This window comes from Chionomys nivalis, chromosome 3 (assembly GCF_950005125.1).
Source record: "Chionomys nivalis chromosome 3, mChiNiv1.1, whole genome shotgun sequence".
Classification (NCBI taxonomy): domain Eukaryota; kingdom Metazoa; phylum Chordata; class Mammalia; order Rodentia; family Cricetidae; genus Chionomys; species Chionomys nivalis.
In genome coordinates, this window is record NC_080088.1 from 126,826,576 (window position 1) to 126,970,754 (window position 144,179).

Consider the following 144,179-nt stretch of genomic DNA (forward strand, 5'->3'; position numbering starts at 1 on the left):
GCACACTTTTTTGAGTCCTAGCACTTGGGGCAGAGGCAGGCAGATCTCTGAGTACAGGGACAGCCTGGTCTATGCAGAGACAGCCCTTCTCTACACAGCCATGGGTGAGCATTGTGTGCCTATGGAGAGGCATTACTGTTTCAAACTCTACCTATGTGGAAATTTTGAAGCTGTTTGTTTTCTCAGTTTTATATCCCGCTACGTGATTTCGCTATTAATTTGAAACTTTTCTTTTTTGATTGGTTGGTTGGTTTTTTCTGTGAGTGAATCTCACCAAGTTGCCTAGTCTGTACTCTGGGGTCAAAGGTCAAATAATCTTCCCACTGCAATCTGGTAAATAGCTGGAACTACAGGTATGTGCCACTGCATCCAGCTTTTAATTCAGCATTTAATTTGAACCTTTTTGTATGAAATTCTTTCTGTCTCAAACTGAGCCAATGATTTGGGAAGGCATATTGTTGGGTTTGGTTTGGTTTTGTTGTCAGGTTGCTGTGCCTTTGAGAAAGGAATGGCTGGGATATGGTGAGTGGGCGTTTTGGTTCATCATTTTGGAATAGAAACTGTATTTCACTGGTAGTCTTAACTGGGATCACCAGTCCTTAGCATTATATCCAGGTTTGGTTTTTGTTGTTGTTTTTTGTTGTTGTTGGTGGTGGTGGTGGTTTTTGGAGTTGACTTTGCATTCCCTAGATTTATGGTCCCCCATGTTAGTGTTAGAGCCTCTTTTATTCTGTGTAGGTACTCTTCAGCTGAACTGCACTTCCCAGTCCTGATGATGCCTTTGAAGGCTTTAACTTGTTATTTCTGTGTGTGTGTGCGATGTGTAAACATGCTTATGCTGTGGCACACATGTGAAAGTCATAGCATAATATTTTGGAGTTGGTTACTGAGTCTGGTCTGTTGTTCATATTTTTAATAACTGACAACATGACAAAAAGAATATTGCTATTTTTTATATTTTTATTTTTTTTTTAAAGTTGAACTTCAAAGTTTCACACAAGAGTAATTGCCTGGGCTGGAGAGATGGCACAGAGGATAAGAGCATTGACTGCTTTTTCAGAGGTCCTGAGTTCAAGCAATTCCAGCAATCCCATGGTGGCTCATAACCATTATAAGATCTGATGCCCTCTTCTGACATGCAGACAGAACACTGTATACATAGCAAATAAATCTTTTTTTTTTTTGGCTGTTGAAGTCACAAGGGCCGAGTCTTTAATGAGAGGCAAGGGGAGGGAAGGAGAGGGAAGGAAACTGGTGCACTCTGGGGTGCTCCAGGCATCTTCCTGCAGCCTCCTGCAAGGGATCTCGGGGTCCAGGGATGTCCTGTTTCAGGTCCCGAGCTTGAAGCCTCTCTGGGCATGGCCCAGGCGCTGGAGTCCTGGTCCATATCTGCTCAGAGTCCGGAGGCCTCCTGAGTGTTCTGTGTCCACCGGGGTGGGGGGGTGAGGGGGTTGGGGGGATGGGGGGTGGAGGGGTGGGGGTGGGATGGGGGGTGGAGGGGTGAGGGGGAGGGGCCTTGACACCACTGCAGCTCACCTGAGCTCTGCCACCCAGAGCACCATCAGCTTATACCTGTGTGAAGCCTCTGTGTGAAGTACCTGTGTGACCTGGACCTTGGATCCCCTGCGGTGATTGCAGCTCCTCCTCTGGTTGCACAAGTGGAGGCAGAGGCTGCAGAGCAGCAGCAAGGGGGAAAGCAGCGTTGTTTTTGTTGTTGTCGTTCTTTTTTCTTCTTTTTCTGCTTCTCCCGCGCGCTGGGAGCCAGCTACAAGCGTGGCAGGAAAAAAAGTAATTGCCTTTTTTCCTTTTGCAATGATGCAAAAAAAAATGATATTACTGTGTATTTGCATGTGCATGGGCACATGTACGCATGCTACAACATATATGTGGAATCAAGCCCAGGTTGCCAAAACTGTATATCATGCTTTTACCTCCTTCTCGCTAGCACTTTTTTTCCTTTTATCTTACCAATTTACAAAAACTTATCTCCACTTCCTACTACTGGAACTGCAAATGCTCATCTCCACATTCAGCTTTTACATGGTTCCCTTAGCACAAATTCAAATAAATACCTGCAGTCAGCTATGAGGGTAAGCTGAGCAATCCAAGAGCAGAGTGGCCAGGCACTAGAGAGAACTTTAACTTCTACCAATGCTTAAACCTAAGGGGCAATCCTCTCCTTGGGCTCCCTCCTCAGGCTCTCTTCTCAGACTAAAGGAACAATCCTCAGAATACTCTGAGCTCTTGTCTCCTCCCCTCTTATATTCCTCTCTCCATCCAGCCCTATCACTCCTGTCTCCACCCCTCTAGTGGTGGGATTGAAGGTGTGGGATCACCTCTGCAGGAGCTCTGTTTCTCTTTTAGACATTCAGTCATGTGTAACCCAGAGTGGTCTTGAACTAACAGATCCCTCTGTCTTTCTCCTTAGTCCTGGGATTAAAGGTGTGTGCCTTCTAGTGGTTTACTCTGCACTCTGAACTTCAGGCAAGCTTTCTTTTTTAAAACATAAAAAAAAACCATCACAATAGTTATTGGGCCTCCAAACTCAATTCGTCATGCTTGTATGGTAAGCATTTTATCCACAGAACATTTTCCCAGCCTATCAATATTATTTAAAATTCTGTGTTTTGCTTACCCCTCCCCCATTGGCTTCAAAGTGCATTCATAAACATTAGGGAAACATTCCCATCTTGACAATATTTAACGTTAACATTTGGGGAAGTATTGATTTTCTCATTTATTCATCTCTATTTCTTCAGTAAGATATAGCTTTCTTAATATCAAGTATCATGTTTTTAAGTTCCATTTGTTTTGATGTTTTCTTAACTATATTTCTATGCTGAGAATTGTAGTGATATTTCAAGACTTTCTTGTCTCACTAGTCTTAATAAACTATCTTACCCCATTCTAAATCATTTTCTATTACTACCACTGTTTCAAAAGAAAGGGTTTTTTTTGTTACATAATTATGATATATTCAGATAAAAGGTAGTGTTTTCCCTACAGAAGTGGATGTGCTGTTATCTCAAAAATGGCTTTTTAAGCCAGGCTTAGTAATTTTGGCCTGTAATCTCATCTAATTAGGAAGCTAAGGCAGAAGAATCACAGGTATCTGTCCTTACAAGTGCTTCTACAAAGAGAGGTTTAGGCCAGCCTGTGCAACTTAGATCCTGTCGCAAGATAAAACGGAAAAGAGAACTTAAGAATAGCTCAGTGATAGTTCACTGGTCTAGCATACATATGACTGTTAATTCAGCACCCCCAACCCCAATGAAGTTACTGCTGGCTGGTGATGGAAGAGAGTATAGGGAGCTTGTCTAAGCAAGTATTAGATCCTGACATAATGGTTGTAGGAACAATTGAAAATGTTCCTTTAAAATATTATTTTTACTTATCTGTGCTTGTGAAAATCTGTGTGAGGCCAGAAGAGAGCACTGGGTCCACTAGAACCAATGTCACAGGCATTTGTGAGATATATGAACTTGAGTCCTCAAGAAAAGCACCAAGCACTCTTAACAATTTGAGCCCTCTCTCCAATTCTGAATATATTATTATTCTCTTCACCTCCATATATAATATATTGACTGATGGCCTCTGTCCATTATTTGTTATTTTTTCTGATCCCAAATTGCTTCATAATATTTTATAAGTGGCTTGATAGTTTCTCTCATTCTTCACTGTGCCTCTTTGCTCACTTGGCACACAGTCTGTCTGCATAGCAGCAATTTGACCATGGCCCCATCTCTTTTAGAGACTAAATAACAAGGTTGCATGAGCTCCAAAATCAATTTTGGTTAGGGCCTGGCTTGGATTTCCTGTGCCCTGAACAATGCTCATAAATAGTATTTTGTTAGAGAATACCACCTTTACCTGGTGGGAGCTCCATTCTATAGCGTTAGGTGAAGACTCTATCTCAAAACAATGTTAGCAAAGGGCTTGCGAGATGACTTGATTAAGAGAACTTCCTACCCTTCCGAGAACCAGAGTCCCCGCACCCACACCAGGTAGCTCTTAATTACCTATAACTCCAGTTACAGTGAGTCCAGTGCCCTCTTCTGACCTTGTAGAACACTGTATATATAATAAACAAATCTTTAAAAAAGAATGAATTTTACAAACTATTAAACCACTAATCTAGTGTGCTTTTTGTTTACTATTTAGATTTATCGTGCCAAGAAAGAAAGCACACCTTGTGGAGAAGAAACAGAAGATGGAATTAAGCATGATAAGGTACTATATATTACTATAAACAATATATAAAGAGGATACTTTTATATTCTTCACTAAAAGGTGTTCTTTTCTAAGTTCCAGGAGAGTCAAGGCTTCACAGAGAAACCCTGTTTCAGGGGAAAAAAAAGAAAGAGGGGGGAGGCTAGAGGAAGTTAACAAGTCATTATATTTTCATGTAAATTATTTTGCTCTCAGTGTTATGTAGTGATGGGGGAATATCACTTTGACACCTATGGCACAAAAGATCAGTGGGGAAAACCAACATTCCTCAAGATGCACTAGGGATGTAAGAGTAGAGAACAGTTCAGCTATTGTAACTATCCTCCATCTGTCCAGGGAGCACATGGACATAAAAATGTCAAGTGTAGCAGGTGGAAAGGTCGAGACTTGAGATCCCTAGAGCGTGTCAGCCAGCCAAACTGATCAAACCAGGGAGAGATCTTATCTAAGACATTAGATGAAAGCAGCTGAGTAAGGCTCACAATGTAACCTCTGACTTCTGTATGCACACATGCATACTCATGACCACATAAACACGCATAACACACACAAGGGAAAATTCATTGTGATCTAATATGGAAAACATTTAGTGAGTTATTTAATATTTCTCTATATAATTAAATATATAAATTAATCTACTCAGATATTTTTTACATACCTACTGTGTGCCAGGCACCAAAAATGCAGTAATAAAGAACAGAAAATTTTGACTTTATTCTGTTAGAAAGAAAGTAATGATAATTAAATGAGGAACCATTAGGCAAATAACAACAGGTGCTATGAAAGAAAGCTGAAGCAGGTTGAGGGCCATAAGCTATTCCATGGAGTAAAAGTAACACTTGCTATTTTAGAAGGTAGTATCTACTAATTGGGGGAAGGGAAAGGATAAGGTACTGAAAACCTGAAGGATGCTGTAGGTTGATTCTGATGAAGTGTTTGGGCTCTTTTCCAGAGGATTTATATAATGACTCCAAGCTGGAGTCATTAGAGGCAGAAAACAAAGCACTCCATGAAGAGATTGCAAGATTGGAGAAAGAAAGAGAAAAAGAACAAGTTAGTAACCGTGTTTTTGAACTTACTTGACAACTCTTTAGACTTTTGAGCCTGTTTGAGAAGACCTTCTTATGAAAGGTGTTTTTAAATGGGTTAACAAATAAGCTTCTTAGAGGTAAAATAGTATAGACTTTCAGTGAAGCCATGTGTGGTATCTGCGGTACTTTGTTTTCCCTTGTGGTCTATCAGTCGTGGACTAATGGTGCTCAGAATATGATGAAAGACTCCTGCCTGTTTATATAAGGCCCAAACTACCCTTTGGACAGGGTCCCTGGGGTATTTACTTGCAAGGAGCATTGTTTTCAAGAGGTTCTGAGTTTAGGTAGTGAAAACACAGTGGTATAGTGTATACATATAGAGTATACTGTAATATGCATGATTTTATAAAAGCAAGATGATAATGTGGGTGTTTATTTAAATATGTAAGGGTATTTTGCCTACATGTATATCTGTGTACCACATTCACACTGTGCCAGTGGAGAAGAGAAGAAGATGTCAAATCTGAACTCAAGATACAGAGAGTTGTTAAATTGAATTCAGGTCCTGTGAAAGCAGGCATTGCTTGTAACCCTGATAACAGAATCTAACTTTATCTTGGTTTTATTAGTGGAGCACCTAGATTGTTCTGAAAAGTAATCAGATATTAAGTATTTGTGTTACTACTTTATACTTGGTTTTTCCCTATCTGGAACTGAAGTCTTTCATTAAATTATTACGTTACAGTAGTAATACCAAAGTTTTTTTTTTTTTTTTAGTTCTTTTGACTGGTTCTAAGGTAAGTGTAAATAATATTGCTTTCTTAAAAATACAGAATGCTTCTTGGTAAAAATAACTAATTTAGTACTTATTTTCTTCAAGAATCATCTACTATCATTAAAGAAATTGAACACTTCCTTGTAGTCAGATGTTGAAAAGTGTAAAGCATACATGAGCAGTTTGGAGTCACATTTGTCCATCCCAGATAAGAAACTGAGTGGCCTCGATGAGGAAATTAGTAGATTAGGTAAGCAAAGCTAAGGGATCATTTAGATTGTCCTATGGGCCTCTGTAAATAGCTATGTGATCTTTTCCTTCTTTGATAACTTTCTGTAGTAGTTATGAAGTTTTCAGTATTAGTTCTTTCAACCAGGCATAGGAGCACACACCTTTAATCCTAGCATGTGGGAAGCAGAGGCAGGTTGATCTCTGTGAGGCTGAAGCCAGCCTGGTCTACAAAATGAGTTCCAGAGTTGTATCGTGAGACCCTGTCTCAAAAAAAACCAAACTAATAATTGTCTGCATTTTCATCCTGCCTGGTTTCTGTCCTCCCACCAGGTCCCACAGACATTTATCCCCAAAGAAATCACACAGAGGTCTATAGTAATGACAAACTGATTGGCCCATCAACTCAGGCTTCTTATTAACTCTTATAACTTATATTAACACATTATTTTTATCTATGTTGGCCACATGGCTCAGTTCAGCTGAGCAATCACATCTTCCTTCTTCTGTGGTTGGGACAGGACTGGGGAGGAATGAATTCTTCTTTTCTGTTTTACCCACCTCTACTTCCTGACTGGATACTGGCCAATCAACGTTTATTTAAAACATGATTGAAGAACTCTACAACCTTACTAAGGAATCTTCATCTGCCTCCCCACAGACTATTTTCCATCCATTCAAATACATTTTCTTTTGTCTTGCCATTTCCCTAAGCCACTTATGTTCTTTGCTGAAGATGTTGTATCAGTTGAAATTCTAAGCAACCCTCTGAGAATTCTTTATCTTCTAAGTTGCTCCAGTGTGCCCCCTGCCGTGTGTGTGTGTGTGCATGTGTGAGTGTGCATGTGCGTGTGTGCAAATGTGTGTGTTCATATATTTGTATCTATTTGTCATTTCTTTTTTTTTATTGAAAAAAATTTTCTGCCTCCTCCCCGCCTCCCATTTCCCTCCCCCTCCTCCCAGCCCTCCCCCCTCCCCCCACTCCTCTTCTCCTCCCTCTCCAGTCCCAAGAGCAGTCAGGGTTCCCTGCCCTGTGGAAAGTCCAAGGTCCTCCCCCCTCCATCCAGGTCTAGGAAGGTGAACATCCAAACTGTCTATGCTCCCACAAAGCCAGAACATGAAGTAGGATCAAAACCCGTGCAAGAGTTGTCTCCAGAGGTTATGTTTGTCTTTGTAAATATATACCTTGATTTAAGCACATAGGGGTCAGGTAGCTTTTCTTTATGTGCTAATTTTAAATTATCTGTGATTCAATAGTCTCTTATAATTAGAGGAAGACATAGTCAATGCTTCCATAAAAACAAGTACTAAATTGTTAGGATGAAAAGGGAAGATGGCCTTGTGGGATGATGAAATTCCGTAGCTTGCTTCTGCAGGCAGATGCAATGGAGTCCTATTCGTCTATGAACACTCCTACAAAACCCCCCAAAGACCATGAATCTTCCCACTTCTAACCCCTTACCTGTTTTGTGTATCCAGAGATGATTATGAATATAATAAACAAATGACAACATGAAAAAAATAAAACATGATTGACTGAATATATACAATTGTCCCGCAACAAATAATAATTATTTTTTTCTCTCATACCTCCAAATGTAATCTAAGAGTCAATAAATATGTGCTTGCCAAAGGACTCAGGAAGAATCTGTTTTTTTTCCCAGCTTTTATGGGTGATAGCTTATGTGGGTTTATGTCCACATCACTCTAATCTCTACCTTCATCTTCTTACTGTCTTTTTTCTGCATCCTCTTTTTTCTTCCTTTTTAAGGCTATATTTGTATCCCATGCTTGTTTTGAATTGAAGATCCTCTGGCCCCAGCATCCAGGGCTCATAATAATACATAACCTAAGCTCACCTCAAACTCAAAATATTGCCTCCAAAAATTAGAATTATAAATTGCCACCACATCCTTCTCTTTTCTCCCCTCTCTCTGTCTTTTCTTTTTTCTTTTTTTCCTTTTGGTTTGTTGGTTTGTGTTTTTTCTTCCAAGATAGGGTTTCCCTTTGTAGTGTTGGCTACCCTGGAACTCACTTTGTAGACTAGGCTGGCCTTGAACTCACAGAGATCTGCCTCCCGAGTGCTGGGATTGAAGGTGTGTGCCATCACTGCCCAGCTTTTTTTTTTAAGTTTTATGTGTATGTTAAGTTTATGTGTACCACATGTGTACCTGATATCCTCAGGTCAGAAGAGGGTGTCAGATCTGCTGGAACTGGAGTTACAGATGGTTGTAAGCTACCCATGTAGGCTCTGGGAACTAAACCTGGGCCCTATGGAAGAGCACTATGTTCTTCAAATGTTGTGCATCTCTCTGGTCCCTAAGTCATCATCTTCCTATCTGCATGAATTCTCCGTTTACCTCTATCTTACAGTGGTACCTATGGTGATGTTTAAGGCACACCTGCATAATTGAGGGTTCTCTCATGTCAGCATTCCCAATCACTTGCATGAGGACCATTTTCCAGATTAGGCAATTTTTACAAATTCAAGAGATGTGGAGACCTTCCCAGCCCACTGTACTTCCAGCGTTCTCAGTACATGACATTTTTAGTTTTGAACAGTCTAGCTGAGCAAACCCGTTTGATGGTACACTTATCTCAGGGTCTCAAGTACTAGGATTATAAGTGAGAGCATTGTTCTTTTTCTCTGTAAAAGCTTTACTTTGAAACATAATCATGCTGAAGTTAGAGCAGTGTTCCTTTTCTCTGTATCATTTAGTGAGAAACGCACATGTGTTTCTCTGGAAAGAGAAACATTTGTTTGGGACATGTCAAAGGATTGTTAGAAGTGAGAGAAGTTTTGGTTTTCTCTGTAAAAGCTTTATTTTGATAGATAATCACGTTCTTTTGTAAGTGTACTAATTTCATGAGAAGCTTTATTGAGAAATGCACATGTGTTTCTCTGAAAAGAGAAGTAGTTGTTTGGGACATTTCAAAAGACTGTTAGAAGCACGAGCAGTGTTCCTTTTCTCTTTACAAGCTTGAATTTGAAGCATAATCATGTTCTTTTGAAAGTGTATTAATTTCATAAACATCTCTAGTCAGAAACGCACACGTGTTTCTCTGAAATGAGAATCAGTTGTTTGGGACATGTAAAAGTATTGTTAGAATCGAGTCTAGAGTTTCTTTTCTCTGTGCAAGCTTTACTTTGAAAGATAACCATGTTCTTTTCAAAGTGTATTAATTTCATGAAAAGCTCTAGTGAATAATGCACATGTGTTTTTCTGACAAGAAAAGCAGTTGTTTCGGCCACGTGAAAGCATTGTTAGAAATGATAGCAGTGGGCTTTACTCTGTACAAGCTTTCCTTTGAAACATCATCACATTGTTTTGAAATTGCATATATTTCATGAAAAGCTTTAGTGAGGAACGCACATGTATTTCTCTGAAAAGAGAAGCCATTGTTTGGGACATGGCAAAGCATTGTTAGAGGTGAGAGCAGTGGGATTTTCTCTGTACAAGCATTATTTTGAAAGATAATCACGTTCATTTGAAAGTGTATTAATTTCATGAAAAGCTTTAGTGAGAAAAACACAAGAGTTTTTCTGAGAAGAGAAGCAGTTGTTTGGGACATGTCTAAGGAGAGTTCAAAGTGAGAGCCGAGATCCTTTTCTCTGTACAAGCTTTACTTTGAAAGATAATGACGATCTGTTTAAAGTGCATTAATTTAATGAAATGCTTTAGTGAGAAATGCACATGTTTTTCTCTGGAAAGAGAAGCAATTGTTTGAGTCATGTTAAAGCATTGTTAAAAGTGAGAACAGTGGGCTATTCTCTGTACAGCTTTACTTTGAAAGATAATCTCATTCTTTTGATAGTGTATTAATTTCTGAGAAGCTTTAGTGAGAAATTCACATGTGTTTCTTTGAAAAGAGAAGCAATTGTTTGGGACATGTCAAAGGACTGTTAGAATTGAGAGTGTTGTTTCTTTTCTCTGTAGAAGCTTTACTTTGAAAGATAATCATGCTCTTTGGAAGTGTACTAATTTCATGAGAAGCTTTAGTGAGAAATGCATATGTGTTTCTCTGAAAAGAGAAGCAGTTGTTTGGGACATGTCAAAACATTGTTTTAAGTGAGAGCAGTGTGCTTTTTTCTGTACAAGCTTTACTTTGAAAGATAATACATTCTTTTGAAAGTGTATTAATTTCATGAAAATCGTTAGTGAGAAACGCACATGTGTTTTTCAGAAAAGAGAAGCATTTCTTTGGGTCATGTAAAAGGATTGTTAGAAGAGAGAGCCATTAGCATTTCTGTGTACAAGCTTGAATTTGAAGCATAATCAGTTTCTTGGAAATTGTATGAATTTCATGAGAAGCTTTAGTGAGAAACGCACATGTGTTTCTCTGAAAACGGCAGCAGTTATATTGTGAAATGTCAAAGCATTTTGAGAAGTGAGAGTTTTACCTTTTCTGTGTACATGTTTGAATTTGAAGGATAATCAGGTACTTTTGAAAGTGTATTAATTTCATGAAAATCTCTAGTGAGAAACACACAAGTGTTTCTCTGAAAAGAGAATCGGTTGTTTGGGACATTTAAAATATTGATAGAATTGAGAATAGAGTTGCTTTTCTCTGTATAAGCTATGATTTGAAAGATACACACGCTCTTTTGAAAGTGTATTAATTTCATGAAAAGCTCTAGTAAGAAACACACATGTATTTCTCTGAAAGAGAAGCACTTGTTTGGGAAATATCAAAGGATTGTTAGAAGTAAGAGCCATTCGTTTTTTTGTGTACAAGCTTGAATTTGAAGGATAATCACTTTCTTTGAAAGTGTATGAATTTCATGAGAAGTTTTAATGAGGAACGCACATGTTTGTCCCTGAAAAGAGAAGTAGTTGTTTCGGGAAATTTCAAATCATTGTGAGAAGTGAGAGCCAATACCTTTTCTGTGTACAAGCTTGAATTTAAGGATAATCATGTTCTTTGGATATGTATTAATTTCCTGAAAATCTCTTCTGAGAAACGCACATGTGTTTCTTTGAAAAAAGAAGCAGTTGTTTAGGCTATGTCAAAGGATTGTTAGATGTGAGATCAGTGTTCTTTTTCTCTGTACAAGCTTAACTTTGAAAGATAATCAGTTTCTTAGATAGTGCATGAATTTCATGAACAGCTTAAGTTAGAAACACATATGTGATTCTCTGAAAAGAGAAGCAATTGTTTGAGAAATGGCAAAACATTGTTAGAAGTGAGAACAGTGGGCTTTTCTCTGTACAAGCTTTACTTCAAAAGATATCACGTTCTTTTGAAAGTGTATAAATTTCATGAAATGCTTTATTGAGAATCACAAGTGTTTTTCTGAAAAGAGCAGCAGTTTTTTGGGGCATGTCAAAGGATAGTTAGAAGTAAAAGCAGAGATCCTTTTCTCTGAACAAGCTTTACGTTGAAAGATAATCTTGTTCTTTTAAAAAGTGTACTAATTCCATGAGTAGCTTTAGTGAGAAACGTGCATGTGGTTCTCTGAAAGGAGAATCAATTTTTGGGACATGTCAAAGGGTTGTTAGAAGTGAGAGCCTTATTCTTTTTCTCTGTGCAAGATTTACTTTGAAAGATAATCACGTTCTTTGAAAGTGTTTTAATTTAATGAGACGCTCTAGTCAGAAACGCACATGTGTTTTTCTGAAAAGTGAAGCAGTTGTATGGGACATGTCAAAGGATTGTTAGAATTGAGTGTAGAGTTCCTTTTCTCAGTTCAAACTTTACTTGGAAAGATAATGATTTTCATTTAAAAGTGTATTAATTTCACGAAATGCTTTAGTGAGAAACGTACATGTGTTTCTCTGAAATAGAAGCAGTTGTTTGTGATATGTCAAAACATTGTTAGATGCAAGAACGTTGTTAGTTTTCTCTGTAGAAGCTTTAATTTGAAAGATAATCTCATTCTTTTGAAAGTGCACTAATTTCATGAGAAGCTTTAATGAGAAATGCACATGTGTTTCTCTGAAAAGAGAAGCAGTTGTTTGTGCCATGTCAAAGGATTGTTAGAAGTGAGAGCAGTGTTCCTTTTCTCTATACAAGCTTGAATTTGAAGCATAATCATGTTCTTTTGAAAGTGTATTAATTTCATAAACATCTCTAGTCAGAAACGCACACGTGTTTCTCTGAAATGAGAATTAGTTGTTCGGGACATGTAAAAGTATAGATATAACTGAGTCTAGAGTTTCTTTTCTCTGTACAAGCTTTACTTTGAAAGATAATCACGTTCTTTTGAAAGTGTATTAATTTCATAAAAAGCTCTAGTGAGAAAGGCACATGTGTTTCTCTGACAAAAAAAGCAGGTGTTTCGGCCATGTGAAAGCATTGTTAGAAATGACAGCATTGGGCTTGTCTCTGTACAAGCTATCCTTTGAAGGATCATCACATTCTTTTGACATTGTATGTATTTCATGAAAAGCTTTAGTGAGGAACGTACATGTATTTCTCTGAAAAGCGAAGCAGTTGTTTGGGAAATGGCAAAGCATTGTTAGAAGTGAGAGCAGTGGGCTTTTCTCTGTACAAGCTTTACATTTGAAAGATAATCACATTCTTTTTAAAGTGTATTAATTTCACAAAATGCTTTAATGAGAAACGCACTTGTGTTTCTCTGAAAAGATAAGCAGTACTTTGGGCATTGGGAAACCATTGTTACAGGTGAGAGCATTGTTACTTTTCTCTGTAGAAGTTTTTCTTTGAAAGACAATCACATTTATTTGAAAGTGTACTAATTTCATGAGAAGCTTTAGTGAGAAAAGCACATGTGTTTCTCTCAAAAAAAACGCAGTTGTTTGTGACATGTCAAAGCATTGTTAAAAGCGAGACCATTGTTCCTTTTCTCCATAGAAGCTTTACTTTGAAAGATAATCATGTTCTTTTGGAAGTGTATTAATTTCATGAAAGCTTTAGTAAGAAACACATATGTGTTTCTTTGTAAAGAGAAGAATCATTTGGGACATGTCAATGGATTATTAGAAGTGAGAGCAGTGTTCCCTTTCTCTGTACAAGCTTGAATATGAACAATAATCACGTTCTTTTGAAAGTGTATTAATTTAATGAAATGCTTTAGTGAGAAAAGCACATGTATTTCTCTGAAAAGAGAAGAATTTTTTTGGGACATGCCAAAGATTGTTAGAAGTGAGAGCAGTTTTCATTTTCTCTGTACTAATTTCATGAGAAGCAGTTGTTACGGCCATGTCCATGCATTGTTAGAAGTGAGAGCCTTTAGCTTTTCTTTGTACAAGTTTTACTTTGAAAGCTAATCACAGTGTTTTAAAATTGTATTAATTTCGTGGAAAGTTTTCATGAGAAATGCACATTTGTTTCTCTGAAAAGAGTAGCAATTGTTTGGGATGTGTCAAAGGATTGATAGAAGTGAGAACGTTGTTACTTTTCTCTGTAGAAGATTTCCTTTGAGACATAATTACGATCTTTTGAAAGTGTACTATTTTATGAGAAGCTTTAGTGAGAAACGCACATGTGTTTCTCTGAAAAGAGAAGCAGTTGTTTGGGACATGTCAAAGGATTGCTTAAGTGAGAGCAGTGTTCCTTTTCTCTGTACAAGCTTGATTTTGAAGGAGTATGTTCTTTTGAAAGTGTATTAATTGCATGAAAATCTCTAGTGAGAAACGCACACGTGTTTCTCTGAAAGAGAATCAGTTGTTAGAGATATCTATAAGTATTGTTAGAATTGAGTGTAGAGTTGCTTTTTTCTTTACTAGCTTTACTTTGAAAGATAATGGCGTTCTTTCTAAAGTGTATTAATTTCACAATATGCTTCATTGAGAAACCCACATGTGTTTCTCTGAAAAAGAAGCAGTTGTTTAAGACATGTCAAAGGTTGGTTAGATGTGTGAGCATTGTTACTTTTCTCTGTAGAAGCTTTACTTTTAAAGGTAATCACGTTGTTTTGAAAATATACTAATTTCATGAGAAGCTTTAGTCAGAAACGTAGATGCGTTTTTCTGAAAAGAGAACCGGTTGTTCAGCACATGTCAAAGGGTTGTTAGAAGTGAGAGAATTTATACTTTTCTTTATACAAGCTTTACTTTGAAAGATAATCAGTTTCTTTGAAAGTGTTTCTGTGAACAGAGAAGCAATTGTTTAGGACATGTCAAAGGAATGATAGAAGTGAGAGTGTTGTTACTTTTCTTTTCAGAAGCTTTTCTTAGAAAGATAATGACGTTTTTTATAAAGTGTATTAATTTCACAAAATGCTTTAGTGAGAAACCCACATGCATTTCTCTGAAAAAAGAACCAGTTGTTTGGGACATGTCAAAGGTTTGTTAGAAATGAGAGCATTGTTACTTTTCTCTGTAGAAGTTTTCTTTGAAAGATAATCACATTCTTTGAAAGTGTGCTAATTTCATGAGAATCTTTAGTGAGAAACGCACACGCATTTCTCTGAAAAGAGAAGCAGTGGTTTGGGATATGTCAAAGGATTGTTAGAAGTGAGAGCACTGTTCCTTTTCTCTGTATAAGCTTAAATTTGAAGTATAATCACGTTTTTTGAAAGTGTATTAGAAGTGAGTACTGTGTTCCATTTCTCTATACAAAATTTATTTGAAAGATAATCACGTTCTTTTGAAAGTGTATAATCTCATGAAATGCTTTAAGTCAGAAATGCACATGTTGTTCTTTGAAAAGAGAAGAAGTAGTTTTCGACATGACAAAGTTGTTAGAGTAAGAACAGTGTAGTTTTCGAATGACAACATTTGGAAGATGACAAGTCTGGAACATCTCAAAAAAGAGTTAGAAGTGAGTTCCGTTTTGCTTTTCTTTGTTCAAGCTTTTCTTTGAAATAAAATCATGTTCTTTGGAAAGTGTATAATTTCATGAAATGCTTTAGTGAGAAATTGACATGTGTTTTTCTGAAAAGAGGAGCAGTTGTTTAGGACATTTAAAAGTATTTTTAGAATTTAGAACAGGGTATCTTTTCTCTGTTCAAACTTTATTTTGAAAGATAATCACGTTATTTTGAAAGTGTATAATTTCATGAAATGCTTAAGTAAGAAATGCACATGTGTTTCTCTGAAAAGAGGAGCAGTTCTTTGCGATCAGACAAAGAATTGTTAGAAGTTAGAACAGTGTTCCTTTTCTCTGTACAAACTTTATTTGAAAGAAAATAACGTTGTTTTGAAAGTGTACAATTTCATGAAAAAGTTTAGTGAGAAATGCACATGTGTATCTCTGAAAAGAGAAGCAGTTGTTTGGAACATGTCAAAGTATTGTTAAGAAGTGAGAACAGTGTTCCTTTTCTCTGTACAACTTTACTTTGAAAGATAATCATGTTCTTTGAAAGTGTATAATTTCATGAAATGCTTTAGTGACAAACTCCCTGTGTTTCTCTGAAAAGAGGGGCAGTTGTGTGTGACATGACAATGTATTTTTTGAAGTATGAACAGTGTTTCATTTCTCTGTACTATCTTTACCTTCTGAAAGTGTATAATTTCATGAAATGCTTTAGTGAGAAATGCACATGTGTTTCTCTTCAAACAGAAGCAAATGTTTGGAACATGTCTAGTTTAGAGCATTTCAAAGAAGAGTAATAAGTGAGTTCTGTTTTTCTGTTCTTTCTGCAAGATTATTTAAAAGAAAATCACGTTCTTTTGAAAGTGTATAATTTCATGAAGTCTTTTTGGTGTGAAAAGTAAATGTTTTTCTCTGAAAAGATGGGCAGTTGTTTGCAACATGACAAAGTATTGTTACAAGTATTAACAGTGTTCAATTTATCTGTACAATCTTTACTTTAAAAGAAAATGACATTCTTTTGAAAGTGTATAATTTCATGAAATGATTTAGGGAGAAACGCACATGTGTTCTCTGAAAAGAGGAGCATTTGTGTGGGACATGTAAAAGTGTTGTTAGAAGTGAGAAGACTGTTTCTTTTCTCTGTAAAACCTTTACATTGAAAGATAATCACGTTCTTTTGAAAGTGTATAATTTCATGAAATTCTTTATTGAGAAACAGACATGTGTTTCTCTGAAAAGAGAAGCAGTTGTCTGGAAGATATCATATTTGGAACATGTCAAAGAAGACTTAGAAGTGAGTTCTGTTTACTTTTCTTTGTGAAAGCTTTACTTTGAAAGAAAATCACATTATTTTAAAAATGTATAATTTCATAAAATGCTTTAGTGAGAAATGCACATGTGTTTCTCTTAAAAGAGGAGCAGTTGTTTGGAACATATAAAAGTATTATTAAAAGTGAGAACAGTGTTCCTTTTCTCTGTACAAACTTTACTTTGAAAGATAATCACGTTCTTTTGAAAGTGTATAATTTCTTGAAATGTTTTAGTGAGAAATGCACATGTGATTTTTGTAAAGAGAAGGAGTGGTTTGCAACATGAAAAAGTATTGTTAGAAGTGAGAACAGTGTTCCATTTCTTGTACAAACTTTATTTGAAAGAAAATCACATTGTTTTGAAAGTGTACACTTTCGTGAAATGTTTTAGTGAGAAATGCACATGTGTTTCTCTGAAAAGAGGGACAGTTGTTTGCAACATGACAAAGTATTGTTACAAGTATTAACAGTGTTCAATTTATCTGTACAATCTTTACTTTAAAAGAAAATCACATTCTTTTGAAAGTGTATAATTTCATGAAATGGTTTAGTGAGAAACGCACGTGTTTCTCTGAAAAGAGAAGCAGTTGTGTGGGACATATAAAAGTATTGTTAGAAGTGAGAAGACTGTTTCTTTTCTCTGTACAAACTTTACATTAAAAGATAATCACGTTCTTTTGAAAGTGTATAATTTTATGAAATGCTTTATTGAGAAAAAGACATGTGTTTGTCTGAAAAGAGAAGCAGTTGTTTGGAAGATACCAAGTTTGGAACATGTCAAAGAAGAGTTAGAAGTGAGTTCTGTTTACTTTTCTTTGTGCAAGCTTTACTTTGAAAGAAAATCACATTATTTTAAAAATGTATAATTTCATAAAATGGTTTAGTGAGAAACGCACATGTGTTTCTCTGAAAAGAGGAGCATTTGTGTGGGACATGTAAATGTATTGTTAGAAGTGAGAAGACTGTTTCTTTTCTCTGTACAAACTTTACATTGAAAGATAATCACATTCTTTTGAAAGTGTATAATTTTATGAAATGCTTTATTGAGAAATGGACATGTGTTTGTCTGAAAAGAGAAGCAGTTGTTTGGAAGATATCAAGATTGGAACATGTCAAAGAAGAGTTAGAAGTGAGTTCTGTTTTGCTTTTCTTTGTGCAAGCTTTAATTTGAAAGAAAATCATGTTCATTGAAAGTGTATATTTTCATGAAATGCTTTAGTGAGAAATGCACATGTGTTTCTCTTAAAAGAGGAGCAGTTGTTTGGAACATATAAAAGTATTCTTAGAAGTGAGAACAGTGTTCCTTTTCTCTGTACAAACTTTACTTTGAAAGATAATCACGTTCTTTTGAAAGTGTATAATTTCTTGAAATGCTTTAGTGAGAAATGCACATGTGATTCTTTGTAAAGAGAAGAAGTGGTATGCAACATGAAAAAGTATTGTTACAAGTGAGAACAGTGTTCCATTTCTTGTACAAACTTTATTTGAAAGAAAATCACGTACTTTTGAAAGTGTATAATTTCATGAAATGGTTTAGTGAGAAACGCACGTGTGTTTCTCTTAAAAGAGGAGCAGTTGTTTGGAACATATAAAAGTATTGTTAGAAGTGATAACAGTGTTCCTTTTCTCTGTACAAACTTTACTTTGAAAGAAAATCACGTTCTTTTGAAAGTATATAATATCATGAAATGCTTTATTGAGAAATGGACATGTGTTTTTCTGAAAAGAGGTGCAGTTCTTTGCGACCGGAAAAAGTATTGTTAGAAGTGAGAACAGTGTTCCTTTTCTCTGTACAATCATTACTTTGATAGCAAATCATGTTCTTTTGAATGTGTATAATTTCATGAAATGGTTTAGTGAGAAACGCACAGGTGTATCTCTGAAAAGAGAAGCTGTTCTTTGGAACATGTCAAAGTATTGTTAAAAAGTGAGAAGAGTGTTACTTTTCTCTGTACAAACCTTACTTAGAGAGATAATCACATTCTCTTGAAAGTGTATAAATTCATGAAATGCTTTAGTGAGAAACACACATGTGTTTTTCTAAAAAGACATGCAGTTCTTTCCGACAGGCCTAAGTAATGTTAGAAGTGTGAACAGTGTTCCATTTCTCTGTACAATCTTTACTTGAAAATATAATCACATTCTTTTGAAAGTGTATAATTTCATGAAATGATTTATTGAGAAACGCACATTTTTATCTAGGAAAAGAGAAGCAGTTGTTTGGAAAATGTCAAAGTATTGTTAAGAAGTGAGAACAGTGTTCCTTTTCTCTGTACAAACTTTACTCTGAAAGATAATCACATTCTTTGGAAAGTGTAATAAATTCATAAAATGTTTTAGTGTAAAACGCACATGTGTTTCTCTAAAAAGAGGAGCAGATGTCTGGGACATGTAAAAGTATATTTAGAAGTGAGAACAGTGGTACTTTTCTCTGTAAAACTTTGCTTTGAAAGATAATTATGTCCTTTTGAAAGTGTATTTATTGCATGAAATGCTTTAAAGAAACACACAAATGTTTCTCTGTAAAGAGAAGCAGTTGTTTGCGACCTGTCAAAGTATTGTTAGAACTGAGATAAGTATTCCTTTTCTCTGTACAAGCTTTACTTTGAAAGATAATCACATTGCTTTGAAAGTGCATTCATTTCCTGAAAAGCTTATTTAGAAACGCACATGTGTTTCTTAGTAAAGAGAAGCAGTTGTTTGTGACATGTCAAAGTATTGTTAGAAGTGAGATTAGTGTTCCTTTTCTCTGTACAAGATAATCACATTATTTTGAAAGTGTATTTTTTCTTAAAAAAGCTTTAGTTAGAAATGCACTTGTGTTTCTTGGTAAAGAAAAGCAGTTGTCTGCGACATATCAAAGTATTGTTAGAAGTGAGATCAGTGTACCTTTCTCTGTACAAGCTTTACTTCGAAAGATAATCACATTCTTTTGAAAGTGTATTCATTTTATAAATAGCTTTAGTAAGAAACGCACATGTCTTTCTCTGTAAAGGGAAGCATTTCTTTGTGACATATCAAAGTATTTTTAGAAGTGAAATCAGTGTACCTTTCTCTGTAGAAGCTTTACTTTGAAAGATAACCACATTTTTTTGAAAGTGTATTCATTTTATTAAAAGCTTTAGTAAGAAAAGCACATGTCTTTCTCTGTAAAGAAAAGCAGTTGTTTGCGACATGTCAAATGTTTGTTAGAAGTGGGATCAGTGTTCCTTTTCTCTGTACAAGCTTCATTTTTTTTTACGTTCTTTTGAAAGTTTATTCTTTCCTGAAAAGCTTTAGTTAGAAACGCACTTGTGTTACTTGGTAAAGAGAAGCTGTTGTTTAGGACATGTCAACGTATTGTTTGAAGTGAGGTCAATATTCCTTTTCTCTGTAGAAGCTTTCCTTTAAAGATAATCACATTCTTTTGAAAGTATATTCATTTCCTGAAAAGCTTTAGTAACTAACACACATGTGTTTCTTGGTAAAGAGTAGCAGTTGTTTGCGTCATGTCAACGTCTTGTTAGAAGTGATATCAGTGTTCCCTTTCTCTGTACAAGCTTTACTTTGAAAGATAATCACGTTCTTTTGAAAGTGTATACATTTTTTGAAAATCTTTAGTAAGAAACGCACATGTATTTCTCTGTAAAGAAAAGCAGTTGTTTGTGACATGTCAAATTACTGTTAAAAACGAGAACAGTTTTCCTTTTCTCTCTACAAGCTTTACTTTGAAAGATTATCACGTTGTTTTGAAAGTGTATTCATTTCATAAATAGCTTTAGTAAGAAACGCACAAATGTTTCTCTGTAAAGAAAAGCCATTTTTTGCGACATGTCAAAGTATTTTTAGAAGAGAGATCAGTGTTCCTTTCTCTGTAGAAGCTTTACTTTGAAAGATAATCACATTTATTTCAAAGTGTAATCATTTCATGAAAAGCTTTAGGAAGAAACACACATGTGTTTCTCTGTAAAGAGAAGCAGTTGTTTGCGGACGTGTCAAATATTGTTAGAAGTGATATCAATGTTCCTTTTCTCTGTAGAAGCTTTACTTTGAAAGATAGTCACATTCTTTTGAAAGTGTATTCATTTTATAAATAGCTTTAGTAAGAAACACACATGTCTTTCTGTGTAAAGAGAAGCAGTTTTTTCTACATGTCAAAGTTTTGTTAGTAGTGGGGTCAGTGTTCGTTTTCTCTGTAGAAACTTTACTTTGAAAGATAATCACGTTCTTTTGAAAGTATATTCATTTCATGAAAAGCTTTAATAAGAAACGCACTTGTGTTTCTCTGTAAAGAAAAGCAGTTGTTTGCGACATGTCAAATTACTGTTAGAAGTGAGATCAGTGTTCCTTTTCTCTGTAGAAGCTTTGCTTCAAAATATAATCACGTTCTTTTGAAAGTGTATTCATTTCTTGAAAAGCTTTAGTAAGAAACGCACATGTGTTTCTCTGTAAAGCAAAACAGTTGTTTGTGACATGTCAAAGGCTTGTTAGAAGTGAGATCCATGTTCCTTTTCTCTGTAGAATCTTTGCTTTGAAATATAATCACGTTCTTTTTAAAGTGTATTCATTTTAGGAAAAGCTTTATTAAGAAATGCACATGTGTTTCTCCTTATAGAGAAGCAGATTTTTTTCGACATATCTATTACTGTTTGAAGTGAGATCAGTTTTCCTTTTCTCTGTAGAAGCTTTACTTTGAAAGATAATCACATTGTTTTGAAAGTGTATTCATTTCAAAAAATAGCTTTAGTAAGAAACGCAAAAGTGTTTCTTTGTAAATAAAAGCAGTTGTTTGCGACATGGCAAATTACTGTTAGAAGTGAGATCAGTGTTACTTTTCTCTGTAGAAGCTTTGCTTTGAAATATAATCATGTACTTTTGAAAGTGTATTCATTTCTTTAAAAGCTTTTGTAAGAAACGCACAAGTGTTTCTCTGTAAAGAGAAGCAGATGTTTGCGAAATGTCAAATTACTGTTAGGAGTGAGATCAGTTTTCCTTTTCTCTGTACAAGCATTACTTTGAAAGATAATCACGTTCTTTTGAAAGTGTATTTATTTCATGAAATGCTTTTGTAAGACACGCACATGTGTTTCTCTCTAAAGGGAAGCAGTTGTTTGGGACATGTCAAAGTATTGGTAGAAGTGAGATCAGTATTCCTTTTCGCTGTACAAGCTTTCCTTTAAAGATAATCACATTCTTTTGAAAGTGTATTCATTTCTTAAAAAGCTTTAGTAAGAAACGCACATGTGTATCTTGGTAAGGAGAAGCAGTTGTTTGCGACATGTCAAAGTATTGTTTGTAGTGGGATCAGTATTCCTTTTCTCTGTAGAAGGCTTACTTTGAAAGATAATCACATTCTTTTTTAAAGTGTATTCTTTTCATAAAAAACTTTAGTAAGATACGCACATGACTTTCTGTGTAAAGAGAAGCAGTTTTTTCTACGTCAAAGTTTTGTTAGAAGTGAGATCAGTGTTCCTTTTCTCTGTAGAACCTTCATTTTGAAAGATAATCACGTTCATTTGAAAGTGTATTTATTTCTTGAAATGCTTTAGTTAGAAACAAACAAGTGTTTCTTGGTAAAGAGAAGCAGTTGCTTGCAACATGGCAAAATCTTGTTAGAACTGATATCAGTATTCCTTTTCTCTGTACAAGCTTTATTTTGAAAGATAATCACGTTCTTTTGAAAGTGTACTCATTTCTTGAAAACTTTAGTAAGACATGCACATGTGTTGCTTGGTAAAGAGAAACAGTTGTTTGGGACATGTCAAAGTATTTTTTGTTGTGAGACCAATATTCCTTTTCTCTGTAGAAACTTTACTTTTAAAGATAATCACATTCTTTTGAAGTGTATTCATATCGTAAATAGCTTTAGTAAGAAACGCACACATGTTTCTCTTTAAAGAGACGCCGTTTTTTGTGACATGTCAAAGTATTGGTAAAAGTGAGATCAGTGTTCCTTTTCTCAGTACAAGTTTTACTTTGAAAGATAATCACATTCTTTTGAAAATGCATTCATTTCTTGAAAAGCTTTTGTTGGAAACGCACATGTGTTCCTTGGTAAAGAGAAGCAGTAGTTTGCTACATGTCAAAGTATTCTTAGAACTGAGATCGTATTCCTTTTCTCTGTAGAAGCTTTAATTTGAAAGATAATCACATTGTTTTGAAAGTGTATTCATTTCATAAATAGCTTTAGTAAGAATCTCACAAGTGTTTATCTGTAAGAGAAGCAGTTGTTTGCCACATGTCAAATTACTGTTAGATATGAGATCATTGTTCCTTTTCTCTGTACAAACTTTACTTTGAAAGATAATCACATTCTTTTGAAAGTATATTCATTTCTTGAAAAGCTTTAGTTAACAACGCACATGTGTTTCTTGGTAAGGAGAAGCAGTTGTTTGCAACATGTCAAAGTTTTGTTAGAAGTAAGATCAGTGTTCCTTTTCTCTGTAGAAGCTTTACTTTGAAAGATAATCATGGACCATTGAAATTGTAATCATTTCTTGAAAAGCCTTGCTTGGAAATGCACATGTGTTTCTTGGTAAAGAGAAGCAGTTGTTTGCAAGATGTCAAATATTGTTAGAAGTGAGATCAGTATTCCTTTTCTCTGTACAAGCTTTAGTTTGAAAGATAATCACGTTCTTTTGAAAGCGTATTTCATGAAAAGCTTTAGTAAGAAATGCATATGGGTTTCTTGGTAAAGAGAAGCCGATGTTTGCTACATGTCAAAGTATTGTTAGAACGGAGATCAGTGTTACTTGTCACTGTACAAGCTTTACTTTGAAAGATAAGCACATTCTTTTGAAAGTGTTTTCATTTCTTTAAAAGCTTTAGTAAGAAACGCACGTGTTTCTCTGTAAAGAGAAGCAGTTGTTTGCACCATGTCAAATTACTGTTAGAAGTGAAATCAGTGTTCCTTTTCTCTGTACAAGCTTTACTTTGAAAGGTAATCACGTTCTTTTGAAAGTATATTCGATTCTTGAAATGTTTTAGTAAGAAACACCCATGTGTTTCTTGGTAACGAGAAGCAGTTGTTTGCGACTTGTCAAAGTATTTTTGAAGTGAGATCAGTATTCCTTTTCTCTGTAGAAGCTTTACTTTGAAAGATAGTCACATTATTTTGAAAGTGTATTCATTTTATAAATAGCTTTAGTAAGAAACACACATGTCTTTCTGTGTAAAGAGAAGCACATGCGTTTTTTTTGTAAAGACAAGCATTTGTTTGCTACGTGTGAAAGCACTGTTAGAACTGAGATCAGTGTTGCTTTTCTCAGTACAAGCTTTACTTTGAATGATAATCGCGTTCTTTCGGAAGTTTATTAATTTCACGAAAGCTTTAGTAAGAAACGCACATGCGTTTCTTTGTAAAGACAAGCAGTTGTTTGCTACGTGTGAAAGCACTGTTAGAACTGAGATCAGTGTTGCTTTTCTCAGTACAAGCTTTACTTTGAAAGATAATCGCATTCTTTCGGAAGTTTATTAATTTCACGAAAGCTTTAGTAAGAATCGCACATGCGTTTCTTTGTCAAGACAGGCAGTTGTTTGCTACGTGTGAAAGCACTGTTAGAACTGAGATCAGTGTTGCTTTTCTCAGTACAAGCTTTACTTTGAAAGATAATCGCGTTCTTTCGAAAGTTTATTAATTTCACGAAAGCTTTAGTAAGAAACGCACATGCGTTTCTTTGTCAAGACAAGCACTTGTTTGCTACGTGTGAAATCACTGGTAGAACTGAGATCAGTGTTGCTTTTCTTGGTACAAGCTTTACTTTGAAAGATAAACGCGTTCTTTCGGAAGTTTATTAATTTCACGAAAGCTTTAGTATAAGAAACGCACATGTGTTTCTTTGTAAAGACAAGCACTTGTTTGCTAAGTGTAAAAGCACTGTTAGAACTGAGATCAGTGTTGCTTTTGTCAGTACAAGCTTTTCTTTGAAAGATAATCGCGTTCTTTCGGAAGTTTATTAATTTCACGAAAGCTTTAGTAAGAAACGCACATGCATTTCTTTGTCAAGACAGGCAGTTGTTTGCTACACCTGAAAGCACTGTTAGAACTGAGATCAGTGTTGCTTTTCTCAGTACAGGCTTTACTTTGAAAGATAATCGCGTTCTTTCGGAAGTTTATTAATTTCACGAAAGCTTAGTAAGAAACGCACATGCGTTTCTTTGTAAAGACAAGCAGTTGTTTGCTACGTGTGAAAGCACTGTTAGAACTGAGATCAGTGTTGCTTTTCTCAGTACAAGATTTACTTTGAAAGATAATCGCATTCTTTCGGAAGATTATTAATTTCACGAAAGCTTAAGTAAGAAACGCACATGCGTTTCTTTGTAAAGACAAGCAGTTGTTTGCTACGTGTAAAAGCACTGTTAGAACTGAGATCATTGTTGCTTTTCTCAGTACAAGCTGTACTTTGAAAGAAAATCGCGTTTTTTTGAAAGTTTATTAATTTCACGAAAGCTTTAGTAAGAAAGGCACATGCGTTTCTTTGTCAAGACAGGCAGTTGTTTGCTACGTGTGAAAGCACTGTTAGAACTGAGATCAGTGTTGCTTTTCTCAGTACAAGCTTTACTTTGAAAGGTAATCTCGTTCTTTTGAAAGTTTATTAATTTCACGAAAGCTTTAGTAAGAAACGCACATGCGTTTCTTTCTAGAGACAAGCAGTTGTTTGCTACGTGTGATAGCACTGTTAGAACTGAGATCAGTGTTGCTTTTCTCAGTACAAGCTTTACTTTGAAAGAAAATCGCGTTCTTTTGAAAGTTTATTAATTTCACGAAAGCTTTAGTAAGAAACGCTCATGCGTTTTTTTGTAAAGACAAGCAGTTGTTTGCTACGTGTGGAAGCACTGTTAGAACTGAGATCAGTGTTGCTTTTCTCAGTACAAGCTTTACTTTGAAAGATAATGAGGATATTTGGAAAGTTTATTAATTTCACGAAAGCTTTAGTAAGAAACGCACATGCGGTTCTTTGTCAAGACAAGCAGTTGTTTGCTATGTGTGAAAGCACTGTTAGAACTTAGATCAGTGTTGCTTTTCTCAGTCCAAGCTTTACTTTGAAAGATAATCTTGTTCTTTTGAAAGTTTATTAATTTCACGAAAGCTTTAGTAAGAAACGCACATGCGTTTCTATGTAAAGACAAGCACTTGTTTGCTAAGTGAAAAAGCACTGTTAGAACTGAGATCAGTGTTGCTTTTCTCAGTACAAGCTTTACTTTGTAAGATAATCGCGTTCTTTTCGAAGTTTATTAATTTCACAAAAGCTTTAGTAAGAAACGCACATGTATTTCTTTGTCAAGACAAGCGGTTGTTTGCTAAGTGTGAAAGCACTGTTAGAACTGAGATCAGTGTTGCTTTTCTCAGTACAACTTAACTTTGAAAGATAATCGCGTTCTTTCGGAAGTTTTAATTTCACGAAAGCTTTAGTAAGAAACGCACATGCGTTTCTCTGTCAAGACAAGCAGTTGTTTGCTACGTGTGAAAGCACTGTTAGAACTGAGATCCGTGTTGCTTTTCTCGGTACAAGCTGTACTTTGAAAGATAATCGCGTTCTTTCGAAAGTTTATTAATTTCACGAAAGCTTTAGTAAGAAACGCACATGCGTTTCATTGTCAAGACAAGCACTTGTTTGCTACTTGTGAAAGCACTGGTAGAACTGAGATCAGTGTTGCTTTTCTCGGTACAAGCTTTACTTTGAAAGATAAACGCGTTCTTTCGGAAGTTGATTAATTTCACGAAAGCTTTAGTATAAGAAACGCACATGTGTTTCTTTGTAAAGACAAGCACTAGTTTGCTAAGTGTAAAAGCACTGTTAGAACTGAGATCAGTGTTGCTTTTGTCAGTACAAGCTTTTCTTTGAAAGATAATCGCGTTCTTTCGGAAGTTTATTAATTTCACGAAAGTTTTAGTAAGAAACGCACATGCATTTCTTTGTCAAGACAAGCAGTTGTTTGGTACGTCTGAAAGCACTGTAAGAACTGAGATCAGTGTTGCTTTTCTCAGTACAAGCTTTACTTTGAAAGATAATCGCGTTCTTTCGAAAGTTTATTAATTTCACGAAAGCTTTAGTAAGAATCGCACATGCGTTTCTTTGTCAAGACAAGCACTTGATTGTTAAGTGTTAAAGCACTGTAATAACTGAGATCAGTGTTGCTTTTCTCAGTACTAGCTTTACTTTGAAAGGTAATCTCGTTCTTTTGAAAGTTTATTAATTTCACGAAAGCTTTAGTAAGAATCGCACATGCGTTTCTTTCTAGAGACAAGCAGTTGTTTGCTACGTGTGAAAGCACTGTTAGAACTGAGATCAGTGTTGCTTTTCTCAGTACAAGCTTTACTTTGAAAGAAAATCGCGTTCTTTCGAAAGTTTATTAATTTCACGAAAGCTTAAGTAAGAAACGCACATGCGTTTCTTTGTCAAGACAAGCAGTTGTTTGCTACGTGTGAAAGCACTGTTAGAACTGAGATCAGTGTTGCTTTTCTCAGTCCAAGCTTTACTTTGAAAGATAATCAGGTTATTTGGAAAGTTTATTAATTTCACGAATGCTTTAGTAAGAAACGCACATGCGTTTCTTTGTCAAGACAAGCAGTTGTTTGCTACATGTGAAAGCACTGTTAGAACTGAGATCAGTGTTGCTTTTCTCAGTACAAGCTTTACTTTGAATGATAATCGCGTTCTTTCGGAAGTTTATTAATTTCACGAAAGCTTTAGTAAGAAACGTTTCTTTGTAAAGACAAGCAGTTGTTTGCTACGTGTGAAAGCACTGTTAGAACTGAGATCAGTGTTGCTTTTCTCAGTACAAGCTTTACTTTGAAAGATAATCGCGTTCTTTCGAAAGTTTATTAATTTCACGAAAGCTTTAGTAAGAAACGCACATGCGTTTCTTTGTCAAGACAAGCACTTGTTTGCTAAGTGTCAAAGCACTGTTAGAACTGAGATCAGTCTTGCTTTTCTCAGTACAAGCTTTACCTTGATAGATAATCGCGTTCTTTCGAAAGTTTATTAATTTCACGAAAGCTTTAGTAAGAAACGCACATGCGTTTCTTTGTCAAGACCAGCAGTTGTTTGCTACGTGTGAAAGCACTGTTAGAACTGAGATCAGTGTTGCTTTTCTCAGTACAAGATTTACTTTGAAAGATAATCGCGTTCTTTCAGAAGTTTATTAATTTCACGAAAGCTTTAGTAAGATACGCACATGCGTTTCTTTGTCAAGACAAGCACTTGTTTGCTACGTGTGAAAGCACTGGTAGAACTGAGATCAGTGTTGCTTTTCTCGGTACAAGATTTACTTTGAAAGATAAACGCGTTCTTTCGGAAGTTTATTAATTTCACGAAAGCTTTAGTAAGAAACGCACATGCGTTTCTTTGTAAAGAAAAGCACTTGTTTGCTAAGTGTAAAAGCACCGTTAGAACTGAGATCAGTGTTGCTTTTGTCAGTACAAGCTTTTCTTTGAAAGATAATCGCGTTTTTTCGGAAGTTTATTAATTTCACAAAAGCTTTAGTAAAAACGCACATGCGTTTCTTTGTCAAGACAAGCAGTTGTTTGCTACGTGTGAAAGCACTGTTAGAACTGAGATCAGTGTTTCTTTTCTCAGTACAAGCTTTACTTTGAAAGATAATCGCGTTCTTTCAGAAGTTGATTAATTTCACGAAAGCTTTAGTAAGAAACGCACATGCGTTTCTTTGTCAAGACAAGCAGTTGTTTGCTACGTGTGAAAGCACTGTTAGAACTGAGATCAGTGTTGCTTTTCTCAGTACAAGCTTTACTTTGAAAGATAATCGCGTTCTTTCGGAAGTTTATTAATTTCACGAAAGCTTTAGTAAGAAACGCACATGCGTTTCTTTGTAAAGACAAGCAGTTGTTTGCTACGTGTGAAAGCACTCTTAGAACTGAGATCAGTGTTGCTTTTCTCAGTACAAGCTTTACTTTGAAAGATAATCGCATTCTTTCGAAAGTTTATTAATTTCACGAAAGCTTAAGTAAGAAACGCACATGCGTTCCTTTGTAAAGACAAGCAGTTGTTTGCTACGTGTGAAAGCACTGTTAGAACTGAGATCAGTGTTGCTTATCTCAGTCCAAGATTTACTTTGTAAGATAATCGCGTTCTTTTCGAAGTTTATTAATTTCACAAAAGCTTTAGTAAGAAACGCACATGCATTTCTTTGTCAAGACAAGCGGTTGATTGCTATGTGTGAAAGCACTGTTAGAACTGAGATCAGAGTTGCTTTTCTCAGTACAACTTAACTTTGAAATATAATCGCGTTCTTTCGGAAGTTTATTAATTTCACGAAAGCTTTAGTAAGAAACGCACATGCGTTTCTCTGTCAAGACAAGCAGTTGTTTGCTACGTGTGAAAGCACTGTTAAAAATGAGATCCGTGTTGCTTTTCTCAGTACAAGCTGTACTTTGAAAGATAATCGCGTTCTTTCGAAAGTTTATTAATTTCACGAAAGCTTTAGTAAGAAACGCACATGCGTTTCTTTGTCAAGACAAGCACTTTTTTGCTACGTGTGAAAGCACTGGTAGAACTGAGATCAGTGTTGCTTTTCTCGGTAGAAGCTTTACTTTGATAGATAAACGCGTTCTTTCGGAAGTTTATTAATTTCACGAAAGCTTTAGTATAAGAAACGCACATGTGTTTCTTTGTAAAGACAAGCACTTGTTTGCTAAGTGTAAAAGCACTGTTAGAACTGAGATCAGTGTTGCTTTTGTCAGTAAAAGCTTTTCTTTGAAAGTAATCGCGTTCTTTCGGAAGTTTATTAATTTCACGAAAGCTTTAGTAAGAAACGCACATGCATTTCTTTGTCAAGACAGGCAGTTGTTTGCTACACCTGAAAGCACTGTTAGAACTGAGATCAGTGTTGCTTTTCTCAGTACAAGCTTTACTTTGAAAGATAATCGCGTTCTTTCGAAAGTTTATTAATTTCACGAAAGCTTTAGTAAGAAACGCACATGCGTTTCTTTGTCAAGACAAGGACTTGTTTGCTAAGTGTAAAAGCACCGTTAGAACTGAGATCAGTGTTGCTTTTGTCAGTACAAGCTTTTCTTTGAAAGATAATCGCGTTTTTTCGGAAGTTTATTAATTTCATGAAAGCTTTAGTAAGAAACGCACATGCGTTTCTTTGTCAAGACAAGCAGTTGTTTGCTACGTGTGAAAGCACTGTTAGAACTGAGATCAGTGTTTCTTTTCTCAGTACAAGCTTTACTTTGAAAGATAATCGCGTTCTTTCAGAAGTTGATTACTTTCACGAAAGCTTTAGTAAGAAACGCACATGCGTTTCTTTGTCAAGACAAGCACATGTTTGCTAAGTGTCAAAGCACTGTTAGAACTGAGATCAGTGTTGCTTTCCTTGTACAAGCTTTACTTTGATTGATAATCGCGTTCTTTCGAAAGTTTATTAATTTCACGAAAGCTTTAGTAAGAAACGCACATGCGTTTCTTTGTCAAGACAAGCAGTTGTTTGCTACGTGTGAAAGCACTGTTAGAACTGAGATCAGTGATGCTTTTCTCAGTACAAGCTATACTTTGAAAGATAATCCCGTTCTTTCGGAAGTTTATTAATTTCACGAAAGCTTTAGTAAGAAACGCACATGCGTTTCTTTGTCAAGACAAGCAGTTGTTTGCTACGTGTGAAAGCACTGGTAGAACTGAGATCAGTGTTGCTTTTCTCAGTACAAGATTTACAGTGAAAGATAATCGCGTTCTTTCGGAAGTTGATTAATTTCACGAAAGCTTTAGTAAGAAACGCACATGCGTTTGTTTGTCAAGACAAGCACTTGTTTGCTACGTGTGGAAGCACTGGTAGAACTGAGATCAGTGTTGCTTTTCTCGGTACAAGGTTTACTTTGAAAGATAAACGCGTTCTTTCGGAAGTTTATTAATTTAACGAAAGCTTTAGTAAGAAACGCACATGCGTTTCTTTGTCAAGACAAGCAGTTGTTTGCTACGTGTGAAAGCACTGTTAGAACTCAGATCAGTGTTTCTTTTCTCAGTACAAGCTTTACTTTGAAAGATAATCGCGTTCTTTCAGAAGTTGAATAATTTCACGAAAGCTTTAGTAAGAAACGCACATGCATTTCTTTGTCAAGACAAGCAGTTGTTTGCTATGTGTGAAAGCACTGTTAGAACTGAGATCAGTGTTGCTTTTCTCAGTACAACTTAACTTTGAAAGATAATCGCGTTCTTTCGGAAGTTTATTAATTTCACGAGAGCTTTAGTAAGAAACGCACATGCGTTTCTTTGTCAAGACAAGCACATGTTTGCTAAGTGTCAAAGCACTGTTAGAACTGAGATCAGTGTTGCTTTTCTCAGTACAAGCTTTACTTTGGTAGATAATCGCGTTCTTTCGAAAGTTTATTAATTTCACGAAAGCTTTAGTAAGAAACGCACATGCGTTTCTTTGTCAAGACAAGCATTTGTTCGCTACGTGTGAAAGCACTGTTAGAACTATGATCAGTGTTGCTTTTCTCAGTACAAGCTATACTTTGAAAGATAATCGCGTTCTTTCGGAAGTTTATTAATTTCACGAAAGCTTTAGTAAGAAACGCACATGCGTTTCTTTGTAAAGACAAGCAGTTGTTTGCTACGTGTGAAAGCACTGTTAGAAATGAGATCAGTGTTGCTTTTCTCCGTACAAGCTATACTTTGAAAGATAATCGCATTCTCTCGGAAGTTTATTAATTTCACGAAAGCTTTAGTAAGAAACGCACATGCGTTTCTTTGTGAAGCCAAGCAGTTGTTTGCTACGTGTGAAAGCACTGTTAGAACTGAGATCAGTGTTGCTTTTCTCAGTACAAGTTTTACTTTGAATGAAAATCGCGTTCTTTCGAAAGTTTATTAATTTCACGAAAGCTTTAGTAAGAATCGCACATGCGTTTCTTTGTCAAGACAAGCACTTGTTTGCTAAGTGTCAAAGCACTGTTAGAACTGAGATCAGAATTGCTTTTCTCAGTACAAGCTTTACTTTGATAGATAATCGCGTTCTTTCGAAAGTTTATTAATTTCACGAAAGCTTTAGTAAGAAACGCACATGCGTTTCTTTGTCAAGACAAGCAGTTGTTTGCTACGTTTGAAAGCACTGTCAGAACTGAGATCAGTGTTGCTTTTCTCAGTACAAGATTTACTTTGAAAGATAATCGCGTTCTTTCGGAAGTTTATTAATTTCACGAAAGCTTTAGTAAGAAACGCACATGCGTTTCTTTGTCAAGACAAGGACTTGTTTGCTAAGTGTAAAAGCACCGTTAGAACTGAGATCAGTGTTGCTTTTGTCAGTACAAGCTTTTCTTTGAAAGATAATCGCGTTTTTTCGGAAGTTTATTAATTTCATGAAAGCTTTAGTAAGAAACGCACATGCGTTTCTTTGTCAAGACAAGCAGTTGTTTGCTACGTGTGAAAGCACTGTTAGAACTGAGATCAGTGTTTCTTTTCTCAGTACAAGCTTTACTTTGCAAGATAATCGCGTTCTTTCAGAAGTTGATTAATTTCACGAAAGCTTTAGTAAGAAACGCACATGCGTTTCTTTGTCAAGACAAGCAGTTGTTTGCTACGTGTGAAAGCACTGTTAGAACTGAGATCAGTGTTGCTTTTCTCAGTACAAGCTTTACTTTGAAAGTTAATCGCGTTCTTTAGAAAGTTTATTAATTTCACAAAAGCTTTAGTAAGAATCGCACATGCGTTTCTTTGTCAAGACAAGCACATGTTTGCTAAGTGTCAAAGCACTGTTAGAACTGAGATCTGTGTTGCTTTTCTCAGTACAAGCTTTACTTTGATTGATAATCGCGTTCTTTCGAAAGTTTATTAATTTCACGAAAGCTTTAGTAAGAAACGCACATGCGTTTCTTTGTCAAGACAAGCATTTGTTCGCTACGTGTGAAAGCACTGTTAGAACTGAGATCAGTGATGCTTTTCTCAGTACAAGCTATACTTTGAAAGATAATCGTGTTCTTTCGAAAGTTTATTAATTTCACGAAAGCTTTAGTAAGAAACGCACATGCGTTTCTTTGTCAAGACAAGCAGTTGTTTGCTACGTGTGAAAGCACTGTTAGAACTGAGATCAGTGTTGCTTTTCTCAGTACAAGATTTACTTTGAAAGATAATCGCGTTCTTTCGGAAGTTTATTAATTTCACGAAAGCTTTAGTAAGAAACGCACATGCGTTTCTTTGTCAAGACAAGGACTTGTTTGCTAAGTGTAAAAGCACTGTTAGAACTGAGATCAGTCTTGCTTTTCTCAGTACAAGCTTTTCTTTGAAAGATTATCGCGTTTTTTCGGATTTATTAATTTCATGAAAGCTTTAGTAAGAAACGCACATGCGTTTCTTTGTCAAGACAAGCAGTTGTTTGCTACGTGTGAAAGCACTGTTAGAACTGAGATCAGTGTTTCTTTTCTCAGTACAAGCTTTACTTTGCAAGATAATCGCGTTCTTTCAGAAGTTGATTAATTTCACGAAAGCTTTAGTAAGAAACGCACATGCGTTTCTTTGTCAAGACAAGCAGTTGTTTGCTACGTGTGAAAGCACTGTTAGAACTGAGATCAGTGTTGCTTTTCTCAGTACAAGCTTTACTTTGAAAGATAATCGCGTTCTTTCCAAAGTTTATTAATTTCACGAAAGCTTTAGTAAGAATCGCACATGCGTTTCTTTCTAGAGACAAGCAGTTGTTTGCTACGTGTGAAAGCACTGTTAGAACTGAGATCAGTGTTGCTTTTCTCAGTACAAGCTTTACTTTGAAAGAAAATCGCGTTCTTTCGAAAGTTTATTAATTTCACGAAAGCTTAAGTAAGAAACGCACATGCGTTTCTTTGTCAAGACAAGCAGTTGTTTGCTACGTGTGAAAGCACTGTTAGAACTGAGATCAGTGTTGCTTTTCTCAGTCCAAGCTTTACTTTGAAAGATAATCAGGTTATTTGGAAAGTTTATTAATTTCACGAATGCTTTAGTAAGAAACGCACATGCGTTTCTTTGTCAAGACAAGCAGTTGTTTGCTACATGTGAAAGCACTGTTAGAACTGAGATCAGTGTTGCTTTTCTCAGTACAAGCTTTACTTTGAATGATAATCGCGTTCTTTCGGAAGTTTATTAATTTCACGAAAGCTTTAGTAAGAAACGTTTCTTTGTAAAGACAAGCAGTTGTTTGCTACGTGTGAAAGCACTGTTAGAACTGAGATCAGTGTTGCTTTTCTCAGTACAAGCTTTACTTTGAAAGATAATCGCGTTCTTTCGAAAGTTTATTAATTTCACGAAAGCTTTAGTAAGAAACGCACATGCGTTTCTTTGTCAAGACAAGCACTTGTTTGCTAAGTGTCAAAGCACTGTTAGAACTGAGATCAGTCTTGCTTTTCTCAGTACAAGCTTTACCTTGATAGATAATCGCGTTCTTTCGAAAGTTTATTAATTTCACGAAAGCTTTAGTAAGAAACGCACATGCGTTTCTTTGTCAAGACCAGCAGTTGTTTGCTACGTGTGAAAGCACTGTTAGAACTGAGATCAGTGTTGCTTTTCTCAGTACAAGATTTACTTTGAAAGATAATCGCGTTCTTTCAGAAGTTTATTAATTTCACGAAAGCTTTAGTAAGATACGCACATGCGTTTCTTTGTCAAGACAAGCACTTGTTTGCTACGTGTGAAAGCACTGGTAGAACTGAGATCAGTGTTGCTTTTCTCGGTACAAGATTTACTTTGAAAGATAAACGCGTTCTTTCGGAAGTTTATTAATTTCACGAAAGCTTTAGTAAGAAACGCACATGCGTTTCTTTGTAAAGAAAAGCACTTGTTTGCTAAGTGTAAAAGCACCGTTAGAACTGAGATCAGTGTTGCTTTTGTCAGTACAAGCTTTTCTTTGAAAGATAATCGCGTTTTTTCGGAAGTTTATTAATTTCACAAAAGCTTTAGTAAAAACGCACATGCGTTTCTTTGTCAAGACAAGCAGTTGTTTGCTACGTGTGAAAGCACTGTTAGAACTGAGATCAGTGATGCTTTTCTCAGTACAAGCTATACTTTGAAAGATAATCGCGTTCTTTCGGAAGTTTATTAATTTCACGAAAGCTTTAGTAAGAAACGCACATGCGTTTCTTTGTCAAGACAAGCAGTTGTTTGCTACGTGTGAAAGCACTGTTAGAACTGAGATCAGTGTTGCTTTTCTCAGTACAAGATTTACTTTGAAAGATAATCGCGTTCTTTCGGAAGTTTATTAATTTCACGAAAGCTTTAGTAAGAAACGCACATGCGTTTCTTTGTCAAGACAAGCACATGTTTGCTAAGTGTCAAAGCACTGTTAGAACTGAGATCTGTGTTGCTTTTCTCAGTACAAGCTTTACTTTGATTGATAATCGCGTTCTTTCGAAAGTTTATTAATTTCACGAAAGCTTTAGTAAGAAACGCACATGCGTTTCTTTGTCAAGACAAGCAGTTGTTTGCTACGTGTGAAAGCACTGTTAGAACTGAGATCAGTGTTGCTTTTCTCAGTACAAGCTTTACTTTGAAAGATAATCGCGTTCTTTCGGAAGTTTATTAATTTCACGAAAGCTTTAGTAAGAAACGCACATGCGTTTCTTTGTAAAGACAAGCAGTTGTTTGCTACGTGTGAAAGCACTCTTAGAACTGAGATCAGTGTTGCTTTTCTCAGTACAAGCTTTACTTTGAAAGATAATCGCATTCTTTCGAAAGTTTATTAATTTCACGAAAGCTTAAGTAAGAAACGCACATGCGTTCCTTTGTAAAGACAAGCAGTTGTTTGCTACGTGTGAAAGCACTGTTAGAACTGAGATCAGTGTTGCTTATCTCAGTCCAAGATTTACTTTGTAAGATAATCGCGTTCTTTTCGAAGTTTATTAATTTCACAAAAGCTTTAGTAAGAAACGCACATGCATTTCTTTGTCAAGACAAGCGGTTGTTTGCTATGTGTGAAAGCACTGTTAGAACTGAGATCAGAGTTGCTTTTCTCAGTACAACTTAACTTTGAAATATAATCGCGTTCTTTCGGAAGTTTATTAATTTCACGAAAGCTTTAGTAAGAAACGCACATGCGTTTCTCTGTCAAGACAAGCAGTTGTTTGCTACGTGTGAAAGCACTGTTAAAAATGAGATCCGTGTTGCTTTTCTCAGTACAAGCTGTACTTTGAAAGATAATCGCGTTCTTTCGAAAGTTTATTAATTTCACGAAAGCTTTAGTAAGAAACGCACATGCGTTTCTTTGTCAAGACAAGCACTTTTTTGCTACGTGTGAAAGCACTGGTAGAACTGAGATCAGTGTTGCTTTTCTCGGTAGAAGCTTTACTTTGATAGATAAACGCGTTCTTTCGGAAGTTTATTAATTTCACGAAAGCTTTAGTATAAGAAACGCACATGTGTTTCTTTGTAAAGACAAGCACTTGTTTGCTAAGTGTAAAAGCACTGTTAGAACTGAGATCAGTGTTGCTTTTGTCAGTAAAAGCTTTTCTTTGAAAGTAATCGCGTTCTTTCGGAAGTTTATTAATTTCACGAAAGCTTTAGTAAGAAACGCACATGCATTTCTTTGTCAAGACAGGCAGTTGTTTGCTACACCTGAAAGCACTGTTAGAACTGAGATCAGTGTTGCTTTTCTCAGTACAAGCTTTACTTTGAAAGATAATCGCGTTCTTTCGAAAGTTTATTAATTTCACGAAAGCTTTAGTAAGAAACGCACATGCGTTTCTTTGTCAAGACAAGGACTTGTTTGCTAAGTGTAAAAGCACCGTTAGAACTGAGATCAGTGTTGCTTTTGTCAGTACAAGCTTTTCTTTGAAAGATAATCGCGTTTTTTCGGAAGTTTATTAATTTCATGAAAGCTTTAGTAAGAAACGCACATGCGTTTCTTTGTCAAGACAAGCAGTTGTTTGCTACGTGTGAAAGCACTGTTAGAACTGAGATCAGTGTTTCTTTTCTCAGTACAAGCTTTACTTTGAAAGATAATCGCGTTCTTTCAGAAGTTGATTACTTTCACGAAAGCTTTAGTAAGAAACGCACATGCGTTTCTTTGTCAAGACAAGCACATGTTTGCTAAGTGTCAAAGCACTGTTAGAACTGAGATCAGTGTTGCTTTCCTTGTACAAGCTTTACTTTGATTGATAATCGCGTTCTTTCGAAAGTTTATTAATTTCACGAAAGCTTTAGTAAGAAACGCACATGCGTTTCTTTGTCAAGACAAGCAGTTGTTTGCTACGTGTGAAAGCACTGTTAGAACTGAGATCAGTGATGCTTTTCTCAGTACAAGCTATACTTTGAAAGATAATCCCGTTCTTTCGGAAGTTTATTAATTTCACGAAAGCTTTAGTAAGAAACGCACATGCGTTTCTTTGTCAAGACAAGCAGTTGTTTGCTACGTGTGAAAGCACTGGTAGAACTGAGATCAGTGTTGCTTTTCTCAGTACAAGATTTACAGTGAAAGATAATCGCGTTCTTTCGGAAGTTGATTAATTTCACGAAAGCTTTAGTAAGAAACGCACATGCGTTTGTTTGTCAAGACAAGCACTTGTTTGCTACGTGTGGAAGCACTGGTAGAACTGAGATCAGTGTTGCTTTTCTCGGTACAAGGTTTACTTTGAAAGATAAACGCGTTCTTTCGGAAGTTTATTAATTTAACGAAAGCTTTAGTAAGAAACGCACATGCGTTTCTTTGTCAAGACAAGCAGTTGTTTGCTACGTGTGAAAGCACTGTTAGAACTCAGATCAGTGTTTCTTTTCTCAGTACAAGCTTTACTTTGAAAGATAATCGCGTTCTTTCAGAAGTTGAATAATTTCACGAAAGCTTTAGTAAGAAACGCACATGCATTTCTTTGTCAAGACAAGCAGTTGTTTGCTATGTGTGAAAGCACTGTTAGAACTGAGATCAGTGTTGCTTTTCTCAGTACAACTTAACTTTGAAAGATAATCGCGTTCTTTCGGAAGTTTATTAATTTCACGAGAGCTTTAGTAAGAAACGCACATGCGTTTCTTTGTCAAGACAAGCACATGTTTGCTAAGTGTCAAAGCACTGTTAGAACTGAGATCAGTGTTGCTTTTCTCAGTACAAGCTTTACTTTGGTAGATAATCGCGTTCTTTCGAAAGTTTATTAATTTCACGAAAGCTTTAGTAAGAAACGCACATGCGTTTCTTTGTCAAGACAAGCATTTGTTCGCTACGTGTGAAAGCACTGTTAGAACTATGATCAGTGTTGCTTTTCTCAGTACAAGCTATACTTTGAAAGATAATCGCGTTCTTTCGGAAGTTTATTAATTTCACGAAAGCTTTAGTAAGAAACGCACATGCGTTTCTTTGTAAAGACAAGCAGTTGTTTGCTACGTGTGAAAGCACTGTTAGAAATGAGATCAGTGTTGCTTTTCTCCGTACAAGCTATACTTTGAAAGATAATCGCATTCTCTCGGAAGTTTATTAATTTCACGAAAGCTTTAGTAAGAAACGCACATGCGTTTCTTTGTGAAGCCAAGCAGTTGTTTGCTACGTGTGAAAGCACTGTTAGAACTGAGATCAGTGTTGCTTTTCTCAGTACAAGTTTTACTTTGAATGAAAATCGCGTTCTTTCGAAAGTTTATTAATTTCACGAAAGCTTTAGTAAGAATCGCACATGCGTTTCTTTGTCAAGACAAGCACTTGTTTGCTAAGTGTCAAAGCACTGTTAGAACTGAGATCAGAATTGCTTTTCTCAGTACAAGCTTTACTTTGATAGATAATCGCGTTCTTTCGAAAGTTTATTAATTTCACGAAAGCTTTAGTAAGAAACGCACATGCGTTTCTTTGTCAAGACAAGCAGTTGTTTGCTACGTTTGAAGCACTGTCAGAACTGAGATCAGTGTTGCTTTTCTCAGTACAAGATTTACTTTGAAAGATAATCGCGTTCTTTCGGAAGTTTATTAATTTCACGAAAGCTTTAGTAAGAAACGCACATGCGTTTCTTTGTCAAGACAAGGACTTGTTTGCTAAGTGTAAAAGCACCGTTAGAACTGAGATCAGTGTTGCTTTTGTCAGTACAAGCTTTTCTTTGAAAGATAATCGCGTTTTTTCGGAAGTTTATTAATTTCATGAAAGCTTTTGTAAGAAACGCACATGCGTTTCTTTGTCAAGACAAGCAGTTGTTTGCTACGTGTGAAAGCACTGTTAGAACTGAGATCAGTGTTTCTTTTCTCAGTACAAGCTTTACTTTGCAAGATAATCGCGTTCTTTCAGAAGTTGATTAATTTCACGAAAGCTTTAGTAAGAAACGCACATGCGTTTCTTTGTCAAGACAAGCAGTTGTTTGCTACGTGTGAAAGCACTGTTAGAACTGAGATCAGTGTTGCTTTTCTCAGTACAAGCTTTACTTTGAAAGTTAATCGCGTTCTTTAGAAAGTTTATTAATTTCACAAAAGCTTTAGTAAGAATCGCACATGCGTTTCTTTGTCAAGACAAGCACATGTTTGCTAAGTGTCAAAGCACTGTTAGAACTGAGATCTGTGTTGCTTTTCTCAGTACAAGCTTTACTTTGATTGATAATCGCGTTCTTTCGAAAGTTTATTAATTTCACGAAAGCTTTAGTAAGAAACGCACATGCGTTTCTTTGTCAAGACAAGCATTTGTTCGCTACGTGTGAAAGCACTGTTAGAACTGAGATCAGTGATGCTTTTCTCAGTACAAGCTATACTTTGAAAGATAATCGTGTTCTTTCGAAAGTTTATTAATTTCACGAAAGCTTTAGTAAGAAACGCACATGCGTTTCTTTGTCAAGACAAGCAGTTGTTTGCTACGTGTGAAAGCACTGTTAGAACTGAGATCAGTGTTGCTTTTCTCAGTACAAGATTTACTTTGAAAGATAATCGCGTTCTTTCGGAAGTTTATTAATTTCACGAAAGCTTTAGTAAGAAACGCACATGCGTTTCTTTGTCAAGACAAGGACTTGTTTGCTAAGTGTAAAAGCACTGTTAGAACTGAGATCAGTCTTGCTTTTCTCAGTACAAGCTTTTCTTTGAAAGATTATCGCGTTTTTTCGGATTTATTAATTTCATGAAAGCTTTAGTAAGAAACGCACATGCGTTTCTTTGTCAAGACAAGCAGTTGTTTGCTACGTGTGAAAGCACTGTTAGAACTGAGATCAGTGTTTCTTTTCTCAGTACAAGCTTTACTTTGCAAGATAATCGCGTTCTTTCAGAAGTTGATTAATTTCACGAAAGCTTTAGTAAGAAACGCACATGCGTTTCTTTGTCAAGACAAGCAGTTGTTTGCTACGTGTGAAAGCACTGTTAGAACTGAGATCAGTGTTGCTTTTCTCAGTACAAGCTTTACTTTGAAAGATAATCGCGTTCTTTCCAAAGTTTATTAATTTCACAAAAGCTTTAGTAAGAATCGCACATGCGTTTCTTTGTCAAGACAAGCACATGTTTGCTAAGTGTCAAAGCACTGTTAGAACTGAGATCAGTGTTGCTTTTCTCAGTACAAGCTTTACTTTGATTGATAATCGCGTTCTTTCGAAAGTTTATTAATTTCACGAAAGCTTTAGTAAGAAACGCACATGCGTTTCTTTGTCAAGACAAGCATTTGTTCACTACGTGTGAAAGCACTGTTAGAACTGAGATCAGTGATGCTTTTCTCAGTACAAGCTATACTTTGAAAGATAATCGCGTTCTTTCGGAAGTTTATTAATTTCACGAAAGCTTTAGTAAGAAACGCACATGCGTTTCTTTGTCAAGACAAGCAGTTGTTTGCTACGTGTGAAAGCACTGTTAGAACTGAGATCAGTGTTGCTTTTCTCAGTACAAGATTTACTTTGAAAGATAATCGCGTTCTTTCGGAAGTTTATTAATTTCACGAAAGCTTTAGTAAGAAACGCACATGCGTTTCTTTGTCAAGACAAGCACATGTTTGCTAAGTGTCAAAGCACTGTTAGAACTGAGATCTGTGTTGCTTTTCTCAGTACAAGCTTTACTTTGATTGATAATCGCGTTCTTTCGAAAGTTTATTAATTTCACGAAAGCTTTAGTAAGAAACGCACATGCGTTTCTTTGTCAAGACAAGCATTTGTTCGCTACGTGTGAAAGCACTGTTAGAACTGAGATCAGTGATGCTTTTCTCAGTACAAGCTATACTTTGAAAGATAATCGTGTTCTTTCGAAAGTTTATTAATTTCACGAAAGCTTTAGTAAGAAACGCACATGCGTTTCTTTGTCAAGACAAGCAGTTGTTTGCTACGTGTGAAAGCACTGTTAGATCTGAGATCAGTGTTGCTTTTCTCAGTACAAGATTTACTTTGAAAGATAATCGCGTTCTTTCGGAAGTTTATTAATTTCACGAAAGCTTTAGTAAGAAACGCACATGCGTTTCTTTGTCAAGACAAGGACTTGTTTGCTAAGTGTAAAAGCACTGTTAGAACTGAGATCAGTCTTGCTTTTCTCAGTACAAGCTTTTCTTTGAAAGATTATCGCGTTTTTTCGGATTTATTAATTTCATGAAAGCTTTAGTAAGAAACGCACATGCGTTTCTTTGTCAAGACAAGCAGTTGTTTGCTACGTGTGAAAGCACTGTTAGAACTGAGATCAGTGTTTCTTTTCTCAGTACAAGCTTTACTTTGCAAGATAATCGCGTTCTTTCAGAAGTTGATTAATTTCACGAAAGCTTTAGTAAGAAACGCACATGCGTTTCTTTGTCAAGACAAGCAGTTGTTTGCTACGTGTGAAAGCACTGTTAGAACTGAGATCAGTGTTGCTTTTCTCAGTACAAGCTTTACTTTGAAAGATAATCGCGTTCTTTCCAAAGTTTATTAATTTCACAAAAGCTTTAGTAAGAATCGCACATGCGTTTCTTTGTCAAGACAAGCACATGTTTGCTAAGTGTCAAAGCACTGTTAGAACTGAGATCAGTGTTGCTTTTCTCAGTACAAGCTTTACTTTGATTGATAATCGCGTTCTTTCGAAAGTTTATTAATTTCACGAAAGCTTTAGTAAGAAACGCACATGCGTTTCTTTGTCAAGACAAGCATTTGTTCACTACGTGTGAAAGCACTGTTAGAACTGAGATCAGTGATGCTTTTCTCAGTACAAGCTATACTTTGAAAGATAATCGCGTTCTTTCGGAAGTTTATTAATTTCACGAAAGCTTTAGTAAGAAACGCACATGCGTTTCTTTGTCAAGACAAGCAGTTGTTTGCTACGTGTGAAAGCACTGTTAGAACTGAGATCAGTGTTGCTTTTCTCAGTACAAGATTTACTTTGAAAGATAATCGCGTTCTTTCGGAAGTTTATTAATTTCACGAAAGCTTTAGTAAGAAACGCACATGCGTTTCTTTGTCAAGACAAGCACTTGTTTGCTACATGTGAAAGCACTGGTAGAACGGAGATCAGTGTTGCTTTTCTCAGTACAAGCTTTACTTTGAAAGATAATCGCGTTCTTTCGGAAGTTTATTAATTTCACGAAAGCTTTAGTAAGAAACGCACATGCGTTTCTTTGTAAAGACAAGCAGTTGTTTGCTACGTGTGAAAGCACTCTTAGAACTGAGATCAGTGTTGCTTTTCTCAGTACAAGCTTTACTTTGAAAGATAATCGCATTCTTTCGAAAGTTTATTAATTTCACGAAAGCTTAAGTAAGAAACGCACATGCGTTTCTTTGTAAAGACAAGCAGTTGTTTGCTACGTGTGAAAGCACTGTTAGAACTGAGATCAGTGTTGCTTTTCTCAGTCCAAGCTTTACTTTGAAAGATAATCAGGTTATTTGGAAAGTTTATTAATTTCACGAATGCTTTAGTAAGAAACGCACATGCGTTTCTTTGTCAAGACAAGCAGTTGTTTGCTACATGTGAAAGCACTGTTAGAACTGAGATCAGTGTTGCTTTTCTCAGTACAAGCTTTACTTTGAATGATAATCGCGTTCTTTCGGAAGTTTATTAATTTCACGAAAGCTTTAGTAAGAAACGCACATGCGTTTCTTTGTAAAGACAAGCAGTTGTTTGCTACGTGTGAAAGCACTGTTAGAACTGAGATCAGTGTTGCTTTTCTCAGTACAAGCTTTACTTTGAAAGATAATCGCGTTCTTTCGAAAGTTTATTAATTTCACGAAAGCTTTAGTAAGAAACGGACATGCGTTTCTTTGTCAAGACAAGCACTTGTTTGCTAAGTGTCAAAGCACTGTTAGAACTGAGATCAGTCTTGCTTTTCTCAGTACAAGCTTTACCTTGATAGATAATCGCGTTCTTTCGAAAGTTTATTAATTTCACGAAAGCTTTAGTAAGAAACGCACATGCGTTTCTTTGTCAAGACCAGCAGTTGTTTGCTACGTGTGAAAGCACTGTTAGAACTGAGATCAGTGTTGCTTTTCTCAGTACAAGATTTACTTGGAAAGATAATCGCGTTCTTTCAGAAGTTTATTAATTTCACGAAAGCTTTAGTAAGATACGCACATGCGTTTCTTTGTCAAGACAAGCAGTTGTTTGCTACGTGTGAAAGCACTGGTAGAACTGAGATCAGTGTTGCTTTTCTCGGTACAAGATTTACTTTGAAAGATAAACGCGTTCTTTCGGAAGTTTATTAATTTCACGAAAGCTTTAGTAAGAAACGCACATGCGTTTCTTTGTCAAGACAAGGACTTGTTTGCTAAGTGTAAAAGCACCGTTAGAACTGAGATCAGTGTTGCTTTTGTCAGTACAAGCTTTTCTTTGAAAGATAATCGCGTTTTTTCGGAAGTTTATTAATTTCACAAAAGCTTTAGTAAGAAACGTACATGCGTTTCTTTGTCAAGACAAGCAGTTGTTTGCTACGTGTGAAAGCACTGTTAGAACTGAGATAAGTGTTTCTTTTCTCAGTACAAGCTTTACTTTGAAAGATAATCGCGTTCTTTCAGAAGTTGATTAATTTCACGAAAGCTTTAGTAAGAAACGCACATGCGTTTCTTTGTCAAGACAAGCAGTTGTTTGCTACGTGTGAAAGCACTGTTAGAACTGAGATCAGTGTTGCTTTTCTCAGTACAAGCTTTACTTTGAAAGATAATCGCGTTCTTTCGGAAGTTTATTAATTTCACGAAAGCTTTAGTAAGAAACGCACATGCGTTTCTTTGTAAAGACAAGCAGTTGTTTGCTACGTGTGAAAGCACTCTTAGAACTGAGATCAGTGTTGCTTTTCTCAGTACAAGCTTTACTTTGAAAGATAATCGCATTCTTTCGAAAGTTTATTAATTTCACGAAAGCTTAAGTAAGAAACGCACATGCGTTTCTTTGTAAAGACAAGCAGTTGTTTGCTACGTGTGAAAGCACTGTTAGAACTGAGATCAGTGTTGCTTATCTCAGTCCAAGATTTACTTTGTAAGATAATCGCGTTCTTTTCGAAGTTTATTAATTTCACAAAAGCTTTAGTAAGAAACGCACATGCATTTCTTTGTCAAGACAAGCGGTTGTTTGCTATGTGTGAAAGCACTGTTAGAACTGAGATCAGTGTTGCTTTTCTCAGTACAACTTAACTTTGAAATATAATCGCGTTCTTTCAGAAGTTTATTAATTTCACGAAAGCTTTAGTAAGAAACGCACATGCGTTTCTCTGTCAAGACAAGCAGTTGTTTGCTACGTGTGAAAGCACTGTTAGAAATGAGATCCGTGTTGCTTTTCTCAGTACAAGCTGTACTTTGAAAGATAATCGCGTTCTTTCGAAAGTTTATTAATTTCACGAAAGCTTTAGTAAGAAACGCACATGCGTTTCTTTGTCAAGACAAGCACTTTTTTGCTACGTGTGAAAGCACTGGTAGAACTGAGATCAGTGTTGCTTTTCTCGGTAGAAGCTTTACTTTGATAGATAAACGCGTTCTTTCGGAAGTTTATTAATTTCACGAAAGCTTTAGTATAAGAAACGCACATGTGTTTCTTTGTAAAGACAAGCACTTGTTTGCTAAGTGTAAAAGCACTGTTAGAACTGAGATCAGTGTTGCTTTTGTCAGTAAAAGCTTTTCATTGAAAGTAATCGCGTTCTTTCGGAAGTTTATTAATTTCACGAAAGCTTTAGTAAGAAACGCACATGCATTTCTTTGTCAAGACAGGCAGTTGTTTGCTACGTGTGAAAGCACTGTTAGAACTGAGATCAGTGTTGCTTTTCTCAGTACAAGCTTTACTTTGAAAGATAATCGCGTTCTTTCGAAAGTTTATTAATTTCACGAAAGCTTTAGTAAGAAACGCACATGCGTTTCTTTGTCAAGACAAGGACTTGTTTGCTAAGTGTAAAAGCACCGTTAGAACTGAGATCAGTGTTGCTTTTGTCAGTACAAGCTTTTCTTTGAAAGATAATCGTGTTTTTTCGGAAGTTTATTAATTTCATGAAAGCTTTAGTAAGAAACGCACATGCGTTTCTTTGTCAAGACAAGCAGTTGTTTGCTACGTGTGAAAGCACTGTTAGAACTGAGATCAGTGTTGCTTTTCTCAGTACAACTTAACTTTGAAAGATAATCGCGTTCTTTCGGAAGTTTATTAATTTCACGAGAGCTTTAGTAAGAAACGCACATGCGTTTCTTTGTCAAGACAAGCACATGTTTGCTAAGTGTCAAAGCACTGTTAGAACTGAGATCAGTGTTGCTTTTCTCAGTACAAGCTTTACTTTGGTAGATAATCGCGTTCTTTCGAAAGTTTATTAATTTCACGAAAGCTTTAGTAAGAAACGCACATGCGTTTCTTTGTCAAGACAAGCATTTGTTCGCTACGTGTGAAAGCACTGTTAGAACTATGATCAGTGTTGCTTTTCTCAGTACAAGCTATACTTTGAAAGATAATCGCGTTCTTTCGGAAGTTTATTAATTTCACTAAAGCTTTAGTAAGAAACGCACATGCGTTTCTTTGTAAAGACAAGCAGTTGTTTGCTACGTGTGAAAGCACTGTTAGAAAAGAGATCAGTGTTGCTTTTCTCCGTACAAGCTATACTTTGAAAGATAATCGCATTCTCTCGGAAGTTTATTAATTTCACGAAAGCTTTAGTAAGAAACGCACATGCGTTTCTTTGTGAAGCCAAGCAGTTGTTTGCTACGTGTGAAAGCACTGTTAGAACTGAGATCAGTGTTGCTTTTCTCAGTACAAGTTTTACTTTGAATGAAAATCGCGTTCTTTCGAAAGTTTATTAATTTCACGAAAGCTTTAGTAAGAATCGCACATGCGTTTCTTTGTCAAGACAAGCACTTGTTTGCTAAGTGTCAAAGCACTGTTAGAACTGAGATCAGAATTGCTTTTCTCAGTACAAGCTTTACTTTGATAGATAATCGCGTTCTTTCGAAAGTTTATTAATTTCACGAAAGCTTTAGTAAGAAACGCACATGCGTTTCTTTGTCAAGACAAGCAGTTGTTTGCTACGTTTGAAAGCACTGTCAGAACTGAGATCAGTGTTGCTTTTCTCAGTACAAGATTTACTTTGAAAGATAATCGCGTTCTTTCGGAAGTTTATTAATTTCACGAAAGCTTTAGTAAGAAACGCACATGCGTTTCTTTGTCAAGACAAGGACTTGTTTGCTAAGTGTAAAAGCACCGTTAGAACTGAGATCAGTGTTGCTTTTGTCAGTACAAGCTTTTCTTTGAAAGATAATCGCGTTTTTTCGGAAGTTTATTAATTTCATGAAAGCTTTAGTAAGAAACGCACATGCGTTTCTTTGTCAAGACAAGCAGTTGTTTGCTACGTGTGAAAGCACTGTTAGAACTGAGATCAGTGTTTCTTTTCTCAGTACAAGCTTTACTTTGCAAGATAATCGCGTTCTTTCAGAAGTTGATTAATTTCACGAAAGCTTTAGTAAGAAACGCACATGCGTTTCTTTGTCAAGACAAGCAGTTGTTTGCTACGTGTGAAAGCACTGTTAGAACTGAGATCAGTGTTGCTTTTCTCAGTACAAGCTTTACTTTGAAAGTTAATCGCGTTCTTTAGAAAGTTTATTAATTTCACAAAAGCTTTAGTAAGAATCGCACATGCGTTTCTTTGTCAAGACAAGCAGTTGTTTGCTAAGTGTCAAAGCACTGTTAGAACTGAGATCTGTGTTGCTTTTCTCAGTACAAGCTTTACTTTGATTGATAATCGCGTTCTTTCGAAAGTTTATTAATTTCACGAAAGCTTTAGTAAGAAACGCACATGCGTTTCTTTGTCAAGACAAGCATTTGTTCGCTACGTGTGAAAGCACTGTTAGAACTGAGATCAGTGATGCTTTTCTCAGTACAAGCTATACTTTGAAAGATAATCGTGTTCTTTCGAAAGTTTATTAATTTCACGAAAGCTTTAGTAAGAAACGCACATGCGTTTCTTTGTCAAGACAAGCAGTTGTTTGCTACGTGTGAAAGCACTGTTAGAACTGAGATCAGTGTTGCTTTTCTCAGTACAAGATTTACTTTGAAAGATAATCGCATTCTTTCGGAAGTTTATTAATTTCACGAAAGCTTTAGTAAGAAACGCACATGCGTTTCTTTGTCAAGACAAGGACTTGTTTGCTAAGTGTAAAAGCACTGTTAGAACTGAGATCAGTCTTGCTTTTCTCAGTACAAGCTTTTCTTTGAAAGATTATCGCGTTTTTTCGGATTTATTAATTTCATGAAAGCTTTAGTAAGAAACGCACATGCGTTTCTTTGTCAAGACAAGCAGTTGTTTGCTACGTGTGAAAGCACTGTTAGAACTGAGATCAGTGTTTCTTTTCTCAGTACAAGCTTTACTTTGCAAGATAATCGCGTTCTTTCAGAAGTTGATTAATTTCACGAAAGCTTTAGTAAGAAACGCACATGCGTTTCTTTGTCAAGACAAGCAGTTGTTTGCTACGTGTGAAAGCACTGTTAGAACTGAGATCAGTGTTGCTTTTCTCAGTACAAGCTTTACTTTGAAAGATAATCGCGTTCTTTCCAAAGTTTATTAATTTCACAAAAGCTTTAGTAAGAATCGCACATGCGTTTCTTTGTCAAGACAAGCACATGTTTGCTAAGTGTCAAAGCACTGTTAGAACTGAGATCAGTGTTGCTTTTCTCAGTACAAGCTTTACTTTGATTGATAATCGCGTTCTTTCGAAAGTTTATTAATTTCACGAAAGCTTTAGTAAGAAACGCACATGCGTTTCTTTGTCAAGACAAGCATTTGTTCGCTACGTGTGAAAGCACTGTTAGAACTGAGATCAGTGATGCTTTTCTCAGTACAAGCTATACTTTGAAAGATAATCGCGTTCTTTCGGAAGTTTATTAATTTCACGAAAGCTTTAGTAAGAAACGCACATGCGTTTCTTTGTCAAGACAAGCAGTTGTTTGCTACGTGTGAAAGCACTGTTAGAACTGAGATCAGTGTTGCTTTTCTCAGTACAAGATTTACTTTGAAAGATAATCGCGTTCTTTCGGAAGTTTATTAATTTCACGAAAGCTTTAGTAAGAAACGCACATGCGTTTCTTTGTCAAGACAAGCACTTGTTTGCTACATGTGAAAGCACTGGTAGAACTGAGATCAGTGTTGCTTTTCTCAGTACAAGCTTTACTTTGAAAGATAATCGCGTTCTTTCGGAAGTTTATTAATTTCACGAAAGCTTTAGTAAGAAACGCACATGCGTTTCTTTGTAAAGACAAGCAGTTGTTTGCTACGTGTGAAAGCACTCTTAGAACTGAGATCAGTGTTGCTTTTCTCAGTACAAGCTTTACTTTGAAAGATAATCGCATTCTTTCGAAAGTTTATTAATTTCACGAAAGCTTAAGTAAGAAACGCACATGCGTTTCTTTGTAAAGACAAGCAGTTGTTTGCTACGTGTGAAAGCACTGTTAGAACTGAGATCAGTGTTGCTTATCTCAGTCCAAGATTTACTTTGTAAGATAATCGCGTTCTTTTCGAAGTTTATTAATTTCACAAAAGCTTTAGTAAGAAACGCACATGCATTTCTTTGTCAAGACAAGCGGTTGTTTGCTATGTGTGAAAGCACTGTTAGAACTGAGATCAGTGTTGCTTTTCTCAGTACAACTTAACTTTGAAATATAATCGCGTTCTTTCGGAAGTTTATTAATTTCACGAAAGCTTTAGTAAGAAACGCACATGCGTTTCTCTGTCAAGACAAGCAGTTGTTTGCTACGTGTGAAAGCACTGTTAGAAATGAGATCCGTGTTGCTTTTCTCAGTACAAGCTGTACTTTGAAAGATAATCGCGTTCTTTCGAAAGTTTATTAATTTCACGAAAGCTTTAGTAAGAAACGCACATGCGTTTCTTTGTCAAGACAAGCACTTTTTTGCTACGTGTGAAAGCACTGGTAGAACTGAGATCAGTGTTGCTTTTCTCGGTACAAGCTTTACTTTGATAGATAAACGCGTTCTTTCGGAAGTTTATTAATTTCACGAAAGCTTTAGTATAAGAAACGCACATGTGTTTCTTTGTAAAGACAAGCACTTGTTTGCTAAGTGTAAAAGCACTGTTAGAACTGAGATCAGTGTTGCTTTTGTCAGTAAAAGCTTTTCTTTGAAAGTAATCGCGTTCTTTCGGAAGTTTATTAATTTCACGAAAGCTTTAGTAAGAAACGCACATGCATTTCTTTGTCAAGACAGGCAGTTGTTTGCTACACCTGAAAGCACTGTTAGAACTGAGATCAGTGTTGCTTTTCTCAGTACAAGCTTTAGTTTGAAAGATAATCGCGTTCTTTCGAAAGTTTATTAATTTCACGAAAGCTTTAGTAAGAAACGCACATGCGTTTCTTTGTCAAGACAAGGACTTGTTTGCTAAGTGTAAAAGCACCGTTAGAACTGAGATCAGTGTTGCTTTTGTCAGTACAAGCTTTTCTTTGAATGATAATCGCGTTTTTTCGGAAGTTTATTAATTTCATGAAAGCTTTAGTAAGAAACGCACATGCGTTTCTTTGTCAAGACAAGCAGTTGTTTGCTACGTGTGAAAGCACTGTTAGAACTGAGATCAGTGTTTCTTTTCTCAGTACAAGCTTTACTTTGAAAGATAATCGCGTTCTTTCAGAAGTTGATTACTTTCACGAAAGCTTTAGTAAGAAACGCACATGCGTTTCTTTGTCAAGACAAGCACATGTTTGCTAAGTGTCAAAGCACTGTTAGAACTGAGATCAGTGTTGCTTTCCTTGTACAAGCTTTACTTTGATTGATAATCGCGTTCTTTCGAAAGTTTATTAATTTCACGAAAGCTTTAGTAAGAAACGCACATGCGTTTCTTTGTCAAGACAAGCAGTTGTTTGCTACGTGTGAAAGCACTGTTAGAACTGAGATCAGTGATGCTTTTCTCAGTACAAGCTATACTTTGAAAGATAATCCCGTTCTTTCGGAAGTTTATTAATTTCACGAAAGCTTTAGTAAGAAACGCACATGCGTTTCTTTGTCAAGACAAGCAGTTGTTTGCTACGTGTGAAAGCACTGGTAGAACTGAGATCAGTGTTGCTTTTCTCAGTACAAGATTTACATTGAAAGATAATCGCGTTCTTTCGGAAGTTGATTAATTTCACGAAAGCTTTAGTAAGAAACGCACATGCGTTTGTTTGTCAAGACAAGCACTTGTTTGCTACGTGTGGAAGCACTGGTAGAACTGAGATCAGTGTTGCTTTTCTCGGTACAAGGTTTACTTTGAAAGATAAACGCGTTCTTTCGGAAGTTTATTAATTTAACGAAAGCTTTAGTAAGAAACGCACATGCGTTTCTTTGTCAAGACAAGCAGTTGTTTGCTACGTGTGAAAGCACTGTTAGAACTCAGATCAGTGTTTCTTTTCTCAGTACAAGCTTTACTTTGAAAGATAATCGCGTTCTTTCAGAAGTTGAATAATTTCACGAAAGCTTTAGTAAGAAACGCACATGCATTTCTTTGTCAAGACAAGCAGTTGTTTGCTATGTGTGAAAGCACTGTTAGAACTGAGATCAGTGTTGCTTTTCTCAGTACAACTTAACTTTGAAAGATAATCACGTTCTTTCGGAAGTTTATTAATTTCACGAGAGCTTTAGTAAGAAACGCACATGCGTTTCTTTGTCAAGACAAGCACATGTTTGCTAAGTGTCAAAGCACTGTTAGAACTGAGATCAGTGTTGCTTTTCTCAGTACAAGCTTTACTTTGGTAGATAATCGCGTTCTTTCGAAAGTTTATTAATTTCACGAAAGCTTTAGTAAGAAACGCACATGCGTTTCTTTGTCAAGACAAGCATTTGTTCGCTACGTGTGAAAGCACTGTTAGAACTATGATCAGTGTTGCTTTTCTCAGTACAAGCTATACTTTGAAAGATAATCGCGTTCTTTCGGAAGTTTATTAATTTCACGAAAGCTTTAGTAAGAAACGCACATGCGTTTCTTTGTAAAGACAAGCAGTTGTTTGCGACGTGTGAAAGCACTGTTAGAAATGAGATCAGTGTTGCTTTTCTCCGTACAAGCTATACTTTGAAAGATAATCGCATTCTCTCGGAAGTTTATTAATTTCACGAAAGCTTTAGTAAGAAATGCACATGCGTTTCTTTGTGAAGCCAAGCAGTTGTTTGCTACGTGTGAAAGCACTGTTAGAACTGAGATCAGTGTTGCTTTTCTCAGTACAAGTTTTACTTTGAATGAAAATCGCGTTCTTTCGAAAGTTTATTAATTTCACGAAAGCTTTAGTAAGAATCGCACATGCGTTTCTTTGTCAAGACAAGCACTTGTTTGCTAAGTGTCAAAGCACTGTTAGAACTGAGATCAGAATTGCTTTTCTCAGTACAAGCTTTACTTTGATAGATAATCGCGTTCTTTCGAAAGTTTATTAATTTCACGAAAGCTTTAGTAAGAAACGCACATGCGTTTCTTTGTCAAGACAAGCAGTTGTTTGCTACGTTTGAAAGCACTGTCAGAACTGAGATCAGTGTTGCTTTTCTCAGTACAAGATTTACTTTGAAAGATAATCGCGTTCTTTCGGAAGTTTATTAATTTCACGAAAGCTTTAGTAAGAAACGCACATGCGTTTCTTTGTCAAGACAAGGACTTGTTTGCTAAGTGTAAAAGCACCGTTAGAACTGAGATCAGTGTTGCTTTTGTCAGTACAAGCTTTTCTTTGAAAGATAATCGCGTTTTTTCGGAAGTTTATTAATTTCATGAAAGCTTTAGTAAGAAACGCACATGCGTTTCTTTGTCAAGACAAGCAGTTGTTTGCTACGTGTGAAAGCACTGTTAGAACTGAGATCAGTGTTTCTTTTCTCAGTACAAGCTTTACTTTGCAAGATAATCGCGTTCTTTCAGAAGTTGATTAATTTCACGAAAGCTTTAGTAAGAAACGCACATGCGTTTCTTTGTCAAGACAAGCAGTTGTTTGCTACGTGTGAAAGCACTGTTAGAACTGAGATCAGTGTTGCTTTTCTCAGTACAAGCTTTACTTTGAAAGTTAATCGCGTTCTTTAGAAAGTTTATTAATTTCACAAAAGCTTTAGTAAGAATCGCACATGCGTTTCTTTGTCAAGACAAGCACATGTTTGCTAAGTGTCAAAGCACTGTTAGAACTGAGATCTGTGTTGCTTTTCTCAGTACAAGCTTTACTTTGATTGATAATCGCGTTCTTTCGAAAGTTTATTAATTTCACGAAAGCTTTAGTAAGAAACGCACATGCGTTTCTTTGTCAAGACAAGCATTTGTTCGCTACATGTGAAAGCACTGTTAGAACTGAGATCAGTGATGCTTTTCTCAGTACAAGCTATACTTTGAAAGATAATCGTGTTCTTTCGGAAGTTTATTAATTTCACGAAAGCTTTAGTAAGAAACGCACATGCGTTTCTTTGTCAAGACAAGCAGTTGTTTGCTACGTGTGAAAGCACTGTTAGAACTGAGATCAGTGTTGCTTTTCTCAGTACAAGATTTACTTTGAAAGATAATCGCGTTCTTTCGGAAGTTTATTAATTTCACGAAAGCTTTAGTAAGAAACGCACATGCGTTTCTTTGTCAAGACAAGGACTTGTTTGCTAAGTGTAAAAGCACTGTTAGAACTGAGATCAGTCTTGCTTTTCTCAGTACAAGCTTTTCTTTGAAAGATTATCGCGTTTTTTCGGATTTATTAATTTCATGAAAGCTTTAGTAAGAAACGCACATGCGTTTCTTTGTGAAGACAAGCAGTTGTTTGCTACGTGTGAAAGCACTGTTAGAACTGAGATCAGTGTTTCTTTTCTCAGTACAAGCTTTACTTTGCAAGATAATCGCGTTCTTTCAGAAGTTGATTAATTTCACGAAAGCTTTAGTAAGAAACGCACATGCGTTTCTTTGTCAAGACAAGCAGTTGTTTGCTACGTGTGAAAGCACTGTTAGAACTGAGATCAGTGTTGCTTTTCTCAGTACAAGCTTTACTTTGAAAGATAATCGCGTTCTTTCCAAAGTTTATTAATTTCACAAAAGCTTTAGTAAGAATCGCACATGCGTTTCTTTGTCAAGACAAGCACATGTTTGCTAAGTGTCAAAGCACTGTTAGAACTGAGATCAGTGTTGCTTTTCTCAGTACAAGCTTTACTTTGATTGATAATCGCGTTCTTTCGAAAGTTTATTAATTTCACGAAAGCTTTAGTAAGAAACGCACATGCGTTTCTTTGTCAAGACAAGCATTTGTTCGCTACGTGTGAAAGCACTGTTAGAACTGAGATCAGTGATGCTTTTCTCAGTACAAGCTATACTTTGAAAGATAATCGCGTTCTTTCGGAAGTTTATTAATTTCACGAAAGCTTTAGTAAGAAACGCACATGCGTTTCTTTGTCAAGACAAGCAGTTGTTTGCTACGTGTGAAAGCACTGTTAGAACTGAGATCAGTGTTGCTTTTCTCAGTACAAGATTTACTTTGAAAGATAATCGCGTTCTTTCGGAAGTTTATTAATTTCACGAAAGCTTTAGTAAGAAACGCACATGCGTTTCTTTGTCAAGACAAGCACTTGTTTGCTACATGTGAAAGCACTGGTAGAACTGAGATCAGTGTTGCTTTTCTCGGTACAAGCTTTACTTTGAAAGATAAACGCGTTCTTTCGGAAGTTTATTAATTTCACGAAAGCTTTAGTAAGAAACGCACATGCGTTTCTTTGTAAAGACAAGCACTTGTTTGCTAAGTGTAAAAGCACCGGTAGAACTGAGTCAGTGTTGCTTTTGTCAGTACAAGCTTTTCTTTGAAAGATAATCGCGTTTTTTCGGAAGTTTATTAATTTCACAAAAGCTTTATTAAGAAACGCACATGCGTTTCTTTGTCAAGACAAGCAGTTGTTTGCTACGTGTGAAAGCACTGTTAGAACTCAGATCAGTGTTTCTTTTCTAAATACAAGCTTTACTTTGAAAGATAATCGCGTTCTTTCAGAAGTTGAATAATTTCACGAAAGCTTTAGTAAAAAACGCACATGCATTTATTTGTCAAGACAAGCAGTTGTTTGCTATGTGTGAAAGCACTGTTAGAACTGAGATCAGTGTTGCTTTTCTCAGTACAACTTAACTTTGAAAGATAATCGCGTTCTTTCGGAAGTTTATTAATTTCACGAGAGCTTTAGTAAGAAACGCAAATGCGTTTCTTTGTCAAGACAAGCACTTGTTTGCTAAGTGTCAAAGCACTGTTAGAACTGAGATCAGTGTTGCTTTTCTCAGTACAAGCTTTACTTTGATAGATAATCGCGTTCTTTCGAAAGTTTATTAATTTCACGAAAGCTTTAGTAAGAAACGCACATGCGTTTCTTTGTCAAGACAAGCAGTTGTTTGCTACGTGTGAAAGCACTGTCAGAACTGAGATCAGTGTTGCTTTTCTCAGTACAAGCTATACTTTGAAAGATAATCGCGTTCTTTCGGAAGTTTATTAATTTCACGAAAGCTTTAGTAAGAAACGCACATGCGTTTCTTTGTCAAGACAAGGACTTGTTTGCTAAGTGTAAAAGCACCGTTAGAACTGAGATCAGTGTTGCTTTTGTCAGTACAAGCTTTTCTTTGAAAGATAATCACGTTTTTTCTGAAGTTTATTAATTTCATGAAAGCTTTAGTAAGAAACGCACATGCGTTTCTTTGTCAAGACAAGCAGTTGTTTGCTACGTGTGAAAGCACTGTTAGAACTGAGATCAGTGTTGCTTTTCTCAGTACAAGCTTTACTTTGCAAGATAATCGCGTTCTTTCAGAAGTTGATTAATTTCACGAAAGCTTTAGTCAGAAACGCACATGCGTTTTTTTGTCAAGACAAGCAGTTGTTTGCTACGTGTGAAAGCACTGTTAGAACTGAGATCAGTATTGCTTTTCTCAGTACAAGCTTTACTTTGAAAGATAATCGCGTTCTTTCGGAAGTTTATTAATTTCACGAAAGCTTTAGTAAGAATCGCACATGCGTTTCTTTGTCAAGACAAGCACATGTTTGCTAAGTGTCAAAGCACTGTTAGAACTGAGATCAGTGTTGCTTTTCTCAGTACAAGCTTTACTTTAATAGATAATCGCGTTCTTTCGAAAGTTTATTAATTTCACGAAAGCTTTAGTAAGAAACGCACATGCGTTTCTTTGTCAAGACAAGCATTTGTTCGCTACGTGTGAAAGCACTGTTAGAACTGAGATCAGTGTTGCTTTTCTCAGTACAAGCTATACTTTGAAAGATAATCACGTTCTTTCGGAAGTTTATTAATTTCAGGAAAGCTCTAGTAAGAAACGCACATGCGTTTCTTTGTAAAGACAAGCAGTTGTTTGCTACGTGTGAAAGCACTGTTAGAACTGAGATCAGTGTTGCTTTTCTCCGTACAAGCTATACTTTGAAAGATAATCGCATTCTCTCAGAAGTTTATTAATTTCACGAAAGCTTTAGCAAGAAACGCACATGCGTTTCTTTGTAAAGACAAGCAGTTGTTTGCTACGTGTGAAAGCACTGTTAGAACTGAGATCAGTGTTGCTTTTCTCAGTACAAGCTTTACTTTGAAAGAAAATCGCGTTCTTTTGAAAGTTTATTAATTTCACGAAAGCTTTAGTAAGAAACGCACATGCGTTTCTGTTTCCAGACAGGCAGTTGTTTGCTACGTGTGAAAGCACTGTTAGAACTGAGATCAGTGTTGCTTTTCTCAGTACAAGCTTTACTTTGAAAGGTAATCTCGTTCTTTTGAAAGTTTATTAATTTCATGAAAGCTTTAGTAAGAAACGCCCATGCGTTTCTTTCTAGAGACAAGCAGTTGTTTGCTACGTGTGAAAGCACTGTTAGAACTGAGATCAGTGTTGCTTTTCTCAGTACAAGCTTTACTTTGAAAGATAATCGCGTTCTTTCGGAAGTTTATTAATTTCACGAAAGCTTTAGTAAGAAACGCACATGCGTTTCTTTGTCAAGACAAGCAGTTGTTTGCTACGTGTGAAAGCACTGTTAGAACTGAGATCAGTGTTGCTTTTCTCAGTACAAGATTTACTTTGAAAGATAATCGCGTTCTTTCGGAAGTTTATTAATTTCACGAAAGCTTTAGTAAGAAACGCACATGCGTTTCTTTGTCAAGACAAGGACTTGTTTGCTAAGTGTAAAAGCACTGTTAGAACTGAGATCAGTCTTGCTTTTCTCAGTACAAGCTTTTCTTTGAAAGATTATCGCGTTTTTTCGGATTTATTAATTTCATGAAAGCTTTAGTAAGAAACGCACATGCGTTTCTTTGTCAAGACAAGCAGTTGTTTGCTACGTGTGAAAGCACTGTTAGAACTGAGATCAGTGTTTCTTTTCTCAGTACAAGCTTTACTTTGCAAGATAATCGCGTTCTTTCAGAAGTTGATTAATTTCACCAAAGCTTTAGTAAGAAACGCACATGCGTTTCTTTGTCAAGACAAGCAGTTGTTTGCTACGTGTGAAAGCACTGTTAGAACTGAGATCAGTGTTGCTTTTCTCAGTACAAGCTTTACTTTGAAAGATAATCGTGTTCTTTCCAAAGTTTATTAATTTCACAAAAGCTTTAGTAAGAATCGCACATGCGTTTCTTTGTCAAGACAAGCACATGTTTGCTAAGTGTCAAAGCACTGTTAGAACTGAGATCAGTGTTGCTTTTCTCAGTACAAGCTTTACTTTGATTGATAATCGCGTTCTTTCGAAAGTTTATTAATTTCACGAAAGCTTTAGTAAGAAACGCACATGCGTTTCTTTGTCAAGACAAGCATTTGTTCGCTACGTGTGAAAGCACTGTTAGAACTGAGATCAGTGATGCTTTTCTCAGTACAAGCTATACTTTGAAAGATAATCGCGTTCTTTCGGAAGTTTATTAATTTCACAAAAGCTTTAGTAAGAAACGCACATGCGTTTCTTTGTCAAGACAAGCAGTTGTTTGCTACGTGTGAAAGCACTGTTAGAACTGAGATCAGTGTTGCTTTTCTCAGTACAAGATTTACTTTGAAAGATAATCGCGTTCTTTCGGAAGTTTATTAATTTCACGAAAGCTTTAGTAAGAAACGCACATGCGTTTCTTTGTCAAGACAAGCACTTGTTTGCTACATGTGAAAGCACTGGTAGAACTGAGATCAGTGTTGCTTTTCTCGGTACAAGCTTTACTTTGAAAGATAAACGCGTTCTTTCGGAAGTTTATTAATTTCACGAAAGCTTTAGTAAGAAACGCACATGCGTTTCTTTGTCAAGACAAGCACTTGTTTGCTAAGTGTAAAAGCACCGGTAGAACTGAGTCAGTGTTGCTTTTGTCAGTACAAGCTTTTCTTTGAAAGATAATCGCGTTTTTCGGAAGTTTATTAATTTCACAAAAGCTTTATTAAGAAACGCACATGCGTTTCTTTGTCAAGACAAGCAGTTGTTTGCTACGTGTGAAAGCACTGTTAGAACTCAGATCAGTGTTTCTTTTCTAAATACAAGCTTTACTTTGAAAGATAATCGCGTTCTTTCAGAAGTTGAATAATTTCACGAAAGCTTTAGTAAAAAACGCACATGCATTTATTTGTCAAGACAAGCAGTTGTTTGCTATGTGTGAAAGCACTGTTAGAACTGAGATCAGTGTTGCTTTTCTCAGTACAACTTAACTTTGAAAGATAATCGCGTTCTTTCGGAAGTTTATTAATTTCACGAGAGCTTTAGTAAGAAACTCAAATGCGTTTCTTTGTCAAGACAAGCACTTGTTTGCTAAGTGTCAAAGCACTGTTAGAACTGAGATCAGTGTTGCTTTTCTCAGTACAAGCTTTACTTTGATAGATAATCGCGTTCTTTCGAAAGTTTATTAATTTCACGAAAGCTTTAGTAAGAAACGCACATGCGTTTCTTTGTCAAGACAAGCAGTTGTTTGCTACGTGTGAAAGCACTGTCAGAACTGAGATCAGTGTTGCTTTTCTCAGTACAAGCTATACTTTGAAAGATAATCGCGTTCTTTCGGAAGTTTATTAATTTCACGAAAGCTTTAGTAAGAAACGCACATGCGTTTCTTTGTCAAGACAAGGACTTGTTTGCTAAGTGTAAAAGCACCGTTAGAACTGAGATCAGTGTTGCTTTTGTCAGTACAAGCTTTTCTTTGAAAGATAATCACGTTTTTTCTGAAGTTTATTAATTTCATGAAAGCTTTAGTAAGAAACGCACATGCGTTTCTTTGTCAAGACAAGCAGTTGTTTGCTACGTGTGAAAGCACTGTTAGAACTGAGATCAGTGTTGCTTTTCTCAGTACAAGCTTTACTTTGCAAGATAATCGCGTTCTTTCAGAAGTTGATTAATTTCACGAAAGCTTTAGTAAGAAACGCACATGCGTTTTTTTGTCAAGACAAGCAGTTGTTTGCTACGTGTGAAAGCACTGTTAGAACTGAGATCAGTATTGCTTTTCTCAGTACAAGCTTTACTTTGAAAGATAATCGCGTTCTTTCGGAAGTTTATTAATTTCACGAAAGCTTTAGTAAGAATCGCACATGCGTTTCTTTGTCAAGACAAGCACATGTTTGCTAAGTGTCAAAGCACTGTTAGAACTGAGATCAGTGTTGCTTTTCTCAGTACAAGCTTTACTTTAATAGATAATCGCGTTCTTTCGAAAGTTTATTAATTTCACGAAAGCTTTAGTAAGAAACGCACATGCGTTTCTTTGTCAAGACAAGCATTTGTTCGCTACGTGTGAAAGCACTGTTAGAACTGAGATCAGTGTTGCTTTTCTCAGTACAAGCTATACTTTGAAAGATAATCACGTTCTTTCGGAAGTTTATTAATTTCAGGAAAGCTCTAGTAAGAAACGCACATGCGTTTCTTTGTAAAGACAAGCAGTTGTTTGCTACGTGTGAAAGCACTGTTAGAACTGAGATCAGTGTTGCTTTTCTCCGTACAAGCTATACTTTGAAAGATAATCGCATTCTCTCAGAAGTTTATTAATTTCACGAAAGCTTTAGCAAGAAACGCACATGCGTTTCTTTGTAAAGACAAGCAGTTGTTTGCTACGTGTGAAAGCACTGTTAGAACTGAGATCAGTGTTGCTTTTCTCAGTACAAGCTTTACTTTGAAAGAAAATCGCGTTCTTTTGAAAGTTTATTAATTTCACGAAAGCTTTAGTAAGAAACGCACATGCGTTTCTGTTTCCAGACAGGCAGTTGTTTGCTACGTGTGAAAGCACTGTTAGAACTGAGATCAGTGTTGCTTTTCTCAGTACAAGCTTTACTTTGAAAGGTAATCTCGTTCTTTTGAAAGTTTATTAATTTCATGAAAGCTTTAGTAAGAAACGCCCATGCGTTTCTTTCTAGAGACAAGCAGTTGTTTGCTACGTGTGAAAGCACTGTTAGAACTGAGATCAGTGTTGCTTTTCTCAGTACAAGCTTTACTTTGAAAGATAATCGCCTTCTTTCGGAAGTTTATTAATTTCACGAAAGCTTTAGTAAGAAACGCACATGGGTTTCTTTGTAAAGACAAGCACTTGTTTGTTAAGTGTAAAAGCACTGTAAGACCTGAGATCAGTGTTGCTTTTCTCAGTAGAAGCTTTACTTTGAAAGATAATCACGTTCTTTCGGAAGTTTATTAATTTCACGAAACGTTAGTAAGAAACGCACATGCCTTTCTTTGTAAAGACAAGGACTTGTTTGCTAAGTGTAAAAGCACTGTTAGAACTGAGATCAGTGTTGCTTTCAAGAGAACACGATTATCTATCAAATTAATGCTTGTACTGAGAGAAGGAACTCTGATTTCAGTTCTAACAATGCTTTCACACGTGCCAAACAACTGCTTGTCTTTACAAAGAAACAAATGTGCGTTTCTTACTAAAGCTGTGGTAAAATTAATAAACTTTCAAAAGAATGCGATGATCTTTCAAAGTAAAGCTTGTACTGAGAAAAGGAACACTGATCTCAGTTCTAACAATGCTTTCACACGTAGCAAACAACTCCTTGTCTTTACAAAAAACACATGTGCGTTTCTTACTAAAGCTTTCGTATAATTAACAACTTTCAAAAGAATACGACGATCTTTCAAAGTAAAGCTTGTACTGAGAAAAGGAACACTGATCTCAGTTCTGACAATGCTTTCACACGTAGCAAACAACTGCTTGTCTTTACAAAGAAACACATGTGCGTTTGGTACTAAAGCATTCGTGAAATTAATAATTTATCAAAAGAACGCGATTATCTATCAAAGAAAAGCTTGTACTTAGAAAAGGAACACTGATCTCAGTTCTAACAATGCTTTTACACATAGCAAACAACTGCTTGTCTTTACCAAGAAACACATGTACTTTTGGTACTAATGCTTTTGTGAAATTGATAATCTTTCAAAGAACATGATTATCTTTCAAAGTAAAGCTTGTACTGAGAAAAGGAATACTGATCTCAGTTCTAACAATGCTTTCACACGGAGCAAACCACTGCTTGTGTTTAAAAAGAAACACATGTTCGTTTCTTACTAAAGCTTTTGTGAAATCAATAACTTTCAAAGAACGCATTTATCTTTCAAAGTAAAGCTTGTACTTAGAACAGGAACACTTATCTCAGTTCTACCAATGCTTTCACATGTAGCAAACAACTGCTTGTCTTTACAAAGAAACACATGTGCGTTTGGTACTAAAGCTTTCGTGAAATTAACAACTTTCAAAAGAATTCGATGATCTTTCAAAGTAAAGCTTGTACTGAGAAATGGAACACTGATCTCAGTTCTAACAATGCTTTGACACATAGCAAACAACTGCTTGTCTTTACAAAGAAACACATGTGCGTTTCATTCTGAAAATTTCGTGAAATTAATAAACTTTCAAAAGAACGTGATTATCTTTCAGAGTAAAGCTTGTACTGAGAAAAGGAACACTGATCTCAGTTGTAACAATGCGGTCACACGTAGCATACAACTGCTTGTCTTTACAAAGAAACCCATGTGCGTTTCTTACTAAAGATTTCGTCAAATTAATAAACTTTCAAAAGAACGCGATTATCTTTCAAAGTAAAGCTTGTACTGAGAAAAGTAACACTGATCTCAGTTCTAACAATGCTTTCACACGTAGCAAACAACTGCTTGTGTTTATAAAGAAACACATGTGCGTTTGGTACTAAAGCTTTCGTGAAATTTATAACTTTCAAAGAACGCGATTATCTTTCAAAGTAAAGATTGTACTTAGAAAAGGAACACTGATCTCAGTTTTAACAATGCTTTCACACGTAGCAAACTACTGCTTGTCTATACCAAGAAACACATGTGCGTTTGGTACTAAAGCTTTGGTGAAATTAATAACTTTCAAAGGAATGTGATTATCTATCAAAGTAATGCTTGTACTAGAGAAGGAACACTGATTTCAGTTCTAACAATGCTTTCACACGTGGCAAACAATTGCTTGGCATTACTAAAAAACTCATGTGTGTTTGGTACTAAAGCATTGTGAAATTAATAAACTTTCAAAAGAACGCGATGATCTTTCAAAGTAAAGCTTGTACTGAGAAAAGGAACACTGATCTCAGTTAAAACAATGCTTTCACACATAGCAAACAACTGCTTGTCTTAACAATGAAACACATGTGCGTTTGGTACTAAAGCTTTCGTGAAATTAATAACTTTCAAAGGAACATGATTATCTTTCAAAGTAAAGCTTGTACTGAGAAATAGAACACTGATCTCAGTTCTAACAATGCTTTGACACATAGCAAACAACTGCTTGCCTTTACAAAGAAACACTTGTGCGTTTCTTACTGAAGCTTTCGTGAAATTAATAAACTTTCAAATGTAGATGATTATCTTTGAAAGTTAAGCTTGTACTGAGAAAAAGAACATTGATCTCAGTTCTAAAAATGCTATTACACGTAGCAAACAACTGCTTGTCTTTACAAAGAAACACAGGTGCCTTTCTTTTTAAAGCTTTATTAAAATTAATAAACTTTCAAAAGAACGCGATGACCTTACAAAGTAAAGCTTGTACTGAGAAAAGGAACACTGATCTCAATTCAAACAATGCTTTCACACTTAGTAAAGAACTGCTTGTCTTTACAAAGAAACACATGTGCGTTTCTTACAAAAGCTTTTTAGAAATTAATAATCAATAGAACGCGATGATAATTCAAAGTAAAGCTTCTACTGAGAAAAGGAACACTGATCTCAGTAGTAACAATGCTTTCACATGTAGCAAACAACTGCTAGTCTTTACAAAGAAACACATGTTCGTTTCTTACTAAAGCTTTTGTGAAATGAATAAACTTTCAAAAGAATGTGAGTATCTTTCAAATAAAGCTTGTACTGAGAAAAGGAACACTGATATCAGTTCTGACAATGCTTTCTCACGTAGCAAACAACTGCTTGTCATTACAAAGAAACTCATGTGCCTTTGGTACTAAAGCTTTGTGAAAGTAATAAACTTTCAAAAGAACGCGATTATCTTTCAAAGTAAAGCTGTACTGAGAAACGGAACACAGATCTCAGTTCTGACAATGCTTTCACATGTAGCAAACAACTCCTTCTCTTTAGAAAAAAACACATGTTCATTTCTTACTAAAGCTTTCGTGAAATTAATAAACTTTCAAGAGAACACGATTACCTATCAAATTAATGCTTGTACTGAGAGAAGGAACTCCGATTTCAGTTTTAACAATGCTTTCACACGTGCCAAACACTGCTTGTCTTTACAAAGAAACAAATGTGCGTTTCTTACTAAAGCTTTGGTAAAATTAATAAACTTTCAAAAGGACGCGTAGATCTTTCAAAGTAAAGCTTGTAATGAGAAAAGGAACACTGATCTCAGTTCAAACAATGCTTTCACACGTAGCAAACAACTGCTTGTCTTTACAAAAAACACATGTGCGTTTCTTACAAAAGCTTTCGTATAATTAATAACTTTCAAAAGAATACGATGATCTTGCAAAGTAAAGCCTTTACTGAGAAAAGGAACACTGATCTCAGTTCTGACAAGGCTTTCACACGTAGCAAACAACTGCTTGTCTTTACAAAGAAACACATGTGCGTTTAGTACTAAAGCTTTCGTGAAATTAATAAACTATCAAAAGAACGCGATTATCTATCAAAGTAAAGCTTGTACTTAGAAAAGGAACACTGATCTCAGTTCTAACAATGCTTTTACACATAGCAAACAACTGCTTGTCTTTACCAAGAAACACATGTACGTTTGGTACTAATGCTTTCGTGAATTTTATAATCTTTCAAAGAACATGATTATCTTTCAAAGTAAAGCTTGTACTGAGAAAAGGAATACTGGTCTCAGTTCTAACAATGCTTTCACACGGAGGAAACAACTGCTCGTGTTTAAAAAGAAACACATGTTCATTTCTTACTAAAGCTTTCATGAAATTAATAACTTTCAAAGAACGAATTTATCTTTCAAAGTAAAGCTTGTACTTAGAACAGGAACATTGATCTCAGTTCTAACTATGCTATCACACGTAGCAAACAACTGCTTGTCTTTACTAAGAAACTAATGTGCGTTTCTTAAAAAAGCTTTCGTGAAATTAATATACTATCAAAAGAACGTGATTATCTTTCAAAGTAAAGCTTGTACTGAGAAATGGAACACTGATCTCAGTTCTAACAATGCTATTACACGTAGCAAACAACTGCTTGTCTTTACAAAGAAACACAGGTGCCTATCTTACTAAAGCTTTATTAAAATTAATAAACTTTCAAAAGAACGCGATGACCTTTCAAAGTAAAGCTTGTACTGAGAAAAGGAACACTGATCTCAGTTCTATCAATGCTTTCACACTTAGCAAAAAACTGGTTTTCTTTACCAAGAAACACTTGTCCATTTGGTACTAAAGCTTTCGTGAAATTAATAACTTTCAAAAGAACACGATTATCTTTCAAAGTAAAGCTTGTCCAGAGAAAAGGAAGACTTATCTGAGTTCTGACAATGCTTTCACACGTTGCAAACAACTCCTTGTCTTTACAATGAAACACATGTTCTTTTCTTACTTAAGCTTTCGTGAAATTAATAAACTTTCAAAAGAACGCGATTATCTTTCAAAGTAAAACTTGTACTGAGAAAAGGAACACTGACCTCAGTTCTAACAATGCTTTGACACATAGCAAACAACTGCTTGTCTTTATAAAGAAACACATGTGCGTTTCATACAGAAGATTTCGTGAAATTAATAAACTTTCAAAGAATGTGATTATCTTTCAAAGTAAAGCTTGTACTGAGAAAAGGAACATTGATTTCAGTTGTAACAATGCTGTCACATGTAGCAAACAACTACTTAGCTTTACATAGAAACACATGTTCGTTTCTTACGAAAGCTTTCGTAAAATTAATAAACTTTCAAAAGAACATGATTATCTTTCAAAGTAAAGCTTGTCCTGAGAAAAGGAACACTGATCTCAGTTGTAATAATGCTTCTACACGTAGCAAACAACTGCTTGACTTTACAAAGAAACACATGTGCGTTTGGTACTAGAGCTATTGTGAAATTAAAAACTTTCAATAGAATACGATTATCTTTCAAAGTAAAGCTTGTACTGAGAAAAGAAACACTGATATCAATTCAAACAATGCTTTCACAGATGGCAAACAACTGCTTGTCTTTACAAAGAAACACATGTGCGTTTCTTACAAAAGCTTTTTAGAAATTAATAAACAATCAATAGAATGCGATGATAATTCAAAGTAAAGCTTCTACTGAGAAAAGGAACACTGATCTCAGTACTAACAATGCTTTCACATGTAGCAAACAACTGCTTGGCTTTACAAAGAAACACATGTTCGTTTCTTACTAAAGCTTTCGTGAAATTAATAATCTTTCAAAAGAAGCGATTATCCATCAAAGTAAAGCTTGTACTTAGAAAAGGAACACTGATCTCAGTTCTAACAATGCTATCACACGTAGCAAACAACTGCTTGTCTTTACAAAGATCACATGTGCGTTTTGAACTAAAGCTTTCGTGAAATTAATAAACTTTCAAGAGAACACGATTATCTATCAAATTAATGCTTGTACTGAGAGAAGGAACTCTGATTTCAGTTCTAACAATGCTTTCACACGTGCCAAAGAGCTGCTTGTCTTTACAAAGAAACAAATGTGCGTTTCTTACTAAAGCTTTCGTATAATTAACAATTTTCAAAAGAATACGATGATCTTTCAAAGTAAAGCTTGTACTGAGAAAAGGAACACTGATCTCAGTTCTGACAATGCTTTCACACGTAGCAAACAACTGCTTGTCTTTACAAAGAAACACATGTGCGTTTGGTACTAAAGCTTTCGTGAAATTAATGACCTATCAAAAGAACGCGATTATCTATCAAAGTAAAGCTTGTACTTAGAAAAGGAACACTGATCTCAGTTCTAACCATGCTTTTACACATAGCAAACAACTGCTTGTCTTTACCAAGAAACACATGTACGTTTGGTACTAATGCTTTCGTGAAATTGATAATCTTTCAAAGAACATGATTATCTTTCAAAGTAAAGCTTGTACTGAGAAAAGGAATACTGGTCTCAGTTCTAACAATGCTTTCACACAGAGCAAAACACTGCTTGTGTTTAAAAAGAAACACATGTTCGTTTCTTACTAAAGCTTTCGTGAAATTAATAACTTTCAAAGAATGCATTTATCTTTCAAAGTAAAGCTTGTACTTAGTACTGGAACACTGATCTCAGTTCTAATAGTGCTTTCACACGTAGCAAACAACTGCTTGTCTTTACAAAGAAACACATGTGCATTTGGTACAAAGCTTTCGTGAAATAAATAATTTTCAAAAGAACACGATTATCTTTCAAAGTAAAGCTTCTACTGAGAAACAGAACACTGATCTTAGTTCTAACAATACTTTGACACATAGCAAAAAACTTCTTGTCTTTACAAAGAAACACATGTTCGTTTCTTACTAAAGCATTCGTGAAATTAATAAACTTTCAAAACAAGGCGATTATATTTCAAAGTAAAGCTTGTACTGAGAAAAGGAACACTGATCTCAGTTCTAATAATGCTTCTACACGTAGCAAACAACGGCTTCACTTTACAAAGAAACACATGTGCGTCTGGTACTAAAGCCATTGTAAAATTAATAACTTTCAATAGAATACGATTATCTTTCAAAGTAAAGCTTGTACTGAGAAAAGGAACACTGATCTCAATTCAAACAATGCTTTCACACGTAGCAAACAACTGCTTGTCTTTACAAAGAAACACATGTGCGTTTCTTACAAAAGATTTTCAGAAATTAATAAACTTTCAAAAGAACGTGATTATCTTTCAAAGTAAAGCTTGTACTGAGAAAAGCAACACTGATCTCAGTGGTAACAATGCTTTCACAGGTAGCAAACAACTGCTTGTCTTTACAAAGAAACACATGTGCGTTTCTTACTAAAGCTTTGATGAAATTAATAAACTTTCAAAAGAATGCAATGATCTTTCAAATTAAAGCTTGTACTGAGAAAAGGAACACTGATCTCAGTTCTAACAATGATTTGACCCGTTGCAAACAACTGCTTGGCTTTACAAAGAAACTCATGTGCTTTTGGTACTAAAGCTTTGTGAAATTAATAAACTTTCAAAAGAACGCGATGATCTTTCAAAGTAAAATTTGTACTGAGAAAAGGAACTCTGATCTCAGTTCCAACAATGCTTTAACACATAGCATACAACTGCTTGTCTTTACAAAGAAACACAGGTGCGTTTCTTATTAAAGCTTTCTTAAAATTAATAAACTTTCAAAAGAAAGTGTTGACCTTTCAAAGTAAAGCTTGTACTGAGAAAAGGAACACTGATCTCCGTTCTATCAATGCTTTCCCACGTAGCAAAAAACTGGTTGTCTTTACCAAGAAACACATGTCCGTTTGGTAGTAAAGTTTCGTGAAATTAATAACTTTCAAAAGAACACGATTATCTTTCAAAGTAAAGCTTGTACAGAGAAAAGGAAGACTGATCTGAGTTCTGACAATGCTTTCACACGTAGCAAAAAACTCCTTGTCTTTACAATGAAACACATGTTCTTTTCTTACTTAAGCTTTCGTGAAATTAATAAACTTTCAAAAGAACGCGATTATCTTTCAAAGTAAGACTTGTACTGAGAAAAGGAACACTGATCTCAGTTCTAAGAATGCTTTCACACGTAGCACACAACTGCTTGTCTTTACAAAGAAACACATGTGCGTTTGGTACTAAAGCTTTCGTGAAATTAACAACTTTCAAAAGAACTCGATGATCTTTCAAAGTAAAGCTTGTACTGAGAAACGGAACACTGATCTCAGTTCTAACAATGCTTTGACACATAGCAAACAACTGCTTGTCTTTACAAAGAAACATATGTGCATTTCATACTGAAGATTTCGTGAAATTAATAAACTTTCAAAAGAACGTGATTATCTTTCAAAGTAAACCTTGTACTGAGAAAAGGAACACTGATCTCAGTTCTAACAATGCTTTCACACGTAGCAATCAACTGCTTGTCTTTACCAAGAAACTCAAGTGCGTTTGGCACTAATGCTTTCGTGAAATTGATAATCTTTCAAAGAACATGGTTATTTTTCAAAGTAAAGCTTATACTGAAAAAAGGAACACTGATCTCAGTTCTAACAATTCTATAACACGGAGCAAACAACTGCTTGTCTTTACAAAGAAACACATGTGCGTTTCTTATTAAAGCTTTCGTGAAATTGATAAACTTTCAAAAGAATGCGATTATCTTTCAAAGTAAAGCTTGTACTGAGAAAAGGAACACTGATCTCAGTTCTAATAATGCTTCTACACGTAACAAACAACTGCTTGTCTTTACAAAGAAACACATGTGCGATTGGTACTAAAGCAATACTGAAATTAATAACTTTCATTAGAATACTATTATCTTTCAAAGTAAAGCTTGTACTGAGAAAAGGAACACTGATCTCAGTACTAACAATGCTTTCACACGTAGGAAACAACTCCTTGTCTTTACAAAGAAACACATGTTCTTTTCTTACTAAAGCTTTCGTGAAATTAACAACTTTCAAAGAACGCATTTATCTTCAAAGTAAAGCTTGTACTTAGAACAGGAACAGTGATCTCAGTTCTAACAATGCTTTCACACGTAGCAAACAACTGCTTGTCTTTACAAAGAAGCACATGTTCGTTTCTTACTAAAGCGTTCGTGAAATAAATAATTTTCAAAAGAACGCGATTATCTTTCAAAGTAAAGCTTGTACTGAGAAAGGGAACACTGATCTTAGTTTTAACAATTCTATAATACATAGCAAACAACTACTTGTCTTTACAAAGAAACACATGTGCGTTTCTTACTAAAGCTTTCTAGAAATTAGTAAACAATCAAAAGAACGCGATGATCATTCAAAGTAAAGCTTGTACTGAAAAAGGAACACTGATCTCAGTACTAACAATGCTTTCACATGTAGAAAAACAACTGCTTGGCTTTACAAAGAAACACATGTTCGTTTCTTAATAAAGCTTTCGTGAAATTAATAAACTTTCAAAAGAACGTGATTATCTTTCAAAGTAAAGCTTGTACTGAGAAAAGTAACACTGATATCAGTTCTGACAATGCTTTCACATGTAGCAAACAACTGCTTGTCTTTACAAAGAAACTCATGTGCGTTTGGTAATAAAGCTTTCGTGAAAGTAATAAACTTTCAAAAGAACGCGAATATCTTTCAAAGTAAAGCTTGTACTGAGAAAAGGAACACAGATCTCAGTTCTGACAATGCTTTCACACGTAGCAAACAACTGCTTGTCTTTAGAAAGAAACACATGTGCGTTTCTTACTAAACATTCGTGAATTTAATAAACTTTCAAAAGAACGCGATTATCTTTCAAAGTAAAGCTTGTACTGAGAAAAGGAACATGGATATCAGTTCTAATAATGCTTTTACATGTAGCAAACAACTGCTTGTCTTTACAAAGAAACACATGTGCGAATGGTACTAAAGCTATAGTGAAATTAATAACTTTCAAAAAATTATGATTATCTTTCAAAGTAAAGCTTTTACTGAGAAAAGGAACACTGATCTCAGTTCTAACAATGCTTTCACACGTAGCAAACAACTGCTTGTCTTTAACAAGAAACACAAGTGCGTTTGGTACTAATGCTTTAGTGAAATTGATAATCTTTCAAAAGAACATGATTATCTTTCAAAGTAAAGCTTATACTCAGAAAAGGAACACTGATCTCAGTTCTAACATTTATATCACACGGAGCAAACAACTGCTTGTCTTTACAAAGAAACACATGTGCGTTTCTTATTAAAGCTTTTGTGAAATTAATAAACTATCAAACGAAAGCGATTACCTTTCAAAGTAAACCTTGTACTGAGAAAAGGAACACTGATCTCAGTTCTAACAATGCTTTCACATGTAGCAAACAACTGCTTGTCTTTACCAAGAAACACAAGTGCGTTTGGTACTAATGCTTTCGTGAAATTGATAATCTTTCAAAAGAACACGATTATCTTTCAAAGTGAAGCTTATACTGAGAAAAGGAACATTGATCTCAGTTCTAACAGTGCTTTCATATGCAGCAAACAACTGCTTGTCTTTACAAAGAAACACAGGTTCGTTTGGTACTAAAGCTTTCGTGAAATTAATGTCTTTCAAAAGAAGGCGATGATCTTTCAAGTAAAGCTTGTACTGAGAAACGGAACACTGATCTCAGTTCTAACAATGCTTTGACACATAGCAAACAACTGCTTGTCTTTACAAATTAACACATGTGCATTTATTACTGAAGCTTTCGTGAAATTAATAAACTTTCAAAAGAACGTGATTATCTTTCAAAGTAAAGCTTGTACTGAGAAAAGGAACACTGATCTCACTTCTGAAAATGCTTTCACATGTAGCAAACAACTCCTTGTCTTTATAAAGAAACACATGTACGTTTGGTACTAATGCTTTCCTGAAATTGATAATCTTTCAAAGATCATGATTATCTTTCAAATTAAAGCTTGTACTGAGAAAAGGAACATTGATCTCAGTTCTAACAATGCTTTCACACATAGCAAACAACTGCTTGTCTTTACCAAGAAACTCAAGTGCGTTTGGCACTAATGCTTTCGTGAAATTGATAATCTTTCAAAGAACATGGTTATTTTTCTAAAGTAAAGCTTATACTGAGAAAAGGAACACTGATCTCAGTTCTAACATTTCTCTCACACGGAGCAAACAACTTCTTGTCTTTACAGAGAAACACATGTGTGTTTCTTATTAAAACTTTCGTGAAATTGATAAACTTTCAAAAGAAAGCGAATAACTTTCAAAGTAAGCTTGGACTGAGAAAAGGAACACTGATCTCAGTTTTAACAATGCTTTCACATGTAGCAAAAAACTGCTTGGCTTTACAGAATAACACATGTTCGTTTCTTATGAAAGCTTTCGTGAAATTAATAAAGTTTCAAAAGAACGCGATTATCTTTCAAAGTAAAGCTTGTACTGAGAAAAGGAACACTGATCTCAGTTCTAATAATGCTTCTACACGTAGCAAACAACTGCTTGTCTTTACAAAAAAACACATGTGCGTTTGGTACTAAAGCAATACTGAAATTAATAACTTTCAATAGAATACGATTATCTTTCAAAGTAAAGCTTAAACTGAGAAAAGGAACACTGATCTCAATTCTAACAATGATTTCACACGTAGCAAATAACTGCTAGTCTTTACAAAGAAACTCATGTTGTTTGGTACTAAAGCTTTATGAAATTAATAAACTTTCAAAAGCACGCGATTATCTTTCAAAGTAAAGCTTGTACTGAGAAAAGGAACACTGATCTCAGTACTAACAATGCTTTCACACGTAGCAAACAACTCCTTGTCTTTACAAAGAAACACATGTTCGTTTCTTACTAAAGCTTTCGTGAAATTAATAACTTTCAAAGAACGCATTTTTCTTTCAAAGTAAAGCTTGTACTTAGAACAGGAACACTGATCTCAGTTCTAACAATGCTTTCACACGTAGCAAACAACTGCTTGTCTTTACAAAAAAACACATGTTCGTTTCTTACTAAAGCATTCCTGAAATAAATAATTTTCAAATAAAAGCGATTATCTTTCAATGTAAAGCTTGTACTGAAAGGGAACACTGATCTTAGTTTTAACAATAATTTGACACACAGCAAACAACTGCTTGTCTTTACAAAGAAACACATGTGCGTTTCTTATTAAAGCTTTCGTGAAAGTAATAAACTATCAAAAGAAAGCGATTACCTTTCAAAGTAAAACTTTTACTGAGAAAAGGAACACTGATCTCAGTTTTAACAATGCTTTCACATGTAGCAAACAACTGCTTGTATTTAGCAAGAAACACAAGTGCGTTTGGTACTAATGCTTTCGTGAAATTGATAATCTTTTAAAAGAACACGATTATCTTTCAAAGTGAAGATTGTACTGAGAAAAGGAACATTGATCTCAGTTCTAACAATGCTTTCATGTGCAGCAAACAACTGCTTGTCTTTACAAAGAAACACTTGTGCGTTTGGTACTAAAGCTTTCGTGAAATTAATATCTTTAAAAAGAACGCGATGATCTTTCAAGTAAAGCTTGTACTGAGAAACGGAACACTGATCTCAGTTCTAACAATGCTTTGACACATAGCAAACAACTGCTTGTCTTTACAAATTAACACATGTGCGTTTATTACTGAAGCTTTCGTGAAATTAATAAACTTTCAAAAGAACGTGATTATCTTTCAAAGTAAAGCTTGTACTGAGAAAAGGAACACTGATCTCACTTCTGACAATGCTTTCACATGTAGCAAACAACTCTTTGTCTTTATAAAGAAACACATGTACGTTTGGTACTAATGCTTTCCTGAAATTGATAATCTTTCAAAGATCATGATTATCTTTCAAATTAAAGCTTGTACTGAGAAAAGGAACATTGATCTCAGTTCTAACAATGCTTTCACACGTAGCAAACAACTGCTTGTCTTTACCAAGAAACTCAAGTGCGTTTGGCACTAATGCTTTCGTGATATTGATAATCTTTCAAAGAACATAGTTTTTTTTCAAAATAAGCTTATACTGAAAAAAGGAACACTGATCTCAGTTCTAACAATTCTATCACACGGAGCAAACAACTGCTTGTCTTTACAAAGAAACACATGTGCGTTTCTTATTAAAGCTTTCGTGAAATTGATAAACTTTCAAAAGAAAGCGATTAACTTTCAAAGTAAGGTTGGACTGAGAAAAGGAACACTGATTTCAGTTTTAACAATGCTTTCACACGTAGCAAACAACTGCTTGGCTTTACCAAAAAACACATGTTCGTTTCTTAGGAAAGCTTTCGTGAAATTAATAAACTTTTAAAAGAACGCGATTATCTTTCAAAGTAAAGCTTGTACTGAGAAAAGGAACACTGATCTCAGTTCTAATAATGCTTCTACACGTAGCAAACAACTGCTTGTCTTTACAAAGAAACACATGTGCGTTTGGTACTAAAGCAATACTGAAATTAATAACTTTCATTAGAATACTATTATCTTTCAAAGTAAAGCTTGTACTGAGAAAAGGAACACTGATCTCAATTCTAACAATGCTTTCACACGTAGCAAACAACTGCTAGTCTTTACAAAGAAACTCATGTTGTTTGGTACTAAAGCTTTGTGAAATTAATAAACTTTCAAAAGAACGCGATAATCTTTCAAAGTAAAGCTTGTACTTAGAACAGGAACACAGATCTCAGTTCTAACAATGCTTTCACACGTAGCAAACAACTGCTTGTCTTTACAAAGAAACACATGTTCGTTTCTTACTAACGTGTTCGTGAAATAAATAATTTTCAAAAGAACGCGATTATCTTTCAAAGTAAAGCTTGTACTGAGAAAGGGAACATTGATCTTAGTTTTAACAATTCTATCATACATAGCAAACAACTACTTGTCTTTACAAAGAAACACATGTGCGTTTCTTACTAAAGCTTTCGTGAAATTAATAAATTTCAAAAGAACGCGATTATCTTTCAAAGTAAAGCTTGTACTGAGAAAAGGAACATGGATATCAGTTCTAATAATGCTTTTACATGTAGCAAACAAATGCTTGTCTTTAGAAAGAAACACATGTGCGTATGGTACTAAAGCTATAGTGAAATTAATAAGTTTCAAACGAATATGATTATCTTTCAAAGTAAAGCTTTTACTGAGAAAAGTAACACTGATCTCAGTTCTAACAATGCTTTCACACGTAGCAAACAACTGCTTGTCTTTAACAAGAAACACAAGTGCGTTTGGTACTAATGCTTTCGTGAAATTGATAATCTTTCAAATGAACATGATTATCTTTCAAAGTAAAGCTTATACTCAGAAAAGGAACACTGATCTCAGTTTTAACATTTCCTCCCACGGAGCAAACAACTGCTTGTCTTTACAAAGAAACACATGTGCGTTTCTTATTAAAGCTTTTGTGAAATTAATAAACTATCAAACGAAAGTGATTACCTTTCAAAGTAAACCTTGTACTGAGGAAAGGAACACTGATCTCAGTTCTAACAATGCTTTCACATGTAGCAAACAACTGCTTGTCTTCACCAAGAAACACAAGTGCGTTTGGTACTAATGCTTTCGTGAAATTGATAATCTTTCAAAAGAACACGATTATCTTTCAAAGTGAAGCTTGTACTGAGAAAAGGAACACTGATCTCCGTTCTAACAATGCTTTCATATGCAGAAAACAACTGCTTGTCTTTAGAGAGAAACACATGTGCGTTTCGTACTAAAGCTTTCGTGAAATAATTTCTTTCAAAAGAACGCGATGATCTTTCAAGTAAAGCTTGTACTGAGAAAAGGAAGACTGATCTCAGTTCTAACAATGCTTTGACACATAGCAAACAACTGCTTGTCTTTACAAATTAACACATGTGCGTTTATTACTGAAGCTTTCGTGAAATTAATAAACTTTCAAAAGAACGTGATTATCTTTCAAAGTAAAGCTTGTACTGAGAAAAGGAACACTGATCTCACTTCTGAAAATGCTTTCACATGTAGCAAACAACTCCTTGTCTTTATAAAGAAACGCATGTACGTTTGGTACTAATGCTTTCCTGAAATTGATAATCTTTCAAAGATCATGATTATTTTTCAAAGTAAAGCTTGTACTGAGAAAAGGAACATTGATTTCAGTTCTAACAATGCTTTCACACATAGCAAACAACTGCTTGTCTTTACCAAGAAACTCAAGTGCGTTTGGCACTAATGCTTTCGTGAAATTGATAATCTTTCAAAGAACATGGTTATTTTTCAAAGTAAAGCTTATACTGAGAAAAGGAACACTGATCTCAGTTCTAACATTTCTATCACACGGAGCAAACAACTTCTTGTCTTTACAAAGAAGCACATGTGTGTTTCTTATTAAAACTTTCGTGAAATTGATAAACTTTCAAAGGAAAGCGATTAACTTTCAAAGTAAGCTTGGACTGAGAAAAGGAACACTGATCTCAGTTTTAACAATGCTTTCACACGTAGCAAAAAACTGCTTGGCTTTACAAAGAAACACATGTTCGTTTCTTATGAAAGCTTTCGTGAAATTAATAAACTTTCAAAAGAACGCGATTATCTTTCAAAGTAAAGCTTGTACTGAGAAAAGGAACACTGATCTCAGTTTTAATAATGCTTCTACACGTAGCAAACAACTGCTTGTCTTTACAAAGAAACACATGTGCGTTTGGTACTAAAGCAATACTGAAATTAATAACTTTCAATTGAATACGATTATCTTTCAAAGTAAAGCTTGTACTGAGAAACGGAACACTGGTCTCAGTTCTCACGATGCTTTCACACGTAGCAAACAACTCTTTGTCTTTACAAAGAAACACATGTGTGTTTGGTACTAAAGCATTGTGAAATTTATAAACTATCAAATGAACGCAATTATCTTTCAAAGTAAAGCTTGTACTGAGAAAAGGAACACTGATCTCAGTTCTATCAATGCTTTCACTCGAAGTAAACAACTGCTTGTCTTTACAAAGAAACTCATGTGCATTTGGTAATAAAGCTTTGTGAAATTAATAAAGTTTCAAAAGAACACGATTATCTTTCAAAGTAAAACTTGTACTGAGAAACGGAACACTGATCTCAGTTCTGACAATGCTTTCACACATAGTAAAAACCTGCTTGTCTTTACAAAGAAACACATGTGTGTTTGGTACTAAAGCTTTCGTGAAATCAGTAACTTTCAAAAGAACACGATTATCTATCAACGTAAAGCTTGTACTGAGATACGGAAGACTGATCTCAGTTCTAACAATGCTTTCACACGTAGAAAACAACTGCTTGTCTTTATCAAGAAACACATGTGCGTTTGGTAATAAAGCTTTTTGAAATTAATAAACTTTCAAAAGAATGTGATTATCTTTCAAAGTAAAGCTTGTACTGAGAAAAGGAACACTGATCTCAGTTCTGACAATGCTTTCACACGTAGCAAACATCTTCGTGGCTTTACAAAGAAACACATGTTCGTTTATTACTAAAGCATTCGTGAAATTAATAAGCTTTCAAAAGAAAGCGATTATCTTTCAAAGTAAAGCTTGTACTGAGAAAAGGAACACTGATCTCAGTTCTAACAATGCTTTCACACGTAGGAAACAACTGCTTGTCTTTACCAAGAGACACTTGTGCGTTCGGTACTAATGCTTTCGTGAAATTAATAACTTTCAAAAGAACATGATTAACTTTCAAAGTATAGCTTGTACTGAGAAAAGGAACACTGATCTCAGTTCTAACAATGCTTTCACACATAGCAAACAACTGCTTGTCTTTACAAAGAAACACATGTGCCTTTGGTACTAAAGCTTTCGTGAAATTAATAACTTTCAAAAGAACATGATTATCTTTCAAAGTAAAGCTTGTACTGAGAAAAGGAACACTGATCTCAGTTCTGACAATTCTTTCACACGTAGCAAAATACTGCTTGTCTTTACAAAGAAACACATGTGCGTTTCTTACTAAAGCATTCGTGAAATTAATAAACTTTCAAAACAACGCGATTATCTTTCAAGTTAAAGCTTGTACTGAGAAAAGGAACACTGATCTCAGTTCTTACAATGCTTTCACAGGTAGCAAACAACTGCTTGTCATTACCAAGAAACACATGTGCGTTTGATACTAATGCTTTCGTGAAATTAATAATCTTTCAAAAGAACAATATTATCATTCAAAGTAAAGCTTGTACGGAGAAAAGGAACTCTGATCTCAGTTCTAACAGTGCTTTCACATGTAGCAAGCAACTGCTTGGCTTTACAAAAAAACACATGTTCGAATCTTACTAAAGCTTTCGTGAAATTAATAAACATTCAAAAGAACACGATTATCTTTCAAAGTAAAGCTTGTTCTGAGAAAAGGAACCCTGATCTCAGTTCTCACAATGATTTCACATATAGCAAAAAACTGCTTGTCTTTACAAGGAAACACATGTGCGTTTGGTACTGAAGCTTTCAAGAAATCAATAACTTTCAAAAGAACGCGATTATCTTCCAAAGTAAAGCTTGTACTGAGAAAAGGAACACTGGTCTCAGTTCTAACAATGGTTTCACACGTAGCAACAACTCTTTGTCTTTACAAAGAAACTCATGTGCGTTTCGTACTAAAGCTTTGTGAAATTAATAAACTTTCAAAAGAATGCAATTATCTTTCAAAGTAAAGCTTGTACTGAGAAAAGGAACACTGATCTCAGTTCTAACAATGCTTTCACAGGAAGCAAACAACTGCTTGGCTTTACAAAGAAACACATGTTCGTTTCTTACGAAAGCTTTCGTGAAATTAATAAACTTTCAAAAGAACGTGATTATCTTTCAAAGTAAATCTTGTACTGAGAAAAGGAACACGGATCTCAGTTCTAATAATGCTTTTACACGTAGCAAACAACTGCTTGTCTTTACAAAGAAACACATGTGCGTTTGGTACTAAAGCTTTTGTGAAATAACAACTTTCAAAAGAACGCGATGATCTTTCAAAGTAAAGCTTGTACTGACAAACGGAACACTGATCTCAGTTCTAACAATGCTTTGACACATAGCAAACAACTGCTTGTCTTTACAAAGAAACTCATATGCGTTTGGTACTAATGCTTTCGTGAAATTGATAATCTTTCAAAAGAACATGATTATCTTTCAAAGTAAAGCTTGTACTGAGAAAAGGAACACTGACCTCAGTTCTAACAATTCTATCACACATAGCAAACAACTGCTTGTCTTTACAAAGAAACTCATGTGCATTTGGTACTAAAACTTTCGTGAAATCAGTAACTTTCAAAAGAACAAGATTATTTTTCAACGTAAAGCTTGTACTGAGAAACGGAAGACTGATCTCAGTTCTAACAATGCTTTCACACATAGCAAACAACTGCTTGTCTTTACAAAGAAACTCATATGCGTTTGGTATAAAGCTTTGTGAAATTAATAAACTTTCAAAAAACCGCAATTATCTTTCAAAGTAAAGGTTGTATTGAGAAAAGTAACAATGATCTCAGTTCTAACAATGCTTTCACACATAGCAAACAACTGCTTGTCTTTACCAAGAAACACATGTGCGTTTGGTGCTAATGATTTCGTGAAATTGATAATTTTCAAAAGAACACGATTATCTTTCAAAGTAAAGCTTGAACTGAGAAAAGGAACACTATTCTCAGTTCAAACAATGCTTTCACACGTAGCAAACAACTGCTTGTCTTTACCAAGAAACACATGTGCGTTTGGTACTAATGCTTTCGTGAAATTGATAATCTTTCAAAAGAATACGATTATCTTTCAAAGTAAAGCTTGTACTGAGAAAAGGAACACTGATCTCAGTTCTAAAAATTCTATCACACATAGCAAACAACTGCTTGCCTTTACAAAGAAACACATGTGCGATTCTTACTAAAGTTTTCGTGAAATTAATAAACTATCAAAAGAACGTGATGGAATTTCAAAGTAAAGATTGTACTGAGAAAAGGAACACTGATCTCAGTTCTAACAATGCTTTCACATGTAGCAAACAACTGCTGGGCTTTACAAAGAAACACATGTTCTTTTCTTACTAAGCTTTCATGAAATTAATAAACTTTCAAAAGAACGCGATTATCTTTCAAAGTAAAGCTTGTACTGAGAAAAGAACACTGATCTCATTTCTGACAATGCTTTCACACGTTGCAAAAAACTCCTTTTCTTTACAAAGAAACACTTTCCTTTCTTACTAAAGCTCTCGTGAAATTAATAAACTTGCAAAGAACGAATTTATGTTTCAAAGTAAAGCTTGTACTTAAAAGGAACACTGATCTCAGTTCTAACAATGCTTTCACACGTAGCAAACAACTATTTGTCTTTACCAAGAAACACATGTGCGTTTGGAGCTAATGCTTTCGTGAAATTGATAATCTTTCAAAAGAACACGATTATCTTTTAAAGTAAAGCTTGTACTGAGAAAAGGAACACTGATCTCGGTTCTAACAATGCTTTCAAACGTAGCAAACAACTGCTTGTCTTTACAAAGAAACACATGTGCTTTTGGTACTAAAGCTTTCGTGAAATCAATAACTTTCAAGGAATGCGATTATCTTTAAAAGTAAAGCTTGTACTGAGAAAAGGAACACTGATCTCAGTTCTAACAATGCTTTCACAGGTACCAAACAACTGCTTGTCTATACCAAGAAAAACATGTGCGTTTGGTGCTAATGATTTCGTGAAATTGATAATTTTCAAAAGAACACGATTATCTTTCAAAGTAAAGCTTGTACTGAGAAAAGGAACACTGATCTCAGTTCTAACAATGCTTTCATATGCAGCAAACAACTGCTTGTCTTTATAAAGAAACTCATGTGCTTTTGGTACTAAAGCTTTGTGAAATTAATAAACTTTCAAATGAACGCGATTATATTTCAAAGTGAAGCTTGTACTTAGAAAAGGAACACTGATCTCAGTTCTAACCATGCTTTCACATGTAGCAAACAACTTCCTGGCTTTAAATAGAAACACATGTTCGTTTCTTACTAAAGCTTTCGTGAAATTAATAAGCTTTCAAAAGAATACGATTATCTTTCAAAGTAAAGCTTGGACTGAGAAAAGGAACACTGATCTCAGTTCTAACAATTCTATCACACATAGCAAACAACTGCTTGCCTTTACAAAGAAAGACATGTGCGTTTCTTACTAAAGTTTTCGTGAAATTAATAAACTATCAAAAGAACGCTATGAAATTTCAAAGTAAAGATTGTACTGAGAAAAGGAACACTAATCTCAGTTCTAATGATGCTTTCACATGTAGCAAATAACTGCTTGGCTTTACAAAGAAACACATGTTCTTTTCTCACTAAAGCTTTCATGAAATTAATAAACTTTCAAAACATCGCGATTATCTTTCAAAGTAAAGCTTGTACTGAGAAAAGAACACTGATCTCATTTCTAACAATGCTTTCACATGTAGCAAACAACTGCTTGTCTTTACAAAGAAACACATGTGTGTTTGGTACTAAAGCTTTCGTGAAATCAGTAACTTTCAAAAGAATATGATTATCTTTGAAAGTAAAACTTGTACTGAGAAAAGGAACACTGATCTCATTTCTAACAATGCTTACATATGCAGCAAACAACTGCTTCTCTTTACAAAGAATCTCATGTGCGTTTGGTACTAAAGCTTTGTGAAATTAATAAACTTTCAAAAGAATGCGATTATCTTTCAAAGTGAAGCTTGTACTTAGAAAAGGAACACTGATCTTAGTTCTAACAATGCTTTCACACGTAGCAAACAACTGCTTGTCTTTACAAAGAAACTCATGTGCGTTTGGTAATAAAGCTTGGTGAAATTAATAAACTTTCAAAAGAGCATGATTATCTTTCAAAGTAAAGCTTGTACTGAGAAAAGAAACACTGATCTCAGTTCTGACAATGCTTTCACACGTAGCAAACAACTCATTGTCTTACAAAGAAACACATGTGCGTTTCTTACTAAAGCTTTCGTGAAATTAATAAACTATCAAAAGAACGCGATGAAATTACAAAGTAAAGCTTGTACTGAGAGAAGGAACACTGATCTCAGTTCTAACCATGCTTTCACATGTAGCATACAACTTCCTGGCTTCACAAAGAAACACATGTTCGTTTCTTACTAAAGCTTTCGTGATATTAATAAACTTTCAAAAGAATGCGATTATCTTTCAAAGTAAAGCTTGTATTTAGAAAAGAAACACTGATCTCAGTTCTAACAATGCTTTCACACATAGGAAACCACTGCTTGTCTTTACCAAGAACACATGTGCGTTTGGTACTAATGCTTTCGTGAAGTTGATTATTTTCAAAAGAACACGATTATCTTTCAAAGTAATGCTTGTACTGAGAAAAGGAACACTGATCTCAGTTCTAACAATGCTTTCACACGTAGCAAACAACTGCTTGTCTTTACAAAGAAACACAGGTGCCTTTGGTACTAAAGCTTTCATGAAATTAATACCTTTCAAAAGAACATAAATATCTTTCAAAGTAAAGCCGGTACTGAGAACAGGAACACTCATCTCAGTTCTAACATTGCTTTCATATGCATCAAACAACTGCTTGTTTTCAAAAAGAAGCTCATGTGCATTTGGTACTAAAGCTTTGTGTAATTAATAAACTTTCAAAAGAACACGATTATCTTTCAAAGTAAAGCCTGTACTTAAAAGGAACACTGATCTCAGTTCTAACAATGCTTTCACACGTAGCAAACAAATGCTTGTCTTTACAGAGAAACACATGTGCGTTTGTTACTAAAGCTTTCGTATAATTAATAACTTTCAAAGAATACGAAGATCTTTCAAAGTAAAGCTTGTACTGAGAAAAGGAACACGGATCTGAGTTCTGCCAATGCTTTCACACGTAGCAAACAACTGCTTGTCTTTACAAAGAAACACATGTGCGTTTGGTACTAAAGCTTTCGTGAAATTAGTAACTTTCAAAAGAACACGATTATCTTTCAATGTAAAGCTTGTACTGAGAAACGGAAGACTGATCTCAGTTTTAACAATGCTTTCACACATAGCAAACAACTGCTTGTCTTTACAAAGAAACTCATGTGCGTTTGGTATAAAGCTTTGTGATATTAATAAACTTTCAAAATAAGCGATTATCTTTCAAAGTAAAGTTTGTACTGAGAAAAGTAGCACTGATCTCAGTTCTAACAATGCTTTCACACATAGCAAACAACTGCCTGTCTGGAAACAGAAACGCATGTGCGTTTCTTACTAAAGCTTTCGTGAAATTAATAAACTTTCAAAAGAACGCGATTTTCTTTCAAAGTAAAGCTTGTACTGAGAAAAGCAACACTGATCTCAGTTCTAACATGCTTTCACATGAAGCAAACAACTGCGTGTCTTTACAAAGTGATGGAGGAAGTTCATTGGTTAAATAATAAAGAAACTGCCTAATTTCATTGGATAGGCCAACCCTTAGGTGGGTGGAGTAAACAAAACAGAATGTTGGGAGAAAGAAGCCGAGTAGGGAGTCGCCATGATTCTCCCACTCCTGCCAGACGCAGGTTAAGATCTTCCCTGGTAAGCCAACTCGTTGTGCTACACAGAATATTAGAAATGGGTTAGATCAATATGTAAGAGCTAGCCAATAATGGCTGGAACTAATGGGCCAGGCAGTGATTAAAAGAATAGAGTTTCCGTGTAATTATTTTGGGGCATAAGCCATGCGGGTGGCCATGTACCAGGGACACAGCCCCGCCGCTCATATTACAACAGAGTGGCACCCAACGTGCTAATGAATTCCACGTAAAACCTGAGAGGGCTTAAAAAGGACACAGAGAAAATTTAAGACAGCTTTTTGCTGTTTGTGGGTTGCGTGCGGCAAAGAAATTGTCCTGACCCAGCAACAGAAAAAAACTGGCTGTTTTAAAATGCCGGCTTTCTGGGCTGTGCCACCATCACGATCTCTGTCTGGCTCCTGCTGGAGACAGAGCTTTTGAATGGAGCATTTGGAGTAAAGTGTTACGGCTTGCTTGATGGCAATGTTGACTGCTGTGTGCCTGAAACTGTGTGTGACTCTGTGGCACCAAATGGCTCTGAGGCAGAAGCAGCTCAGCTCCACCATGTGGAACTCTGCTGGTCTCAGGCAGGAACTACCATAATTACCATAATAACAGCACAGTTAAGGTTTAGACTGAGCCAGACACAGGCAGTACCGTATTACCCCTATATGGTGCAACTTAAGTTTTCAAGAACTGCTTAACGTTTTAAGAAATGCTCCTAAAAAAAAAATTACAGATTCACAATATAACAGATTCAGACATAAAAGACCTATGGGTCACAGTGTTGGATGGATGTACGTAGGCTTGAGAGAGACAAAAAAATATATATAGAGAGAGAATAAAGTTAATACCCTTAAAAAGGGGGGATAAAGTCTTTAAAGAGACAGAGTACAGATAGTTATAAATTAAAAAAAAAAATAAGCCATGTAAAAATGGAAAATTCACAGAGAATCTGGATTTTTTGTATTATTGTGCTTTCTTTAAAAGTTTTGACTGTAAAGGAGCTAACTGCAGAGAGACATTTCATTATATGGGCTGCCAAGCTAAACCAAAATGGATATAAGGGTATTATGATTTCAGAATATGGGTTTAAGGATATGATGCTTTGGAGAGGGTCTTCTTTTGTTTTCACAGAGGACGAGACCCTGTTATATGCTTCTATCCCAATATGGTATGATAGACCACGCCTTCCTGAAAGGTTGCTGTAAACACCTTCAGAAAATTACTTCACTCAACTGCCAACTGAGATGACCCTGGCATACAGGTTATACCATGAAAGACCTTATTAACGACGCCCCCATTCAGCAGGAAGCAGTTTGGAGAGAAAAAACTGGGCCCATGTTCCCAAATATGATTTATAAATGTTCTTTTACATTTAAAGGGGGATATGATATAGATATGAATAATTTGCATTGGTGTGGATTTGAAGGTCAATTTTGTTATATGTATATGCATATTTCTAATCTTGATTAAGGTATTGTGATTGTATAGTTCATTAAAAAATGTAATGTATATAGGTTGTTAATGGATAATCATCGATAATTGTCAAGCTTTTAGTCATGTTAGTTAGATTTTCTAGATGTGCATAGATATATTTCAGCTAGATAGGCATTCTTCATATCTTTCAAAGACTGCAGAATATGACATTTAAATGTTTTAATAACTTAGGGCTTTTCATGACAATGAGACACGTCTGCTCCTGGCAACACCAATCTACTTCAAGAGGATGATGGGCATCAAAGAGGCTCCTTATGGAGTTTGATAGCCATTTGAGCAAGAAACTTCTCTTGCCTGGACTGTTGCATAAACTGGACACAGAGAACCTGCAGAAAAAGGACTGCTGAACTTGCCTAAAGGTGAGATGGATTTTCGGGGTTCCTGACTCATAAAAGAGTCTGCGAGACATTCTGCAGGACACAGCAAAAAGTGACTGAACTGTCTTTGGAATTTCCTGCTTGATGAAAATGTCTGTTGAATACTATGGGCCTGAAGGCTGAAGATGGATGCCCCAACAGTACAAAAGAACTTTGGGTTACTGTCCAGGCAGTGAGATGTCTCTGTCATTTCTAGAGTTTTGGATCTCTTGTTTGCTTAGGTAATATTATATCCTTCTGGAGTCTTTGATGGAGTTGAAGAACGGTTAGTTATAGTTTTCCTTACTTATGATAAAAGATAAAATAGATATAAATATTGTAACTGTAATTCTTGCTTGATAACTGTTTTGCTATATGTAATCTTACTATGTTAAAATGAAAGCCTTTCTTTTTTTTTAAACAGAAAAAGGGGAAATGATGGAGGAAGGTCATTGGTTAAATAATAAAGAAACTGCGTAGGTTCATTGGATAGGCCAACCCTTAGGTGGATGGAGTAAACAAAACAGAATGTTGGGAGAAAGAAGCCGAGTAGAGAGTGGCCATGATTCTCCCACTCCAGCCAGACGCAGGTTAAGATCTTCCCTGGTAAGCCTACTCGTTGTGCTACACAGAATATTAGAAATGGGTTAGATGAATATGTAAGAGCTACCCAATAAGAGGCTGGAATAATGGGCCAGGCAGTGATTAAAAGAATAGAGTTTCCGTGTAATTATTTCGGGGCATAAGCCATGCAGGCAGTCAGGTGCCGGAGACACAGCCCCGCCGCTCATATTACAACAACAAAGAAACACATGTGCGTTTCTTACTAAACCTTCCTTGAAATTAATAAACTTTCAAAAGAACGCGATTATATTTCAAAGTAAATTTTGTATGAAAAAAGGAAACTGACCTCAGTTCTAACATTGCTTTCACACGTAGCAAACAACTGCTTTTCTATACAAAGAAACACATGTGCGTTTTTACTAAAGCTTTCGTGAAATTAATAAACATTCAAAAGAACGCGATTATCTTTCAAAGTAAAGCTTGTACTGAGAAAAGAAACACTGATCTCAGTTCTAACAATGCTTTCACATGTAGCAAACAACTACATGTCCTTACAAAGAAACACTTGTGTGTTTCTTACTAAAGCTTTCGTGAAATTAATTAACTTTCAAAAGAACGCGATTATCATTCAAAGTAAAACTTGTACTGAGAAAAGGAACACTGATCTCAGTTCTAACAATGCTTTCACACATAGCATACAACTCTTTCCTTTACAATGAAACACATGTGCGTTTCTTACTAAAGTATTCGTGAAATCAATAAACTTTCAAAAGAACGTGATTACCTTTCAAAGTAAAGCGTGTACTGAGAAAAGGAACACTGATCTCCGTTCTAACAATGCTTTCACACGTAGCAAACAACTGCTTGTCTTTACAAAGAAACACATGTGCATTTCTTACTAAAGCTTTCGATAAATTAATAAACTTTCAAATAAACACGATTATCTTTCAAAGTAAAGATTGTACTGAGAAAAGGAACACTGATCTCAGTTCTAACAATGCTATCACACGTAGCATACAACTGCTTGTCCTTACAAAGAAAAACATGTGCGTTTGATACTGGAGCTCTCTTGAAATTAATAAACTTTCAAAAGAATGCCAATATCTTTCAAAGTAAAGCTTGTACTGAGGAAAGGAACACAGATCTCAGTTCTCACAATGCTTTCACAGGTAGCAAACAACTGGTTGTCTCTACAAAGAAACCCATGTGCGTTTGGTACTAAAGCTTTCGTGAAATTAATAAACTTTCAAAAGAACGTGATTATCTTTAAAAGTAAAGCTTGTACTGAGAAAAGGGACACTGATCTCAGTTCTAACAATGCTTTCACACGTAGCAAACAACTGCTTGCCTTTACAAAGAAACACATGTGCGTTTGGTACAGGAGCTTTCCTGAAATTAATAAACTTTCAAAAGAACTCGATTATCTTTCAATGTAAAGCTTGTACTGAGAAAAGGAACACAGATCTCAGTTCTAACAAGGCTTTCACACGTAGCATACGACTCTTACCTCTTACAAAGAAACACATGTGCGTTTCTTACTAAAGCTTTTGTGAAATTAATAAACTTTCAAAAGAACGTGATTATCTTTCAAAGTAAAGCTTGTACTGAGAAGAGGAACACTGATCTCAGTTCTAAGAATGCTTTCATACGTAGCAAACAACTGCTTGTCTTTACAAAGAAACACATGTGCGTTTCGTACTAAAGCTCGTGAAATTAATAAACTTTCAAAAGAACACGATTATTTTTCAAAATAAAGCTTGTAATGAGAAAAGGAACACTGAACTCAGTTCTAACAATGCTTTCACACGTAGCATACAACTCTTAACTTTACAAAGAAACACATGTGTGTTTCTTACTAAAGCTATAGTGAAATTAATAAACTTTCAAAAGAATGTGATTATATTTCAAAGTAAAGCTTGTACTGAGAAAAGGAAAACTGATCTCAGTTCTAACAATGCTTTCACACGTAGCAATCAACTGCTGGCCTTTACAAAGAAACACTTGTGCGTTTTGTACTGGAGCTTTCTTGAAATTAATAAACTTTTGGGTACCAGCAGAGCCGTCTTTGGGCACGGAGAGCTGATATTGGTACCAGGAGAGACATCACTGGAGCACCAGGAGAGCTATCACTGCAGAGTGCCATCACTGGGAAGATACATCAGTAGGCAAGGAGACCTGATCTGGTAAAAGAAGATCCATAGGGGAGCATTTGGAGAAAGAGATGGGCAGGCGCTAATGCAAGAATTCACCCAACAATCTGAAAAACTATATGAAACCACCAGAACCCAGCGACTTCACAACAGGAGAACATGAACACCTTAATCATGAAGAAGTAGATAAAATTGACTTTATGAAAGTGATTAACACCCTTAAACAGCATGTAAAAAATGCCCTTATAGAAATGGATGAGAAGTATAACAGAAAGTTTGAAGAATTGAGCAAATCAGTGAATGATACCCTAAAACCAAGGAAAAACCATCAAACAGATAATGGAAACAGTTCAAGACTTAAAAACTGAAATGGAGGCAAAGAAGAAAACACAAACAGAAGGCCAGCTGGACAGGGAAAATCTAGGTAAACGAATAGCGACTACAGAAGCAAGCATAACCAACAGAATACAAGAGAGAAGAAAGAATCTCAGATTCTGAAGATACCATACAGAAAATAAACACTCTGATCAAAGAAAACAGCAAGGCCAACAAATTCTCATCACAAAACATTCAGGAAATATGGGACACAATAAAAAGACCAAACCTAAGAATAATAGGAATAGAAGAAGGAGAAGAAGCGCAGCTCAACGGTCCAGAAAATATATTTAATAAAATTATAGAAGAAAACTTTCCCAACCTAAAGAAAGATATACCTATGAAGGTTCAAGAAGCATACAGAACACTGAATAGGCTGGATCACAAAAAAACATCCTCTCGCCATATAATAATCAAAACACAAAGCATACAGAATAAAGAAAGAATACTAAGAGCAGCAAAGGAAAAAGGCCAAGTTACTTATAAAGGTAAACCTATCAGACTTACACCTGACTTCTCTATGGAAACCATGAAAGCCAGAAGGTCCTGGATAGATGTACTGCAGAAACTAAGAGACCATGGATGCAAGCCCAGACTACTATACCCAGCCAAGCTTTCGTTCACTATAAATGGAGAAAACAAAATTTTCCAGGATAAAAACAAATTTAAACAATACGTAGCCACAAATCCAACATTACAGAAAGTAATAGAAGGAAAATCACTAATCAAGGAGTCCAACAATGACCACAGTAACTCAGACATCTAGAGACCCTTTACCAGCACATCTCAAAGAAGGGAAACACACAAAATCTACTACTAAAAAAATGACCCGAGTTAACAACCACTGGTCATTAATATCACTTAATGTCAATGGACTCAACTCACCTATAAAAAGGCACAGTCTAAGAGATTGGATACGAAAACAGGATCCAACATTCTGCTGTTTACCAGAAACACACCTCAATCACAAAGACAGGCACCTACTCAGAGTAAAGGGCTGGGATAAGGCTTATTAAGTAAATGGACCTAGGAAACAAGCAGGTGTGGCCATACTAATTTTTAACAAAGTTGACTTCAAATTTAAATCAATCAGAAGAGATGGAGAGGGACATTTTCTACTCATAACAGGAACAATTCATCAGGATAAAATCTCTATCCTGAATATCTATGCCCCTAATATAAAAGCAACCACGTACGTAAAAGAAACATTGTTAAGACTCAAGGCAGCCATCAAACCGCACACATTAGTAGTAGGAGACTTTAATACTCCTCTCTCACTAATGGACAGGTCAATTAGACAGAAACCTAACAGAGAAATAAGAGAATTAATGGAGGTAATGAATCAAATGGACTTAACAGACATCGATAGAACATTCCAGCCAAATAGGAAAGAATATACTTTGTTCTCTGCAGCTCATGGAACCTTCTCAAAAATCGACCACATACTCGGTAACAAAGCAAACATCCACAGTTACAAAAAGATATTAATAACCACCTGTATCTTATCAGATCACCATGGATTAAAGCTAGAATTCAGCAACAATGCTACCCCCAGAAAGCCTACACACTCATGGAAACTGAATAGTCAACTACTGAACCATACCTGGATTAAGGAAGAAATAAAGAAAGAAATTAAAGTCTTCCTTGAAGACAATGAAAATAAAGAAACAACATACTCAAACCTATGGGACACTATGAAAGCAGTCCTGAGAGGAAAGTTCATAGCACTAACTGCCCACTTATAGAAAACAGAGAAATCACACATTGGAGACTTAACAGCCCACCTGAAAGCTCTAGAAAAAAAAGAAGCAGACTCACCTAGAAGGGGTAGAAGACTGGAAATAATCAAACTGAGGGCTGAAATCAACAAAATAGAAACACAGAAAACAATTGAAAGAATCAATAAATCAAAAAGCTGGTTCCTGGAGAAAATCAACAAGATTGATAAACCCCTATCCAAACTAATCAAACGGCAGAGAGAGAATTTGCAAATTAATAAGATCAGAAATGAAAAGGGAGACATAACCACAGACACAGAGGAAATTCAGAGAATCATTAGATCTTACTACAAAAGCCTGTATGCCACAAAACTGGAAAATGTAAAAGAAATGGACACTTTTTTAGATAAATACCATATACCAAAGTTAAACCAGGAGCAGGTGAACAACCTAAATAGACTGGTTAGTTGTGAAGAATTAGAAGCGGTTATCAAAAACCTCCGCTCCAAAAAAAGTCCAGAACCAGATGGTTTCAATGCAGAATTCTACCAGAACTTCCAAGAAGACCTAATACCTATACTCCTTACGGTATTTCACAATATAGAAACAGAAGAGTCATTGCCAAATTCCTTTTATGAAGCTACAGTAACTCTGATACAAAAACCACACAAAGACCCAACCAAGAAAGAGAATTACAGGCCAATCTCACTCATGAACATCGACGCAAAAATCCTCAACAAAATACTGGCAAACCGAATCCAAGAACACATTAGAAAAATTATCCATTATGATCAAGTAGGCTTCATACCAGAGATGCAGGGCTGGTTTAACATACGCAAATCTATCAATGTAATACATCATATAAATAAACTGAAAGAAAAAAACCATATGATCGTTTCATTAGACGCTGAAAAAGCATTTGACAAAATTCAACATCCCTTTATGATAAAAGTCTTGGAGAGATTAGGGATACAAGGGTCATACCTAAATTTAATTAAAGCTATATACAGCAAGCCGACAGCTAATATCAAATTAAATGGAGAGAAACTTAAAGCCATCCCACTAAAATCAGGAACACGCCAAGGCTGTCCACTCTCTCCATACCTCTTCAATATAGTTCTCGAAGTTTTAGCAATTGCAATAAGACAACATAAGGGGATAAAGGGGATTCAAATTGGAAAGGAAGAAGTTAAACTTGCATTATTTGCAGATGATATGATAGTGTACATGAGCGACCCCAAAAACTCCACCAAAGAACTCCTACAGCTGATAAACGCCTTTAGTAATGTGGCAGGATACAAGATCAACTCCAAAAAATCAGTCGCCCTCTTATACACAAAGGATATTGAAGCAGAGGAGGGAAATAAGAGAATCATCACATTTCACAATAGCCACAAAAAGCATAAAATATCTTGGGGTAACTCTAATCAAGGAAGTGAAAGATCTATTTAACAAAAACTTTAAGGCATTGAAGAAAGAAATTGAAGAGGATACCAGAAAATGGAAGGATCTCCCTTACTCCTGGATTGGGAGGATCAACATAGTAAAAATGGCAATTCTACCAAGGGCAATTTATAGATTCAATGCAATCCCCATCAAAATTCTTCACAGATCTTGAAAGGATAATAATCAACTTTATATGGAGAAACAAAAAACCCAGGATAGCCAAAACAATCTTATACAATAAAGGAACTTCTGGAGGCATTACCATCCCTGACTTCAAACTCTATTACAAGCTACAGTAATGAAAACAGCGTGGTACTGGCATAAAAACAGAGCAGTCGACCAATGGAATCGTATAGAAGACCCGGATTTTAACCCACAAACCTATGAACAACTAATTTTCGATAAAGGAGCTAAAAGTTTACAATGGAAGAAAGAAAGCATCTTCAACAAATGGTGCTGGCACAATTGGATGTCAACCTGTAGAAGAATGAAAATAGACCCATATCTATCACCATGCACAAAACTCAAGTCCAAATGGATCAAAGACCTCAATATCAATCTGAACACAATGAACCTGATAGAAGAGAAAATGGGAAGTACGCTACAACATATGGGCACTGGAGATCGCTTCCTATGTATAACCCCAGCAGCACAGACATTAAGGGCAACATTGAATAAATGGGACCTCCTGAAACTAAGAAGCTTCTGTAAAGCAAAGGACACTCTCATTAAGACAAAAAGGCAGCCTACTGACTGGGAGAAGATCTTCACCAACCCCGCAACAGACAAAGGTCTGATCTCCAAAATTATAAAGAACTCAAGAAAATAGACTTAAAAGGATAATTAACCCAATTAAAAAATGGGGCACTGAACTGAACAGAGAATTCTCATCAGAAGAAGTTAAAATGGTCAAAAGATACTTAAGGTCATGCTCAACATCCTTAGCGATCAGAGAAATGCAAATCAAAACAACTTTGAGATATCATCTTACACCTGTCAGAATGGCTAAAATCAAAAACACCAAGGATAGCCTTTGCTGGAGAGGTTGTGGAGAAAGGGGTAACCTCATCCATTGCTGGTGGGACTGCAAACTTGTGCAACCACTTTGGAAATCAGTGTGGCGGTTTCTCAGAAAAATTGGGATCAACATACCCCTGGACCCAGCAATACCACTCTTGGGAATATACCCAAGAGATGCCCTATCATATGACAAAAGCATTTGTCCAACTATGTTCATAGCAGCATTATTTGTAATAGCCAGAACCTGGAAGCAACCTAGATGCCCTTCAATAGAAGAATGGATGAATAAAGTGTGGAATATATATACATTAGAGTACTACTCTGCGGTAAAAAACAATGACTTCTCAAATTTTGCATGCAAATGGATGAAAATAGAAAATACAATCCTGAGTGAGGTAACCAAGACCCAAAAAGAAGATCATGGGATGTACTCACTCATAATTGGTTTCTAGCCATAGATAGGGGCCACTGAGTCTATAATTTGTGATCCTAAAGAAGCTAAACAAGAGGGTAAACCCAAGGAAAAACATATAGATATCCTCCCAGCTATGGGAAATAGACAAGATTGATGGGCAAAAAATTGGAATCTTGGGGGGTGGGGTGGGATGGGGATGAGGGGTGATGGGGAGAGAAAAGTGTGAAGGAGAGGATGAGGGGATCTGGGGGAATCAGGGTGATTGGGGTTAAAGGAAGGTTGGATTGGGGAGCAGGGAAACTCATACCTTAGTTAAGGGAGCCACCTAAGGGTTGGCAAGAGACTTGAACCTGGAATGGCTACCAGATGCCCAGGGCAATGTCCCCAGTTAGTTCATTGGGGCACCTGAGGATAGGGAACCTGAAATGAACCTATCCTATAATAATACTGATGAATATCTTGCATATCGCCATAGAACCTTCATCTAGCGATGGATGGAGATAGAGCCAGAGACCCACACTGGAGCACCGGACTGAGCTCCCAAGGTTATAATGAGGAGCAGAAGGAGAGAGAACATGAACAAGGAAGTCAGGACCATGAGGGGTGCACCCGACCACTGAGACAGGGGGGCCGATCTATTGGGAGCTCACCAAGGCCAGCTGGACTGCTACTGAAAAAAACATGGGATAAAACCGGACTCTCTGAATATGGTGGACAATGATAGCTGACGAGAGGCCAAGGAGAATGGCACAGGAACTTTCATCTGGTGATGGATCGAGAGAGAGACAGAGACCCAATTTGGATCAACCGTCTGAGCACTTAAGGTCCAAATGAGGAGCAGAAGGAGGGAGAACATGAGCAAGGAAATCAGGACCACGAGGCATGCACCCACCCACTGTGACAGTGGAACTGATCTATTGGGAGCTCTCCAAGGCCAGCTGGACTGGGACTGAATAAGCATGGGTTGAAACTGGACTCTCTGAACAAGGCGGACAATGAAGGCTGATGAGAAGCCAAGGACAATGGCACTAGGTTTCGATCCTAATACATGAACTGGCTTTGTGGCAGCTTAGCCTGTTTGGATGCTCACCTTCCTGGACCTAGATGGAAGTGGGAGGACCTTGGTCTTCCTGTAGAGCAGGGAATTTGGACTGCTCTTCAGTATCGAGAGGGAGGGGGAGTGGACTAGGGAAAGGAGAAGTGGAGTGGGGATAGGGGGAGGGCAGCGGGGGAAGGGGGCAATATGTGGGAGGAGGCGGAGGGAAATGGGAAACGGGGAGCAGTTGGAAATTTTAATTAAAAAAGAATAAAAAAAAATCTTGTACTGAGAAAAGAAACACTGATCTCAGTTCTAATAATGCTTTCACACGTAGCAAACAAATGCTTGCCTTTACAAAGAAACACATGTGCGATTGGTACTTGAGCTTTCTTGAAATTAATAAACTTTCAAAGAACATGATTATCTTTCATAGTAAAGCTTGTACTGAGAAAAGGAACACTGAACACAGTCCTAACAATGCTTTCACACGTAGCAAACAACTGCTTGTCTTTACAAAGAAACACATGTGCGTTTGGTACTAAAGCTTTCGTGAAATTAATAAACTTTCGAATGAACGCGATTATCTTTCCAAGTAAAGCTTGTACTGAGAAAAGGAACACTAATCTCAGTTCTCAGTATTCTTTTACACGTAGCAAACAACTGCTTGTCTTTAGAAATAAACACATGTGCGTTCTTACTAAAGCTTTCGTAAAATTAATAAACTTTCAAAAGAACGCAATTATCTTTCAAAGTAAAGCTTGTACTGAGAAAAGGAACACTGATCTCAGTTCTAACAATGCTTTCACACGTAGCAAACAACTGCTTGTCTTTACAAAGAAACACATGTGCGTTTCTTCCTAAAGCTTTTGGGAAATTAATAAACATTCAAAAGTATGTGATTATCTTACAAAGTAAAGCTTGTACTGAGAAAAGGATCACTGATCTCAGTTCTAACAATGCTTTCACATGTAGCAAACAACTGCTTGCCTTTACAAAGAAACACATGTGCGTTTCTAACTAAAGCTTTCGGGAAATTAATAAACTTTCAAAGAACGCGATTATCTTTCAAATTAATGCTTTCACTGAGAAAAGGAACAATGATCAGTTCTAACAATGCTTTCACACTTAGCAAACAACTGCTTTTCTTTACATAGAAAAACATGTTCGTTTCTTATTAAAGCTTTCGTGAAATTAATAAACTTTCAAAAGAATGCTATTATCTTTCAAACTAAAGCTTGTACTGAGAAAAGGAACACTGATCTCAGTTCTCACAATGCTTTCACACATAGCAAACAACTGCTTGTCTCTACAAAGAAACACATGTGCGTTTGGTACTAAAGCATTCTTGAAATTAATAAACTTTCAAATGAACGCGATTATCTTTCAAAGTAATGCTTGTATTGAGAAAAGGATCACTGATCTCAGTTCTAACAATCCTTTCACATGTAGCAAACAACTGCTTGTCTTTACACAGAAACACATGTGCGTTTCTTACTAAAGCTTTTGAGAAATTAATAATCTTGCAAAAGAACCCGATTATCTTTCAAATTAAAGCTTGTACTGAGAAAAGGAAAACTGATGTCAGTTCTAAGAATGCTTTCACACGTAGCAAACAGCAGTTTTCTTTAGAAAGAAACACATCTGCGTTTCTTACTAAAGCTTTCGTGAAATTTATAAACTTTCAAAAGAACGCGATTATCTTTCAAGGTAAAGCTTGTACTGAGAAAAGGAACACTGATCTCAGTTCTAACAATGCTTTAACACCTAGCATACAACTCTTACCTTTACAAATGAACACCTGTACGTTTCTTACTAAAGCATTCGTAAAATTAATACACTTTCAAAAGAATGAAATTATCTTTCAAATTAAAGACTGCACTGAGAAAAGGAACACTGATCTCAGTTCTAACAATGCTTTCACACGTAGTAGCAAACAACTGCTTGTCTCTACAAAGAAACACATGTGTGTTTCTTACTAAAGCTTTCGTGAAATTAATAAACTTTCAAAAGAACGCAATTATCTTTCAAAGTAAAGCTTGTACTGAGAAATGGAACACTGATCTCAGTTCTAACAATTCTTTCACACGTAGCAAACAACTGCTTGTCTTTTCAAAGAAACACATGTGCATTTCTTACTAAAGCTTGCTTGAAATTAATAAACTTCCAAAAGAACGCGATTATCTTTCAAAGTAAAGCTTGTACTGAGAAAAGGAACACTGATCTCAGTTCTAACAATGCTTTCACACATAGCAAACAACTGCTTGTCTTTACAAAGAAACACATGTGCGTTTCTTACTAAAGCTATCGTGAAATTAAAAACTTTCAAAAGAACGCGATTTCCTTTCAAAGTAAACTTGTACTGAAAAAAGGAACACTGATCTCAGTTCTAACAATGTTTCACACAGAGCAAACAACTGCTTTTCTTTACAAAGAAACACATGTGCGTTTCTTACTAAAGCTATCGTGAAATTAAAAACTTTCAAAAGAACGCGATTTCCTTTCAAAGTAAACTTGTACTGAAAAAAGGAACACTGATCTCAGTTCTAACAATGTTTCACTCAGAGCAAACAACTGCTTTTCTTTACAAAGAAACACATGTGCGTTTCTTACTAAAGCTTTCCTGAAATTAATAAACTTTCAAAAGAACACGATTATCTTTCAAAGTAAACCTTGTACTGAGAAAAGGAACACTGATCTCAATTCTAACAATGCTTTCAAAAGTAGCAAACTACTGCTTGTCTTTACAAATAAACACATGTGCATTTCTTACTAAAGCTTTCGTGAAATTAATAAAGTATCAAAAGAACGCGATTATCTTTCTAAGTACAGCTTGTACTGAGAAAAGGAACACTGATCTCAGTTCTAACAATGCTTTCACATATAGCAAACAACTGCTTGTCTTTACAAATAAACACATGAGCGTTTCTTACTACAGCTTTCATGTAATTAATAAACTTTCAAAAGAACGCCATTTTTTTCAAAGTAAACTTGTACTGAAAAAAGGAACACTGATCTCAGTTCGAACAGTGTTTCACACATAGCAAACAACTGCTTGTCTTTACAAAGAAACACATGTGCGTTTTTTACTAAAGCTTTTATGAAATTAATAAACTTTCAAAAGAATGCGATTATCTTTCAAATAAAGCTTGTACTGAGAAAAGGAACACTGATCTCAGTTCTAACAATTCTTTCTCACATAGCAAACAACTGCTTGTCTTTACTCAGAAACAAATGTGCGTTTCTTAGTAAAGCTTTCGTGAAATTAATAAACTTTCAATAGAACGCAATTATCTTTCAAACTAAAGCTTGTACTGAGAAAAGGAACACTGATCTCAGTTCTAACAATGCTTTCACACGTAGCAAACTGCTTGTCTTTACAAAGAAACACATATGTGTTTGGTACTGGAGCTTTCTTGAAATTAATAAACTTTCAAAAGAACGCAATTATCTTTCAAAGTAAAGCTTGTACTGAGAAAAGGAACACTGATCTCAGTTCTAACAATGCTTTCATATTTACCAAACAACTGCTTGTCTTCACATAGAAACACATGTGAGTTTCTTACTAAAGCTTTCGAGAAATAAATAAACTTTCAAAAGAACGTGATTATCTTTCAAAGTAAGGCTTGTGCTGAGAAAAGGAACACTGATCTCAGTTCTAACAATGCTTTCACACGTAGCAAACAACTGCTTGTCTTTACAAAGAAAGACATGTGCGTTTCTTACTAAAGCTTTCGTGAAATTAATAAACTTTCAAAGGAACGCAATTATCTTTCAAAGTAAAGCTTGTGCTGAGAAAAGCACCACTGATCTCAATTCTAACAATAACTTGACATGTCGCAAAAAAGTACTTCTCTTCACAGAGAAAAAATTTTGCGTTTCTTAATAAAGCTTTTCATAAATGAATGCACTTTCAAAAGAATGTGATTATCTTTCAAAGTAAAGCTTTTACAGAGAAATGGTACACTGATCTCACTTCTAACAATACTTTGACACGTCGCAACCAACTTCTTCTCTTTACTAAGAAACACATGTTTGTTTCTAACTAAAGCTTTTCAAGAAATGAATTCACTTTTCAAAGAACATGATTATCTTTCAAAGTAAAGCTTCTCCAGAGAAAATGAATATTGATCTCACTTCAAAAATACTTTGACAAGTCGCAAACAAGTGCTTCTCCTTTTCTTTTTTTTTCTTTTTTTTTTTTTTTTTTGGTTTTTCGAGACAAGGTTTCTCTGTGGTTTTGGAGCCTGTCCTGGAACTAGCTCTTGTAGAACAGGCTGGTCTCGAACTCACAGAGATCCGCCTGCCTCTGCCTCCCGAGTGCTGGGATTAAAGGCGTGCGCCACCACCGCCCGGCTAGTGCTTCTCCTTTTCAAGAAACACATGTGTCTTTCTTACTAAAACATTTTAAGAAATGAATATACTTTCAAATGAACGTGATTATCTTTCAAAATAAAGCTTGTACAGAGAAAAGGAACACTGATTTCACTTCTAACAGTAATTTTACATGGCGCAAACAACTGCTTCTCTTTACAGAGAAGCACGTGCGTTTCTTACTAAAGCTTTTAAAGAAATGGAAACCCTTTCAAAAGAATGTGCTTATCTTTCAAAGTAAAGCTTTTACAGTGACAAGTAACACTGATCTCCATTCTAACAATACTTTGATATGTAGCAAACATCGGCTTCTCTTTACCAAGAAACACATATACGTTTCTTACTAAAGCTTTTCTTGAAATACGCTTTCAAAAGAACATGATTATCTTTCAATCTAAAGGTTGTACAGAAAAAAGGAATACTGATCTCACGTCTAACAATATTTTGAAATGTTGCAAACAACTGCTTCACATTACCAAGAAACACATGTGCATTTCCAACCAAGGCTTTTCAAGAAATGATTACATTTTCAAAGGAACATGATTATCTTTCAAAGTAAAGCTTCTACAGAGAAAAGGAACACTGATCTTACTTCTAACAATACTTTGACATGTTGCAAACAACTGCTTCTCCTTACCAAGAAACACATGTCCGTTTTTAACTAAAGCTTTTCAAGAAATGAATATACTTTAAAAAGAATGTGATCATCTTTCAAAGTAAAGTTTGTACAGAGAAAAGGAACAATGATCTCACATCTAACAGTAATTTGACATGTTGCAAACAACTGCTTCTCTTACAGATAAACACTTGTGAGATTCTTACTAAAGCTATTTATGAAATGAATACACTTTCAAAACAATGTGATTCAGTGTGTTCAGATTGATATTGAGGTCTTTGATCCATTTGGACTTGAGTTTTGTGCATGGTGATAGATATGGGTCTATTTTCATTCTTCTACAGGTTGACATCCAATTGTGCCAGCACCATTTGTTGAAGATGCTTTCTTTCTTCCATTGTATACTTTTAGCTCCTTTATCGAAAATTAGTTGTTCATAGGTTTGTGGGTTAAAATCCGGGTCTTCTATACGATTCCATTGGTCGACTGCTCTGTTTTTATGCCAGTACCACGCTGTTTTCATTACTGTAGCTCTGTAATAGAGTTTGAAGTCAGGGATGGTAATGCCTCCAGAAGTTCCTTTATTATATAAGATTGTTTTGGCTATCCTGGGTTTTTTGTTTCTCCATATAAAGTTGATTATTGTCCTTTCAAGATCTGTAAAGAATTTTGATGGGATTTTAATGGGGATTGCATTGAATCTATAGATTGCCCTTGGTAGAATTGCCATTTTTACTATGTTGATCTCTAGGGGGAGGAAAAGTGGAGTGGGGATAGGGGGAGGGGAACAGGGGGAGCGGGCAATATGTGGGAGGAGGGGGAGGGAAATGGGAAACGGGGAGCAGTTGGAAATTTTAAGTAAAAAAGAATAATAATAATAAAAAAAACAATGTGATTATCTTTCAAATTAAAGCTTCTACAGAGAAAAGGAATACTGATCTCAGTTCTAAGAATACTTTGACATGTCGCAAACTACTGCTTCTCTTTACAGAGATACACATATGCGTTTCTTCCTAATGCTTTTCATGAAATGAATACACTTTGAAAAGAATGTGATTATCTTTCAAAGTAAAGCTTTTACAGAGAAAGGAACACTGATCTCTCTTCTAAAAATACTTTGACATGATGCATAATACGGCCTTTCTTTACAGAGAAACAACTGTGCGTTTCTTACTAAAGTTATACATGAAACTAATACACTTTCAAAAAACGTGATTATCTTTCAAAATAAAGCTTTGACAGAGAAAAGGAAAACTGATCTCACTTCTAATAGATATTTGACAGTTGCAAACATCTGCTTCTTTACAGAGAAACTCATGTGTGTTTCATACTAAAACTTTTTAAGAAATGAATACACATTCAAAAGAACGTGATTGTCATTCAAAGCAAAGCTTCTACAGAGGATGGAACACTGATCTCACTTCTAACAAGACTTTGACATTTAGGAAACAATTGAATCTCTTTACCAAGTAACACGTGTGTTTCTTACTAAAGCTAATCCTGAAATGAATACACTTTCAAAAGAATGTGATTATCTTTCAAAGTAAAGCTTCTACACAGAAAGGAACACTGATCTCTCTTCTAACAATACTTTGACATGTCGCAAAAAATGGCCTCTCTTTAGAGAAACACATGTGCGTTTCTTACTAAAGCTATTTATGAAATGAACACCCTTTCAAAAGAATGTGATTTTCTTTCAAAGTAAACCTGCTACAGAGAAAAGGAATACTGATTTCACTTCAAACAATACTTTGAATGTCGTAAACAACTGCTTCTCCTTACCAAGATACACATGTGTGTTTCATGCTAAAGCTTTTCAACAAATGAATACACTTTCAAAGAATGTGAATATCTTTCAAAGTAAAGCTTGTACAGAGAAAAGGAATACGGATCTCACTTCTACCAATACTTTAACATGTTCCAAAGAACTGCTTCTCTTTACAGAAAAACACATGTGCTTTTCTTACAAAAGCATTTCATGAAATAAATACACATTCAAAAGAACGTTATTATCTTTCAAAGTAAAACTTCTGCAGAGAAAAGGAAAACTAATCTCACTTCTAACAGTAATTTGACATGTCGCAAACATCTGCTTCTCTTTACAGAGAAACACATGTGCGTTTCTTACTAAAGCTTTTCAAGATATGAATACACTTTCAAAAGAACATGTTTATATTTCAAAACAAAGATTCTACAGAGAAAAGGAACACTGATCTCACTTCTAACAATACTTTGACATGTCGTAAACAATGGCTTCTCTTTACAAGGAACAGTTGTGCGTTTCTTACTTAAGTTATTTATGAAATGAATACACTTTCAAAGAATGTGATTATCTTTCAAAGTAAAGTTTCTAAAGAGAAATGAATACTGATCTCACTTCTAACAAGGCTTTGACATGTCAGAAACAACTGCCTTTCCTTACCAAGAAACACATGTGTGTTATTACTAAAGCATTTAAAGAAATAAATACACTTTCAAAAGAACGTGATTATATTACAAATTGCACACAGAAAATGACTACTGATCTCACTTCTAACAATACTTTGGCATGTCGAAAACAACTGCTTCTCCTTACAGAGAAACACATGTGTGTTTCTTACAAAAGTATTTCATGAAATAAATGCACTTTCAAAAAAACGTGATTATCTTCCAAAGTAAAGCTTCTATAGAGAAAAGGAACACTGATCTCACTTCTAAAAAGACTTTGACATGTAGCAAAAACTGCTTCTCTTTACCAAGAAACACATGTGTTTCTTAATAAAGCTTTTCAAGAGATGAATACACTTTCAAAAGAACATGATTATATTTCAAAGCAAAGCTTCTACAGAGAAAAGTAACACTGATCTCACTTCTAACAGTAATTTGCCATGTTGCAAACAACTGCTTTTCTTTACAAAGAAACACTTTTGCGTTTCTTACTAAAGCTATTTTTGAAATGAACTCTTTCAAAACAATGTGATTATCTTCCAAAGTAAAGCTTCTACAGAGAAAAGGAAAACTGATCTCACTTCAAACAGTAATAGATATGTCGAAAAAATCTGCTTCTCTATAAGGAGAAGCACATGTGCATTTCTTAATAAAGCTTTTCCTAAAATGAATACACTTTAAAAAGAACATGATTATATTTAAAAGCAAAGATTCTACAGAGAATGGAACACTGATCTCACTTCTAACAATACTTTGACATGTCGCAAACAACTGCTTCTCTTTACAAAGAAACACTTGTGCGTTTCTTACTAAAGCTATTAATGAAATGAATACACTTTCAGAAGAATATGATTATCTTTCAAAGTAAAGTTGTACAGAGAAAGGTAAACTGATCTCACTTCTAACAATACTTTGACATGTCGCAAACAACTGCTTCTCTTTACCAAGAAACACATGTGTTTCTAACTAAAGCTGTTCAAGAAATGTATACACTTTCAAAAGAATGTGATTATCCTTCAAAGTAAAGCTTGTACAAAGAAAAGGAACACTGATATCACTTCTAACAAGACGTTGACATGTCGCAAAAAACTGCTTCTCTTTATCAAGAAACACATGTGTGTTAGTTACTAAAGCTTTTCAGGAAATGAATACACTTTCAAAAGAATATGATTATCTTTCAAAGTAAATCTTGTACCTAGAAAAGGAATATTGACCTCACTTCAAACAACACTTTGACATGTAGCAAACAACTGCTTCTCCTTACCAAGTAACACAAGTGCGTTTTAACTAAAGCTTTTCAGGAAAGAATACAGTTTCAAAATAGCGTGATTATCTTTCAATGTAAAGCTTGTACAGAGAAAAGGAACACTGATCTCACTAATAACAATACTTTGACATGTCGCAAAAAAATGGCCTCTCTTTACAGAGAAACACATGTGCATTTCTTACTAAAGCTATTTATGAAATAAATACACTTTCAAAGAATGTGGTTATCTTTCAAATTAAAGCTTCTACAGAGAAAAGCAACACTGATCTCAGGTCTAATAGGACGTTGACATGTCGCAAACAACTGCTTCTCATTACCAAGAAACACATGTGCGTTTCTTACTAAAGTTTTTAAAGAAATGAATACACTTTTTAAAGAACCAATTGTATTTCAAAGCAAAGCTTCTACAGAGAATGGAACACTGATCTCACTTCTAACAATACTTTGACATGTCGCAAACAACAGCTTCTCTTTACAGAGAAACACTTGTGCGTTTCTTACTAAAGCTATTAATGAAATGAATACACTTTCAAAAGAATGTGATTATCTTTCAATGTAAAGCTTGTACAGAAAAAGGTACACTGATCTCACTTCTAAAAATACTTTGACATGTCGCAAACAATGGCTTCTCTTTACCAAGAAACACATGTGTGTTTCTAACTAATGCTTTTCAAAAAATGTATACGCTTTCTAAAGAACTTGATTATCCTTCAAATTAAAGCTTGTACAGAGAAAGGGAACAATGATATCACTTCTAACCAGACGTTGACATGACGCAAACAACTGCTACTCTTTACCAAGAAACACATGTGTGTTAGTTACTAAAGCTTTTCTGGAAATGAATATACTTTCAAAAGAATGTGATTATCTTTAAAGGAAAGCTTCTACAGAGATAAGGAATATTGACCTCACTTCAAACAATACTTTTACATGTCCTACACAACAGCTTCTCCTTACCAAGTAACACAAGTGCGTTTCTAACTAAAGCTTTTCAGGAAAGATTACACTTTCAAAAGAATGAGATTATCTTTCAAAATGAAGCTTGTACAGAGAAAAGGAACACTGATCCCACTTCTAACAAACATTTGACATGTCACAAACAACTGCTTTTCTTTACAGAGAAAGACATGTGCTCTTCTTACTAAAGCTTTTAATAAAATGAATACACTTTCAAAAGAATGTGGTTATCTTTCAATGTAAAGCTTCTACAGAGAAAGGTACACTGATCTCACTTGTAAAAATACTTTGATATGTCGCAAAGAAATGCTTCCCTTTACAGAGAAAGACATGTGCGTTTCTTACTAAAGCTATTTATAAAATAAATACACTTTCAAAAGAATGTGATTATCTTTCAAAGTAAAGCTTGTACAGAGAAAGGTACACTGATCTCACTTCTAACGATACTTTGATATGCCGAAAACAACTGCTTCTCTTTACCAAGAAACACAAGTGCGTTTCTAACTTAAGCTTTTCAAGAAAAACTACACTTTCAAAATAATGTGATTATCTTTCAAAATAAAGCTTGTACAGAGAAAAGGAAAACTAATCTCACTTCTCACAATACTTTGACATGTCACAAACAACTGCTTCTCTTTACTAAGAAACACATGTGCGTTTCTAAATAAGCTTTTCAGGAAATGAACGCACTTTCAAAGCAATGTGATTATCTTTCAAAGTAAAGCTTGTACAGAGAAAAAGAATACTTATCTCAGTTCTAACAATACTTTGACAGGTCGCAAACAACTGCTTCTCTTTACAGAGAAACACTTGTGTGTTTCTTAAAAGAATTTCATGCAATAAATACACTTTCAAAAGAACATGATTATCTTTCAAAGCAAAGTTTTACAGAGAAAAGGAACACTGTTCTCACTTCTAACTATACTTTTACATGTCCCAGACATCTGCTCCTCTTTTCAGAGAAACACATGTGCGTTTTACACTAAAACATTTTATGAATTTATTACACTTTCCAAAGAATGTGATTATCTTTCAGAGTAAAGTTTGTACAGAGAAAAGGAACACTGTTCTCACTTCTTAACAATACTTTGACATTTTCCAAACAACTGCTTCTCTTTTCATAGATAAAAATGTGCGTTTCTCAATAAATCATTTCATGAAATTATACATTTCAAAAGAATGTGATTATCTTTTAAAGTAAAGATTGTACAGAGAAGTGGAACACTGTTCACACTTCTAACAATACTTAGTCTTGTCGGAAAGAACTGCATCTCTTTTTAGAAAAACACATGTGTGTTTCTCACTAAAGCATTTCATGAATTTATACACTTTCAAGAGAATGTGATTATCTCTCTAAGTAAGGTTTGTATAGAGAAAAGTAACACTCTTCTCAATTCTTAACAATACTTTGACATGTTCCAAAGAACTGCTTCTCTTTTCAGAGATACACATGTGCGTTTCTCACTAAACCATTTAATGAAATTATACACATTCAAAAGAACGTGATTTGCTATCAAAGTAATGATTGTACAGAGAAAAGGAACACTGTTCTCACTTCTAACAATACTTTTTCCGGTCGCAAAGAACTGCACCTCTTTTCAGAGTAACACATGTCCGTTTCTCAATAAAGCATTTCATGATATTATATACTTTCAAAAGAACGTGATTATCTTTCAAAATAAAGTTTGTACAGAGAAAAGAAACACTGTTGTCACTTCAAGCAATACTTTTACATGTCCCAAAAAACTGCTACACATTTCAGAGAAACACATGTGCTTTTCTCACTAAAGCATTTAATGAAATTATACACTTTCAAAATAAGGTGATTTTCTTTCAAAGTAAAGATTGTACAGACAAATGGAACAATGTTCTCACTTCTAACAATACTTTGTCATGTCGAAAACAACTGCTTCTCTTTTCAGAGATACACATGTGTGTATCTTACTAAACCATTTCATGGAATTATTCATTTTGAAAAGAATGCAATTTTCTTTTAGTAAAGATTGTAAAGAGAAAAGCAATACTGTACTAATTTCTAACAATACTTTGTCAAGTCTCAAACAACTACCCCTCTTTTCAGAGAAACATGTGCATTTCTCACTAAAGCATTTCATGTAATTATACACTTTCAAAAGAACGTGATTTTCTTTCAAAGTAAAGTTTGTACAGAGAAAAGGAACACTGTTCTCATTTCTAACAATACTTTTATATGTTCCAAACAACTGCTCCTCTTTTAAGAGAAAAACATTGTGTTTCTCACTAAACCATTTCATGAAATTATACACTTTCAAAAGTACGTGATTTTCTTTCAAATAAAGTTTGTACAAGAAATGGAACACTGTTCTCACTTGTAACAATACTTTTTCATGTTGCATACCACTTCTTCTCTTTACAAAGAATCACATGTGATGTTCTCACTAAAGCATTTCAAGAAATTATACACTTTCAAAAGAACGTGATTATCTTTCAAAGTAAAGTTTGTACAGAGAAAAGGAACACTGTTCTCACTTCTAAGAATACTTTTATATGTTCCAAACAACTGCTCCTCTTTTAAGAGAAACACATGTGCATTTCTCACTAAAGCATTTCATGAAAATATACACTTTCAATGAACATGATTTTCTTTCAAATTAAAGCTTGCACAAAGAAAAGCAAAACAGAACTCACTTCTAACTCTTCTTTGACATGTTCCAATCTTGATATCTTCCAAACAACTGCTTCTCTTTTCAGACAAACACATGTCCATTTCTCAATAAAGCATTTCATAAAATTATACACTTTCAAAAGAACGTGATTATCTTTCAATGTAAAGTTTGTACAGAGAAAAGAAACAGTCTTCTCACTTCTAACAATACATTTACATGTCCCACACAAATGCTCCTCTTTTCAGAGAAACACATGTGCGTTTCTCACTAAAACATTCTATGAAATTATACATTTTTAAAATAATGTGATTTTCTTTCAAAGTAAAGCTTGCACAAAGAAAAGTAAACAGAACTCACTTCTAACTCTTCTTTGACATGTTCCAAACTTGGTATCTTCCAAACAACTGCTTCTCTTTTCAGACAAACACATGTCTTTTTCTCAATAAAGCATTTCATAAAATTATACACTTTCAAAAGAACGTGATTATCTTTTAATGTAAAGTTTGTACAGAGAAAAGAAACAGTCTTCTCACTTCTAACAATACTTTTACAAGTCCAACACAACTGCTTCTCTTTTCAGAGAAACACATGTGCATTTCTCACTAAACCATTTCATGAAATTATACACTTTCAAAAGAATGTGATTTTCTTTTAAAGTAAAGATTGTACAGATAAATTGAACACTGATAATACTTGTAACAATACTTTGTCATGTTGCAAACAACTGTCCCTCTTTTCAGAGAAACACATGTGCATTTCTCACTAAACCATTTCATGAAATTATACACTTTCAAAAGAATGTGATTTTCTTTTAAAGTAAAGATTGTACAGATAAATTGAACACTGATAATACTTGTAACAATACTTTGTCATGTTGCAAACAACTGTCCCTCTTTTCAGAGAAACACATGTGCATTTCTCACTAAAACGTTTCACGAAAGTGTACACTTTCAAAACAATGTGATTTTCTTTCAAATAAAGTTTGTACAAGAAATGGAACACTGTTCTCACTTCTAACAATACTTTTTCATGTTGCAAACCACTCCTTCTCTTTACAAAAATTAAATGTGCATTTCTCACTAAAGCATTTCAAGAAATTATACACTTTCAAAAGAACGTGATTATCTTTCAAAGTAAAGTTTGTACAGAGAAAAGGAACACTGTTCTCACTTTTAACAATACTTTTATATGTTCCAAACAACTGCTCCTCTTTTAAGAGAAACACATATGCATTTCTCACTAAAGCATTTTAGGAAATTATACATTTTTAAAATAATGTGATTTTCTTTCAAAGTAAAGCTTGCACAAAGAAAAGTAAACAGAACTCATTTCTAAGTCTTCTTTGACATGTTCCAAATATGATATCTTCCAAACAACTGCTTCTCTTTTCAGACAAACACATGTCTGTTTCTCAATAATGAATTTCATGAAATTATACACTTTCAAAAGAACGTGATTATCTTTCAATGTAAAGGTTTTACAGAGAAAAGAAACAGTCTTCTCACTTCTAATAATACTTTTACATGTCCCACACAAATGTTCCTCTTTCCAGAGAAACACATGTGCGTTTCTCCCTAAATCATTTCATGAAATTATACAGTTTCAAAAGAATGTGATTTTCTTTTAAAGTAAAGATTGTACAGATAAATTGAACACTGTTAATACTTGTAACAATACTTTGTCATCTTGCAAACAACTGCACATCTTTTCAGAGAAATACATGTGCGTTTCTCACTAAAACATTTCATGAAATTATCCACGTTCAAAAGAATGTGATTATCTTTCAAAGTAAAGTTTGTACAGAGAAAAGGAACACTGTTCTCACTTCTAACAATACTTTGACGTGTTCCAAACAACTGCTTCTCTTTTTAGAGATACACATGTGCATTTCTCACTAAACCATTTCATGAAATTATTCACTTTCAAAAAAATGTGATTTTATTCAAAGTAAAGATTGTACAGAGAAAAGGAACACTGTACTCACTTCTAACAGTACTTTGTCATGTCGCAAACAACTGCGCTTCTTTTCAGAGGAAAACATTTACTTTTCTCACCAAAGCATTTCGTGAAATTATACACTTTCAAAAGAATGTGATTATCTTTCAAAGTAAAGTTTGAACAAAAAAAAGAAACACTCTTCTCACTTTTAAAAATACTTATAAATGTCCTAAACAACTCCTCCCCTTTTCAGAGAAACACATGTGCGTTTCTCACTAAATCATTTCATGAAAATATACACTTTCAATGAATATGATTTTCTTTCAAAGTAAAGCTTGCACAAAGAAAAGCAAAACAGAACTCTCCTCTAACTCTTCTTTGCCATGTTCCAAACAACTGCTTCTCTTTTCTTTTTTTTTTTTTTACTTATTTATTTATTTTTATTCTTTTTTAATTAAAATTTCCACCTGCTCCCCATTTCCCATTTCCCTCCCCTCCTCCCAAATATTGCCCTCCCCCCACTTCCCTCCCCCTATCCCCACTCCTCTTCTCCTCCCCCACTCCATTCCCCCTCCCTCTCGATACTGAAGAGCAGTCCAAATTCCCTGCCCTGCGGGAAGACCAAGGTCCTTCTATCTACGTCCAGAAAGGTGAGCATCCAAACAGGCTAAGCTCCCACAAAGCCAGTTCATGTATTAGGATCGAAACCTAGTGCCATTGTCCTTGGCTTCTCATCAGTCTTCATTGACCGCCATGCTCAGAGAGTCCGGAATCAACCCATGCTTATTCAGTCCCAGACCAGCTGGCCTTGGTGGGCTCCCAATAAATCAGTTCCACTGTCACAGTGGGTGGGTGCATCCCTCGTGGTCCTGATTTTTTGCTCATGTTCTCCCTCCTTCTGCTCCTCATTTGGACCTTAAGAGCTCAGACCGTTGCTCCAAATTGAGACTCTGTCTCTACCTCGATCCATCGCCAGATGAAGGTTCTAAGGTGATATGCAAGATATTCATCAGTATAGGATAGGGTCATTTCAGGTTCCCTCTCCTTAGTTGCCCAAGGTACCAGCTGGGGACATATTCCTGGACACCTGCGAACCCCTCAAGAGTCAAGTCTCTTGCCAACCCTAAGATGGCTCCCTTAGATAGGATATATACTTCGCTGCTCCCATATCCATCCTTCCTATATCCCAACCATCCCAATCCTCCGAGCTCCTCCCATTCTCCCCTTCTCATATTTCTCATCCCATTTCCCCTTTGCCCCATGCCACCTCACCCGCAAGTTCCCAGTTTTTGCCCTGGAATCTTGTCTACTTCCCCCTCTCCATGCGGATGACTATATGATTTTCTTTGGGTTCACTTTCTTATTTAGCTTCTATAGGATCACACATTATATGCTTAATGTCTTTTATTTTATGGCTAGAAACCGATTATGAGTGAGTACATCCCATGTTCCTCTTTTTGAGTCTGGGATACCTCACTCAGGATAGTGTTTTCTATTTCCATCCATTTGCACGCAAAATTCGAGAAGTCATTGTTTTTTACTGCTGAGTAGTACTCTAATATGTATATATTCCACACTTTCTTCATCCATTCCTCCATTGAAGGGCATCTAGGTTGTTTCCAGGTTTTGGCTATTACAAACAATGCTGCTATGAACATAGTTGAACAGATACTTTTGTCATTTGATGTGGCATCTCTTGGGTATATTCCCAATAGTGGTATTACTGGATCTTGGGGTAGGTTGATCCCAAATTTCCTGAGAAATCGCCACACTGATTTCCAAAGTGGTTGCACAAGTTTGCATTCCCACCAGCACTGGATCAGTGTGCCCCTTCCTCCATAACCTTTCCAGCAAAGGCTATCATTGGTGTTTTTGATTTTTAGCCCTTCTGACAGGTGTAAGATGGTATCTCAAAGTTGTTTTAATTTGCATTTCCCTTATCACTAAGGAGGTAGAGCATGACCTTAAGTGTCTTTTGGCCATTTGAATTTCTTTTTTCATCAAACCACACACACTAATAGTAGGAGATTTCAACACTCTTCTCTCACCAATGGACTGGTCCATCAGACAGAAACCTATCAGAGAAATAAGAGAATTAATGAAGGTAATGAATCAAATGGACTTAACAGACATCTATAGAACATTCCACTCAAATAGGAAAGAATATACCTTCTTCTCTGCAGCGCATGGAACCTTCTCGAAAATAGACCACATACTCGGTAACAAAGCAAACTTACACAGTTGCAAAAAATTATCAGTAACCACCTCTGTCTTATCAGATCACCATGGATTAAAATTAGAATTCAACAACAATGCTATCTCCAGAAAGCCTACGAACTCATGGAAACTGGACAGTCAACTACTGAACCACACCTGGATCAAGGAAGAAATAAAGAAAGAAATTAAAGTCTTTCTTGAATTCAATGAAAACGAAGACTCAACATACTCAAACCTATGGTACACTATGAAAGCAGTGCTAAGAGGAAAGTTCATAGCATTAAGCACCCACTTAAAGAAAACGGAGAAAGCACACATTGGAGAATTAATAGCCCACCTGAAAGCTCTAGAAAAAAAGAAGCAGACTCACCTAGGAGAAGTAGAAGACTGGAAATAATCAAACTGAGGGCTGAAATCAACAAAATAGAAACACAGAAAACAATCCAAAGAATCAATGAAAGAAAAAGCTGGTTCTTGGAGAAAATCAATAAGATTGATAAACCCCTATCCAAACTAATCAAACAGCGGAGAGAGAATACGCAAATTAACAAGATCAGAAATGAAAAGGGAGACATAACCACAGACACAGAGGAAATTCAGAGAATCATTAGATCTTACTACAAAAACCTGTATGCCACAAAATTGGAAAATGTAAAAGAAATGGACACTTTTTTAGATAAGTACCATATACCAAAGTTAAACCAGGACCATGTGAACAACCTAAATAGACCTGTTAGTCGTGAAAAATTAGAAGTTGTTATAAAAAACCTCCCTACCAAAAAAAGCCCAGGTCCAGACGGCTTCAATGCAGAATTCTACCAGAACTTCCAAGAAGACCTAATACCTATACTCCTTAAGGTATTTCACAATATAGAAACAGAGAAGTCATTGCCAAATTCCTTTTATGAAGCTGCAGTTACTCTGATACCAAAACCACACAAAGATACAACCAAGAAAGAGAACTACAGGCCAATCTCACTCATGAACATCGACGCAAAGATACTCAATAAAATACTGGCAAACCGAATCCAAGAACACATTAGAAAAATTATCCATTATGATCAAGTAGGCTTCATCCCAGAGATGCAGGGCTGGTTCAACATACGAAAATCTATCAATGTAATCCATCATATAAATAAACTGAAAGAAAAAAACCATATGATCATTTCATTAGATGTTGAAAAAGCATTTGACAAAATTCAACATCCCTTTATGATAAAGGTCTTAGAGAGATTAGGAATACAAGGGTCGTTCCTAACTATAATAAAAGCTATTTATAGCAAGCCGTCAGCTAACATCAAATTAAATGGAGAGAAACTCAAAGCTATTCCACTAAAATCAGGAACACGACAAGGTTGTCCACTCTCTCCATACCTCTTTAATATAGTGCTTGAAATTCTAGCAATAGCAATAAGACAACATAAGGGGATCAAAGGGATTCAAATCGGAAAGGAAGAAGTTAAACTTTCATTATTTGCAGACGATATGATAGTGTACATAAGCAACCCCAAAAACTGCTTCTCTTTTCAGAGAAACACATGTGTGTTCCTCAGTGAAACATTTCATGAAATTATACGCTTTAAAAGAATGTCATTATCTTTCAAAGTAAAGTTAGTACAGAGCAAAGGAACACTGTTCTCACTCCTAACAATACTTTGACATGTTCCAAACAACTGCTTCTCTTTTCAGAGATACACATGTGCGTTTCTCACTAAATCATTTTATGTAATTATTCACTTTCAACAGAATGTGATTTTCTTTCAAAGTAAAAATTGTACAGAGAAAAGGAACACTGTACTCACTTCTAACAATACTTTGTCATGTTGGAAACAACTGCCCGTCTTTTCAGAGAAAAACATTTACTTTTCCCACCAAAAGACTTCATGAAATTATACACTTTCAAAAGAACGTGATTTTCTTTTAAATAATCTTGCAGAAAGAACAGAAAAACAGAACTCACTTATTACTCTTCTTTGAAATGCTCTAAACTAGACATGTTCCAAACATTTGCTTCTGTTTGAAGAGAAACACATGTGCATTTCTCACTAAAGCATTTCATGAAATTATACACTTTCAGAAGATAAAGATAGTACAGAGAAATGAAACACTGTTCATACTTCAAAAAATACATTGTCATGTCACACACAACTGCCCCTCTTTTCAGAGAAACACAGGGAGTTTGTCACTAAAGCATTTCATGAAATTATACACTTTCAAAGAACATGATTATCTTTCAAAGTAAAGTTGTACAGAGAAAAAGAACACTGTTCTCACTTCTTAACAAGACTTTGACATGTTCCAAACAACTGCTTCTCTTTTCAGAGATACACATGTGCATTTATCACTAAACTTTTCCATGAGATTGTACACTTTCAAAACAACGTTATTTTCTTTCAAATAAAGTTTGTACAGAGAAAAGGAACACTGTTCTAACTTCTAACAATTCTTTGTCTGATCGCAAAGAACTGCTCCTCTTTTCAGAGAAACACATGTGCATTTCTTACTTAAGCATTTCATGAAATTATACACTTTCAAAATAACGTGATTATCTTTCAAAGTAAAGTTTGAACAGAGAAAAGATACCCTGTTCTAAATTCTAAAAATACTTTTAAATGTCCTAAACAACTGCTCCTCTTTTCAGAAAAACACATGTCAATTTCTCACTAAAGCATTTCATGAAATTATACACTTTCCAAAGAACATGATTTTATTTCAAAGAAAAGCTTGAACAAAGAAAAGCAAAACGGAACTCACTTCTAACTCTTTTTTGAGATGTTCCAGACTTGTCATCTTCCAAATGTTGTCATTCGAAAACTACACTGTTCTTACTCTAACAACTTTGTCATGTCGAAAACTACTTCTCTTTTCAAAGAACATGTGCATTTCTGACTTAAAGCATTTCATGAGATTATACACTTTCAAAAGAACATGATTATCTTTCAAATAAAGTTTGTATAGAGAAATGGAACACAGTTCTCCCTTCTAATACACTTTCAAAAAACGTGATTATACTTCAAATTTAAGCTTATACAGAGAAAAGGAACTTCTAACACTTCTAACAATCCTTTGACATATCCCAAACAACTGCTTCTCTTTTCAGAAAATGCATGTGCGTTTCTCACTAAAGATTCTCATGAAATTAGCACACTTTCAAAGAATGTGATTATCTTTCAAAGAAAACTTCTACAGAGAAAAGTAACAATGCTCTCATTTCTAACAAACCTTTGACATGTCCCAAACAACTGGTTCTTTTTTCAGAGAAATGCATGTGGGTTTCTCACTAAAGCATTTTGTGAAATTAATACGCTTTATAAAAAACGTCATTATCATTCTAAGAAAAGCTTCTGAAAAGAAAAGTAACAACACTCTCACTTCTATCATTCCTTTGACATGTCCCAAACAATTGCTTCTCTGTTCACAGAAACACTTTCAAAGAAACTGATTATCTTTCAAAGTAAAGCTTGTACAAAGAAAAGTATAAATTCTCTCACTTCTAACAATCCTTTGACATGTGCTGAACAACCGGTTCTCTTTTCAGAAAAACGCATCTACATTTCTGACTAAAGCTTCTCATGAAATTAGTATATTTTCAAAACAACGTGATTACCTTTAAAAGTAAAGCTTCTACAGAGAAAAGTAACAATGCTCACACATCTAACCAACCTTTGACATGTCTTAAACAACTGCTTCTTTTTCAGAGAAACACATGTGGGTTTCTCAATGACGCATATTGTGAAATTAATACACTTTAGAAAGAACGCCATTATCTTTCAAAGTAAAGCTAGTAAAGAAAAAAGCAACTCTACACTCAATTCTAACAATACTTATAGATATCTCTAACAACTGATTCTCTTTCAGAGAAACACGTGTGCGTTTCTCACTAGAGATTTTCATGCAATTAATACACTTTCAAAAGAACGTACTCCTTCAAAATCAAGCTTGTACAGAGAAAGGGAACACTGCTCTCACTTAAGCAATCCTTTGACATATCCCAAACAACTGCTTCTCTTTTCAGAGAAACACATGTGCGTTTCTCACTAAAGCTTCTCATAAAATAGTACTCTTTCAAAAGATCGTGATTATGTCACAAAGGAAATCTTCTACAGAGAAAAGTAAGGTAACAACGTTCTCACTTCTATCAATCCTTTGACACATCCCAAACAATTGCTTCTCTTTTCAGAGAAACAAATCTGCATTTCTCATGAAAACTTTCCACGAAATTAATACAATTTTAAAACACTGTGATTAGCTTTCAAAGTAAAACTTGTACAAAGAAAAGCTAAAGGCTCTCACTTCTAACAATGCATGGACATGGCCGTAACAACTGCTTCTCATGAAATTAGTACAGAGAAAAGGAAAACTGCTCTCACTTCTAACAATCCTTTGTCATGTCCCAAACAAATTCTTCTCTTTTCATAGAAATACATGTGCTTTTCTCACTAAAGCATTTCATTAAATTAATACACTTTCAAAAGAATGTGATTATTGTTCATATTCAAGCTTGTACAGAGAAAGGGAACACTGCTCTCATTTCTAATAATCCATTGACATGTCCCAAATGATTCTTCTCTTTACAAAGAAACACATATGTGTTTCTTACTAAAGCTTTCATGAAATTAATACACATTCAAAAGAACATGATTATCTTTCAAAGTAAAGCTTCTACAGAGAAAAGGAACAATGGTCTCCCTTTTAACAATGCTTTGACATGTCACAAACAACTGCGTTTTTTTGAGAGAAACACATGTGCTTTTCTCACCATGTCCCAAACTGCTTCTCTTCTCAGAGAAACACATGAGCGCTTCTCACGAAAGCTTTTCATTAAATTACACAATTTCAAAAGAACGAGATTATCTTTCAAATTAAAGCTTGTACAGAGAAAAGCAACTCTACACTCAATTATAACAATACTTTTACATTTCCCAAACAACTACTTCTCCTTTCCGAGAAACACGTGTGAGTTTCTCACTAGAGATTTTCATGAAATTGGTACACTTTCAATGAACGTGATCATCTTTCAAAGGAAAACTTCTACAGAGAAAAGTAACAATGCTCTCACTTCTAACAATGTTTTCACATTGCCCAAAAAACTGCTTCTCTTTTCAGAGAAACACATGTGTATTCCTCAGGAAAGCTTTCCATGAAAGTAATACAATTTCAAAACAACATGATTATCTTTCAAAGTAAAACGTTTACAAATAAAAGCTAATGGTTCTCACTTCTAAAAATGCTTTGACATGGCAGAAACAACTGCTTCTCTTCAGAATAACACATGTGCTTTTCTCACTAAAGCTTCTTATGAAATTCATAGATTTCAAAGCAACTAATTATCTTTCATGTAAAGCTTGTACAGAGAAAAGCATACCTTCTCTCACTTCTAACAATCCTTTGACTTGTGCCAAACAACTGCTTCTTTCGTCAGAGAAAGACATGTACATTTCTCACTAAAACATCTCATGAAACTAGTATACTTTCTAAAGAATATGATTATCTTTCAAATTAAAGTTACTACAGAGAAAAGTAACAATGCTCTCACTTCTATCAATCCTTTGACATGTCCCAAACAACTGCATCTCTTTTCAGAGAAACACATGTGTGTTATTCACAATAGCTTCTCATGAAATTAGTACACTTTCAAAAGAACGTGATTATTTTTCGAAGGAAAGCTTCTACAGAGAAAAGTAACAATGCTCTCTCTTATAACAATGCTTTGTCTTGTCCCAAACAACTGCTTCTCTTTTCAGAGAAACACATGTGTGTTACTCACAATAGCTTCTCATGAAATTAGTACACTTTAAAAAGAACAAGATTATCTTTTAGGTAAAGCTTGTACAGAGAAAAGCACAACTACACTCAATTCTAACATTACTTTTACATGTCCCAAACAACTGATTCTCTTTTCAGTGAAACTCATGTGTGCTTCTCACTAGAGATTTTCATGAAATTAATAAACTTGCAAAAGAACGTGATTATACTTCAAATTTAAGCTTGTACAGAGAAAAGGAATAGTGCTCTCACTTCTAACAATCCTTTAACATGTCCCAAACAACTGCTTCTCTTTTCAGAGAAACACATGTGTGTTTCTCACTAAATATTCTCATGAAATTAGTATACTTTCAAAAGAATGTGATTATCTTTCAAAGGAAAGCTTCTACAGAGAAAAAGAATAATGCTCTCACCTCTAACAATGCTTTCCCATTGCCCAAACAGCTGCTTCTCTTTTCAGAGAAACACAGGTGCGTTTCTCACTAAAGCATTTTGTGAAATTAATACACTTTAAAAAGAACGTCATTATCTTTCAAAGAAAGCTTCTACAGAGAAAAGTAACAAGGATGTCAATTCTAAAAATCCTTTGATATGTCCCAAACAACTCCTTCTCTTTTCAGAGAAACACCTGTGCATTTCTCCCTCAAGCTGCTCATGAAATTAGTACACTTTCAACAGAACCAGATTAACTTTCAAAGTAAAGCTAGTACAGAGAAAAGCCCACTGCTCTCACATCTAACAATGTTTTCACAATGCCCAAGAAACTGCTTCTCTTTTCAGAGAAACACATGTGTGCTTCTCATGAAAGCTTTCCATGGAATTAATACAATTTCAAAACAACACGATTATCTTTCAAAGTAAAAGTTGTACAATGAAAAGCTAATAGCTCTCACTTCTCACAATGCTTTTAAATGGCCAAAACAACTGCTTCTCTTTTCAGAATAACACATGTGTTTTTTTCACTAAAGCTTGTTATGAAATTCATAGACTTTCAAAGCAACTGATTATTTTTCTTGTAAAGCTTGTACAGAGAAGAGCATACTTTCTCTCACGTCTAACAATCCTTTGACATGTACCAAACAACTGCTTCTTTTATCAGAGAAAGACATGTGTGTTTCTCACAAAAATTTCTCATGAAACTAGAATAATTTCTAAAGAATGTAATTATCTTTCAAATTAATGCTTCTTCAGAGAAAAGTAACAATGGTCTCACTTCTATCAACCCTTTGACATGTCCCAAACAACTGCTTCTCTTTTCAGAGAAACTCATGTGTGTTACTCAGTATAGCATCTCATGAAATTAGTACACTTTCAAAGAATGTCATTATCTTTCAAAGGAAACCTTCTACAGAGAAAAGTAACAATGCTCTCTCTTATATCAATCCTTTGTCATGTCCCAAACAACGGCTTCCCTTTTCAGAGAAACACATGTTCATTTCTCAATAAAGAATTTCATGAAATTAATACACTTTAAAAAGAACGTGATTATACTTCAAATTTAAGCTTGTACAGAGAAAAGGAACAGTGCTCTCACTTCTAACAATCCTTTGACATATCCCAAACAACTGCTTCTCTTTTCAGAGAAACGCATGTGAGTTTCTCACTAAATATTCTCATGAAATTAGTACACTTTCAAAAGAATGTGATTATCTTTCAAAGGAAAGCTTCTACAGAGAAAAGTAACAATGCTCTCACCTCTAACAATGCTTTCCCTTTGCCCAAACAACTGCTTCTCTTTTCAGAATAACACATGCGCGTTTCTCACTAAAGCATTTCGTGAAATTAATACACTTTAAAAAGAACATCATTATCTTTCAAAGGAAAGCTTCTACAGAGAAAAGTAGCAATGCTCTCACTTATCAATCCTTTGACATATCCCAAACAACTGCTTCTATTTTCAGCGAAACACATGTGCGTTTCTCACTAAAGCTTCTCATGAAATTAGTACACTTTCAAATAAATGTGATTTCTTTCAAAGAAAAACTTCTACAGAGAAAAGTAACAATGCTCTCACCTGTAACAATGGTTTCCCAATGCCCAAAGTACTGCTTATCTTTCAGAGAAACACAAGTGCGTTTCTCACTAAGGCATTTCATGAAATTAATACACTATAAAAAGAACGTCATTATCTTTCAAAGTAAAGCTTATACAGAGAAAAGGATTTCGGCTCTCACTTCAAACTATCCTTTGATATGTCCTAAACAACTGCTTCTCTTCTCAGAAAAACACCTGTGTGTTTCTCACTAAAGCTTTTCATGAAATTAATACACTTTCAAAAGAATGTGATTATCTTTCGATGTAAAGCTCTCGCTTCTAACAATGCTTTGCCATGTCCCAAACAACTGCTTCGTTTTTCCGAGAAATACATGTGCGTTCCTCACTAACGGTTTTCATGAAATATATACAATGTCAAAAGAATGTGATGATGTTTCAAAGGATAGCTTGTACAGAGAAAAGCCCAATGCTGTCATTTCTAACAATGCTTTCACATGGCCGAAACACCTGCTTTTTTTGTCAGAGAAACACATGTGCCTTTCTCACTAGAGCTTTTTATGAAATTAATACACTTTCAAAAGAACGTGATTATCTTTCAAAGTAAAGCTTGTACAGAGAAAAGCAACTCTACACTCAGTTATATCTATACTTTTACATGTCCCAAACAACTAATTCTCATTTCAGAGAAACACGTGTGCGTTTCTGACTAGAGATGTTTATGAAATTGATACACTTTCAAAAGAACATGATTATCCTTCAAATTCAAGCTTGTATAGAAAAAAGGAACACTGCTCTCACTTCTAACAATCCTTTGACATGGCACAAACAACTGCTTCTCTTTTCAGAGAAACACATGTGCATTTCTCATTAAAGCTTCTCATGAAATTAGTGCACTTTCAAAAGGATGAGATTATCTTTCATTTTAAAGCTTCTACAGAGAAAACTAACAACGTTCTTGCATCTAACAATGTTTTGACATATCACAAACAACTGCTTCTATTTCAGAGAAACACATGTACGTTTCTCACTAAAGCATTTCGTGAAATTAATACACTTTTAAATGAAAGTCATTATCTTTCCAAGTAAAGTTTGAACTGAGAAAAGGAACTCTACACTCAATTCTAACAATCCTTTGACATGTCCCATACAACTGCTTCATTTTTCAGAAAAACACATGTGTGTTTCTGACTAGAGCGTCTCATTAAATTAAAACACTTTCAAAGAACGTGATTATCTTTCAAAGTAAATCTTGCACAGAGAAAAAGAATAAGGCTCTCACTTCTAACAACCCTTTGAGATGTCCCAAAAATTGATTCTCCTTTCAGAGAACCACATGCACGTTTCTCACTAAAGCTACTCATAGAATTAGTACACTTTTTAAAAGAACAAGATTATCTTTCAACGTAAAGCTTGTTCAGAGAAAAGGATCTCTGCTTTTACTTCTAACTATCCTTTGACATGCCCCAAAAAACGGCTGCTCTTTTCAGAAAAACACTTGTGATTCTCAATAAAGCATTTCATGAAATTTATACACTTTCAAAACAACATGATATCTTTCAAAGTAAAGCTTGTACAGAGAAAAGCCCACTGTTCTCACTTCTAACAATGTTTTGCCATTTCTCAAACAATTGCTTCTCTTTTCAGAGAATCACATATGCGTTTCTAACTTAAGCTGTTCATGAAATTCATGCACTATCTAAGAAACTGATTATCTTTCAAAGTTAAGCTTGTACAGAGAAAAAGAACACTGATCTCACATCTAACAATCCTTTGACATAGCCTAAACAACTGCATCTTTTTTCAAAGAAACACATGTGCGTTTCTCAGAAGAGATTTTCAGGAAATTAATACATATCCAAAAAACGTGATTATCCTTAAATTCAAGCTTGTACGCAGAAAAGGTATTGGCTCTCACTTCTCACAATGATTTGAAATTTCCCGAAACAACTACTTCTCTTTTCAGAGACAAACATGTGCATTCCTCATTAAAACTTCTCATGAAATTCATACACTTTCAAAGAAAGGGATTATCTTTCAAATTCAAGCTTGTACACACAAAAAAAACGAATGGCTCTTACTTCTAACAATCCTTTGATATTTCCCAAACAAGTGCTTCTATTTCAGAGAAATACATGTGTGTTTCTTACTAGAGCTTTTCATGAAATTAATACACTTTCAAAAGGGCGTGTGTATCTTTCAAATCATAGCTTGTACAGAGAAAAGCAACTCTACACTCAATTCTATCAATATTTTAAATGTTGCAAACAACCGATTCTCTTTTCAGAGAAACACTTGTGTGTTTCTCACTAGAGATTTTCATGAAATTAATACACTTTCAAAAGTACCTGATTATCCTTCAAATTCAAACATGTACACAGAAAAGGTAAAACTCTCACTTCTCAAAATGCTTTGACATTTCACAATACAACTGCTGCCGTTTTCAAAGAAACACATGGGCATTTCTCACTAAAGCTTCTCATTAAATTCATATAATTTCCAAGAAACTGATTATCCTTCAAATTCAAGCTTGTACACAGAAATGCTAATGGCTCTCTCTTCTAACAATCCTTTGACATGACCCAATGAAATGCTTCTCTTTTCTGAAAAACACATGTGCGTTTCTCACTAACGATTTTCATGAAATTAATACACTTTCAAAAGAATGTATTATCTTTCAAAGTAAAGCTTGTACAGAAAAAAGCACACTGTTCTCACTTCAAACAATGTTTTGACATGTCCCAAACAACTGCTTCTCTTTTCAGAGAAACACATATGCATTTCTCACTAAAGCTTCTCATAAAATTAGTACACTTTCAAAGAGCATGATTATCTTTCAAAGTAAAGCTTCTACAGAGAAAAGAAACAACGCTCTCAATTCTAACAGTCCTTTGACATGTCCCAAACAATTGCTTCTCTTTTCAAAGAAACACATGTGCATTTCTCACTAAAGCTTCTCATGAAATTAATACACTTTCAAAAGAATGAGATTATCTTTCAAAGTAAAGCTGTATAGAGAATAGCCCACTGTTCTCACTTTTAACAATGCTTTAACATGACTCAAACAATAGCTTCTCTTTCCAGAGAAACACATGTGAGTTTCTCACTAAAGCATTTCATTAAATTAATGTACTTTAAACAGATCATCATTATCTTTCAAAGTAAAGCTTGTACAGAGAAAAGGATCTCGGCTCTCACTTTGAACTCTCCTTAGACATGTCCCAAACAACTGCTTCTCTTCTCAGAAAAACTCTTGTGTTTTTCTCACTAAAGCTATTCATGAAATTAATACACTTTCAAATGAATGTGATTATCTTTCAAAATAAAGCTTGTACAGAGAAAAGCCCACTGCTCTCACCTCTAACAATGCTTTACCATGTCCCAAACAACGGCTTCTCTTTTCAGAGAAATACATGTGCGTTCCTCACTATGCTTTTCATGAAATATATGCAATTTCAAAACAATGTGATGATGTTTCAAAGGAAAGCTTGTACAGAGTAAAGCCCACTTCTATCATTTCTAACAATGCTTTCACGTGGCCGAAACAACTGCTTTTCTTGTCAGAAAAACACATGTGCATTATTCACTAGAGCTTTTCATGAAATTAATACACTTTGAAAAGAACATGGTTATCTTTCAAAGTAAAGCTTGTACAGAGAAAAGAAACTCTAGACTCGATTCTAACAATACTTTTACATGTCCCAAACAACTGATTCTATTTTCAGAGAAACACGTGTGCGTTCCTCACTAGAGATTTTCATGAAATTAATACACTTTCAAAAGTACCTGATTATCCTTCAAATTCAAGCTTGTAAAGAGAAAAGGAACACTGCTCGTGCTTCTAACAATCTTTTGAACTGTTCCAAACAACTACTTCTCTTTTCAGAGAAACATATGTGCATTTCTCAATAAAGCTTCTCATGAAATTAGTACACTTACAAAAGAACGTGATTATCTATCAAAATAAAGCTTTTACAGAGAAAACCAAAACTTCTCTCACCTCTAACAATCCTTTGACATGTCCCAAACAAATGCTTCTCTTTCCAGAGAAACACATGTGTGTTTCTCACTAAATCATACAGAGAAAAGGAACACTGCTCTAACTTCAGCTTGATTATGTTTCAAAGTAAAGCTTTTACAGAGAAAAAGAACAATGCTCTCACTTATAATCCTAGTACTTGAGACCCTGAGATAAGTGTACTGTCAAACGGGTTTGCTCAGTTAGACTGTTCAAAACTAAAAATGTCATGTACTGAGAACGCTGGAAGTACAGTGGGCTGGGAAGGTCTCCACATCTCTTGAATTTGTAAAAATTGCCTAATCTGGAAAATGGTCCTCACGCAAGTGATTGGGAATGCTGACATGAGAGAACCCTCGATTATGCAGGTGTGCCTTAAACATCACCATAGGTACCACTGTAAGATAGAAGTAAACGGAGAATTCATGCAGATAGGAAGATGATGACTTAGGGACCAGAGAGATGCACAACATTTGAAGAACATAGTGCTCTTCCATAGGGCCCAGGTTTAGTTCCCAGAGCCTACATGGGTAGCTTACAACCATCTGTAACTCCAGTTCCAGCAGATCTGACACCCTCTTCTGACCTGAGGATATCAGGTACACAAGTGGTACACATAAACTTAACATACATATAAAACTTAAAAAAAAAGGTGGGCAGTGATGGCACACACCTTTAATCCCAGCACTCGGGAGGCAGATCTCTGTGAGTTCAAGGCCAGCCTAGTCCACAAAGAGAGTTCCAGGGTAGCCAACACTACAAAGGGAAACCCTATCTTGGAAGAAAAAACACAAACCAACAAACCAAAAGGAAAAAAAGAAAAAAGAAAAGACAGAGAGGGGGGAGAAAAGAGAAGGATGTGGTGGCAATTTATAATTCTGATTTTTGGAGGCAATATTTTTAGTTTGAGGTGAGCTTAGGTTATGTATTATTATGAGCCCTGGATGCTGGGGCCAGAGGATCTTCAATTCAAAACCAGCATGGGATACAAATATAGCCTTAAAAAGGAAGAAAAAAGAGGATGCAGAAAAAAGACAGTAAGAAGATGAAGGTAGAGATTAGAGTGATGTGGACATAAACCCACATAAGCTATCACCCATAAAAGCTGGAAAAAAAACAGATTCTTCCTGAGTCCTTTGGCAAACACATATTATTGACTCTTAGATTACATTTGGAGGTATGAGAGAATAAATAATTATTATTTGTTGCGGGACAATTGTATATATTCGGTCAATCATGTTTTATTTTTTTCATGTTGTCATTTGTTTATTATATTCATAATCATCTCTGGATACACAAAACAGGTAAGGGGTTAGAGGTGGGAAGATTCATGGTCTTTGGGGGGTTTTGTAGGAGTGTTCATAGACGAATAGGACTCCATTGCATCTGCCTGCAGAAGCAAGCTACGGAATTTCATCATCCCACAAGGCCATCTTCCCTTTTCATCCTAACAATTTAGTACTTGTTTTTATGGAAGCATTGACTATGTCTTCCTCTAATTATAAGAGACTATTGAATCACAGATAATTAAAAATTAGCACATAAAGAAAAGCTACCTGACCCCTATGTGCTTAAATCAAGGTATATATTTACAAAGACAAACATAACCTCTGGAGACAACTCTTGCACGGGTTTTGATCCTACTTCATGTTCTGGCTTTTTGGGAGCATAGACAGTTTGGATGTTCACCTTCCTAGACTTGGATGGAGGGGGGAGGACCTTGGACTTTCCACAGGGCAGGGAACCCTGACTGCTCTTGGGACTGGAGAGGGAGGAGAAGAGGAGTGGGGGGAGGGGGGAGGGCTGGGAGGAGGGGGAGGGAAATGGGAGGCGGGGAGGAGGCAGAAAATTTTTTCAATAAAAAAAAGAAATTACAAGTAGATACAAATATATGAACACACACACATTTGCGCACACGCACATGCACACACACATGCACACATACACACACACACGGCAGGGGGCACACTGGAGCAACTTAGAAGATAAAGAATTCTCAGAGGGTTGCTTAGAATTTCAACTGATACAACATCTTCAGCAAAGAACATAAGTGACTTAGGGAAATGGCAAGACAAAAGAAAATGTATTTGAATGGATGGAAAATAGTCTGTGGGGAGGCAGATGAAGATTCGTTAGTAAGGCTGTAGAGTTCTTCAATCATGTTTTAAATAAACGTTGATTGGCCAGTATCCAGTCAGGAAGTAGAGGTGGGTAAAACAGAAAAGAAGAATTCATTCCTCCCCAGTCCTGTCCCAACCACAGAGGAAGGAAGATGTGATTGCTCAGCTGAACTGAGCCATGTGGCCAACATAGATAAAAATAATGTGTTAATATAAGTTATAAGAGTTAATAAGAAGCCTGAGTTGATGGGCCAATCAGTTTGTCATTACTATAGACCTCTGTGTGATTTTTTTGGGGATAAATGTCTGTGGGACCTGGTGGGAGGACAGAAACCAGGCAGGATGAAAATGCAGACAATTATTAGTTTGGTTTTTTTTGAGACAGGATCTCACGATACAACTCTGGAACTCATTTTGTAGACCAGGCTGGCTTCAGCTTCACAGAGATCAACCTGCCTCTGCTTCCCACATGCTAGGATTAAAGGTGTGTGCTCCTATGCCTGGTTGAAAGAACTAATACTGAAAACTTCATAACTACTACAGAAAGTTATCAAAGAAGGAAAAGATCACATAGCTATTTACAGAGGCCCATAGGACAATCTAAATGATCCCTTAGCTTTGCTTACCTAATCTACTAATTTCCTCATTGAGGCCACTCAGTTTCTTATCTAGGATGGAGAAATGTGACTCCAAACTGCTCATGTATGCTTTACACTTTTCAACATCTGACTACAAGGAAGTGTTCAATTTCTTTAATGATAGTAGACAATTCTTGAAGAAAAAAAAGTACTAAATTAGTTATTTTTACCAAGAAGCATTCTGTATTTTTAAGAAAGCAATATTATTTACACTTACCTTAGAATCAGTCAAAAGAACTAAAAAAAAAAAAAAAAAAAAAAACTTTGGTATTACTACTGTAACGTAATAATTTAATGAAAGACTTCAGTTCCAGATAGGGAAAAACCAAGTATAAAGTAGAAACTCAAATACTTAATATCTGATTACTTTTCAGAACAATCTAGGTGCTCCACTAATAAAACCAAGATAAAGTTAGATTGTGTTATCAGGGTTACAAGCAATGCCCGCTTTCACAGGACCTGAATTCAATTTAACAACTCTCTGTATCTTGAGTTCAGATTTGACATCTTCTTCTCTTCTCCACTGGCACAGTGTGAATGTGGTACACAGATATACATGTAGGCAAAATACCCTTACATATTTAAATAAACACCCACATTATCATCTAGCTTTTATAAAATCGTGCATATTACAGTATACTCTATATGTATACACTATACCACTGTGTTTTCACTACCTAAACTCAGAACCTCTTGAAAACAATGCTCCTTGCAAGTAAATACCCCAGGGACCCTGTCCAAAGGGTAGTTTGGGCCTTATATAAACAGGCAGGAGTCCTTCATCATATTCTGAGCACCATTAGTCCACGACTGATAGACCACAAGGGAAAACAAAGTACCGCAGATACCACACATGGCTTCACTGAAAGTCTATACTATTTTACCTCTAAGAAGCTTATTTGTTAACCCATTTAAAAACACCTTTCATAAGAAGGTCTTCTCAAACAGGCTCAAAAGTCTAAAGAGTTGTCAAGTAAGTTCAAAAACATGGTTACTAACTTGTTCTTTTTCTCTTTCTTTCTCCAATCTTGCAATCTCTTCATGGAGTGCTTTGTTTTCTGCCTCTAATGACTCCAGCTTGGAGTCATTATATAAATCCTCTGGAAAAGAGCCCAAACACTTCATCAGAATCAACCTACAGCATCCTTCAGGTTTTCAGTACCTTATCCTTTCCCTTCCCCCAATGCAGTAGATACTACCTTCTAAAATAGCAAGTGTTATTTTACTCCATGGAATAGCTTATGGCCCTCAACCTGCTTCAGCTTTCTTTCATAGCACCTGTTGTTATTTGCCTAATGGTTCCTCATTTAATTATCATTACTTTCTTTCTAATAGAATAAAGTCAAAATTTTCTGTTCTTTATTACTGCATTTTTGGTGCCTGGCACACAGTAGGTATGTAAAAAATATCTGAGTAGATTAATTTACATATTTAATTATATAGAGAAATATTAAATAACTCACTAAATGTTTTCCATATTAGATCACAATGAATTTTCCCTTGTGTGTGTTATGCGTGTTTATGTGGTCATGAGTATGCATGTGTGCATACAGAAGTCAGAGGTTACATTGTGAGCCTTACTCAGCTGCTTTCATCTAATGTCTTAGATAAGATCTCTCCCTGGTTTGATCAGTTTGGCTGGCTGACACGCTCTAGGGATCTCAAGTCTCGACCTTTCCACCTGCTACACTTGATATTTTTATGTCCATGTACTCCCTGGACAGATGGAGGATAGTTACAACAGCTGAACTGTTCTCTACTCTTACATCCCTAGTGCATCTTGAGGAATGTTGGTTTTCCCCACTGATCTTTTGTGCCATAGGTGTCAAAGTGATATTCCCCCATCACTACATAACACTGAGAGAAAAATAATTTACATGAAAATATAATGACTTGTTAACTTCCTCTAGCCTCCCCCCTCTTTCTTTTTTTCCCCTGAAACAGGGTTTCTCTGTGAAGCCTTGACTCTCCTGGAACTTAGAAAAGAACACCTTTTAGTGAAGAATATAAAAGTATCCTCTTTATATATTGTTTATAGTAATATATAGTACCTTATCATGCTTAATTCCATCTTCTGTTTCTTCTCCACAAGGTGTGCTTTCTTTCTTGGCACGATAAATCTAAATAGTAAACAAACAGCACACTAGATTAGTGGTTTAATAGTTTGTAAAATTCATTCTTTTTTAAAGATTTGTTTATTATATATACAGTGTTCTACAAGGTCAGAAGAGGGCACTGGACTCACTGTAGCTGGAGTTATAGGTAATTAAGAGCTACCTGGTGTGGGTGCGGGGACTCTGGTTCTCGGAAGGGTAGGAAGTTCTCTTAATCAAGTCATCTCGCAAGTGCTTTGCTAACATTGTTTTGAGATAGAGTCTTCACCTAATGCTATAGAATGGAGCTCCCACCAGGTGAAGGTGGTATTCTCTAACAAAATACTATTTCTGAGCATTGTTCAGGGCACAGGAAATCCAAGCCAGGCCCTAACCAAAATTGATTTTGGAGCTCATGCAACCTTTTTATTTAGTCTCTAAAAGAGATGGGGCCATGGTCAAATTGCTGCTATGCAGACAGACTGTGTGCCAAGTGAGCAAAGAGGCACAGTGAAGAATGAGAGAAACTATCAAGCCACTTATAAAATATTATGAAGCAATTTGGGATCAGAAAAAATAACAAATAATGGACAGAGGCCATCAGTCAATATATTATATATGGAGGTGAAGAGAATAATAATATATTCAGAATTGGAGAGAGGGCTCAAATTGTTAAGAGTGCTTGGTGATTTTCTTGAGGACTCAAGTTCGTATATCTCACAAATGCCTGTGACATTGGTTCTAGTGGACCCAGTGCTCTCTTCTGGCCTCACACAGATTTTCACAAGCAAAGATAAGTAAAAATAATATTTTAAAGGAACATTTTCAATTGTTCCTACAACCATTATGTCAGGATCTAATACTTGCTTAGACAAGCTCCCTATACTCTCTTCCATCACCAGCCAGCAGTAACTTCATTGGGGTTGGGGGCGCTGAATTAACAGTCATATGTATGCTAGACGAGCAAACTATCACTGAGCTATTCTTAAGTTCTCTTTTCCTTTTTATCTTGTGACAGGATCTAAGTTGCACAGGCTGGCCTAAACCTCTCTTTGTAGAAGCACCTATAAGGACAGATACCTGTGATTCTTCTGCCTTAGCTTCCTAATTAGATGAGATTACAGGCCAGAATCACTAAGCCTGGCTTAATAAGCCATTTTTGAGATAACAGCACATCCACTTCTGTAGGGAAAACACTACCTTTTATCTGAATATATCATAATTTTTGTTACATACAAAAAAAACCTTTCTTTTTAAACAGTGGTAGTAATAGAAAATGATTTAGAATGGGGTAAGATAGTTTATTAAGACTAGTGAGACAAGAAAGTCTTGAAATATCACTACAAGTCTCAGCATAGAAATATAGTTAAGAAAACATCAAAACAAATGGAACTTAAAAACATGATACTTGATATTAAGAAAGCTATATCTTACTGAAGAAATAGAGATGAATAAATGAGAAAATCAATACTTCCCCAAATGTTAACGTTAAATATTGTCAAGATGGGAATGTTTCCCTAATGTTTATGAATGCGATTTGAAGCCAATGGGGGAGGGGTAAGCAAAACACAGAATTTTAAATAATATCGATAGGCTGGGAAAATGTTCTGTGGATAAAATGCTTACCATACAAGCATGACGAATTGAGTTTGGAGGCCCAATAACTATTGTGATGGTTTTTTTTATGTTTTAAAAAAGAAAGCTTGCCTGAAGATCAGAGTGCAGAGTAAACCACTAGAAGGCACACACCTTTAATCCCAGGACTAAGGAGAAAGACAGAGGGATCTGTTAGTTCAAGACCACTCTGGGTTACACATGACTGAATGTCTAAAAGAGAAACAGAGCTCCTGCAGAGGTGATCCCACACCTTCAATCCCACCACTAGAAAGGTGGAGACAGGAGTGATAGGGCTGGATGGAGAGAGGAATATAAGAGGGGAGGAGACAAGAGCTCAGAGTATTCTGAGGATTGTCCCTTTAGTCTGAGGAGAGAGCCTGAGGAGGGAGCCCAAGGAGAGGATTGCCCCTTAGGTCTAAGCATTGGTAGAAGTTAAAGTTCTCTCTAGTGCCTGGCCACTCTGTTCTTGGATTGCGCAGCTTACCCTCATAGCTGACTGCAGGTATTTATTTGAATTTGTGCTAAGGTAACCATGTAAAAGCTGAATGTGGAGATGAGCATTTGCAGTTCCAGTAGTAGGAAGTGGAGATAAGTTTTTGTAAATTGATAAGATAAAAGGAAAAAAAGTGCTAGCGAGAAGGAGGTAAAAGCATGATATACAGTTTTGGCAACCTGGGCTTGATTCCACATATATGTTGTAGCATGTGTACATGTGCCCATGCACATGCAAATACACAGTAATATCATTATTTTTTGCATCATTGCAAAAGGAAAAAAGGCAATTATTTTTTTTTCCTGCCACACTTGTAGCTGGCTCCCAGCGCGCGGGAGAAGCAGAAAAAGAAGAAAAAAGAACGACAACAACAAAAAAACCGCGGCTTTTCCCCTTGCTGCTGCTCTGCAGCCTCTGCCTCCACTTGTGCAACCAGAGGAGGAGCTGCAATCACCGCAGGGGTTCCAAGGTCCAGGTCACACAGGTACTTCACACAGAGGCTTCACACAGGTATAAGCTGATGGTGCTCTGGGTACCAGAGCTCAGGTGAGCTGCAGTGGTGTCAAGGCTCCTCCCCCTTATCCCCCCACCCCCATCACACTCCCACCCCTCCACCCCTCATCCCCCCAACCCCCTCACCCCCCCACCCCGGCGGACACAGAACACTCAGGAGGCCTCCGGACTCTGGGCAGATATGGACCAGGACTCCAGCGCCTGGGCCATGCCCAGAGAGGCTTCAAGCTCGGGACCTGAAACAGGACAACCCTGGACCCTGAGATCCCTTGCAGGAGGTTGCAGGAAGATGCCTGGAGCACCCCAGAGTGCACCAGTTTCCTTCCCTCTCCTTCCCTCCCCTTGCCTCTCATTAAAGACTGGGCCCTTGTGACTTCAACAGCCAAAAAAAAAAAAAAGATTTATTTGCTATGTATACAGTGTTCTGTCTGCATGTCAGAAGAGGGCATCAGATCTTATAATGGTTGTGAGCCACCATGGGGTTGCTGGAATTGAACTCAGGACCTCTGAAAAAGCAGTCAATGCTTTTATCCTCTGTGCCATCTCTCCAGCCCAGGCAATTACTCTTGTGTGAAACTTTGAAGTTCAACTTTAAAAAAAAATAAAAATATAAAAAATAGCAATATTCTTTTTTTCATGTTGTCAGTTATTAAAAACATGAACAACAGACCAGACTCAGTAACCAACTCCAAAATATTATGCTATGACTTTCACATGTGTGCCACAGGATAAGTATGTTTACACATCGCTCACACACACAGAAATAACAAGTTAAAGCCTTCAAAGGCATCATCAGGACTGGGAAGTGCGGTTAAGCTGAAGAGTGCCTACACAGAATAAAAGAGGCTCTAACACTAACATGGGGGACCATAAATCTAGGGAATACGAAGTCCACTCCAAAAACCAACAACAACAAAAACAACAACAACAAAAAACAACAACAAAAACCAAACCTGGATATAATGCCAAGGACTGGTGATCCCAGTTAAGACTACCAGTGAAATACAGTTTCTATTCCAAAATGATGAACCAAAACGCCCACTCACCATATCCCAGCCATTCCTTTCTCAAAGGCACAGCAACCTGACAACAAAACCAAACCAAACCCAACAATATGCCTTCCCTAATCATTGGCTCAGTTTGAGACAGAAAGAACTTCATACAAAAAGGTTCAAATAAAATGCTGGATTAAAAGCTGGATGCAGTGGCACATACCTGTAGTTCCAGCTATTTACCAGATTGCAGTGGGAAGATTATTTGACCTTTGACCCCAGAGTACAGACTAGGCAACTTGGTGAGATTCACTCACAGAAAAAACCAACCAACCAACCAAAAAAGAAAAGTTTCAAATTAATAGCAAAATCACGTAGCGGGATATAAAACTGAGAAAACAAACAGCTTTAAAGTTTCCACATAGGTAGAGTCTGAAACAGTAATGCCTCTCCATAGGCACACAATGCTCACCCATGGCTGTGTAGAGAAGGGCTGTCTCTGCATAGACCAGGCTGTCCCTGTACTCAGAGATCTGCCTGCCTCTGCCCCAAGTGCTAGGACTCAAAAAAGTGTGCTATCACATCTGGAGGCTGAGTATTTTTAATTGCTATAAGTTTCCTTGGAGGAAAACTTGTTAATATGTAGAAAAAAGAGGCTGCTACAGATTTACATGGCACTGTTTTACAATAAAAAAAAAACATTTGTTTAAAAAAATGTCATACACTCTATAAAATAAGTAGGGTAAACATGTCAGGGCAACATTAACTTATGTGTTATACTCTTATATGGCTGCAGCACAGGTTTATATCAGCATCACCAGAGATGAGCAATTTTGCAATGGCTCCATCACTAAGTGACAGAAATTAGTTCATATCTGTAATAATCTTATGGGACCACCATGCCATCCATCAGTGACAGAACATCAGCAAGTAAAACATGACTGTACACAGTTTTAGAGTAAACAGGACTTTGAAACCAATATCCAGGGCTGAAGTGCACCTCAATGGTAGAGCGACCCATGGTTCAACACCTAATACCAAAGAAAGAAAGAAGGAAGGAAAGAAAGAAAGAAAGAAAGAAAGAAAGAAAGCTATATCCAAAGAAAATGACTTAAAAGTTATCTGTAAGTTGGGAAAATATTCATTCTATATTTCCCTATTTTTTGTGATTAACACTGATTCTATTTTTAAAAAATGACAAGATGAATTTCTCAAAGAAAAACGATGGGTTCATTTTTGTCTAAACTCTAACACCCCAGGAAAACAATTTGTCAAGCAGAGCTTCTCCCTGCTCACCGTTCTTACACTAACAGTTTGAAGAACTTCAAATCAGACGTGCTTTGAAAGCAGAAGCAGGTTTGGAGACAAGTTGCAAAAGTCAGATAGGGAGAGAATAGAAATTCATTGTGAGGAAAAACAAAACAAAACAAAAACTAAACGTTTAAAGGTAAGATTTAAACTATCAATCAAATACCTTGATGCAGTCTATCAGCCATACCAAGGCTGCCAGGATGTTAGGCCAGGTATGAGGGGCTTCCACTGCATAGAGGGAGCTCTTGGATAGTGCAAAGAGATACCTATGAGAAACAGGAAGATAACGAGCAACCGTGTTAGCAAGCATAAAGGCTACAGTAAAAGTGTATTTTAAAGCTACACTGCATGCATACCTGTTTGAAGATATTTGAGTCTACTCTGAAGATCTTATTCATCATTGATTTTTGTGTATTCGTTCACATTACACAAATTACTTTGCACAGTGTTTAACAGCTGAGTATAGGATTCTCCTCAAAAACCTTTTCATTTTCCTACATTCAATGTACTTCTATAAGTACATTAGTCATTATCTGTCACTAAATCTCCTTTCGTCCCTGTGTCTCCAAACAAACAGCTTTCCTTCCTCAGTTTCCTGAAGTGTTGGGATCACACATGTGCAGCACCACATCTGATCTGTGCTTGTCTTTCTTTATAATACTTTTAAACTTCATCTCTCTGCTGGTTAGCTTTGTCAACCAGATACAAACTAGAGTCATCTGGAAAGATGGAACCTCAATAAAGGAAAAGTCTCCATTAGGCTGGCCCATGGGCATATCTATGAAGCACTCCTTTAACTCATGACTGATGGGAGAGGGCTAGTCCTCTGTGGGCAGTGCCACCCAAGTAGGTAATACTGGACTGTAGTAGAAAGCAAGCTGAGTAAACTATGGAGAACGAGTCAGTAAACAGCTTGGCTTCATAGTTCCCACCTCTGCTCCTGCTTGAGTTTCTGCCCTTAATTCCCTTGATGATTAATGTAATAAACTCTTCCCTCTGTTAGTGTCTTTTTTTTTTGAAAGATTTATTTATCTCCTATGCATACAATGTGCTGGTTGTGAGCCACCATGTAGTTGCTGGTAATTGAACTGGGGTCCTCTGGAAGAGCAGACAGTGCTCTTAGCCATCTCTCCAGCCCCCTTCATTAGTTTTATTCTGTTTTTTATTCAAGTATCAGGAAATCAAAATAAGACAATCTCATCGTTTTCATCAGACCTTACTGCTATGGTTTTGCAACTATAAACAATGGTACCCAGGCTGCACTTTATGTTTTTTTGAGACCAGGACTGAGTAGCTTTGGCTGGCCTGGTATTGATCATGTAGATCAGGGTAGCATTGAATTCAGAGGATCTATTTGCCTTGGCCTTTGGAATTCTGGGATTAAAGGCCATACCAGGCTGTACATTATGTTCCTCATGGTTTGTGCTTTACATTCTATCACCTAAACTTCTGTTATAATGGACTAGGACAATTTGAATGTTTATTCTGCAGAATTCATGTTGGTAACTTTGTCCCCAGAGTCAGATACTAATGATACAAAGACATGAGACTTCAGGCAGGTGAGAGCCCTATGAATGAATCTATTCCAAAAAAATGGGAGCTTGAAGGCATGGTCTTGTTATAAAGGTAATCCTTGCCTTGGACAGGGAACTCTGAAGTTCCTCATCCCCCACCCTATACTCCCTGGGCTCCCCGCAGGGGCTCTACACCCTGCATACTGCCTCTCTCTTCTTGTCCCACCCAGCTTGCATCCAGAACCCTTCTTCCTTCTGCCCCCTTTCCTCTTTGGGCACATAACACCATCCAGCTCAATCTGTCTGGCGCTGGGGGCAAATCCTCAGGGCAAGTAGGCAGGTAAGACTTCCTTTGTTTCTCCAGCCTGCCCGCACCAAGCAAGGTAAGGCCTTTGTTTACAAACTACCCAACCTGCATGGAGATCTGATCTAGGCACCAGGAGAGACAGCAGCAGGGTGAGTTTGTGACCAGACCTGCAGTGGGGGAAGCAGCCCTGGACAGGGAACTCTGAAGTTCCTCATCCCCCACCCTATACTCCCTGGGCTCCCTGCAGGGGATCTACACCCTGCATACTGCCTCTCTCTTCTTGTCCCACCCAGCTTGCATCCAGAACCCTTCTTCCTTCTGCCCCCTTTCCTCTTTGGGCACATAACACCATCCAGCTCAGTCTGTCTGGCACTGGGGGCAAATCCTCAGGGCAAGTAGGCAGGCGAGACTTCCTTTGTTTCTCCAGCCTGCCCGCACCAAGCAAGGTAAGGCCTTTGTTTACAAACTGCCCAACCTGCAAGGAGATCTGATCTAGGCACCAGGAGAGACAGCAGCAGGGTGAGTTTGTGACCTGACCGGCGGCACCGGAAGCAGCCCTGGACAGGGAACTCTGAAGTTCCTCATCCCCCACCCTATACTCCCTGGGCTCCCTGCAGGGGCTCTACACCCTGCATACTGCCTCTCTCTTCTTGTCCCACCCAGCTTGCATCCAGAACCCTTCTTCCTTCTGCCCCCTTTCCTCTTTGGGCACATAACACCATCCAGCTCAGTCTGTCTGGCGCTGGGGGCAAATCCTCAGGGCAAGTAGGCAGGCGAGACTTCCTTTGGTTCACTGGCCTGCCTGCACCAAGCAAGGTAGGAGCTTTGTTTACGAACTACCCAACCTGCATGGAGATCTGATCTTGGCACCAGAGGAGCCATCAGTGGGAGAGCTAATATGGGTACCAGGAGAGCCGTCTTTGGGCACGGAGATCTGATATTGGTACCAGGAGAGACATCACTGGAGCACCAGGAGAGCTATCACTGCAGGGTGCCATCACTGGGAAGGTACATCAGTAGGCAAGGAGACCTGATCTGGTAAAAGAAGATCCATAGGGGAGCATTTGGAGAAAGAGATGGGCAGGCGCCAATGGAAGAATTCACCCAACAATCTGAAAAAGTATATGAAACCACCAGAACCCAGCGACCTCCCAACACGAGGACATGAACACCTTAATCATGAAGAAGTAGATAAAATTGACTTTATGAAAGTGATTGACGCCTTTAAACAGCATGTAAAAAATGCCCTTATAGAAATGGATGAGAAGTATAACAGAAAGTTTGAAGAATTGAGTAAATCAGTGAATGATACCCTAGGAAACCAAGGAAAAACAATCAAACAGATAATGGAAACAGTTCAAGACTTAAAAACTGAAATGGAGGCAAAGAAGAAAACACAAACAGAAGGCCAGCTGGACAGGGAAAATCTAGGTAAACGAATAGAGACTAAAGAAGCAAGCATAACCAACAGAATACAAGAGATAGAAGAAAGAATCTCAGATTCTGAAGATACCATAGAGAAAATAAACACGCTGATCAAAGAAAACAGCAAGGCCAACAAATTCTCATCACAAAACATTCAGGAAATATGGGACACAATAAAAAGACCAAACCTAAGAATAATAGGAATAGAAGAAGGAGAAGAAGCACAGCTCAATGGTCCAGAAATTATATTTAATAAAATTATAGAAGAAAACTTTCCCAACCTAAAGAATGATATACCTATGAAGGTTCAAGAAGCATACAGAACACCGAATAGGCTGGATCAAAAAAAAACATCCTCTCGCCATATAATAATCAAAACACAAAGCATACAGAATAAAGAAAGAATACTAAGAGCAGCAAAGGAAAAAGGCCAAGTTACTTATAAAGGTAAACCTATCAGACATACACCTGACTTCTCTATGGAAACCAAGAAAGCCAGAAGGTCCAGGATAGATGTACTGCAGAAATGAAGAGACCATGGATGCAAGCTCAGACTACGATACCCAGCCAAGCTTTCATTCACTATAAATGGAGAAAACAAATTTTCCAGGATAAAAACAAATTTAAACAATACGTAGCCACAAATCCAGCCTTACAGAAAGTAATAGAAGGAAAATCACTAATCAAGGAGTCCAACAATGACCATAGTAACTCAGACATCTAGAGACCCTTTACCAGCACATCTCAAAGAAGGGAAACACACAAAATCTACTACTAAAAAAATGACCGGAGTTAACAACCACTGGTCATTAATATCACTTAATGTCAATGGACTCAACTCACCTATAAAAAGGCACAGACTAAGAGATTGGATACGAAAACAGGATCCAACATTCTGCTGTTTACAAGAAACACCCCTCAACCACAAAGACAGGCACCTACTCAGAGTAAAGGCCTGGGATAAGGCTTATCAAGTAAATGGACCTAGGAAACAAGCAGGTGTGGCCATACTAATTTCTAACAAAGTTGACTTCAAACTTAAATCAATCAGGAGAGATGGAGAGGGACATTTTCTACTCATAACAGGAACAATTCATCAGGATGAAATCTCAATCCTGAATATCTATGCCCCTAATATAAAAGCACCCACGTACGTAAAAGAAACATTGTTAAAACTCAAGGCAGCCATCAAACCGCACACATTAATAGTAGGAGACTTTAATACTCCTCTCTCACCAATGGACAGGGAAAGGTGAAGCCATCAGGGAAAGGTGAAATTAAAATGATTTATACTGTCACCTTACTAGCTCAGAATGACTTTCATCAAGAAAACAGAACAACAGATGCTAGCAGGAATTTGAGGAAAGAGGAAACTTTACTCACTGCTAGTGAGCATAAATTGCAGCTACTGAGGAAATCAGTAAGTAGGTTTGTCAAAAATGAGAAAGTGGTGGGACAGATGTCTCAGGGAAAAGCACTGGCTGCTCTTACAGAGGAAATGGGTTTGGTTCCCAGCACCCACTTGGTGGCTCAGAACCATCTATAACTCCAGTTCCAGGGAATCCCTTTCTGGCCTCCACAGTCACCATGGATGTACACATATATTGCAGGAAAAATATTCACACACATAAAAATAAAAGATAAACAAATCTTTGAGGACGACAACCAAAACTATCACATGATCTGCCTATATGCCTCAGTGATAAAGAGCACTTCTTGTTCTTCCAGAGGACCAGCATTTGATTCCCAACACTCAAACCAGGCAGTTCACAACCACCTGTAATACAAGCCCCAGGAGGGTCTGACATCTCTCATCTCTGTGGTCACACACACACACACACACAGAGATATAAAAGTAAAAAAATGACATTTGTAGGAAAATGGGTGAAATTTCAATTCAGAATGTTAGCTGAAATAAACTGCATTCAGATAAGCACTATGTTTTCTCTCATGTGTGTAGCCTTGATTGAAGTTTCTATGTGTGAGTGGGTCGGTGTCCATGTTTGGATGACTCATGAAACTAGAGAACTGTGAGAGGGAAAAAGAGACCTGAAGGATTAGGGTACAGGAACACTGACAGAAGATAATGCAATATTGTACTGGGAGAGCAGAAATTAGGTTGTTGTGGGCAATGGAAAAACAGCAAGAATGGGACAGAGGGGAGGGCAAGGCAAAGGCCAGAGGGCAGGGTGTGGAAGAAGAAAACATGTGTAAAAATGCCATTATGAAATCTACTACTTTGTAGCTAACTTAATAATCTTGTAATGGGAAATACTTGTTCCTGTAGCCATCGTCCCACTTGAAATGGAGTCCATGGGGCAGGTGTTGTGCTATATTAGTTCAGACATCTATTACAGTACCAGGCATATGGTCATGCGTAAAGCATTTGCTGAGCCAGTTGTTGCCATGCATGCATCTAATTCCAGCATTTAGAGGACTAAGGAAGGCCCAAAGATTCTGGCTAGAGACTCACCTAATCTGAGCAAGACCTTATCTTAAATAATAATTGCCTATTTGCCAAATACATTTTGATAGCAATTATTGAGCTTTGTATATTATGTCTGTCGGTGATTGGTTTGATTTTATTATGATGCCTATAAGTTGTTGTACACGCATATAGTAGCCTCTTGATAATTGTGTTTATGTTCTATGACAACTCTCATGTTTAAAAGCCATCTGACCTTTAATTATTTGAAAGCATTCATCTGTAAAATAATTTGTTAATAAATCATTTTGTGAGAGTTAATATTTGATTTTTTTCTGGTTATTTTGACTTTTCCATTTTGATATTTTATTGTTTATGCTGTAATCCCTCTTAATATCTATTTTCTAAAATTTAGAAAGGTTTTTGCTATACATACCAGGGTAACCTTGGACTTGTTATGTAGCTCAGGCTAACCTTGAACTCAAGATTCTCCTCTCAGCTTCCAGAGTGCTGGGATTACTGGCATGCACCACCATGTCTTGCTCAATTATTTTTAAAATAAATTATGTGTCTAGGTGTTTTGTAAACTTTGTACATCATGTGCACACAATGTTCAAGTAGGCCAGAAGAGGGCATCAGATCCAGGGGACTGGAGTTACTGAGGGTTGTGATTGACCAAGCAGGTGCTGGCAATGAACACAGGCCCTTTGGAAGAACAAGTGCTCTTAACTGCTGAGCTACCTCTTCAGCCTCTGTCAATTATTATGTACATGTATATTTATGCATATAAACATCTTCACTGCATGTAAGCATGTGTGTTGTGTGCTCCTAGATGAGAAGAACTGCAGTTACAGATGGTTTGAGTTTCTGTGTGAGTGCCAGAAATTGAATTCAGGTCCTCTGCAAGAGCAAACAGTTTTCTTAATCACAGAAAAAACCCTCCAGTGCTACATAAATATAGTTTTTCTTTTCTTTTATTCTTCTTTTTTTTTGAGTCATGAGTTTACATAGCCCAGAACAATGGATTCTCCTGCTTTCCAAATCTGGGATTATAGGTATGTCCTACTGCACAAATATTTAGATCATCAACTCTTTTGGTTTTATGGGACAGGGTTTCTTTGTGTAGGCTTGGCTGTCTTGGAGCTCACTCTGTAGCCCAGGCTGGCCTCTAACGCATAGAGCTCTTCCTGCCTCTGGCTCCTGAGTGCTGGGATTAAAGGCATGTGCTCCCACCACTACCACCACCGGGCTTCATCAACTTTTTCTTCCTTCATTTCTTTTCCTTCCTTCCTTCCTTCCTTCCTTCCTTCCTTCCTTCCTTCCTTCCTTCCTTCCTTCCTTCCTTCCTTCCTTTCTTCCTTCCTTTTTCTCTTTAAAAACTTATTTTTATTTATATGAGTACTCTACCTGCACGTCCAACTTTATGTCAGACGAGGACATGGGATCACACTATAGACAGTTGTGAGCCAGTATGTGGTTACTGGGAACTGAACTCAGCACCTCTGGAAGAGTAAGCAGTGTTCTTAGATGCTGAGCCACCTCTTCAGACCCTCATCAACATTTTCTTATAGACTGATTTTTGTTTAAATTTTTCATGACTCAAACTAACTTGCACTATTACTAAACATAGACCATTTTTCATTTTAAGATTTCCTGGCTGTTATGTATTTTAGATAGGGTCTTACTATGTGACCCTGCCTGACCTGGAACTTGCAATCCCCCCAGTGTCTGATAAGAAAGTGCTGGAATTGATGATACAAGGCACACTCCTGACCTCTCTTTTATTGAGGAAGGGAAAAGGGTCTTCCTAGTAAAAAGTAGTTGTTTTGTTTTGTTTTGTTCTTTTTGGTGGTACTGGGAATTGAGCCCAGGTCTGAAGCCACATGCTAAGAAAGTACTTTACCACAGGGCCATGTTTGTAGCCCATGTCAAATGCCAAAGAAATTGTTAACGGTGAAAACAACTTTGTGTGGATTACTTGAATAGCTATTTTTGTAAAACTGTGGGTTTTACTTATACATTGCTTTTAAAAAAACAATAAAACTGGGTGCTAGTGGCTCACACCTTTAATCCCAGCAAATCCCAGCACTCCTGAGCCAGAGGCGGGCAGATGTCTGTGAGTTCAAGGCCAGCCTGGTCTACAGAGTGAGTTCCACTGACAGCCAGAGCTAGACAGAGAAACCCTGTCTCAGACAAACCAGAATTTAAACCACACTGCAAAATCACTCAAATCAGACAATTTAATACCTTATATAGATGTTGGATATTTTTCTGAATAAATACTTTATCATGGATAGGTCTTGTATCCTTTATTTTTTTAGAACTTGAAAACATACCAAGTTGCATATTAAGAAGGCAATCAAAAACATTTCCTCCTCTGTTCAAGTCTGCATTATTTCAAGGCTATCCATCACACACACACACACACACACACACACACACACACACATCGTAAGAACAGCATCAAACATTAGTCTTTAAGCTTTAAATAACTAAAGACAATGCATTCCTAAAAGCAGGAGAGCATACCATGAAGTTACAGCAGTTTTAGGTATAAAATATGGGGGGAATGAAATGTACTTCTGTGACAGGGATATATCTCAGTGTTTTGTTCAGCTTCTGCTCAATCCTCAGCACCACAAATAACAAACCAAATTTCCTTGTGCATGACATTATCAACACATATATTATCCTTAGGGTGTGTTTCAGGCCCATAGATCTTCTGTACCAAGTAGTCTAAAGGCCTGTTCAATAACCTAAACACTTTCGTCTCTACTTATGCCCCTATAACTGCTCCCTTTTTTGTACTCCCTTGTTTGTCATTGTGCCTTAAGGGAAAGTTGTCACCGAGTATCAAGAGTTAATATGCATGAAGAACTTAAGAGCAGTTGACCTATATAAACACTCAATAAATATTCAGAACAACTTGTAAAGGAGAGTCTGCCATTATCTCCATTAAAAAAGTGAAAAGTTCTATTTTATATTCTATGTATATTTTGTTTGTATAGGCATAACCACACATGCACGAGAGTGCCTATGGAGGTCACAAAAGGGGCACCAGATCTCCTTGAGCTGGAGTCACAGGCGGTTGTGACCTGCCCAATGTGGGTACTGGGAACTGAATTTGGGTCCTGTGGTAGAATAGGAACGACTCTAAACCACTGAGCAATCTCCCAGTATCTCCACTCTTTTTCTTTCTTTTTTTGGAAGACAGGTTTTTCTGTGTAGCTCTGGTTGTCTTGGAATTTGTCTGTAGACCAGGCTGGCCTCAAACCCAGAGATTAGACAGCCTCCGTTTAATTAAATACGTGCACCACCGCTCAACCTATCCCCAATCTTATACACAAGGGATTCAAAGTACAAAAAGGTGAGGTCATACCCCAGGTCATACAAATAACAGACTGTTTCCTGTCAATCTGTATCAAACTTCCCCACCTCCAATCCAGACAACTGCTGATCTAGACTAGACATGTTCTCCAAGGTATGTATATCTAGGTATCACTACATCAAAACTAAGATGTTGTTTGTTCTTCTCATGCTCATCCTTTCATGCATACATTGCTACCTAGAGACTGGCTGCTAGGACAGTCTGAATGCAGCAGCAGAATAGATGCTAACTGTCTTTCATTAGTCAGATATTAAAGGGATCTGACGTTAAAAGGGGAGACCATGTTTTGCTGCCCAATGAAATTGTTTTGCATTGGAAATATTTTAACTTTATTACATTTATTATTGTGTGTGTGTGTGTGTGTGTGTGAGAGAGAGAGAGAGAGAGAGAGAGAGAGAGAGAGAGAGACAGAAAGAGAGCGAGCTGCTGGTGGTCAGTAGCTGCTGATGCAGCAGGTTCTCTTCTACCATGTGGGTCTGGGGATTGAAAGCAGGTGTTTGGGTTTGTTGATAAGTGCCTTTACCTGCTGAGTCATCTTGCTTACCCAGATTTTTTTTTTAAATTAAAAGCATTGTAGGTGGTGGTGGCACGCACCTTTAATCTGAGCACTTTGGAAGCAGAGAAAGGTATATCCCAAAGTTCGATGCTAACCTGGTCTACAGAGTGAATGCCAGGAAAACTAGGGCTGCATCGAGAAATCTTGTCTCCAAAACAAACCAAAACAAACAAAGAAGCAAATAAATAAATAAAACCATTTTAGTTTTGAAACCTTATAATAAGATTGTTATTTTAAATTGAGTTTATATTGACATTTTCTTAGTTTAATTGCTAATAAAATTGATACTGCCAGACTTAGACAGTAAAACCAAAGCTCTCTGAAGGAATTACTAACCTTTGGAGAGTGAGCGACTCAAGTGTGGAACTAGAGAAGACCCACTTTCACCATCTGATTCTACAGTTTCTGAGAACTAGGTACAGAACATGGCAGCATGCAGCTGAGATCCATAGTTGGAGGCACTTACGCTTGACGGGTATAAAGGTCTGGTTCGTCGAGGTCCTGAGATCTTAATTCCTGTGTGGAGAGGCAGCCAGCACCACCGGTGGAAATGGAACTGCGCTTCATGCTCAGAACCTAATTCATGATTTCAATATCAGAAAAATGTTCCAGATGCAAGTGGATCATTAAGCAATAATTGTCACTTTTATTCTGAAGTAGAAGAGTAACTAAGTTTATTCCTTTACGATAGTATTTTCCCTGTGTGCTGTATTTGTTTGTCATGTATACTTAAGTCCTCACTAAAGATAACACCTATGCAACTTCAAGTATTCAATACACTCGAGCAAGACAATGCAAAAATGAACATATATGATTCCTGCATCACACGGCAATCCATGATCGCAAAATTTCAATGTGTTATCCCGAATACATCACTGGTATCTCTTATGTCTATTTCAATGGTAACTCACAGACTGCTTGACAAGAAATCTCAGGCTCCTTAACTCTCCTCAAAATGTTTCCTTTGGCTTCAAAATCAGGATTCATTCTCTTTTCCTAATATCTACTTTTCTTGCTTTATGTTTAACCCCATAGTTTAATACCCACTATTGTCTTTCTGGTTCTAATCTCCCTTTCAGTAAAGACAAGCAATCCGTTCCATAACATAATGTAGAGGCTGCTTCCATTCTCAAAATATTTTAGTATCATAAGCATACCTATGTCAGACCCTGTCTTCGTCTCTGCAGCACTAGACGCTAGCCACTCAGCTTTTTCTGGTCCTGCCCTGGCTTCTTTCTAGGATAAGACAGAACTCACTGTTGATAAAATTATATATATATATATGTAGTGAAGAGAAGTCACGCTATGCGATAAGGCTTATATAGGAGGCTTATTGGAAGATGAGAGAGAAGGGACAGAGGAGGCAGAGAGGGGAGCAGACCAGTCCCATGGGGTAAAGAGTGCAGGAGAGAGAGGGAGGTAGAGACAGGAGAAGGGGGAGGTTAGGGGTAGGTCCACCTGTTACAAGGAACCATAGCAAATGTGCCCAGAAGTAGCTACAGGTGAAGTGCTGTTAGTGGCTACAGGTGAGGAGGTTTCCTGTGAGGACCCTAAAGACAGGCAGGACAATGCAGATTCCCAAATACTAACACCAAATATTAACACCCACTCTATTGTTTGTTTGAGCTGGGGACTTTAGCACAATAGGCTGTGCACTGAGTCACATCACTCCTTGTTCGACTGCTTACATTCCACTTAGGTCTTATTCTCAAGCCTTCAGTTTCCCAGACTTTTTCTTCTTACATGGCTTTTCAGATGCTGCATTACCACAGCCACGCAGTGTTTTAACCTGTCCCTCCCAGGCAGTCCTCCCCTTCTCCCCCTCCCTGCGGAACACCTTGGTCAGCAATCAGCATCCTCTTTTCCCTCTCCAGGCGCTGCCCACACAAACTTACTGATCCCTGAACCCAGAACCTGGCAGATACCGCCCCAGGTCTCTGATGCCACAGAGTTTCTTAGCAGGAACAGAGTTAACCCCATGCCAGCAGTTACCTTTCTCTCTGGTTCTTGACCCCCAGCGCCCACTTCCAGTAAAATGCACAACTGCTTAGGAAGACACCCACCAATGCCAACCAAGAGCCATTTGGATTTTAAAGTCTCCGCCTGCGTGACGTCAGAAAGCCTCTTGCGAGTACTCTTAAGCAAGAAGGCTATGCCAGTTCCCAGACAGTGGTGGGAAGTCCTAGGGCAAAAGCTTAGATTTCTAAATCTTGCAGCTGTTGTGCCTCTGGCTAGAATTGTAGTTTTGTCCCTAGCAGCCCTTTTGAGTTTCAGTCTTTCCTAGCCATCAGTGTGTCTCCTCATCTGTATTTGAGACAATCAAGTACTTTTGCAGCAGTGCCCAGTTGTTTTCCATAGTACCTTTTATTGTTGTTTTGTTTTGTAAAATATCCCTGGGCCTGGTGAAATGGCTCCATGGGTAAGAGCACTGCCTGCTCTTCCAAAGAAATGGGTTAAATCCCCAGGACCCATAACTGTAACTCTAATTTCAGGAGGTCTGATGCCCTCTTCTGGCCTTGGTGGGCACCAGACACACGTGTGGTATACAGACATACATGTAGGCAAAACACTTTATACATAAAATAAAAATAATAAAGATCTTTTTTAAAAAAATAAAGGCAAATAAAAAGTATTCTTGTACAGTTTTATCAGGACCTAAGTTCTCAAAATTCATTTCAACACTCATCTTATTTTCAAGATGCCTTAAGAAGTACAAAATTTGCTGGTCAGTGGTGGTACATTCCTTTACTCCCAGTACTCAAGAGGCAGAGGCAGGGGGATCTCTGTGAGTTTGAGAAGAGTCTACAGAAGAAATACAAAATCACTTTAGCTAAGACATTTGAATTGGAAGTATTATCTCTGTTTGAACAAGACCTCCCATATTTTGTCATTAGAAGGTCAATTAGTAAGACTATTGTAATAGCTATTGCTTATGCATTAACTACTCCTGGATTCTTTTTATAGAAGACTGAAGTGAGAAAGGATTAATGTTCTACGGGTGCTTAAATAAAGCAAGTTTTCACATACTAGTCCTTCTAAAATCATTCCTCATCAAAGAACTCATTGAAACATTTTTTTTGTACAAAGTTTAAAAAGTTGAAGTCTACAGTCATCAGGCTGGTAGTCATAGACACACAAAAACCTGACAAGCTTGCTTTCTATGTCTACTTCTGAATGCCACTCAGGATCAAGTGAGATAATTGTATCAGGATTTTAGCTTAGTGATACATGGCGTTAATAAATTAAAATTCATCCTAAGGAATATAGTGGGAAGAAATGATAATGTAATCAAGTTGAATTTAATTTGCTAGATATTTTATAATGACATTTTAAGTCATAAGCAACTGTAATATACTTTACTATTAGAAACTCTTTTAATTAATGCAGGCCACCTTATTCCCATGTGGTTATGCCGTGGCAGTATCTGTGAAAAATTCTTCAGAGCAGGTAATAGGGATATGTTACATCTCTTTTTATCTTCTTTTTTTTTCTGAGACAAGCTTGTCTATTTAACAGTCTTGGCTGTGTCCCTTTTTTACCTTTTATGTTAATTCTTTAAAAACAACTACTTCTTTATTTTATTTATTGTATTATGTGTAGTTGGAATTTCCCTTTGGGCCACCAAGAAACTCCCAAATAATTTATTATGAATGCTTCTTATTAATTATAAGTGCTTAGTCTTAGCTTAGGCTCGTCCTGCTAGCTTTTTGAACTTAATTTAACCTGTTTCTATTCATCTACATTTTTCCTTGGGGCTTTTTACCTTTCTTTTATTCTGTATGTCTTGGTTTCCTGCTTCCTCCATGTGTGTCTGATTGGCCACTGGTTTCTCCCTGGTATCTCTTTTTCTTTCTTCCTTTCTAATCCTAAATTCCTCCTGCTACTCAGTTTCCCTGCCTGCAAGTCCTGCCTATACCTCTTTCTTGCTATTGGCCATTTAGCTTTTTGTTAGACTAATCAGGTGCCTTAGGCAGACAAGGTAAAACAGCAACACATTTTTACATATAATTCAACAAATGCAACACGTCTTTACATAGTTATACAAATATTTTGTAACAATGAAACATCATTTCTCCTTTTACTTTTTTTCTTCAAACCCGCTCTTATATGCCTCCTTGTTCCCTTTCATATTCATGGATTTTTCATTAATTTTGTTACATGCATATGTGAAGGTAACCTGCCCAATCTGTATGTTACTTGTCTGTATGCTGTTAGGGTTATAATTAGGTTGAAGGGAGATAAATACACAGGGAGAAAGGAGAGCAAAATAATAGTATGGATATGTGAAAAAAATCACAAGGATTCATACTGTTAGGTACCTAAGAAACTATAACACACACATACTTTAATTTAGTATAATGTTATTTGTATGTATGATTCAGGGCTCACCATTTGGTATTGGATAAGCATTTCGTGTACTCTTCCCACAGTAGGACTAAAACTGTTTCTCCACTCCCGGCATTTGTGAGTTCCCTATAGTTCTTTGTGTGGGGCTGGTTGGCCCCTTGTCCCTTATAGATTGCCTCTTGTCCTTATTCAGCTCATACTTAAGCAGCCATGTTAATAAGATTTTATTGGTGTAGATTCTGACATTCCTAGGAGATACAATGTCACAGCAAACTCCATGATGCTCTGGCTCTTATAATCTATGTGTCCCCTCCTTTACAATGTTTCGTGATACTTACGTGTAGTGATATTTCATTTGTATTTTAATAAAGAAAGTTTAGCTGAAGATCAGAGAGTAAGTGGTAGCACACACCTTTAATCTCAGTAGCCACACTAGTTTGCCATAGAAACCTGGCGGTGCACGCCTTTAATCCCAGTGGTGCACATCTTTAATCCCAACCTAAAGACTGGAATGCAAGACAGGAGGAGAAAGCTCTCAGACACAGTCTCATCACCCTGTTATTTGATTTCTCTGTTAGATTGCCTTCACATATGCATTTATTTCAGGAAGCATCGACTGTATCAATACCCATGCCACTGCACACTACTTCCGTGGCCTTAGTTTTAGCTGTTTCTCCCTGTATACACTCCCTCGTCCCTCTATTTCTCTCCTTGCACCTCCCCTCACCAGCCTGTAC